This window comes from Aulostomus chinensis, chromosome 23 (assembly GCF_037954235.1).
Source record: "Aulostomus chinensis isolate RoL2024-O1b breed Wild chromosome 23, RoL_Achi_v1.0, whole genome shotgun sequence".
NCBI classification, from domain to species: Eukaryota; Metazoa; Chordata; class Actinopteri; order Syngnathiformes; family Aulostomidae; genus Aulostomus; species Aulostomus chinensis.
The window spans coordinates 3,536,834-3,662,500 of NC_141342.1; the positions used below are offsets into that span (position 1 = coordinate 3,536,834).

The 125,667-nt window shown below is 43.3% G+C and overlaps 2 protein-coding genes across 2 annotated transcripts; both read right to left on the reverse strand.

Annotated features, from left to right (window-relative positions):
* Positions 1-33,090: 33,090 nt before the first annotated feature.
* rasd1 (RAS, dexamethasone-induced 1) lies at positions 33,091-34,672 on the reverse strand. Its single transcript, XM_086195369.1, has 2 exons — positions 34,332-34,672; positions 33,091-34,180 (listed from the first exon to the last, which is right to left on the reverse strand). Exons 1-2 carry the CDS (start codon positions 34,600-34,602, stop codon positions 33,651-33,653), a joined length of 801 nt encoding a protein of 266 aa, XP_086051495.1. The 5' UTR covers positions 34,603-34,672; the 3' UTR covers positions 33,091-33,650.
* A 4,089-nt stretch (positions 34,673-38,761) lies between these two features.
* On the reverse strand, positions 38,762-119,934 carry pemt (phosphatidylethanolamine N-methyltransferase). The gene is made up of 7 exons (XM_086195954.1): positions 119,575-119,934; positions 118,638-118,745; positions 80,449-80,564; positions 63,084-63,229; positions 55,977-56,088; positions 42,738-42,812; positions 38,762-40,558 (listed from the first exon to the last, which is right to left on the reverse strand). Exons 1-7 carry the CDS (start codon positions 119,677-119,679, stop codon positions 40,507-40,509), a joined length of 714 nt encoding a protein of 237 aa, XP_086052080.1. The 5' UTR covers positions 119,680-119,934; the 3' UTR covers positions 38,762-40,506.
* Positions 119,935-125,667: the final 5,733 nt, after the last annotated feature.

The following is a 125,667-nucleotide window of genomic DNA, read 5'->3' on the forward strand; positions in this document are numbered from 1 at the left end:
TAAGTTTTGACTTTTTTATACATTGTCTGATTGCAGATCAGCAGATTACCAAACCTTATATTTTGGTCTCTCTCAGTCTTGGCAGCTCTTAATAGACTTGTTTCATCAATCATTGCAAGTCCCTGAGTTAACTAAACCTGAACACAAAGTCCTGTTTCATCCAAACTTCTTATCTGGGGAAGCTCATCAGAGATGTATTCCTTGGGATAAAGCGGACACTGTGCTGCTGTGTGAGAAGGTCTTGCATGCTGAGTGAATGCGTCAGAGTCCTGAGGAAGTCCCAACAGAGCAGTCAAACAGAGACTGGGCAAGAACTTCTCCTTAACTCTGGTCTTCTGGGAGCTTAGCTGTTATCAAAAGCATACACTGGTGTACATCCTGTGGTGTTTGTGAAGAGCTGGTTATGGGAAAATTGGCGTAGGAATCAGCATAATGTTGGATGGGATTAGAAGTTACGCTTAAATGTGCTGCTGATAAAAAAACAACTAGATCTAATAATAGGGATATTTCATGAAAACATCCATCCAGTGACATGCATGCTTGTGCCAGCAGTTGTGTCTCCTACGCACAGCTCCAGAGAAGGGCCTTCTAAGAAAGAGAGCAGGAGAAACATTCACTCACCAGGCAGGAAAAAAACTGGGAGGAAGCCGTCGAGGACATTAAACAGAAAGAACAGGTGAGGTTTTCTTTCCTGTTGGCTAAGTTGTTTTGGCTCCTTCCATCCCTAACTGACCACACCGCACACACGCACACACACGCGCACACACACACACACACACACACACACACACACACACACACACACACACACACACACACACACACACACACACACCTGTTCCTCTCAGCCTGTTTGTATTGCTCTCCTTCCGCTGTCCCTCTAATTGCTTTGCAGCAGTAATGGAAAGAGATGTGTTGCAAAATCTGTTACAGCCTGCACATCACAGCACACAAGGGAAGGTAATATCCAGGATTTACAGCTGCAGAGGCGTTTTTCTAGAGGAGGTCAAGTACAGGGAAATTGCCCTCATATTAGAATGCACTCATAAAAGGCAGCAGAGGACGAACAAAACATCTTTAGGACATTTTGATCTCGTCAGCTGGTTCATATTTCGATGACACCCTGAAAAAAATGAATTGTTATGAACTTCTACATTAGTTTTAAATAATTACACTCATATTATATGCATGTGCTTTGTAAGTTTAATATTTTTGTGATAAGGCAGGTAGTCTGCCTTAATATTTCTGTTTAGCTTACCTGTCTTTTGACATGGATTCAATTAAAGCCTTTTTTTTCATTTTTCTGGAAAAAAAAACAAGAAGAAAAACAACTTTGGCTCATATGCAGTTGTTTTATTGATTTCAATATAAAAAAAATGATTAGCACTGCTTAAAATGTTTTTTTTTATTAAATTCTGTATTTCTGTGTCTGTATGTTTATAAAGCAAGCGGTCCTAAAATGAGGAATGGTCAGCTGAGGGAGAGAGACAAAATAACGGCATGAATAAATGAATATACATTAAAAATACCAAAAGTCAATTTCATTTTTTTAAATGTGTTTGATAAATATTTCTGCATTTATGTATGCATTATTTATGCCAGTGTTTTATATCTTATAACCATGGGACTGAAACCATATTTGTTTTCCAGGATTTGTTGATATTAGCTAGCTAGCTGGGATCGTGGTGCGCTGATGATGAGGTTGTATTCTCAAAGTTTTTGTTTGTGACCAAAGTTTTAACAAGAGTCCTTCAGTTTGGTCATCCACTGGCAGCCTCCTGTCTCTCTCTTATCCTCCTGTCTGTCTTTTCTGTGTCTGTCATGTCTGTCTGTCTTTCATCTCACCATCTGTCTGTGTGGCTGAAGGAACAGGACATTGTGTTTTGCTGAGGTGATGTGATCAAACACAGCAAGCAATAACTGACCACACACACACACACACACACACACACACACACACACACACACACACACACACACACACACACACACACACAACAAACACACACACACTCCTCTCCATTCACTAACACTGATAAGCTAATTTTATGGTGTCTAAACGTGAACTACATGTAATGCAAATAGACCTTTACTTGTCTCAGAAGTCCTCGTTGTCTCACACGTACACACAACAGTCTTTTAGCTGTTCTTGAAAGTGTTTGTGTAACTCGTGCACAGAACGGCAGAATCAAAGTTGCTCTGCCAGGTGTGTCAGCGAGGCTAAGGAGGCCTGCAGGGCGAGCCTTAGACACGGAGAGGATATGAGCAGCTGTTTACACTATCAGCAAGACACCAGCCGCCGTCTTCACAATGTCTCTGTAATGTCAGTTGGATTACACACAAACTCCAGGGTGCATGGGGGCAGAGGGAGGAAGCTTTTAGAGGGAATGTAACGCGTGGAAGGGTTTGACTCCCCTCCTCCCTCCAACGGGAGCCCTGACTGCCCAGAGGAGCTACCAATGCAGTGACAAGGAGGTTCACATGGCCAATTGTGTTTGTAGGGATGCCCAAACAAGCAGGAAACACAGGGAATTGTTTGAAAAACCCAGTTGTTTACACTGAGATGCTCATGTACAGCTGTTGCTCCACCCACAAAAGCATGATTGGCAAGTGAGATGCTGGGACATTTTCAAGAGTTCAGGTGAGAAAACTGTGTATATTTTATCGATTACTGCAACTCAGTCCTCACTGGTCTCCCCAAAAAACCTCTCCCCCATCTCCAAATCATCCAGAACTCTGCTGCCAGAACCATCACACCTAAGAAATCCACTGACCACATCACCCCTACCCTCATTCAGCTCCACTGGCTACCTGTACATCACCAAACTCAGTTTAAAGTCCTTCTCCTCACACTTAAAGCTCTCCAAAACCTGGCCCCTAATACCTGTCCGACCTTCTCCACCCCGACACCCCCTCCCGTGTTCTACGCTCCTCCTCTCCTCCTCTGGCTGTTCTTCTGTCTGTCCCCACCTTCAAACTGACCAGTCTGGGTGCCAGGGCCTTCAGCTGCTCTGCACCCAGACTCTGGAACTCTCTGCCCCCCATCCGTCAGCTTGACTCTACTGGACGGTTCAAATCACAGCTCAAATCCCATCTATTTAGACTCGCCTATCCGGTTTAATTTTCTGTCTTGTATTTTATTTATTATTTTCAATGTTGTATTATTTGAATTTTTTTGATATCTTTTATTGTAAGGCGCCTTTGGATGCTCAGAAAGGTGCCAAACAAAGACAATTTATTTCAGCCATTGTTCTGGCAACACAATGGTTTGTTAATGGTGAGATGTTGAGACCCTTTCAGCCGTTCTAATATCAAAGTGGGTTTTTGTTACGAGATGTTTGTTCGTCGTCAGCTTTTGCTCCGGCCACACCACCATATTTTTGTAGCGAGACGTACGACTGTCAAATGGTCTCCTAAGATGTTTACCAGAGGGAGGACTCGAGTCAGACTTCAGTCACAAATTTTAGGATGAGCCCTGCTTAATTAGGCTCCGTTCAGACCTAATCAGGCATGGCGGTGAAGAAGCTGATCTTCTCATTGGTTGAGTGGGGTGGCAGCCAATCATGTAAGCTGGATCTGACCTGAAGTGGCCCTCAGCCGTTTCCCATCACCAGACCTCGTCTGACTCCAGTCGATGCTGCAAACCGCAATAACAATCCTGTTCTCTTTGTTTATGTCCATTTGTTTTTCAGTCCCAGAGGAGGAAATGCAGGAAAGGAGAGGTGTTTAAAATCTTCCTCATATTGTTTCTTGTTAAACGGCGGTGACCAGCTGTTGACAACATGCATGCAGCGACACTCCCGCGCTCTCACACAACCGTTTCAGTGGCCGAGTCTAGCCTGACTGTGGATAACTGCTTCATACAACCTCACTTCAGTTCTGCTACAGATGAGCCAGTTGCCCTGCAGAGCTGAGTCAGGTGATACTTCTCTGCTGGTTTGTCTGCTCATCTAAACACATTTATTATACCTGCTTTAATTTCAATTAGAACAAACAGGCTTTTTCAGAGCTTCCATTATGCACGAACATTCAGCCGGACAATTCATCAAGAAACCATTCCAGTTTCTACTCAAGGATGTGTTATGTCACTCCTTCTCAGTAGAACACGATCGACACAGACATGAAATACATTTTTCTCTCTACCTGTACGCGGGATTTCCAGGGAATTCGGAGAAATGCCGCAAAAACTAGCGGAGACAACACGACTGCTGAAGGGAAAGTGGGTCAGACAAGTTCGCTCCCTGAATGCAGATGGACCCCTGATTATAAGAGTTGTTTTTAAAAATTATTTAAATATTTTTCCTAACAGTTCTTGTTAATATTCAGTTCTGACTTCCTCATTCCGCGCTTAATTAAAAAGGCGACAGAGTTTCTGTGAGAGGGTGCTGTTAGGGAATCATCAGACTTACAAAAGATGGACGTTCTCTCAAGAGGAAGACGACTAAATTGGTATTAATCTGAGAGTGGAACGAGCTGTTAATCAAGCACAGAATCGCATCCGAAGCACTTCATTTCTAAAGGATCACACATTTATGTCACAAAATCCCTAATTGTGAGGAAGTCATGACTCTGGTTATTATCCCTGGAAATGTAATTCACTTCCCAGTATAAGATGATAGATTCAGAAAGATAAATGTAAAAGTACATTGCAAACCCAACAGCGTGTGAGGGAGAACTGTGGTTTAACACAGCCACTTAAGCACAGTGCAGGGTAATTTAGCGGGTTTTTTCGCAGTGGAAATTGTAAAGAAGGAACATGTGTGCATGTCAGCTGGGGAAGATAAGCTGCGTTTAGATCGGCAGTAATTACGATTAATTTCCTTTGTGCTCAGTCAGAATGGGAAGAACAGCACAGATTGTGTGTTTTTTTTTTGTGCCTGCTGTCATGTACTACAGTTGTGTGTGTGTGTGTGTGTGTGTGTGTGTGTGTGTGTGTGTGTGTGTGTGTGTGTGTGTGTGTGTGTAGGGGAGGGGGGTGTTAGAGGCAGGTACATTTCCACACTGAAGGACCAGAGTGCATCACTTTGCCATCCGTCTCCAGCGAGGCACAGCGATCACCCTTGACGTGGTGATGGCTGTGGGCTAACGTCTCATTATGCAGCCGCTTCATTATTTCCAGGCACAGGACGGAGCTGGAAAATTTTCACATGAGGCTTCTCGCGTCACACACAAAGAAACACGCCCGTGTTGGTTACCCAGTGTTTATTGAGTTTGATATATGACATTTATTAAATCACTGCACAGGCACAAGCTTACACACAGACGCACATACTGGTGTGCAGAAATTGCTGTAATTCACCGGGACAAATGTTTGTGTACTCATCTCCTTAGGCAAATAGGCTGAAGTGAAACATTGCCAAATGATCAATATTCCTGTCTCAGTTGCTCACTCCTTGAGGTCAGGAGGAGCCCCTCCCCCCCATAACCTCTTGGTGTTGTACAGTGAGACCTCAGGATGTTTTTATTGTTTATGTATTGACTTTATAACGAGATATTTGTGCTTTTTACGCTGCAGTTCTGGCTGAACAGCAATGTGTTTATAGTGACTTGGCAGGACATTTTCAACCAGTATTCTGGCAACAAAACCGGGTCCATTATGGTGAGACATGGGAACAATTCCAGCCCCTCTGGCCACAAAACCATCTCTTTATAATGGAATATTTACAGCCGTTTCTGGAAATTGGTTCCTGACTATTGAGATACTTAAACAAACAAAGCATGAATCGATGAATGTACATGAAGCACATAACCAAGAATGTTTGGGGATGCACCACGTGCACCACTATTGGACACACTTTTGTCGACTGAGTCTGAAAATTTTCCTCAAATGATACGTAAGCAGGCTGCACGGTGGTGCAGTGGTCAGCACTGTGGCCTCACAGCAAGAGGGTTCCGGGTTCGAGTCCCGGCTCGGGCACAGGATCTTTCTGTGCGAATTTGCATGTTCTCCCCGTGTCTGTGTGGGTTCTCTCTGGTACTCCAGCTTCTTCCCACCATCCAAAAACATGTAATTGGGGATGAGGCTGATTGATACTCTAAATTGACCGTAGGTATGAATGTGAATGGTTGTTCGTCTCTCTATGTCGGCCCTGCGATGGACTGGCAACCTGTCCAGGGTGAACCCTGCCTCTCGCCCGTAGGCCCATAGGCTCCACCCCCCTTAATGTGTAGGAATACGCGGAAGATGACGATGGATGGATGGATACGTAAGCATTATTTTTGCCTAAAAGCAATACCTCACCCAATAAGTGTATTACTCACAAATACTTACTCACATTGTCCCCTCCGGCACCAGGGCTTCGTCATTCCAGAATGCGGGAAAAGCCAGCCACGTATATTTAGCTTCAAGCTAAAGGAGACTGAGTAACTGAAGCTAAAAAAAGTATGAGGCTGGTGTTTTCTGAATTCTGGATTCACCCACACTTGAGAAGGGATGTTGTTGAAATGAAATAAAAACGAACACAAACTATACATTTGTATATGATGACAAAAGGGTTATATCAAACACTTGGGTTTTCATGACTGAACATAAGCTCTGACACAAACAAATATCGGCAGGAAGTTCTTCTCATGTGAATCGGAGGCTGTAGTTTTCCACAGACGTACCTCAAAGGCAGTGAACCTTTCCGCTGCATACGAGGGAATAAATAATGCAACAACCTTACGAGGCAAAAGAGACTCTGATTACATCAGCACAGGAGCTGCAGAAATAGCAGATGACGAAAGTACCACAGGTGCGCATTTGTATCTCTGTATGTGGCTTATTGAAGAGAGCCAGCTCACGGCACAGATTGGCTCACAAAGTGTCCATCTTGTCAGATGAGTGGCCAGTGTGTGTGTGTGTGTGTGTGTGTGTGTGTGTGAAAGTAAGCAAGGGAGGGAGAGCTGCCCTGAATCATTTGGCTAACAAGTGAGGAAAAGGTGCAAAAAAGGTGGGGAATTTTGACAAGAATAGATTATAAAAATAGCTTTTTCCCTCTATTCTAGGAAGGTGAATCAACAGTGGCGTAAAATGTGTAAGCATCTTCCTCCACGTCCTGTGGATTTGTATATTGGGGAGTGGTGGCATGAGTCACAAAAAAGCAGCTTGTTCTAATTGTTGTTCCAGTCAGCCGATGCGGCTGTCCAATATTTATTTTTGAATCATTTTAAGTAATAACTAGAGAGCATCGTCCCATGAGATCCCTCCATGGGAGGAGTATGATTACCAGGGCCTCCTCGTGCAGGCTTGGCTTCCCCACGCATGCTAACGTGTCCACAGCATTAACTGTGACATTAACAAACACAATCAGACTGAGGGATTGAACAATGCAGAGAAATATGATCTCAATAAAAGAAATAGGTTTTAATGACAGAATCCGTTGACTTGTTTGTTGTGACTTGTAAACAACGTTCATTTATTTCATCGGTCCCCTGTTCTTGAACTCAATGGCACCAGAGGTGGATGTGCCGCCCCCTCAGACTTGCATGAATCTGTATATCATTTTTAAAGAACGGTGCCCCAGACTCTACCTTTACCCTGAAAGGAAATAAAGCTCTTGGATGTTTAAATTATAATACATCACATTCATGAAAAAGCAACATCAATTTTCTACCAAACTGAACAACTGAAATGTGCCACAGCAGCAATTTTGACACGTCGTTGCAGGAACACGGGGTTTATTAATAACATTAATTATGGCCCTGGCTTGCAGTGTGTAGCCTGAGGCCCTGGTGCTGGGGATGCTGGCGCACAACATACCTGACACAGGTATGTCCTCGTTGTGAAATAAAAACTCAATGACTCGTGAGTAGGACGGCTTGTCGCTCCTGACACCTTCATAGACATCTGAAGATGTTGACCTTGCTCAGCGGGGTACGGATTCATGTGTCATGTGACGAAACACTGAAGTCAGCTTTCAAGAATCACTTGCCAGACTTTTGGACGCAGCACCACGGTAAACATCACGCACTCTCTGATAAGACTGCGGGCTTTCGCCTTCCTCCATGAGAAAGGCTTCTCTGCGCCGGCTAAGATCAAGAACAAATACAGAACCAGAGCAGAAGCCGAGCCTGACCTGACAGGTGCTACAGGTGACATCAGTCAAACCAGACGTCGCAGGGCTGTGAGCGAGGAGGCTGGGGCGCTCAGCACATCAGGAGGAACAGAGGAGGCTGCTCGAGGTCACAGCAGTGCTACTCGGAGAGCCAGAAATCTTTCTTTGATGGTGCTTAGTTTAAAAAGTTTCAGAAACACTGACCTAATCCTTCATCTGATCCCACGCGGCACCTCCCCCCGACTCTGAGACCTAATAGCGATGTTTCCATAGAGTCACAAGTGGATAAGCAAAGTTTACAAATGCCGCAAAAGAGGAGATGTGAATCAGAGTCTTTTCCATCAAGTGGTATGAAGTGAGTAAACCAGATAAACCAGTTGTGCCTATTTGCATCAGAAGATGGAGATGTAGACAACATCAGAATGGCTGTTAACGGTCAGCATGGAGGGGTGAAATATTCACTTTTTCAAAGTTATTTCAAACTGAGGTCGTAAGTGAGTGAATGAGTGAGTGAGTTAGTGAGTGGCCTGAATTCGTGATCTTCTGGCTCTGACCCCTGACCTCGGTTTGCAAAAGAGGAAGTGAACTTTGACTCAAGAACTTTGTTTAAAGTCCATTTCAGTCCCTTTCCCACCGTGCAGCCGGGTAAAAATTCTACCAACAGCTGAACCATCCTGTCTCTAATTCGAGGAGGTGCTTTTCTGCTGTTTTTTTTTCTTTCTTTCTTTCTGGTGCGTAATGTTTGACATCTCAGTGTCACTGCAGTGTGATCGGTGTTAAAAACAGCACTGAAGTGAAGCATCTTGGGCTTGTATACAATCTTTGGTACCTGCAGAGACAGCAGCATGAAGATGGGTGATAGTCATGGGGGTATTTTAACTCAAGTACTGGGCTCATGCACAGTGTCAAGGTACTTTACTTGAGGATTTACATTTTAGAGAACTTTGTGCTTTTACTTCACGACATTTATCTGAGCCCATCAGTCACTTATTACAGTGAAGAGAACTTTTTTTAGAAAACATGTCCAAAACCAATGTTTCATATACTTCAAACTTGAAGCCTTGCAGCTTCAAGAGGGCACATTCGGAGGAACACACTTGGAGCACTTGCGGCTTTAACAACAGTTAGCTGGAGGTCAGAGATTTAAACATCCATTTTTGCTTTTGATAAATTAAACACTTGTACTTAAATACCAGAGTATTCATTTTTCAGGGTATGTAGACTCCAACCTAAAAGTACAGTTTGCAATATTTTTCCTTAAAAACAAAATATAAACTTATACAAAATGAATCTGGTCCAATCCTCACTTATGTGCCTCTAGACGTGGGCTGTGCCAGCACACTGCCTGCCTTGTTGGGACGCTTCTTGGCGGGGCGCTCAGGGGATGAGGGGTGATATGGAGGTGGCCTGCTTTCTGCTGGAGAGGTCAGGAACAAACACTGGAGGGTTTGTTCTAGCCAGTGTTAAGCTTGTTCTAGCCAGTGTTTAGCTTGTTCTAGCCAGTGTTAAGATCATTCTAGCCAGTGTTAAGCTTGTCCTAGCCAGTGTTAAGATCATTCTAGCCAGTGTTTAGCTTGTTCTAGCCAGTGTTAAGCTTGTCCTAGCCAGTGTTAAGATCATTCTAGCCAGTGTTAAGCTTGTTCTAGCCAGTGTTAAGCTTGTTCTAGCCAGTGTTTAGCTTGTTCTAGCCAGTGTTAAGATCATTCTAGCCAGTGTTAAGCTTGTCCTAGCCAGTGTTAAGATCATTCTAGCCAGTGTTTAGCTTGTTCTAGCCAGTGTTAAGCTTGTCCTAGCCAGTGTTAAGATCATTCTAGCCAGTGTTAAGCTTGTTCTAGCCAGTGTTAAGCTTGTTCTAGCCAGTGTTTAGCTTGTTCTAGCCAGTGTTAAGATCATTCTAGCCAGTGTTAAGCTTGTCCTAGCCAGTGTTAAGATCATTCTAGCCAGTGTTTAGCTTGTTCTAGCCAGTGTTAAGCTTGTTCTAGCCAGTGTTAAGCTTGTTCTAGGCAGTGTTAAGCTTATCCTAGCCAGTGTTTAGCTTGTCCTAGCCAGTGTTAAGATCATTCTAGCCAGTGTTAAGCTTGTCCTAGCCAGTGTTAAGATCATTCTAGCCAGTGTTTAGCTTGTTCTAGCCAGTGTTAAGCTTGTCCTAGCCAGTGTTAAGATCATTCTAGCCAGTGTTAAGCTTGTTCTAGCCAGTGTTAAGCTTGTTCTAGCCAGTGTTTAGCTTGTTCTAGCCAGTGTTAAGATCATTCTAGCCAGTGTTAAGCTTGTCCTAGCCAGTGTTAAGATCATTCTAGCCAGTGTTTAGCTTGTTCTAGCCAGTGTTAAGCTTGTTCTAGCCAGTGTTAAGCTTGTTCTAGGCAGTGTTAAGCTTATCCTAGCCAGTGTTTAGCTTGTCCTAGCCAGTGTTAAGCTTGTTCTAGCCAGTGTTAAGCTTGTTCTAGCCAGTGTTTAGCTTGTTCTAGCCAGTGTTAAGATCATTCTAGCCAGTGTTAAGCTTGTCCTAGCCAGTGTTAAGATCATTCTAGCCAGTGTTTAGCTTGTTCTAGCCAGTGTTAAGCTTGTTCTAGCCAGTGTTAAGCTTGTTCTAGGCAGTGTTAAGCTTATCCTAGCCAGTGTTTAGCTTGTCCTAGCCAGTGTTAAGATCATTCTAGCCAGTATTTAGCTTGTTCTAGCCAGTGTTTAGCTTGTTCTAGCCAGTGTTAAGATCATTCTAGCCAGTGTTTAGCTCATTCTGGCCAGAGTTAAGATCATTCTAACTAGCGTTTAGCTTGTTCTAGCCAGTGTTTAGCTTGTTCTAGCCAGTGTTAAGCTCATTCTGGCCAGTGTTAAGCTTGTCCTAGCCAGTGTTAAGATCATTCTAGCCAGTGTTTAGCTTGTTCTAGCCAGTGTTAAGCTTGTTCTAGCCAGTGTTAAGATCATTCTCGCCAGTGTTAAGCTTGTTCTAGCTAGTGTTAAGCTTGTCCTAGCCAGTGTATAGCTTGTCCTAGCCAGTGTTAAGATCATTCTAGCCAGTGTTAAGCTTGTCCTAGCCAGTGTTAAGCTTGTTCTAGCCAGTGTTTAGCTTGTTCTAGCCAGTGTTTTGCTTATCCTAGCCAGTGTTAAGATCATTCTAGCCAGTGTTTAGCTCATTCTGGCCAGAGTTAAGATCATTCTCGCTAGCGTTTAGCTTGTTCTAGCCAGTGTTTAGCTTGTCCTAGCCAGTGTTAAGATCATTCTAGCCAGTGTTTAGCTCATTCTGGCCAGAGTTAAGATCATTCTAGCCAGCGTTTAGCTCATTCTGGCCAGAGTTAAGATCATTCTAGCCAGTGTTAATCTTGTTCTAGCCAGTTTTAAGCTTGTCCTAGCCAGTGTTTAGCTTGTCCTAGCCAGTGTTAAGATCATTCTAGCCAGTGTTAAGCTTGTCCTAGCCAGTGTTTAGCTTGTCCTAGCCAGTGTTAAGATCATTCTAGCCAGTGTTAAGCTTGTCCTAGCCAGTGTTAAGCTTGTTCTAGCCAGTGTTTAGCTTGTCCTAGCCAGTGTTTAGCTCATTCTGGCCAGAGTTAAGATCATTTTAGCTAGCGTTTAGCTTGTTCTAGCCAGTGTTTAGCTTGTCCTAGCCAGTGTTAAGATCATTTTAGCTAGCGTTTAGCTTGTTCTAGCCAGTGCTTAGTTTGTCCTACCACTGGTTGTCAGGGTTCGGGGATGCAATTTTTTTTCTGAATGTTGTGTTTAGAAGCCACAGTGAACCATACCTCAGACACCTTTGAGTGAGGGCGCCGTGTCCGTCCTCCAGCCGTGGTCACAGTCTTTCTATGGTAGTTTCAGCTCCAGTCTGGTTTTCTTCGTCTGTGCCAAATGAATGATGTCAGAGTGATGCTGCTTGAACACAGAGGGCTTGAATTTATGGCTAAGATGACAAAAATCTTTCTGATGCAGAAATGACAAGCTTACACTTTCTCCATGTTTACTGATGATAGTGGAGCTCTGACTGCTCACAGGGGGATTGCAGCAAAAGAGAGCAGTAACAGTAATCGTAGTACAGTGTGGTAATTGTACAGTTTGTAATATGACGGTGATCTAATGGTGGGTGGGAGTCATGCTGCTGTGGGAAGTAGAGACACTGAACATTTGCAAGGTCACACAGCACAGAGACAATATGAGGAAGGATTATTCTGTGCCTAGAAGAGCTGTGTTACAGATGGTGACCTCTCTTTCTCCCTCTCTCTCTCACTCACACACACACACACACACACACACACACACACACACACACACACACACACACACACACACACACACACACACACACACACATATATTTGATAGGAGAGCAATGGAAGTAAGCTGCCTCACACTTTCCCACCCTTTCACATGATAATCTTGTGACAAGTCATTACAACCAATGTTAATCATAAAAAATGCATTTTTCAATTAGCGTTTTTGGTTGATGAGACAAAATAAAACCGGTTAATGGGCTGATCTGAGTACAGATTTGAGCATGTTTCTTTCTGCAGAAAACACTGATCATTCAAATCACAACCAAACAGAGCACTCTTTAGCTACACTTCTCCTGACCTGCATGTGGATCAAGTGTCGTGAATATCTGAGGTCGGATCATCTGAATGATCGTTGTCGTTCAACCCCATGAGTATTTATCTTTGGACTTACTCTCTTTTAATTCAAATCCTCCTGTTTGAAGTTTGTACAAATGCAATTTTAATGTCTCTATGTTTTAAGTCCGTCATACCCCTATGCCTCTGTGAATGACTGTGAATCGCAATGAGTGTTAACGATGCCATAAATAAACCTGCCTCCCTGTGTTGGTGTGTTAGAACCCTTGAGTGCAAACGCTGCTGATTTCCAGTTGAAACCTGTGAAACGTGTCAGTTATTCTCTCGGCAGAGGAAGCGTGAACCAAACAGAATTTCTCTGAAGCAGGAATTGTGGCACGCTAAAGGAGAGATGAGTATTCTGGGTGATTGCAATGTGAAATAAATGTAAATAGTAGTTTGGAATGAAGGATGATCAGAAATGTAATTTAGGGGTGTGTTTTTGTTGTTGCTTATAATAGTAATCCATCCATCTATCCAGCCATCGTCTTCCACGTAGTCCTGTTAAGGGTTGCGGGGGGGGGGGGGGGGGGGGGCTGGAGCCTATCCCAGCGGCTACGGGAGAGAGGCAGGGTTCACCTTGGACAGGTCGCCAGTCCATCGCAGGGCCAACATACAGAGACAGACAACCATTCACACTCACATTCACACCTACAGTCAATTTAGAGTATCAATCAGCCTCGTCCCCTCTTGATGTCTTTGGTCTGTGGGAGGAAGCTGGAGTACCAGAGAGAACCCAGCAGGAACAGGGAGAACATGAAGACTCCACACAGAGAGATCCCGTGCCTGAGCCGGGACTCAAACCCGGAACCTTCTTGCTGTGAGGCGGCAGTGCTATATATAATACATCAATTCGCCATCGTCCCTTCATTAGTGAGCTGAGATCTCCACTGCTGCGCGCTACTTAGCTTAGCACAATGAATGGTAGACAGAGGGAAGTGTTAGCATGCGCCTATCAAAAGTTGCAGGGTGTTGGTTTATCCGGCATCAGTCCTCCTCATCCTCTCCTACAAAGTCAGCCACGATCGGTGGCAGCAGTCGCTCTTCTAGTCCTTGACAAATTCTTCTTTCGTTGGCCAATGTGGAGCTTTTAAGATACTGAGTCCAGTCACTGCAGCCGGTCAGGAAAACAGCTCTTTCCCCCTTTTTTTCCTCCTTCTTCTTTTCCTTCCTCACACCCTTTTGGTTTTGTCTTGCGTGCACCTTACTAAGGTGCAAGGTCCTCACTGTTATTGTTGTTATTATTTTTATTGTTTACTCCTTACAGTCTATTCTTGTCAAATTTTGCTCTGTCTTTATTGTCCAGTTGATGAATTGTGTTTTCGATTGTAACTTGTGTTCTTGATCAAATAAAAAATATTGATAACAAAAAAAAAAGGACATTGTGTCTGATTCAAAAATTACAATTTCTCATGATTCCATCCTCGTGGCGTCATGTTGTTTCTTTCTGCGGTTGCTTCATCATCTCAACGTATTGCGTAATTCAGCAACACGACACAGGAATGCACTGCTGTGCTCTTTGCAACACTGCAAAGATAATCTGAATACTGATTCTGTGGTCAGCGTGCTGCTTTCCTCTGTGGTACTTGAAGTGCTTTACACAAAGAAAGCAGGAGCATTAAAAAGAAAAACACCCTGGTTTGTTCAAACAAGGGTTATTCCAGGGCTGAGATTTATTTCTTTTTAGAGCTCAAAGCGACCACTGTTATTTCACATGATCATGGTGGCTGCTGGTGTCATGCTTTTATAAAATGACCAACCACTTGGATCATATTTGTCATGTTAATGACGAGCTGACGGACGAAGGCGCTCCAGGCCACACTGGAACACGTCCACGTGCTCATGCGCCCTCGCGGAGACAAGTTCCCTGACAGCTCATGAAATACTGATGCACAACTCTTTCCCAACACCTTCCTGAGGCAGGGATGTCCCACGTACTTTTCAGTTAATCAATATAATCAGGTTGAAATGCAGATGAGCTGCTGGTACAACACTGAGATCAAAAATAAAGGTAGTGGGCTTCACGTCCTGGATCTAAATAAAAAGAGATAACAATTCGAATTTGAATCTGTTACTTTAAGCAGCTTATTCTTTTATGAGCTTTGTCTTATGTGGGATATCTTATCAACAGGTCATGTGATCACTGGTGTTGGTCCGTCTGTTCGCGGGGTTACCCACAAAGTTGCCACAGTCATTTCGATCTTATTCTTCACGTTCATGCGAAGTGACAGTGGCTTCCCGTTTGGCACAAACAGCCACTGGGAGTCAGGGATGAACTGAAAAGGTCACCGTCACAAACGCAATGTCTCAGAAACAAAAACAACGGGGAAGTTCTTCAGATACGGAACAAATGTTCTCTTGGTCTTTATTTACTCGTGCTACTTTGAAATTTAGGTCACTCACAAATACAAATGAGAGAGGGAGATATTTTTCTCATTACTCAATGTCCCACGGTTTAAGAGGGGTGGAGGTGGGGCGGCGTTCATTTTCACTAAAAACCTAACTTCTGGTCAAGGGCACGCCCACTTCTGTCTGGGACATGCAGGAATAGAAAGAAAGAAAAAGTAAATAAAAGTATGTAAAGTTGATTATTTTGATGACAAAGATGATGATTATCACATTGTGGGACATGATGAAGTGATGACAGCTGATCAAAGGTCAAAAGGTCAACACCATCATGGCTACAGAGAAACAAAAATCTCTCCCTATATTTTGCCACCTCGGTGGTGCTGAGGTTTTTTTTTTCATCCCAGAAATTCCCTCAATACCAGCTCCACAGTCAGTAAATAATGAGTCAGACAAACCACCAAGTCCTTTTTTCATTCACTTAACAAAACACCATGCTGAGAGGAAACGGCAGAACCCAGTTTTGTGACGTTCCTTTGCAGGAGCTACGCAGGAGAGCCTCTCATCTCCAGTGACGTGCTGCTCCACACGGAGCCAGGAGAGCCTTTAACCATTGGAATCTGTTCTGTACTGGACAGATGGAGCGAGGGAACACGCAGGGACACCGAGCGAGACAGACTGCTGAACTAGACTTTCTCCATCTTCACACCTCCGCTGTCCTCACTGACACACTCCATCCAACACCCCTCGATGTCTTTTCCATCAAAACTGTAGTGCATCAAAATTCATATCAATGAACTTCCCTCAGAGCCAAGCCTTCGACATATGAGTCCTTGCAGTGCTCATGACACTCATTGCTGCCAGGTAAGTCTCTGCATTCCTCACTAGGTGGCGCTGCTGGGAGGAGACGTGCTGCACATTTTCCCCATTAGCCCTCTGCTAACTTGAATGTGGATTCATGGTTTAATGTCTTCGGCTACATGGACTTTCCAAATGTTCTTTGACCAAATGGATCATATTTTGATGAGTCTCATTTCATTTAGGTAGCACGATGCTCACGACAATGAACCCATCATCTTGCAGCTGAAAGATAGACAGCAGTGTTGGCCACAGCCGGGATGACCACCTCTAGTTTGCTCTGCTAACTTGTATATGAGGGATACATTTAAAAATTTTTCCAGATTTATTTTTGAAAGTAACTGTAGACCAGCTCAGCCCTTGATGTACACGTAATGGCCGGTTTAGACCAAAGATTCAGGACGACATCAGTTAAAACCTGTACATGCTGGTCGTTGGTAGTTGACGCTGAAACTGTGGTGCCTTGTCAAGGCTGGTTTGGCACTCCAGAAGGTTTTCCCTCCATTGCCTGGCAAGTGAAATTATTGCCTGTGACGTGGATGACGTCCTCTGGCCAGACCCACACAAAGACATGACATTGGACAATGATATTTCTATATATTTAATTTTGACAAGGTTTTTTTTTTTTTTTGCTAAATGCATTTACAATTAACATTTTCTGACAACTACATGCCCCTGGATGCTGAGCCATTAGCTGCATAAGCGCTTGTGCACCTGCAAAGATGCCAGTGAAGTACTTATTGGATGATATAACAATACATATCTGACAAAAATGGACACCTAATTTGGACGTTCCTAAAATAAATGTGGTGTCAGGACAGAGTGAGGCCTTTCAAAAGGGACCAGGAAGTAATTAGCAGTCAGCTGCTGCTAATCACTGATTGGAAGTTGTGTGTAGAGAGAATGGATGGATGCATGTGTTGGCGAGGTATGTATGTTTCTTTTTCAGAGTTTGCTGTGAATCTTTTCATTTCTGTTCGTCCAAAGTGGAGAGTTGTAATGAGAGAGAGAGAGAGAGAGAGAGAGAGAGAGAGAGAGAGAGAGAGAGAGAGAGAGAGAGAGACTCAAAGCACGCTGTCCTAGTGATTTTAGAGCAGTCATTCCTGGGAGTCTTTTCAAAACAGCTCCAACAGCTGCGGTGCCACCATTGGTGTGTTGACCCCCACCCAGAGGTAAGTGTGCTATCACGTAGACCAGTGCTGACTGGCTGACTGGAATCCCAAGCGGGGCCAATGCTCTGGACGAGAGACTCCCCTGACCCTGAATCACCTTTAAAGTCAGAGACCACCAGACTAGAAAGCCACAGCTCACTCATGTGCTCATGTGGACCATACGGAGGTAGGATGCGCGAGCATGCCTCACCCACAATCACACTCACACAGAAGTGTGACTGTATTTATGGAAGGGGGGCTGTCACCTGACATGATGCACTCAGTTGCCCCTTCCTGTGATGGTAATATACTGGTCAAAGCAGACTTACGTCTCCACTGATCCTGGACCTGCTGTACGTTCCTGCCTGTTAAAAGGAAGGTCGCCGCTGTTGGAGAATTGTTGGGTGTAAACTCCTTGAAGGAGTGTGGTACTGGACCTGCTCTACTTGGAAAGTGTCATCAGAAAACTTTTGTTGTGGTTTGGCGCCGTACAAATAAAACTGACTTGACTTGACTAATCATCACTGCTGAATACCTTATCTTAACTCTAAAACTTAAAACAAAATCTTAACCATCAAATATCCAGTAAACTTCAAAATAAATGCTTGCTGGCTTGACGGTATTGAATGTTTTTATACTGCCAACATCCACTGTTCACAGCCCCCAAAACATCATTCCTTATAGCCATATGGCTAAAATTAGCAGAAATTTAATTATTTTCTGCAACTTCAAGAAGATGGTTCAGTATATCTGAACAAAAGTAACCTTGTTGAACCTACATGCTTTAATGTGAAGCAGGAGGGATGGTGTAACTGTTATTAGTAGCCGCGCATCAGCGAAATGATCATATGACGAGCATAGTTTCGATGATATAACTACCAGGCTGGTGACGTCACCAGAGGAGACCGAGCTCAGTCAGGGACGTGCGGCTGCTGGGTGAGCAGCTTCAGGAGTTCATATGTAAGGACGGACTGGAAGGGGGTGGGGGATAAATAGAAAAATACAATTAAGTGAATTTTATAGCAAAAAAAGTTCATCAGAACATAGAAATATAAGTATTGTTTCTTTTTATATTATCCTTACTCTCTGTAAATGCTGCTGAAAGTACTCAAATTTCCCTAGTGTGGGATAAATAAAATAGTCTCATTCTTGTCCTTAATCTTGTTCTTATTCTTAATCTTGTTCGTGTTCTTAATCTTGTTCTTATTCTTAATCTTGTTCTTATTCTCGTTCTTATTCTTAATCTTGTTCTTATTCTTAATCTTGTTCTTATTCTCGTTCTTATTCTTAATCTTGTTCTTATTCTTAATCTTGTTCTTAATCTTGTTCTTATTCTTTATCTTGTTCTTATTCTCGTTCTTATTCTTAATCTTGTTCGTGTTCTTATTCTCGTTCTTATTCTTAATCTTGTTCTTATTCTTAATCTTGTTCTTATTCTTAATCTTGTTCTTATTCTCGTTCTTATTCTTAATCTTGTTCTTATTCTCGTTCTTATTCTTAATCTTGTTCTTAATCTTGTTCTTATTCTTTATCTTGTTCTAATTCTCGTTCTTATTCTTAATCTTGTTCGTGTTCTTATTCTCGTTCTTATTCTTAATCTTGTTCTTATTCTTGTTCTTGTTCTTATTCTTGTTCTTAATCTTGTTCTTATTCTTAATCTTGTTCTTATTCTTGTTCTTATTCTTAATCTTGTTCTCATTCTTGTTCTTGTTCTTATTCTTAATCTTGTTCTTAATCTTGTTCTTATTCTTTATCTTGTTCTTTTTCTTGTTCTTATTCTTAATCTTGTTTTTATTCTTGTTCTTGCTCTTAATCTTGTTCTTATTCTTGTTCTTCATCTTGTTCTTTTTCTTAATCCTGTTCTTATTCTTAATCTTGTTCTTAATCTTGTTCTTATTCTTTACCTTGTTCTTTTTCTTGTTCTTATTCTTAATCTTGTTTTTATTCTTGTTCTTGCTCTTAATCTTGTTCTTATTCTTGTTCTTCATCTTGTTCTTTTTCTTAATCCTGTTCTTATTCTTAATCTTGTTCTTATTCTTGTTCTTGTTCTTTTTCTTCAATAGCACCTCACACATAACACCACTGACCAGCCTGTTCTTGGTCTGTGGGGCCAACATGTCCAAATGTCCCCTTACAGCAATGCACCATAGTTGCACCAAACCAACTGCATTAACATACTTACCTAAGCTTAAGACTTAACAATTCCTAATTTTAGAAATAAATCAGTCATAGTTAAGTCCTGTTTGATTTCCTGTTTTCACAGTTTTATTTTATTTATCAGGTCCACCAAGGAAGGGCTGCACGGTGGTGCAGTGGTCAGCACTGTGGCCTCACAGCAAGAAGGTTCAGGGTTCGAGTCCCGGCTCGGGCGCGGGATCTTTCTGTGTGGAGTCTCCATGTTCTCCCTGTTCCTGTGTGGGTTCTCTCTGGTACTCCAGCTTCCTCCCACTGTCCAAAGACATGCAATTTGGGGACGAGGCTGATTGATACTCTAAATTGACCGTAGGTGTGAGTGCGAATGGTTGTTCGTCTCTGTATGTTGGTCCTGCGATGGACTGGCGACCTGTCCAGGGTGAACCCCGCCTCTCGCCCGTAGATGCTGGGATAGGCTCCAGCCCCCCCACGACCCTTACTTGTAAGTAGGTCCACCAAGGAGGTCAGTTTCCTGTTGTCGTCCATCCATTTTGCAGGATCACATGAAAACTACAAATGCATGGGGTGTAGGGATCATTAATCATGGTGGACACTGTGCCCTGGCGGAGCAGCATGCTCTGTGAGTGCTCCATGTTGACCACACGAGGAAATGTCCAGAACGGAACATAAAAGAAACAAATAATAAATGGATGAGGTTCAGCTGACAGAAACAAGTGCTGATACTTTGAGATGAACACACCGACATATTAAGGGGCGTAAAATCTATAGTTGTACACATTACAGTAATTAACGAATGTATGCTTCATACTGACATCCTCCCAGTTGGGTAAACAATATATTTTGACAAACTTTATGTAATAATATGAACAATTGATTTCATGGTCCATGTTTAATGCCACAAACACGCCCAGTCAGCTCCCTCCCTGCTTTGCAGATGTAAACAGGAACGTGTGTGCTGTTGGATATCCTGTCCCCGCCTGTAAATCCAACCACCTGTGGATATTTACTGAAGGAGGAATACCAAACTAAGAGTTACTGATTAATCAGGAATAATCGTTTATTGACAACTACCCGGGGACATTTACAGTCCAAGCGGACCCTATCATGTGTTTCTTGTGTCTGTGAGACTCCTATTGAGAGTTTGTCGAGAACAAATGTTTCTATTGTTTCAAATCGGTCATCTGCATCATCTTGATGGACACTGTGTAAAACTTTATTCCTAAAAGCGTGTAGGTGAATTGGATGCTTGTCTTAGTCTGTTCATGGAAACAAACTTGATCCTCTGCTTTTTCTCAACTTTCAAGGTGAATTCGTTTGCTCATAAATACGACTTAACTACTGGTGCGAGTGGCCTCGTTACATCTTAAACCCCACAAACATCATCACTGCCCTTTTGAATCAACTGAACATTCTCGACTCCGTCAGTGGGGAGGAAAAAAAAGTAGAATTACTTCGTGACAGTGCTCAGAGTTTTTCAGTTTTCAGTAATCCTTAGATTCCTGGATCGCTCCTGTGAATGAACCCTAACTGCGAAGGGTTTTGGTGGTTGTGCAGAGTTCACATTCTAAAGGACTTTCCCCCAAAAATACACAGCAAAAGTCACATCTTGCCAAGTAAGTTTGTGTTTGTTACTTTCTGGTCACATTACTTGTAATATAAGGCAGAATAACGCGTCATCTCAGTTAGATAAAGACATTTTATTTAAGCCAATGGAATCTTTTTCCAAGGAAAGAGGAACCAAGCACATTCTGCTCATTACATTGGCAGCATATTATGGGGCTTTTTGCTTCTAATGTGAAAAATGAGAAATTGAAAGAACGTACTTGGAAAGATTTGACTTTCTTGTTCGCTGCTCTTTTGACAGAAATCCACATTTAGATCCCAGCATGAGTATTACATAAGCAGCATTCAGCGCTGATTGTGGCAGTGGTTCTGGGCATGTAGCCTAGCAAGTACCTTCCTCTCATGGGAAATGAAGTGGCCGAGGACAGAAATGTGGAAACGTGCCCTCCGCTTGAAAACAGTCTGTCACTTCCTCAAGAGAAAGAACTATGAGGAGATTTATGTTTTTCATGCGCCTGTTTCAATTCATTTCAATGTACTTACTAAATGCAGACTCCCTCGGGATTAATTAAGGATTTCTGATTCTGATTAATATCGCTCAGGTGATCTGCAGACACGGCAGACACCAACAGTGACTAATGGAAGACTGTTGCACCCCAGCAAGGCAGTAAAGTCCTTCAAGAGTCCTTGAGTCATCACCCAGCAGCGGCCATCGCATCTATCACAGGACCTGGTGGGTTTATGGCTGGAACACGCCCTGTATACTGTTTCTCTGATCATGTGCTTCACACACACACACACACACACACACACACACACACACACACACACACACACACACACACACTCTCTCCATTAGCAGTCTTTGATGACAGACCTTATGTCATACATAATTGGATCTTCACTCCAGAGTCTTGTCTGCTCCAGTCTCAAGTCTTTGGAGTCGCAGATTATCTTCACACACTCTTCTCAACCCCAGAGGCGGCCCTTCAATAGGCAGACCAGGCGATTGCCTGGGCGACATGAGGGCGACCATCAAACATTTTCTGTTGTTATATTATTATATTCCGTCTAAGTTCTAATATATATGTATGTATATATATATATATATATATATATATATATATATATATATATATATATATATATATATATATGTATATATATATGTATATATATACATATATATCTCGCACAGTGATGCGCAATAGCTAGGCTAGCTGTTGCAAACTTCTATACATTCTTTTAGCTAGCTGGGCTAGCTAAAAAAAACATTTCATGACAGTACGAATCACTCAACTAAAACATTTTATTTTAAATGAAAGTTCAATTTTTGGGTAGCTACAGAATTGTAACATAGTGATCCTTTTTTGGCCACAGGAGGGAGCCAATCAACCAATGCATCTTTATTTGAATCGAATGTTTGTGAAAATGTGTGAGACATTAACCCTTATATTCAAGCCCCCACGTGGTGAATGCGTCACACACCACGACCACGGCCACGGGGCTCCAGGAAAAATCTTGCCTGGGGCACCAAATTGCTTTGGACCACCACTGCTCTTCCGCGCTGCTCTGCTTGCTGCCGAGCCAAAAACAACCTGCAGGATCTGAGCTGAGACTTGCTGAAAAGTTAAGTGACCGATTCCTTAAAAAGAAAACTCTCCTAGTTGTGCATGTCGAGTCATGCACTCTCAAAGACAATTAATTCTGAACCAGGGTTCTTAAAAGCATGGCCTTAAAACAACTGACAAAAAGTGGTTGAACCCAGGTTGAAACCGCCCACGATCAAAAAAATGCCCCGTCAGTCCAATATGCCTACCAAACATAAATTCAAATTAAATATAAACAAAATATAGGATGAGGAGTTCAGGAAATAAAATCAGACTGGTTTTTCATCTTTGTGAAAAAAGAGCAACATCTGGCATTTTGAGTCATATCTTCACATATAAAAAAAACATTCTGAAATAGAGGAAACTCTCACCGTGATTCAGAGAAACGATCTCACACTCTATTTACGACTTCAAAAAATGTTGCAGGGATTCCATTGTGCGTTCGAAGATAGTTTTGATGTTTGGTAATACACACGAACAAATGACTACTTTGAAATTGCGAGCTGTTATTTAAGAATATAAAAGAGAAATTCAAGAGCGAAGCATTGCCCCATGTCAGATGTTTTTTGAGTCTAGTGTTCAGAGATCAAAAGACTAAAAAAAAAAAAATTAGTTAATTTCACCCTTGTGAGACATGTCAGGGCCCAGATTTCGCTGGTATTTGCTTGTATCCAGTAACCCAGCATCAAAACGAGCTCAGTAGATCTCCCTAGAAACATGATGTCTCTGCTCGATGACATTTTCACACTTCCACAGGTCATCAATTTATAATGCAAGATTGCATTTTGTTATAAAAATGGTCAATGTTGCTCCAAGTTTTGTGTCTATTCTTGGTCCTCATACAGCAGACAGAATGTGTGAGTGCAGTGAGCATTCCCTCCGTCCACTCTGTCCTCTATGCAGTCAGCTTTTAGAATCAGTTTATATGTCCTGTGCTGGGAGGCTAACTGGATTAAAAAAAAAGGGTTATGTGTGACCACCGAGTTTTTTCTCTGCGTAGCTCAAAAACTTTTGATTAGATCTGAAAAGTGCTGTTCAAAACACTCTTTATTAGACCATGTGAGGATGTTGAATAACCAGACACCAAACTCTGTGTTCTTACAGCAGCATGATAGACCGGCTGCTCAAATCAGCGCTCCTACCTGTTGGTCAAGTCAGTGGGGGCGTCATCATGGCGGGTGAAATTAACAGATTCCTGGACAGAAGACGAGAGAAAACCTTGTGCTTTTTCAACGCAGGGGTTGGGTCTTTAAAAGTCTCTGAGTCTGCTGTTTAACAAGGACGCCACTTGCTAACTTGTTTGGTTTGTGATGCATGCAAAAAGTGCATCAGAGGGGACTGATCGCAAGCGAGCAGCTGTAAGGGACCCTAGCGCCACCTTCCTTTCTGGAGAAGGTGAATAAAATGTGCCATTACTGCTCTGGGATAGGTTGGTAATTGTAAAATAAAAATATAGCTGTAATTTGCTTTGCCTGTAATGGTCTAAAGGTCTTGTAACTGTGGAAATGTTCTGTTTTTGCAACTATTGCTGAAATGTGGCCCCAAACACTTATGATACAACACCTGGGGTCCGTTTCACAAAGCAAGTTCATCAAACCCTCAGTTTAATCCTGATCTCCGAGTTGATCTACCCTAAGATAGAAAACTCCAAATTTTCGGTTTCAGAACAGCGGACCGACACTGTCTGGAAATGCAAGAACGTCTATGCGCGGCCTGGTCACCATCTCCCGACGAATATTTAATTCTCTGCGCAGCAATGCTGCACCTTCATCCACAGGATCGTCAAGAAAAGGACGTGCCATGTTTGTTGAAAAACTCGGCAAAACTCGGCTGCTGATTAATGAATGCGGAAATCAAATGGAGTATGTGGCTCTGAAAGTGGGCGGAGACAACGAGAAACTCGAGGTTCATTGACAAAAACCTGGTCCCGACCAGGTTAGTTTCATCGCGTCTGTTACTGAGGTAACTGACCGAGAGCTTAAGTTACCGCTGTCTGTGAAACAGGGTCGAGTGAACCCTCTTTCTCTGGTTTGAGTGACCTCCCTTTGTGAAACGGAAAACTCTGTGTTTTCCTTATTTCAGGGTTAATAGACCCCGAGTTTTCACTAAACCTGCTTTGTGAAACGGACCCCTGTACTGTAGCGGCCTCCCGTCACTCCCGTCTGCACAGGCTGGTGACAAATTTGCTCTTAGTTGACGTCAAAGTTCGAGCAACAACAACAACAAAACAGATTGGGGGTGCAATGCCTGTTTTGTGGCCCTAGTTTTTGGCTGCAGGTGAGTGCCAGAGTGCACGTGTTGTGTCTGCTCTGTGTGATTGAGATATCACGTACTGTTTACTTGCCCATCAAGTAAAGCACTCCTTTTCCACTCATTTCTCTTCACTGAGTCCCATGCAGCGCGTTCTAAATGCAGAACTGTTGCTTCAAACACCAAACCACACCAGTGTTACTGTAGATCATTTCTGGTGTGGAAGTTACATGCTAACTGGAGTCAACATGATCATGTGCTGCAGTGTCCGGAAGAGGATGTGGGTGGAAGCTGGAAAACGGCCAGCAGGTCAATCAGTGACGGGGGTCCGTACACACCAAAAAAAACACACACGCAGGGTCCACAGCACAGGCTCACAGGGACGGTGTTTAGGTTTGAACCCGGTCAGGGTGGAACTTGACCTAAACATCCTGTTCCAGACACAACAAAGAGGCAGCACACTCAGCAACACTCCAGCCTCAGTAGCAGTGGCGGGTTTAGGTTTGGTAACGTGGACAGTTGCCCAGGGCAGCCTTTTCCAGGGGGAGACGGCCATGATATTGTACTTTTTGGGTCTCTCTATCACCTGGTACCCTGTTTAACGACAATGTTCTCTTAGCCATGTATGCTTGTTGTGCTTCAACCTAACCAGACTTTAAAAGGTATGTGTATGAACAGTGAATGTCATTTCAGGAGGGTTTTGTCTGTTGACAATGATCAAATAAAGTTTTCTAAACTACAAAACAACATGCACTGACCACTTCCAGAAGGGGATGAGTCCTTACCCCCAAGTGAAGGAGTCTGAGTATTAGTATTAGTGAGCTGGGCTGGAGAATCGTAGCAGGACCAGTTTTGCACTCGGGTAACCCTGATGTGGAGCCAGCAGGCAAAGCTCTCCATCTATGGCTCAGTCTTCTTTCCTACTCTCACTGTGAAATGTTGGTCATGAGAATGAAACCGCAGATATACGCTGCCATGACAGGTTTCCTCAGAGGGATGGCTGCCTTGAGTCGAACAGCTGCTCCTTTGTATCAAAAGGATCCAGGTGAGGCGTCACCTCCAGCTGGGAGGAGGCCTCGCTGTAGACTGAGGGCTGGTAGAAGGACCATATCTCCTCACCCTGCCTGGGAACGCCTCAGGATCCTCCCAATCAGGGCTGGTCCATGAGGCTGGGTCAAGGGAGAGTGCAAATGTCTGAGGATCTGGTGAAGTCATGAATGTTTTAAATCTAGTTCTCCTCGTAGTTTGCTTCTTTTATGGATTGCCTGTTGTTGTTGTTGTGACAGTGGTGGAGGGGGGGGGGGGGTGTATCTCTGTTTGAGAAAGGTCAAAAAGCATGAGAGAACCACCACTGAAACAATGCCCTCAACTGGCAAGTCCTCTTGTTTCCATCCCAGAAGTTGATGGCTTTCATATTGTTTGAAACGGGGTTAAACCACGTTGGAGTGGGCGTATTAGCAGACAATCTTAGCATATCAGTGACGGGGAAAACAGCATCGTTGGAGTCAGATTTTAGGCAAGTGTGGGTCCTAACCAATTTTGCGGTGAACACCATATGATGATTGGTGCAGTATCCTGACAGCTTGAGTCAGCTTCAGCCCAGGGGTCATGGGATGGTCTCCCTGTATGAAAGCCTAGCAGTTGCAGTTGTTACGTCACTGTCTCCTGTCAGTCCACTCTATGTCTGCTGTGCTGCTCTGTAGTTGCATAAATACGTTACGGATTAAGAAGTACAGTATCTTGCCAGACATGAGCTACTCATCATCCCTGTATCAGTAAATCATTTTGTGTTACAGGTGACAGTTTGGCGTGCTCTCATTTGTGCTGTGTAACTGTGTCCCTGGCTCAGACCTCTGCGTCACACTTGACATCAACAGTGCAATTATTAGTAGGGTTGGGAATTTTCTGGCTCATTTACTAGAAAACTTTCCATGTGAGTGAATTTCAAATGCTTCTTGAAGATTCTCGATTCGATATGACTGAATTATGCATCAGGGCGGCACGGTGGTGCAGTGGTCAGCACTGTCGCCTCACAGCAAGAAGGTTGTGGGTGGAGCCCCGGCTGGAGCACAGGGTCTTTCTGTGTGAGTCTGCATGTTCTCCCTGTTCCTGCTGGGTTCTCTCTGGTACTCCAGCTTCCTCCACAGTCCAAAGACATCAAGAGGGGACCAGGTTAATCCAGACTCTAAATTGACTGTAGGCGTGGCTGGGAGAGCCGATGGTTGTCTGTCTCTATGTGTTGGTCCTGCGACCTGTCCAGGGTGAACCCCACCTCTCACCTGAAGGCTGCTGGGAAAAGCTCCAACCCCTGTGACCCTTAACAGGATAAGAGGTAGAAAATGGATGGATGGACTTCGAGATTATGTTCTTCATGTATGTAAACCTCCTGTTTTATCATCAGAACCTCTGATGAAAACGCACCACAGGTACAAGTGGACCAGAAGTGACAAATTCACAAACTAATGTCATCTCAGGTGGGAGATTCTTTATATTCTACAATTAACGCCACCTCAGTCGTATTCCTACATCCTTAATCTGTGAGTTTAACAGTAGTTGATGGATCGGTATTTTGTCCAGCTTCTGTTCACCACAGGACAAACAGGGTAATACAAAGATCAACAGTGTTGCCAGGTTGACAGTGGCAGCACCTCCACGCAGATCAGAACAAACACAGCCAACGAACTGCCCTCCGCCAACATGAAGGACTTTATTGAGACCTTTACGAACTACACAGACATGGACCAGGATCCGAGCCACAGCAGGACCATAATGCAACAAGATTTACTACTGTAGACTATCATCTTCCATCCATGCATCTTTAACTGCACAACAAAGGTGGCCCAGGGCCCTGGAACTCTCCATCTCCCCCTCCCTGGCCCTGGAACTCTCCATCTCCCCCTCCCTGGCCCTGGAACTCTCCATCTCCCCCTCCCTGGCCCTGGAACTCTCCATCTCCCTCCTCCCTGGCCCTGGCCCTGGACACCTCCCCCTCCTTGGCCCTGTACATCTCCATCTCCCCCTCCCATGTGGTGGTGGAGGAGGTTTTTACAGTTTCAGCAGTGGACCACAATCTTCACCTTTCCTGGCCACACTGGCCCACCCTGCCTCAGGGACCCTGAGGTGTTCTCAGCCCAGCGTGGAAACATTGTCCTTTCAGCGGGTCCCGAAGACCAGAAGACCTCCCTGGGGGGGCAACCAGGAGGCAACCTGACAAAACACCCAAACCACCTCAAGTCTTTCCACGCATACATCAGTTTACTCTGATGATCCAAGATGTGTTTGAGAACTGTGAAAAAGAAAGTTTTCTCTGGGTTCTCCAGCTTCCTCCAACAGACCGAAGACATGAAAAAGATATTTCTCTTAAGAGGAAAATATTATTAGTTGTAGGTACATTTAGTGTGGCACGACGTTCAGGGTTAACAGGCTCACATTAAGTAGGGAACACTTGGTTCTTATGGAGTTGAAGCATTTATTCACTTTATTAATTATCGTGAACTGTGCACATACGGGTTCAGACAGCAGCAGAGAGCTCAGGTGCGCCTCTGAAGTCCTCGAGCAGCCGCCATACTACTCATGCAGCTTTACGCACTCACGTTATATCGCTTTACTTGTTGACAAAAGGTTGCACACGACCGAACAATCATGGAGTAGTTCCTCCCTATAGCCTGGGAATTTTTACAGCATTCCGGTGTCGTAACAGTGGTGGAATGTATAGATTTGTGCTGCTGCTTCCTTTGCTGCTGGATTAGGGACAGAGATGTGTGTGATAATCCCACATTGGAAGAAGCTTTAAGAGCTATTTTTTTTTAGTTATTAGTTTGGTTATTCATTTATTTATTTTACATGTTACTGCGAGATGTCAGTTGCACGAGTGACGTTGCTACCGTGCACATTCAGTCTCAAGCATGCTCCCGAGGAATAGAGGTGAATCTAAAGTTTGATTTCTCCGGTAAATATTCTGCTGTATACAAACAAAACTAACCACAGTAGCATTAATTAACTTTATGCTATATTCAAGCTAATTGCTTGGCATTCATGGGCAGAATTTTACTGCATGAGGAGTAAAGTAAAGTTAGTATTGACAGCTTGTTCCCCAATGGCAAGCTGATGAGAGCACAAAGCATAATTGCAAAATGAATTCCAGCTCAGTCTCGGTGTAACTACAGTAACAGAATGTTGAGCCGGTGAGAGGAGAACTACCCAGACCAGATGAGGATCAAAGAGGTCTCGCGTCGGCCAGCGTGATGTCTCCAGCCTGGCAGGAACACACTTAAGGTCAGTTGCAACATTGTGTTGCATAAGCAGGATTCTTCACATCTTGGCTGTATCACTCACAACCAGCCATGAGGGGGTCAGTTGGATTCATCCCCTCACCACTTTTAATTGCTACTGCAGTCACTTCCGTGCGGCCACCTCCAGGCGCCGCGTCTGATGTCATTAGTCATCATCAGAGGCAATTTTCTCGCTCCATGTCTTTAATGACGCACATGCATATCAGGCTGATCGTTGTCATTTGATGAACTGTGAAGCAGGTTGAAGTAATTCATGACGGCTACTGTTTTTACAGGATGTTGAAACGGGGGAAATCAAAATGTCACAGCCGCATTTGAGAAATCACACAAATAAGAGAAGAAGCAATTTCAAGCTGCGTCGTCGAAGATAACGACATGATATTAAATGAGATGATTTGCTGCGAGCTGTCACGCTGATGCCAATACGAACAACAGGAATAATGAAAATAATCCCATCACAAGAGCAGATCGAGACTGATGTGATTGGTTAGTTGGAGGTTTGAGAACATTCTGAAGTTAACATGAAGCGACAGGCAGAGGGAGCTGGGGAAAGTTGCATTCAATATAAAATGTCTTCTTTTTTTTAGAATTTCTATTCTTTATTGAGCATGACTGAATCAACCGGCGCCCAGAAGCGTATGTTACGAGAGTTGACATGTTTATTCTTTAAGATGGACAGACATTACATCAAACTCAGCAGTTGGTGACGTGTCCCACGCCGTCCCGCGCAAACATAGAATATATTACATCAAGCATTACATCAAACTCAGCAGTTGGTGACGTGTCCCACGCCGTCCCGCGCAAACATAGAATATATTACATCAAACATTACATCAAACTCAGCAGTTGGTCACGTGTCCCACGCCGTCCTGCGCAAACATCCTCTTGGTTCCGCATTGGTTTTTATTTGCTCTGATCACCCTGGCGTGTCTTGTCATCTCAGCGTTGTTTGATTTTCGAGTGAAGTGACGCTTTAGATTTCTCTGCAGATATCCGGTGTAAGAATATCAAACTCAAAGAGAGGACTTTCTGACCGAACAACAGAAATAATCTCATAAAGAAGAACCACTGGCTGAACGGATGTTCCGTTAAGATCGGTTTTGTGTTCGATGAGAGAAATGCGACAACTGGAAGATCAGCGAGCCTGGTGCAGTACAAAGCCTGCACTTAACTAGTACAACTAAACACCTCTAAAGTACACAAGAGAACATACTCTGAAGTGTTTGAGAGACAAACGTAAATGTAAGAGCAACGTAAAGCAACATTGTTATGTAACTTTGCTGGCTAGTTTTTGTGTCTGTGTCTTAGCCTGGATGCTAACAGGCTGAGTAGGTCCCCACTTAAACTCTGTGCTGAACATGAGCTTGATAAGCATCTTGCTGTCCGACTCTCCTCAAGAACAAAAAGTTCACACGACTCCCAGAATGTTTTTCCTCGATCTCGGAGTGATGATCGAACGCACAGTGCAGCAGGTGAATCGTGTGTGTACCAGCCCAGTTTTTCTGGATGTTTCCCTGCCAGCTGAACATCTTCCACTCATATTTTCAGCCTATATTTGATGAGGAATCCCAAAGACGAAGCTCCGCAGTGACTCGTTCTCCTCGGGTTGTTCTGCTGTTGCGGCCCTCTGCACATTCTGTTCTTATTTACACAGTGACGCTGACCCTTTCGCTCCCCTGCTGATGCTTGTACGAGTGAGAAGTATCTGCTCCGACTGGATGACAATGATTCACTGGGTATTGTGAGTCATGTTGCATGAAAACCAGCAGCCCCATCAACGGATTAGGAGGAACACCAAGTCTGCATTTGGAAGGGCAGGTCCCAGAGCTTCAGGATGCCACGACGGAGTTGGGGGAGCTGTGCATTGATCTGATTGATTGACGGTGTGTATCTGTGTCTTCGTGTTGTGTGGATGAGCTTTTGCATCACCTGAATCCACACAAGTACATAATTTACTCACTTGAAATAATTATTTTCTGAAGTTATTGATTTGTACCTGGTTGTGGATTAAAGCTGACACTTTCGTGGCTGCAATTTTCTACTGTGGAAGTTTCTCTGATGCACCGCTGCATCGATTCATGCTGGGTGGATGTGACGTCTGCCATGAAGTAGAGTGTAATGTTCCTCTACACACAAAAAACTGTTTGCTGTGACCTTGTCAGTACAAATGAAACTTAATTGTCCAAAGGAAAAACAAAATTAGCATTAACTTCCCTTTTTTTCCTCCCCTCTCATATTTGCCACAGGACCCCACAGGCACTCACCCCGACGCCTGCACGCGGATTCCACAGTGCTGTGGGGGCTCGATGAAAAATGAAGCTTAAAATGTGTTCAAAAGAAGATAATTGATATTTTTCTTCATTAATTATGTATTAAATTTCTCAACCATGTTATTATAATCCATGCAAATCCAGGCCAAAACATCGGCTCCAAAATTGGAACGTCTTGTCTCATATATTTTCTAGTCACCGAACCCTCATATACACACATGAATAATTCTGGGTGTGTTTACATATGGACATATGGAGCCAGGGACTCTAACAGACTTAATAAACTTATTAAGAAGGCTGGCTCCGTCATTGGCTGTAGGCAGGACACTGTGGAGGCGGTGGTGGAGAGGAGGACCCTGAACAAACTGTTATCCATCATGGATAATCCTGACCACCCTCTCCACCACGCACTGGACAGACAACGGAGCTCCTTTTCTAAGAGACTTTTGCAGCTTCGTTGTCGCACAGAGCGCTACAAAAAGTCATTGCTGCCGCAAGCAATAGCTCTGTACAATAGTCACATTTGATTTGATGGTCACTGACCGGTACTTTTTTGTAAATATCCTGTTCATCTCCTAACTCTTCTCATTTTGCACACTTGAACATTGCACATTACTCATACAAATGACATGTTTACAGTATTTCCTTATTTAATTTTGCTCCATATTCTGGCACATTGTAGATTTTAATTTTATGGTTATTTTATTTAATTTTTGTATTTTTGTATTTTTTTGTACTTTTATATTGCTGCTGCAATAAGAGAATTTCCCAGTTTGGGACAAATAAAGTACCTATCTTATCTTATCTTATCTTATCTTATCTTATCTTATCTTATCTTTTCTTATAAATGTGTGTGTGTGTGTGTGTGTGTGTGTGTGTGTGTGTGTGTGTGTGTGTGTGTGTGTGTGTGTGTGTGTGTGTGTGTGTGTGTGTGTACTGTGTAAGTATGTATTCAAACCAAACATTTAATAAAAATAGTTTTTGGGTTAATTGTGTTTGGTCTTAAAGTTCTTGGGTCAGCTTAGGTTATGCATGCATGTTATCCCCCTTCTTCTACCCATCTTTTATTTTTCCATTAAAATGTTCTGTTTATTGTCAGGATCTGAAGAACAATAACAACACTTAAGACAGAAAAAGGAGCAAAAGTGCAGCTCTTCAGTGATGGTGATAATAAAACATGAATACAAATCAGCGTTTGTGCTTTTTTTATTTGATTTGATAATAAATGAAAGAAGAAGTGCAGTGTTGCTGATTAGCAGGACACACACACAGGCAGGCACACACACACAGGCACACAGGCAGGCACACACACACAGGCACACACACACACACACACATCCTTGTACTTATATCTTTGTGAGGTCTTTTACTGATGTAATACATTCCCTAGCCCCTCACCCTAAGCCTAACCATCTCAACTGACTGCCTGACCCTAACCTTGACCCTAACCCTAACCAGAACCTGATTCTAACCTTGACCCTAAAACCAAGTCTTGACCCTAAAGCGGCCCTTTGAAGAAGTGAGGACCGGCTAAAATGTTCTCACTCTGTTGGTTAAACAAGTATTATAGTCCTCAATATATAGCAGGTACAAACACACACACACACACACACACACACACACACACACACACACACACACACACACACACACACACACTCCTTGATGCAGTAAAATGTGCGCAAGGACACACAGTTGTTCCAAGCAGCTAAATTATTTTGTTATTGTGGATCTGATAAATCCTTTAATCTGCGCTTCAATGAGAACTGCTCGTCCAGATTCGACAAGTTCTTGTTTTGATGTCATTTATTCACTTCAAAACTGCGCGTGGCGGGCTGGCACCAGGAGCGCCAGAGCGCTGATCGTAACTGATGCGCCGTCTCGCACGCCTGTGCTTGGACTTGCAGGCGCCACGTGGTTTGAAAGCCTGGTGAGACGCGGTAAATGAGACACACTGCAAACAGAATCTGTAGTTAATTTTTTTTCTTTAATGTATTTTGAGGTTTTCTTTGCAAAATAATCGACATTGACAATAAATATACATTCACAATAAAAAATAGCTCCCGATTGCAAAGAAACATTCAAGTGAACTGAGCCATTATAAAATCTATGACAAGATGTAAACAACATTATTTCCCCGCTGAAGCTCCTGAGCCGAGAGTCTTGATTTTCTCTCTCCTCTGAAATCTGTAAAAGGCATGACGTCAACAGCACATTTTACGCATTGATGCGTGAGTCTCACAAGGTATGAAGCCACGTTGCACACTGGGCTCTGGTTGAGAGAGCAAGCAAACATTCTCAAATGTCTCGTGGGTTTTAATGCTTTTAGCAGTTTTAGTGCACTCGCGTGTCCAGTCAGTGTCCTTGGAAAATAGCGCGGCACCGGAGTGCGCGGCAGCGGCGGCGGCGGCGGCGGGCGCATCCTCACTCCCGCTGTCATTTCGAGCGCAGCCGGACTCTCAGTTCCAGCTGACTCACAAGGCTCCTTCCGCTTTCAAATCAGATCAGTCTGGCGCTTCCCGGTCAGTTTAGCTGATCACACACCTCTCTTTGTCTTTGCCCTGGCCGCCTCCCACAGCCTTCTCCTTGATGTACATCAGGTCGCTGTGCACGCTCGGCCGCCGGGCGCACGGCGTCACCATGCCGTAGGCTTCCCCGACGTCCTTCAGCTTCTTGTTTTTCAGGGACTTTCTGTGCAGCATGTCGCAGTACTGAACGGACACTTTCCGGTGGAGGTCGGGGCTCATTTCGTGAGGTAGTTTGGCCAAAGTAAACAGGGTCTGAAACATCTTATCCACGTTCTCGTTGCGCTTGGCGGAGATCTCGAAGTACGCGCACTTCTCGTCCCCGGCCACCAGCTGCTCGATCTCCTCCTGCTGCACCTCCCGGTAGAACTCTCGGTCGCCCTTGTTCCCACAGATGACCAGAGGCACGTCGATGTTCTCTTTGATCTTGTTCTTCAGGCATGACTTGGTCTCGTAAATCTGCCGCTTCAGCCGCTGCACCTCCTGGAAGGAGTCTCGGTTGTCCAGACTGAAGACCAGGATGAAAACGTCACCTGAGAGGAGAGAAGAACAGCGAGATTAGTTTGGAGTTCAACATGCACAATTAAGCTGGGCTCTGCAGGTGTAGCGAGGCGCGGATGCGCCCTGCAGTCGTGCGTAAAAGACGCGCGGCTGTAACGGAGAGACTCCGGTGCTGACAAGTACCTGTGAGGATGGAGAGCCTCCTCATGGCGGGGAACGGGTGGTTGCCTGATGTATCCAGTATGTCCAGCTGGTAAACGTCTCCCTTTATGCTGTACAGTTTCCTGTGAAAGTCCTCGATAGTCGGCGTGTACTGCTCGTCGAACCTCCCGTTCAGGAACCGGGACACGATGGCTGTTTTCCCAACTTTGGTGGATCCCAAAATCACCATCCTGTAGCAGTTCTTAGCCGGGATGTCAAACTCGCTCTCAGGCGGCGACATTTTCTTGATCATGGTTCGAGGCTGGTGCGCGGACTGCGTATCCCGTGCTGGGTGAAGGAGCTGAGTTCAGCCTCGGTGTCTCTCGTGAGTGTCTGCCTGGACAGGAGGATGGAGCGGCCTATTTAAAGGCGCGCGGACCCCTCCTCCTCAGCTGCGTCATAGCTCAGTCAGAAGCGCCTGGTGTTCCGCGGACTGCGGCGCAGAAGCGGACCAAACTCCCACTGTTGCGTCAGTCGAGCTGCTGTTTCGAGCGAAAGCAGGAAGAGAAGCGAGGAGAGCCAAGCATAATCCCTGAGAATTGATGCTTGTAATCCCTGAGAACTGATGCTTGTAATCCCTGAGAATTGATGCTTGTAATCCCTGAGAATTGATGCTTGACCGGGGTACCAAGGAACAGCACCACGTTCATTCAGCGCATGGTTAAAAACAACAACTTTGACTTGTTCCTTGACTTGAGCAAGTATGAAGCAGGACGGGAGTTTATTATCATATCAAATCATAAAATGAATCATGAAGCTGCGCGTGACAAAGCTGCAGGTTCAGTTCACAGTCACTGGGCTCGTCCAGGTGACGGGACCTGTCCATCCGTGTCAGCAGCACGTGCATTTACCAAAGAGACCAAAAGGGGGCACTACAGCTACAACCTGGGTCAGGTACACGAAATGAATTTCGTGTATGTCTGTCTGTCTGTGTGTGTACATGCACCTTTTCTGATACAAACACTTACCTCATCAGGACCTCTCGTCCACATGTGGAACAAAGTCTAGTCCTGAATTGAAGTTCGGGTTTAGGTTGGCCAGGTTTGGCCAAGGGTTCTCAAACATTTTTTTTTTTTTTTTTTTTGGAAATCACAGGCCCACTGGAACATTTTGTAACAGGTCAAAGGTCAGGAGCGATGGGACCAAACTGCACCCGCATAAGTGGCCATTGAGAATTGATACACGCCTTCAGGAGCAGAGTAACAGTACTGTTACCAGCAGTAGCAGGAGTGCAGACACACCATTCTGACATCGTGGTTTTTGATATTAGAGGGGATGTAACATTTTACATCATCTTTGATTTTCTGACAAACCCATTCAAACAATCGTGGTGTGTTTTGTGGAAACCTGTATTACAGGTGACTCCTGGAGTCAGTAGAGGATCGCGTGCAGGCGAGGCGCCTCGGCAGCGCCACAATATTTCATTTCAAATGTTATTCTGATACACGGTGAGCCGTAAACGAAAAGTTCCTTCCAGCAGCCAGAAAACTGCAGTAGGCCACAGTGAGACGACTTCAGCTCAGTGTAGTTTATTTACACAAATCATGTAAAATACAAGTACAATGACACAAGACACAAGTCAGTAGAGTTTGTGACATAGGACAGACCTTGATGGGCAACCTGAGAGCGTGAGAATAGAAGCCCAGACACTCAAACACATGTTTACGGTGTTTTAAGAACACAATATGTGAATAATGCAGCGACATTAGCAGCCTAAGATCTGTGTTCGATTCATCTCAGGGCCTAACGGCACGAGAAGGGCTGTCATTTATTCCATCAGTCCAGATGAAGGAAGTGCCTATGATGAGATGTAGTGCAACAAAATAAACAATCACAGACACACAGGATAGTGAATAGTTGTGTGATGGCTCAACAAGGATAGCTGCATGAACAATGTGTGTGTGTGTGTGTGTGTGTGTGTGTGTGTGTGTGTGTGTGTGTGTGTGTGTGTGTGTGTGTTATGTTGACGGCAACAGCAGCAGCAGCAGCAGATTGAAACTGGGTCTGGTTCACCACAGCCCCAAAAAAGAATGTGAAGAACTCTGAATCATCGCTAATCTCGACCAACAGATATTTTCAGTGTCACTGGATAGTAAATGAATCACCATCTCTGCGTTCAAGTGTGCAGGGCTGCGCCCCATCGTGCCTGCGTGAAGAGGGAACTGCGATGTTTGGTGAGGAGGATCAAACCAGTGTGTGAGTGTAAAACAACCAGGCGCCACTAATGCTGGTCCTCTGGTAGGCAGATGAGCAACACACTCACCCAGCAGCCAACAGAAACATTTGTCAGAAAGTCGTGACGTATGTCACATTTTACGTGTTGTTTATGTAAACAAGCTTTCGTTTATCGCTCATTTGATTATCAGGGATTCCTGATTCTATCAGCACATCATCTGAATCAGCAGATATTGATCTCTTTTTTTGATATCCAGTTTTGCTCAAGTCTTTCCTTCTTTGCTCGTCATGGAGGCAGAGCAATAAATTCATGATTTATGGGCTTTTGTAAGTGTTTTGGAAATTTAAAAAAAAAAAAAAAACCTTTTTCAAATTCACAGTGTTTACATGCCTTTTTCAGCATGGAGAAAATGTAAATATCATATAAGCATGGTTGTTTATTTATTTATTTATTTTTTTAAATTTTCTTTTACAAAATGCTGCTGCAGGTGAACAGGAACCCATCATTGAGAACTGAACCACTGGCCATCCTCCCATCCTAGAATTAGAAGCTGGTTAAATCACATGTCTGTACCCCCTCAAGGTCCTTGAGGTGCGCTGAGCAGCATCTTGTTGCCCTGAAAACGAGGCTAAAACTACACGTGACTGCACCTTTTCAGGAGAGAGAGAGAGAGAGAGAGAGAGAGAGAGCGAGAGATGATGAGGATGAAGGAAGAAGCTCTGCACGTTTGGGACGAGCTCCAAGTCCCAGTGAACTTGAGCTCTGCAGCGTCTCTTGACATGATTAAATTCATGCTAAATTTAGAGAGCAGAGACTCCCTTTTTATGTGCAGTGAGACGCATTTAATGGACAGACAGGAAATACAGCAGGATGGTTATTTTTAACTCATCACTCATGATTTTTATTGTGTAAAATTAAAGTCTTTGCAAGTGAGTCAGGTACTGACAGGGAGGTTTTGGAGTCAGAACCTCAAGATTCCCAGGCGCTTCACTAGTTACAATAATGCAAACAAGTAAGAACACAAAGTCCAGATCCCACAACAGCCTTTTAGGATAAGTTGACAAATTACCCTCACTGCTTTAAAAATGAAGCTTTTCAATTTATAAATAGAGTTTAACGAGGCATCTGATTTAATAAAAGAGTAAATCAGTGCGAGCTGCAATCATATCATCATCGTAATCAGCCGGTGCAAACACTCCACACTGATTGTCATGATCTTCATGAATTTCTGCAAAGATTCAAGACGGAGCCTCAGGCAGCCCTCAAAAAGAATGTGGCGAGTGTGTTGGCCTTAAGGGCCTGCGCCATCCACAGGCCCTTGAGCCTTTCAAGTGTGCACTGATCGCCGAGCGTATCGTGGAGGCTCTGGTGAACACATGAAAGGGTTTGCATCGCTGGATGGCAACGCTCTGCCTGCTGAAAGCTTGTGTCGGTTGAATATTCTTCTGTCCCGCGGCGTCCTGCTCAGATGAACAAACTGGTCACTGGTTGTTGAAGATCCACGCTAACCCTGTGTGTCCCATGACTCTGCCACCTGTGTGTGCAAGAGGAATCATGTGTTTTTTCTGTATATGAGAGAATATGTGCTGTATGAAAACAACACAATGAAGATGCAATCAAGACGCTTCAACATTGGGATGAAGACAGGAGAAACATTTTGTTCTCTGCCGTACAGAACAATTCTTTCCGCTTTATTAAAAACATAATAGCAAGGCCACAAGTTGATTTCTCTCCGGTGAGGGGAGGCACAGCTGTCACGAAGAAGTACGTGAAAAACTCCAGCACCTGTTGACAAATGGAAGTAACACTCTGTACTTCACCACACCCCGCAAGACCCACGTCCAATACAGCTAACGAGTAATGAGCCTTTTGTAGGTCCTGAAGCTTTAGAGCTCCACAACTTGGGATTTTTGAGACTGAGCCGGAGCAGAAGCACATCTGCTGCCTGAACGGCTCCTGGCACAGGAGACAAAAGCTGATGGTTGGATTTGTTTCTAGCACACAAGATTACTGCTACGCTCCGGGCGCTCCTAACGGTGTCATTCAGAATTCAGAGAAAAGCTCGCATTTGTCTGTCCTGTTTTCACTTTTTTTTTCATGGATGCCAATCCGGCAAAAGGTCTCCCTGCTCGTCAGAACATGAAATTGACATCAAAGCACCAAGTTTTACAGTTCCTTTATTCTTTAGCTCATCCTTTCTGAGGCACAGTGGTGCTCATTGAGGCTGAGGTCAATCAAAGTAGACATAAAAATCAGCAAGTTCTATTTGTATTTCAAGGGTAAATACACACACACACACACACACACACTCAACCGCCCGCCCCACACACACACATTGCTTTTGTTGTTATTTGAAATTTTGATTTTGTAAGACAGAAACACTTTCAGCTTTGTATGACTCTTTTATTACATAAAATATGAAATATCCCATCAAATGCGTGACTAGCCAGCGTGAAAGTGTCATGTGTGCATGCTGGAAGATCTGAATACAACAGTGTTGAAGGCAAATATCGACAGGTGTGGGACTCTTGAGCCGGGGTTGGAACTCTTCAACGGCCTGTTCTGCTCTGAAAGACGCCGCAGAGCAAATACAACCACAATGACATAAGAAAAACCAAAACTAATGAAATAACACAACTGGAAGCTATGAAACAACACATGGGATACAAATATGGAATGTTCACAGCATCGCATGTGATTCGTTCCCATCTTGTGAGCGCTGACATCCGTCCTCCTTCTGTTACATGCATTTATACATTTATCTGGAGCTAATGTGAGTCTTGTGTCGTCATGGTTACAGCCCTCTCAGTAGAAGTACTTCCAGGTAGATTCCCTGCTGAGATGTGGCAGAGAGACAGTAACACAGCAGCAATAAGACGATAAATTTCCCACCTACTCCCTTGCCTAGTCCAACTGCAGCTGCTGCAACCTTTCATTTACGCATTGCTGACATCGGAAATGTGAGACTTTCCTGTACAACTTTCCTGCAACTGAAAGATGGATATTTGTTCCCTCATGACATGTTTTTTATTCTGACTGATAGTGGGTGTGTCTGCACAGACGTGTAGTTTAGCAGCTTTAAAACAAGGGTTTCTTTCCTATCAAGACTCGGATGACAATATCAGTACCGCTTTTATGTCAAGTAGGGAGTGACAGTACGAAACTGTAAGCTGGAAAGTAACCGGCTTGATGAAAAGCGCTGCCTCAGACAAACCCCGAACTGTGTGAATCTTTACGCAAGGATGTGACGAGTGGTCTGGTGAGACTTACAGGTGGTGTGTATCCGTTCCAGCGCGTCTGTGCTGAACTGAGGCTGCAGGCTACGCAGAGGGAGCGCCTCTCTACAGATGTAACCGCATGTCGTGGTGACACGGCTTCATAGCGTCACATCTCCGTCTCCTCCTCTAGTCTGAGATCTTCCCAGCGTTGCAGTTATTTCAGTAAATTTTACTGCTACACTAAATTTTCTTGGCTCCAACTTCAAAACAATTTGTTTGGTATCAGCCGCCATGGTTTGAGGTGCAGGAGGAAGCTTCATGTAGGGTGTCAGCAAGTGTTTCGGTGTTGTAAATGCAGTGACATGCCAGCCAGCGAACGCAACAGAGACTTAATGTAGAGTCTGTCGGTGTGACCTCCTGCTGCTAGCATGTATGCTAAGCTACGCTTAACATCTTCTCACTCCAACTTCTATCACACAGAATTGTAAGAATTGGTATCAATCTTTCTCACTCTCAAAAAGAACAAGAATACACTTATTTTCCAAAATAAATCAGATATTCCATCAACTTTAACAGTCGGGCAGAACATGCTATGAAACAGCATCCACATGAGAAAGATGTGAGCCAACTCAAAAGTGGAGCTTGTAGAACTTCTTATAAATACTGCGGTTGGATCCATACTGGGGGTGGCTTAATATTCCAGGTTTGTCACACATTCAGCGGTTGAGAAGGGAATCCTCAGGAGGCATCCGGAGGGAGGCCATCATTCACGTTTCCCCTGACTCCTCTCCTGATAGATCTGCTCAGTGAACGGTCTGTAAATAGAGCAGAACAAACATATAATGGGACAATAAATCAGAGATTGGAAGACTGTACCACTCTGTACCAGGACCCTGCATGTGTTCGCTCAGCCATGAGCCAGCCTGAGCATATGTGCTTATATGACAGGACAGCTTAGGGCTCCTCATGTTTCACCACTGCGGTGCTCACAAATGCAAACAGCTCAGGCGCTCAGAGTGACCGAAGGCCTCACGGAGACAAATATTTGAGGGGAGCAGAAGATTAAGATGGGAATTCAGAGCTGCTGTCAGGGGGAACTGTGACTTGAATGTGATTGACAAGCAGGCTCTGAAAAAGTAACTAAACTGAAGCAAAAAAAAAAAAAAAAAGAAAAAAAAAAGTACACCAGAAAGGTTTGGAGTCCCATTAAGCTTCTTCTGGCAATTTAAAGATAGATTCAAAAAACTAAAATCAGTCTTTAAAGCTAGCGTTCAGCAACACATCTGAATTTGTAGCTGAAGCATTTACGAGCCAAGAGATCTGATGTCGAAGCCCTCCAGGCATCACGTACAGTCAGAGTGGTTCCTGGATCTCAGGGCTTTGTCCAGTTCCGGCCCTGTACCAGGCAACCACCAGCAGGTCTCCTTGAGACAAAGGAGACCACTGACCATCTACGGGAGAACACAATGGTGCTGAGCGTTCATGAGGGCAAATGAAATATAGCACATATCACAGTGTGTGCATGTTAAATCTGGCACCAGCCTTTTTCTTTTTTTTTTTAATTCCCTGTTATGAGCAAAATGACTCGATCAAAGCTGCTGGAAATGACCAGGGTGACTGCGAGGAGTCATGCGTGCCACCTTCACTGTACAGCACTCCTCATCCCACTGAGGCAAGTCTAAGATTTCCTTTTCAATACCAACATGACTTTTCAATTCACCGCTGGGAGATCGAGGCCATCCTGAAAGATGCTGCCACACAAAGGAGTCTGAATCATTTCCTGAAGCCACTGGGTGAGTTATGTAGCAGCATATTGGATGTAAATAAATCCCTGTAACCTTGAGAGGCTTGACTAGGTAGAAAGTGGACAAACATTTGGCTCATCAGATATAAATCGTTGCCTTGAGGTTTGCAAACACAAGTGTGTTTCTTTGTGCAGTGGTTGTGTGCATCTGCATGTAGGTCAGTCGTGTTGTAGCTGAATTATCTGGTATTTTTCCTTTTCACTCGTTTGTCTTGCTGCTAATCTACAGGTCAACACTTTCTAGAGCGTACAAACCCGCCAAACGGTACAATGTATTTAGGTGTCTGTGTGTGTATGTATGTTGTTATGTCAGTTCAGTCATAAAATGTTACACAGGTATCAAATACACACGCACGCACCGGCACACACACACAGAATGTGTAGGCGTACTGAGCAGCTGCTTCCACGCTGAGCTCTGCCTCATTGATGACTGTCTTATGCAGTAGCAGCATTTTTTTTGTGTCTCTCTGTGTGTATTTGTGTGTGTGTGTGCGTGTCTGCGTGGACAGATGTCCAGAACCAGGTCACTCATAACTGTTTTTTAGGACTGACTTCATTTCCATTATGGAGGAGCAAGAAGGGGAGGATGCGAGGAAAGAGGAACCCACCAGCAAGCGTTTTGATGGGCACGTCAGAGACAATGACTTCTTCACCTCCTTCCACACCAATGTTTTTTCTGCTTTCTTAATTAAGTAAACAGAGCGAACCACTGTCCCATCCTGGTGGGCGTCAGGGTTGTAACAAGCAACAGTTTGAAGCACCGTGTTAACAACTAGGCCACAGCAGAGCCGTCTGTCATTTTTTTGACTCTCAATGTGCATTAAGGAAACAAAACGGAACATCTGCTCTGAGGAGAAGCGATGGATAAAGCTGTGACGGCAGGAGCTGTGAGGAACAAATCAGGTCAGCTGAGTAGCGTCTGGGAAGACGTTTAATGGGTATAACATTTTGAAGCTGATCCAAAACGCAGCTGTTGAAAGCCAAATCAAACCCTGCCCAAGAGATGTGTGAATCTAGGAGTTCATCTAATGTGGAGTTCCACAGGGAAGCATTTGGAGTGCCGTAATGTTTCACGTGAACAATTTTCCTCTGCTAAAACTCTAAGTGGCTGAAATGGACAAATGGCAAATACAAGACAAGTCAGTGTATTTTAAGGTGTGTTTTGGCAATGAGCAGGACCCAAGACTTACCCCTCAAATTTTATTGCAACCTTGTAAGCCACGGCTACTATGGCGGTCAGGATAAGACCAACAGGACTGGTGCCACTGGAGACACAAAGAAAAAAACAACAACATAAAAGGACAACTTTGAGTAACCATTTTCTTTAGCCAGTCCATTTGATACCAACATTTAATGATTCACAGAACATTGGAATGAAGACAGCATCATATGAGATGGAATTAAAATCAGTCAATATAATATTTTCTCACAAAAACATCAATAAATATCTGATATGTCTCCAAGATCTGGACTGACGCAAATAATTACTTTCCTCATAGCCAGAAAGGAAAGAGGAATTAAAACTGAGGTAACTGTCTTTCTGATTTATCCAGCTGGGGTGTATCATCTCTGTGGGGAGCAAAAGACAGACATGGCACACAGTGACCCACATATTCCTGATCAGAAAGTGGCCCACTGACACATATTCGTTTATCCAGGGGCAAAGAAATACCTTGTACAAGCACAAGGACACACATGCAGGATCAAGATGAGAATCTCTCTCGTGGAGCAGCAGAGTGACGAACAAAACACAGAATAAACAAATCTGAATTCACTGTAAAGACGCGTCACAGACGGCAATTAAAGGGCAACACTTTGGTTGAGCCTACATTTTGACATTTCAACTAATGGTAAATCCAAAGGCTTCAATTCGAGTTTACAGTAATACATGGCTTTCGTGTTTTTCTCGTCATGATGTGACGTCACATATTTCCATATTCTTCAGTCAGTCATTCTCCTCTGATCAGCACTGGCATGTCTCAGTAACCGCCTTCGGGATGTAAACGTTGTTGTCATCTAATGGAGGGTAGGTGAGTGCAGGGGCGTCAGTTTCTATCTATTCACCAACAAAATCAGCTGACAGTACAACGGGAGTGTGCGTCAATTCGGCCTTGGGCAAATTTCTTATATTTTGCATGGAAATAAAAGCTACGGCAACATCTGAGCATGAGGTTCTTACGCAATGGAAACTTTCAGGACTCTGGTAACAACGTACTTCAGATATGAGTCGAAATCACTAACTATTGTTGGCAGAAAATAAATACAATTAGTATATTTCACAAAAAGAATAGCGAAGCTACTGCTTTATGTATTGTACTCTACACGTATTTTTCTGGATGTACGATATTGGTGTCCTGTATTAATCTCTATTTTATGCACCTCTGCCTTTGAGTGCTCCAAACGTACTGTGTGTGTCAATGGACAGTTCAAAATTAGCTTAGATGGCTGAACTGGTATATTTGCAGAAATGTTCGTATCCATTGTTCCTGTAATTTTAAACTGTATGAATAAATAAACCGCGCGCACCTCCAGCTGTAGGTTGTTAAATAGCGAATGTGATGAGGGAGAAAAGCACGATCCCAAATTCCATCAGGCGCGGTTGCTAACCCTAAAGCAGTGAGTCTCAAACTGAGCTCCCTCTAGTGGTATGTGGAGGAATCCCGGAAATATTTGTTTAAAATGAAACAAGTCAAAAACTTTCAGAACAAAGAAGACTATCAAGACAGTGACTGAGTGTGCACTGCTATGAGAGGGCAGGTTTCTAGCTCTCTGCTGGGCTGCTGATTTAACACGTTTCTCCATCACACTGGAGGAGGACACTGATATCAAAGGCTCTTATTTTCATATTCGTCACATAATTCAGTGTGTTTCATTAGTGATCAATATATCAGTATATTCAAGCAACTGGCAAAAAGGGGATCTTTTCACTGTAACCACAGAGTTGACCAGACTGACCCATACTTAGCTTATGAGTCTTAACGGTTTGGATGAGAATAACTTGCTTCTGATTCCTTCTGCTCTCATTTCTTCCTGATTTGACAGTCTCTTGTCGCTCAGTGAAATATTGTCATGTCCCATTAACACGTCACAACTTCATTTCTAACATGAGAAATGGTGCTCGTCCCAGACGCCATTCAAATTGGGTGACTGTGCCAACAAGCTCAGGGACTGTGCTTTTCCAGATATGCTCTCGCAGTCATCCTTCATGGTGCCATGAATGAGAAACGAAGCTGTAAAGAATACAGAATTGGACCTCACCACCAGATGAAGCATGGAACCTTGAAAGGAGCATTTCTGCTCCAGACAGGCAGCAAGCCAGGGCCGCAAGGTCCTCATGCGAGGCCTCATATGTCAGCGGGACGTTACCAGTGCGTCACTAATGGCAGCACAACAGGCCAGTTCCTGACACAGAGGTATTTCAAGAGGTAATGGTGACACGTCTGCAGGAACTCACTACGGACAAGCGGGTGCACGGGGTCATTGCATCAGTGAAGCACTGTCTGCAAGGTCTGCTACCCGCTGCTATCAGACTTGGGCTAACGTCAGAGGTTTGGAAACGAGCAACAGGATTTGTTGAATTTTGTTCAGTACTTTTGAGAATAACATGTTTCCATTCAGCTTTGAATTGTTGTATTTTTGCAGATAAGAAATGAAACAATTGATTATTAAAGGCAGGAAAACCCTCAGAGTAGTCAGTTAATTCATGTGTAAGGGTGAACACTTTCAGTTCATCTGTTAATAATCCCTTGAAATTTAAAAATGCATTTTTCTCCATTTTGTTCTCGTGATTAATACGCCATGTATCTTTTCCTACTCACCAAATATATTTCTGTCAAAATCAAAGGCTTTTCACTCCTGGAAAAAACATTTAAACGATGACTCATCCTGCCCTCCCTCTTCTACCACGATGCACGAGCTCTAAAGCTCCAGCCACCAAGTCGCTCAGCTACGGGCGAGAAGTGGGGTTCAGCCTGGACAGGTCGCCAGTCACGCCTACGGTCAATTTAGAGTCTGGATTAACCTGGTCCCTCTTGATGTCTTTGGACTGTGGAGGAAGCTGGAGTACCAGAGAGAACCCAGCAGGAACAGGGAGAACAAGGAGACTCACACAGAAAGACCCCGTGCTGCAGCCAGGACTCGAACCTGGAACCTTCTTGCTGTGAGGCCACAGTGCCGACCACTGCACCACCGTGCCGCCAAGATACAATCCCTGAAACATTTTGCTTTGCATCAAGTTCAGCGTGTCGACAGTAGGCACATCACCCAGAGAGTCTCATTTACTGGCTTCAGTGATTCTGACACCAGCATGAGTCAGCACACTTGCCAATGGTGTAATCTCAACAAACCACTTTTCCCACAATGCAAATCTCCATAATAGGGAATGACATAAATAAATGTGAGCAAAGATTGGCTGGAACATCATCGCCATTGATTGGCGGACAGATCTGGCACTGAATGCCTCCATCTCGTCTCAGTCAGTCTTGTTCAGGGTGTTAAAGAAGGCCACAGCAGGAGTGATGTGTAGCACAAACGTGTTGCCATGGTTGAACGCACAGACCCTGATCTTACAATACTGTCTGCTGAGCTCATGAATGTTTCCACGTCTGCACGCTGTTTTCTCTGCACGCAAATGTGCATCTGCCCTCACAGACACATTACATGTAACATACATGTTCTTTTTATAGTGGTGGAATCAATACAGAGACGCTGCTCTGCTGGACGCTGTGTATTCACATGCTGCAATGATGTGATCAAAGTGCAGCGTCTCATTTTTGTTTGTCTGTGTTAAAACCATCATCTTTTTTGATAAGAATATAATAATAGTTCAAATAAAAACAATCAGTCTCATACCTCTTTCAAACCACTGTTGGCCACATTATTTTTCATCTTATATAAATTGTATTTCATTCATTTACAAAAGAAACACAGACAATATGATGAAATGAATGAAAAGGAGCAGAAAGAAGAAAATCTTAATTATTCTGCTCCTTTAAACCTAGAAATCGATTTATGAAGAGCATGACATCAAATAAAAAACATTCAAAATAACTACAGGCCCTACATTCCTTTTTTCTTTAAAATCAAAATCTATCTGTAATAACAATCAGTAATTTTCATGTTCATACTTTTCAGTTGGCCAACATTTCCAAAAATCCTTTCTCTGTACTGGTCCTAATATTAGTAGTAGTAATACTGTTATTTTCTGAGATACTGAATTTGGGATTTTCATTTGTTGTCAGTTATAATCATCAAAATTTAAAGAAATAAACACTTGAAATATATCAGTCTGTGTGGAATGAATGTATACATTATACAAGTTTCACTTTTTGAATGGAATTACTGAAATAAATCAACTTTTTTTAATGATATTCTAATTATATGACCAGCACCTGTTTACTGGCTTGATTGCAGCTGAGTGTCCAGGTGAGAGAGATGAGCTGATGAGGTGGGGGCGCGGCTGACTGGCCAAGTGGAGCAGCGAGCGGAAATCTGATGGCCTAAAAATAACTAAATTATGGGGGCGAATTATATCTTGTGGCCTCGAATTAGCTAAAGTGAGGAAGAAAATAAAATCTGTCTCATGCCGAAAGCAAGGACAGTGAACCTTTATTAGTGGCATCGCCAGTCTGGCAGCAGGATTACATAAAGCCTCTGAGGCTGATTTTCAGGGGTGTAGCATGGGCCGAGCAGGATAAATTCTGAGACTGATCCTTTTACCACGGTGAAAAATGACTTCTTTTTTTTTTTTTTTTACATAAGAGTTCTGCTTGGCTGAGGTATGCATTGTCTCTTGTTTGATGTAGGACAGTATTGCATGACAACGACTTTCCAGTATGAGTATTTTTATACCCATATGTATATACATCTGATATATTCTAAAAAGCAACTTTTTGCTCGGTGAAGGAGGGTGGATTTTTAAGTAATAAAACTACTATCTAGTGCATGTACCATCACATTATTCAAATGTTAGGTTAAGTTATCTAAACTCTTCACACATTACAATCAAAACTCTGTGTAACTAATTAAGCCCTGCCAACAAGATCCAGTGAGTCAATCTGGTCTGCTGGCTCTTAATGACCAAGATCCTCCTGCTTCACAGCAACGAAGCAAAGCTAATGGATTTACTCTTGACGCAAGAAGTGCAGTTTTGACACTGACAACAAGTGAAGTTGTAACACTGACAAGTGAAGTTTTGACACTGACAAGTGAAGTTCTGACACTGACAACAAGTGAAGTTGTAACACTGACAAGTGAAGTTTTGACACTGACAAGTGAAGTTGTAACACTGACAAGTGAAGTTTTGACACTGACAAGTGAAGTTCTGACACTGACAACAAGTGAAGTTGTAACACTGACAAGTGAAGTTTTGACACTGACAAGTTCTGACACTGACAAGTGAAGTTGTAACACTGACAACAAGTGAAGTTGTAACACTGACAAGTGAAGTTTTGACACTGACAAGTGAAGTTCTGACACTGACAACAAGTGAAGTTGTAACACTGACAAGTGATGTTGTAACACTGACAAGTGAAGTTGTAACACTGACAACAAGTGAAGTTGTAACACTGACAAGTGAAGTTTTGACACTGACAAGTGAAGTTCTGACACTGACAACAAGTGAAGTTGTAACACTGACAAGTGAAGTTCTGACACTGACAACAAGTGAAGTTGTAACACTGACAAGTGAAGTTTTGACACTGACAAGTTCTAACACTGAAAAGTGAAGTTGTAACACTGACAAGTGAAGTTGTAACACTGACAACAATTGAATTTCTGACACTGACAAGTGAAGTTGTAACACTGACAACAAGTGAAGTTCTGACACTGACAACAAGTGAAGTTGTAACACTGACAACAAGTGAAGTTCTAACACTGACAGCCTATCCCTGCATCCTTCCCCCTGGACAGGTCACCAGTCCATGGCAGGGCCAACACATATAGACAGACAACCATTGGCTCTCACAGCCACGCCTACGGTCAATTTAGAGTCTGGATTAACCTGGTCCCTCTTGATGTCTTTGGACTGTGGGAGGAAGCCGGAGTACCAGAGAGAACCCACACAGGCACAGGGAGAACATGGAGACTCACCCAGAAAGATCCTGTGCTCCAGCCGGGACTTGAACCCGCTTGCTGTGAGGCGACAGTGCTGACCGCTGCTCCACCGTGCCACCTGGTATTAACTCTTCAAATCTAATTCTTTCAAATGTGATAAATAAGATGGGAATGTTTTTAAAAAGTCAGTCTTCTTCAAATCAATCCAAAACCAAAACAAAAGGAGTCCTGCATGCTGTGGCAGTGAGGAGTTCATTTCAAGTTTCAAATTGAAAAGTTGTAGGAAGTTGTAGCACCAACAATTTCACTTTGCTTTGTTCACACTTATTCAAGAAACATTTCACAACATGGCTGAATGTGATGCTGCCATGTTTAGTTGTTTTTCCTTCATACTATTTCTGTAGGTTAGGCTGAAGTATTTATCTACAAAAGGTGTGTTTGTGCTTCCAGTTGCCTTGCATTGTCACTTAAGTGCACAAAGCGTCCAGGAAGGCCAGACAAGTCTATTTGTAGAACGTTCCAACAACTCAATGAGCTTTACATAAAACATAAAAGGCATCAAGACAAAACGTATCCCAGAAAAAACTCTCAACAGTTACAGTGCTGGACAAAGCATCAATCAAAGGGTTCTATTGTGACTTAATCAAAGGCAAAGAGAGGAGAAGTGAGAGATGCAGCAGACTATTCTTGACATTATGTTCCATCTATGTGGACCCTAAAAACAGAAAGCTGCTTCTCCATGTTTAGACCTGAGGCTGGGGACAGAAGGAGGCGTGTCCTTGATGACCTGAGAGGTCCACAGCATAGCAAAGATCAGATGCTTCCTTTTGGTCCTAAACCATTCAGTGTTTTACTGACTAAGACAGGGGACACCGGTGTAAGGACCTTCAGACCTGAGACCTTCCCTCGATTAAGACTGAGGTTTCAAGTCTTTGTGATATTTTAGATTCAGATCTAAGCTTTAGTTCCTACATCAACAAGGTAACAAAAACATCATTTTTCCACCGTAGCAATATGGCGACAGTGCCACAGTTTCTATGCCAAATAGAAACTAATTCATGCTTTCATCTCAAGCCAGCTAGATTGTTGTAATGTACTTTTTACTGGCCTCCCAAAGACAGCCACTGTTCTGATAGTTCAAAACTCAGCAGGTCCGTTCCAACCCAGAACCAAGAGGACAGAACACACCAGTTCACTTTTAGCTGCTCTTCGCAGGAGGTCCTCCTCCTCACACACAGAGCTGTTCATGAGCAAGGGCCAAGTTACACCGCTAACTCCCTCATTAGCAAGAAGATTGGTGATTGTTCTTATGACTCTTATTGCGATCATTATTGTTGTTGTTTGTAAGCAGCCAAGCAGCAGTATTCTGAATTACTTGCAACTATCAGAGAGATTTCTAGGCTAAACAGGATAGTAGGGGGTGTGAACCTTCACTGGCCTCGGCATCGACTCATTTGTTGTTGGAAATCTAAAAAATAAATCATGTAACTTTGGGCTGGATTAAAAAAAAATTCACCCTTGGCAATTTTTTGCAATTCTTATGTGATATGAATATATTAAGGAACCGAATGATGAGCGAAGAATCTGACTTGTATCACCATTAGATTGTTATTATTGCACTGTAACTCAAACTTGGAAAAAAAAAATCTCTGTGAGCTCAGGACATATATTTCTGAGTGGGATGGATTAGGATGTTCCCCTGGCTAAGTGTTTAGACTCAAGCTTTAGTTACCATGGTGACTCACATCATCCATCAGCATTGTTGACAGCGCGAGGGAGCTCGCCAAGAAAGACAAAAAAAAATGAACAATTTATAGCCAACAATTTATAGTCATTGTAACTCAAACGATGAAATCTGTTTGAAAGAAGAAAAAGAGCAAACAGTTAAAAAAAAAACATTTTGCAGGTATATTAGTGTCTATCACAGGCTAACTTCAACCAATCGTGTCCTCATGCTCAAGTAGGAGCTGAATCAACTTGGTGGAAGAGTAGAAACCTCTTTCCCATTGGTGGAGTTCTTTGCTCTTCTTTGAAAGAAGAATTTATCTTCAGTTCTGATGATTGTGGTGCTATAGGATGTATGCTGACCTCTTCAGCAGACGCCATCATTGTCTGAACCAACAGTGTCATTCGCGATACACCTGAACCACGGCCGTGTCTTATCAGGGTCGCTGATAAAAGTTGTGACATAAATTCATCTGTTGTCTTATGCTGTGCGAATTATAGAAATTTCAAGAAGAAACTGGATCCTTTGAAGGTGGCACGATGGTGCAGTGGTTAGAACTGTCGCCTCACACCAAGAAGGTTCCGGGTTCGAGCGTGTGTGTGTGTGTGTGTGTGTTTGTGCTGTCTGTTTTGGACATTTGTCAGTGGATTCATTCTTGAACTCCTCCACACTCAGACCGAGCTGTCATACGCTAAATAAGACAACATGGAACAGCTTATTAAAAGAATACACAATATTGTGGTGAGTAATGACTGAATGAGTGCAGCAGTGGTCCTCACTGTGGCCTCACAGCAAGAAGGTTCCAGGTTCAAGCCCCGGCTGCAGCACGGGGTCTTTCTGTGGAGTCTCCATGTTCTCCCTGTTCCTGCTGGGTTCTCTCTGGTACTCCAGCTTCCTCCACAGTCCAAAGACATCAAGAGGGACCAGGTTAATCCAGACTCTAAATTGACCGTAGGCGTGGCTGGGAGAGCCAATGGTTGTCTGTCTATTTGTGTTGGCCCTGCCATGGACTGGTGACCTGTCCAGGGGGAAGGCTGCTGGGGTAGGCTCCACCCCCACCACCCTGAACAGGAGAAGAGGGGGAACATGGATGGATGGGTGGATGGATGGGTGGATGGATGGATGGATGGGTGGATGGATGGATGGATGGGTGGATGGATGGATGGATGGATGGATGGGTGGATGGATGGATGGGTGGATGGATGGGTGGATGGATGGATGGATGGGTGGATGGATGGATGGATGGATGGATGGGTGGATGGATGGATGGATGGATGCGTCCGAGATTTTGAGAGGAGGTGCGTTACTTAGGACGTTCTAGCAAAGCACAAGGGCAAACACTTTGAGGTCAGGATTCTCCCACCAACGTCCACAGAAAATTCCAATGTTAATTTTATTCAACAAATTCTTTTAGGCCATGTTGAGCTAACAAATTGTGGTTTTATGCAACTGGGTACATCAACACATGATCTTCAGGCTCATATTGGATAGGCATGACAAAGAGAATGTCCTGCACATTTGTCCGTGTCCAGTCACTGTTACACAGTTAAATCAGCTCTAAATCTTAATAAGCTATGGCTTTGCAACTTTTTCCAAAATATTAACCTGAATGTGCTGATATTTAGACATGCTTCAATTGGACACGAGTAATAAAGTCCCTGATGTCCTTTTCTTAGTTTTCCAAAAATTGTAAAAAAAAAAAAAAAATCCTTGTCTTTATCTGCTCCACTGCATCTGTCCAAAACTGATCTGTGCAGATTTTTGGATACCTCAAAAATAGAGCCCACAAACATATTATTATAAACATTTACTTTAAATTTTCAACTTAAAACATCTATAATATTCATAACAAAATGTTTTTGTCAGGCTAACTGAGGTGTGGAATTATTACAAAAGTTCTCAAGACCAGGCTTGGTGATAAGAAGTATGATTTCAAGGATATTTTAAATTTGTGTATTTCTGCTGGGTAAAAGCTTGTAAATTTATGTGAGTCAAAGCACAAGCGTGTGGGAGGTTTATGGCTTCAGATAAAATTAATAATTGGTAAATTGTACATACAAAATCATCTGGGACACTTCGAGGACACAGAGTTTTTTTGTCTATCAAACGAGTACTAGACTCAATAAAAGATGTTCCTCTTGACTGGAACAGGAAAGGCCGCAGGTGGTGGCGGAGGCGGTGAGGACATTCTCATGCTCATGAATGAAGGAATTATTGCAGGGCTGCTGTAATTCACTGCAGTCGTTTCTCGGTGTACGTTGAGAGTGTTCAGGAGATGTCGGACAGTTTGGGGTTACGTAAATGTTGCATTCGTTTAGTTTATCTTAGCCTGCTTCCAGAAACTTAGCAGAACATTCCACCCCTTCACAACACAAACACTGATTTGATTTAGGTTATGATTGCACAGAAGGAATCATAACCTAAACAAAATCAGTGTTTGTGTTGTGAAGGGGTGGAATGTTCTGCTAAGTTTCTGGAAACTTTATGGAAATTTTTAATGGAGAGTTAAGCTTGGGAATTTGGGATTTTTTGAGAAATATGCAGAAATAATGGGCATCAACTTGAACATATGGCATTAATGGGAACTGAGAGGAATTAACTGGACATTTGCTTTGTTATTTACTGGAACTGTGTGTTCTTTCATCACATGCAGACATTTAGTGTCTTGAAAGCAGGATTTTTGAGGCCACATTGCTGTATTTGATGTTTGGATCCATGAAGAGCCACAACCAGCGAGGCAGGTTTGGATGATAAAACTGAGCTACATACATTTGATGATGATGATGTGACATATAACTTGCAAGTTCGGTACTTTTGTTGTTCAATGAGGTAATCCTTTGCAGTTCTGCTCACAAACAGATGAACTCAGAAATGTTACTTTAAAAATATGTATCAAAAATGCTTGCATATCTGTTTTTAAGAGCGAAGAACGTTTAAGTTGATGCCTGCATGTAAGAAAGTAAATGCAAAAAATATCGACAGGGTTTAAATTTGATGCATAAAATATCAAATTAAAAAATCCATGTCAGAACAGAGTACATTTCACTAGATTTATGAGAAGCTACAGGGTGTCATTAAACATAAATATTTATAAAGGTAAATTAATAATCTTCTTTTTAGTTCTTCATAAGTTAAACAAATATACTTCATGTGTTTGTGAGGCAAGTTTTCTTGATATTTCTAGCATTTTCATGCTTTTCTTCATTTTCAAAAGCTGTTCTGGGTCTGGAAATTGTTTTCAAATTCCATGGCTTTTCCAGATTTTCCATTTGCCGTATGCACGCTGTACAAATTACCCCAAAACGTACAGGTTTTTCCCATTAATTCCTGTAAATTCATGTAGAAAGTTTTCAGCTGTGAATATTTCTTGAATTTTGCAGTAAATAATTAAGACATGTAAAGGAGGAGTCTCCTGGCCTCGTCTACGCTCTCCCCTGACCTTCTTCTCCTGATTGTATGGCTCACGAAAACATACATCATCTTTTTCTCTCCTCCACCATCGGCTCAACTCTTCTTCTTTTCCTCAGTTTTTCACGTTACTCTTCGACAGCTGAAACCACACATGGCCTCAAGCTTACACTCCCCAATGGCATTCAGTGCTGCTCCCAGCTTTATTCTCATGTAAGTTTCTATCTGACACATCATAAAGCTGAAGGTACACAGACAGGACCAGGAGAAACTTCTCCTTAAATTGGAAACTATGTGAAAACAAGCCAGTAGAGGCTATATTTATTTGCCGCTAATCTGTGGTTTGGTCAATACAATGCCAGTGGGATATTTCATTGGTGTGAGACAGACTATGAGGACACCATCTTGGTTTAGCTCTCCAGTTTGGCTTGTGTTCCTGAAATCATACTACATGCTAAAATACATATCTAAGGGGGATATAAATGGATTGGCATCACGCAACACATTTAGCTCCCATCTTATTTATTTAGCAGCACGAGTCCAGCTCGTGCTCATGTATTAGTCTAAGTGCATGGGCTAATGTGTGTCAGCTAATCTGCACTCAAGGTCACATGGAGCGGGCCAGTGAGCGGCCTAATGTGTGGAAGAAATGGGGAGGCTCAGCGAGGGTTTTGGAGAAGAGAGTGGGGAGGATGTGTGTGTGTATGGGTGTATGCTGTTCATCTTTATCTGCACGGCTGAGGAGTGTGTTGGAGGATCTGACAGAGGTCCTTCAAAACCACTGAGGCGGTCTTAGTCACGGTCAAGACCTTCCCTGAGAATTTTGAGGCGTCTACATTTGCCTTACCACGCGTATAGTAGATAAATGAAGAACAGGTGGGATAAGACAAAAGTATGTGTAGACGTGTGTTGGCACAACAACCAATAAAACAAATCTATCAACAGCAAAGGCAGAGCACGGCTTGACGTTGGCACGAGCCCGCTAAACCGTGGCTAACACAGATAGCCAAAGGTGGGTATGTATTTTCTACAGCTAGTCCAAAAGGCTAGTGCACCTTTTTCTTTTTAATAAATCGCAATTTTCCATCAACATTGTTAAATTTTGTTTCACACTCTTTGAAAGGAATTCCTTTGGCGCGGCCATCTTGAAACATACCACGTCTTGCATCTGCTATTCACACACAAGGCTTCAGGAGGTTTATATATTGGATGACACACACGTGGGAACTAGCCATTAATTTGTTCAAGGAGAGTATTTCCAAGAATCCGTGAACACTGGCAAAAATTATAGATGGTCTAGACACAGATGTACAATTGTGGAGAGCTACACCCCCCCAGTTGCACATGCATGGCCAAATCTACAACTGCTAACCTGTACTAGTGTAGTAAATCTGTATGCACAGTAGCAATAATGTCCTAAAATGTGTGGTAAAATGTTGTGAGTCACGTGATTGGCTACTTCAGCGCTGATTCAAAAATATGTCGACGGGAACCCAAATATGGATGAGAGCTGATGCAGCTGCTCCGGACAATGCAATCTCCAAGTAGATTTTGAGCTAAGATTGTTTGGCAAACTTAAAAAAAAAACAACTTTAGAAATGTTTCAGAAGTTGTAAAAAAAAAAAAAAAAAAGCAAAAATGTGACATATTTGTCATAACTACACCAGGCAGATTCAAGCATGAAGGAATGTTCCCTTTATGTTCTGCGCACTTACCTGTAGCTTCTCAGATAGGCGACTAATACAGGATCAGTTACTGAGACATGAAATGAAGTGATCAACTCTGAGGGAAAAAGGAGCAACATTATAAATAAAAAAAGAAGAATACAGGAGATAAAAATAGAGACTGCGGTCCACAAGCGCCTTGTGAGGAAGAATGGAGGGCCAATAGCTTGTATTAGTGGCTGCTTGTCAACTCTGAAGCGCTCGCCTTGTAACAACGCATATCGCAGCCCAAGAGATGGAGTCACGGTTTCCATAGAAACCAAGGAAGAATAATAACTCCATCCATTTCAAGAGGAGAAGTGATGTGAACCTTGGAGAAAACGTTTGATATTTACAGGTTTATTTAATAATCACCTTCTCGGGGATTACTTAGGGACCATTTTGACATACAACGGTAGGCTTAACCCACTGTTGGTTGTTGCTAGCAAATATTTAAGACATTTTCAGATATTCAACACAAGACACACTCTTGGTGACTTCATAGAAATGACCTCTTCTCCGTTGTCAAACACACTTACATGAGAGCCAGGCCCAGGTAGTTGGCAGTGCTGCCCCAGTACATGGGGTTCTCGATGATGTTGAAGGGAAAGCCTGTCACCTTCTCCTCCATCAGGATGCCAAAGTAGTCGCCTGGGCAACCACACAAAAAAGTGTTTACATGTCAGGTTGAGCTCTGGACATTTTGGCTCAACATTTTATCTTTTTTTCACCGTCATAGGAGGCTGCTCCTGTCAAACAGTTGCAAGCACACCAGAATTCAAATATCCTGTTTGTCATCGACCTTGATGCTTCATTTGAAATTTCAATCACACATTTCAGATCAGAAGCATTCTGGCGGCCATGACTCACTTTGCCTCTGACACGATTCTGACAAAACAACAGCAGACAGTGAGGTCAGACACGGACGGGGAAGCTGAGGGAATATCAATGTGGCATCACACAGACTTGTTAAAGCTGCACTTTCTGGCAGCTCCTCCGTCACATGACTGTCATCTGAAGTTTTTCTCCTCACGAAATGGACATGAGAATAATAATAATAATTATGAAAATAATTATAATAATAATGATAACCTCAGTTTGCATGTCTGTCAGAAGGATTAGATAAGAACTATGAGGTCAATTTTCACCAAACTGGGTTGAGGGCTGCAGCACGGACCAAGGAAGAACTCAGTTGGATGAGTCAGAGCGCCACCTGGTGGCAACAGAAAATAAGATATTTTTTAAACATTTTTTTGTACTCCTTGTGGTGGGTCGACCAGAAACACCTTAGTAACTTGGTGATGTGAAGACAGTGAGTTCGTTCCTGCTGCGAGGCAGCCATGGTTGATACTTCGCCATCGCACACACAGCTATCAATGGACTGGATCTTTTCCAAACTTCACACGTTTGATCAGAGTCCTTCTACAAGCTGAGCAAGTCATAGCACCACCTAGCAATTACTAGTGATGGGGATCATTAATTTGTGGTGATACCATTACTGAGATGACTTAAGGATCCAAACACTCCTGGTTCAGGGCTACAGTGAACCAGCATGGATGAGTATGAGCGAGTTGGTTCTGCTGAAAATGCTAGCTGGTCACACTGGGCACTTACAGTGTTATTATTTGTTTTTAGCCCATAGAAAGGCAATTGCAGCTCACTGAGGACACAGCTGGGTAAAGAAGACGCCGGTTGTACCAGGTATTGTACTCTAAACTACGTGAACGGAAGGGTTTTTTGACAGTTTTGTGTCGTCAGCCATCAGTCTCCATTAGCTTCAAACTAAATATGTGAGGCTGGCTCTTTCAGTATTCTAGGGTCACAAAGAAGTAGTGCAGGAGGGGGAAAAGGCAAGAAACATTTTTTGGGTGAAGTAGCGCTTATAGCTAAATACTTCTTTGGTACAGCAGGATTGTGATTAGCAACAGGTGGTAAACAATGTGCACCTGTTTACTTCTTCAGTGGTAGTAGGGGGGCTTAAGCCAATATAAGGTTGGGGCTGCTGAACTAGGACACTGCTCACTGTAACCTGTAACACCACACACACAAACACACACACACACACACACACACACACACACACACACACACACACACACTGACCCATTTTGAGACTAAACTAAAAGAGGATATGTACATTTATATATTTCTCTTATGCCATCCTTGTCCATACACACACACACAGACACACGCACAGACACACACACACACACACACACGCACAGACACACACACACACACACACACACACACACACACACACACACACACACTCACACAAGTGACCTGCACACACAAGTGCTGCTGGCCTTGTTTTCTGTCAAAGAAAGGCTGTTAATCCCCACGTTATATAACAATTTTCATATTGTATGCTCATTTAAACACCCCATGGAACCTGGGACAAAAAGATTATATAAACAAATATGTTTGGAAAGGAATAGGCAACCTGGCATTTAGAACGATTTGATAACCTAACACCTGACCTCCAAAGAGACGACTGGTAGGCCATTCAAGTTGGAACATTGGAACATCCAACATAATAGGTTCTTTTCATACTTTGTTGTGAAAATGGAGAAGCAGGGTTTACTGCGGGGCAGTGGCAGCACCATGAAAGTCTAGAGGACAGATAGAAGAGTGTGTGATCAGAGTTGGGATGCCAGGTAACACATTAGAACCGTGTCTAATTTGATTGTGTTTGGATCTTTGTTTCTGCCCCGGTGCCATCAAGGAATCATTGGGTCACAGTGACTCAGAGTGCTTAATATAGAGCTAAACAGACACATCCAGTCACAACACACACCCCAGGCTATTGGCTCACCTGTGTGTGTGTGTGTGTGTGTGTGTGTGTGTGTGTGTGTGTGTGTGTGTGTGTGTGTGTGTGCCAACAGTAGGAAGGAATCAGAATATCTCTCTACAAATCTCTGTAATTCAAAAGATGTTCAATAGTAAAATGATGTCCAGACCATCATACTGGATAGGCTACTGAGATCAGCCAGAGGGACGTGAGCTCATGAAGCTGAAGCTATTTAACACCATTTATTCGTTTTTACTTGGAAGGTCAGCATGATTGAATTTTTCTTTTTTTCTGACAATTAGCAACATAAGACATGGGCCAAAACGTCAATAATGTCACCTATCGCTATAGATTATAAATGCACTGAGGAAAAGAAGTCCATATCCAGTACAGTGCAGTATTTCAATGCTTAATAAGCATTGGAATGTGTTCAGGTTTAAAAGTGATGGAACGGTGGTGCAATAGGACACTTTCAGTGACTGCGTTCATGTGGACAGAATTCAACTCCAAATAAAAAGCTGTCTGGATAACTGTGTTTACATGGATTGCTTATTAAACTACTATATTTCTAATCATCATTACTACACTGTAATATTCTAATTCCATTCTGCCACAGCTTGGACGCCAGTGCCGCCTGTCCCTGTTGTGGCTGGGCCGTAAACGCCACTGTTGATCCTGCACTGCCAGGTGAGGTCTGTCGATGTTGTCATCAACAACTGTTCTGCTAATTTTTCACTGAGGACACAAAATGCGGTCAATGTTTTATAATAACACCGCAAGCATAACTGAGGAGGAAAGTTTGAACTTAGGGCAGGAAAGTGAGCTTTGATAGAGCCCTGCAAGGACTCTGGTGATGAGGATTTGCTCGGGAGGTCTTTTTGCAGGTTTTGTGGTGGACCTGAGGTCTACCTCCAGTCTGACCACCAGAGATGATTGGGGTCAGTGTGTGGAGACGCCTGACTGAGATGAGACTCTACATCTCCTGTTCATGCACAAACATGCTACGCCTCCTGCTGCTTCTGATGCTTCCCCTCTGTCCACACAGTTGGGGAGTGGTGGAGATGGCATGCGTCCAGGGAAGTGACAGACAAAGATGGAGCAGAAATCTGGATGGTGGAGATGACTCACTGACCTAGAAACCCAACACTGCAGCGCGACAAGTCATATGGTGATATGTCACACTCGTGTTCATTTGAGTCCTTGCCTGCATTCAGTGAGATGTTTGTCTCCGTTGTCGTCTGTGAAAGCAAATGTTAACTAGAGGGCACTGCAAATCGAGGTTTTCTGTTTCTCCTTTCATGTGAAGGCACTCTTCATATTTTCCCAGAGTCGCACTCAATACCATACAGACTGTCCATCAAGGACACAGCAAACCTGATGGCACCCACATCTGAAACTGTGTCAGGTGAAATTCTCAATGAGTTTTATTGAGCAAAAAAATCCATTTTGTTTTCAAAAATTGAGCTGAAAGCCCGAATCGTTCACACAGCTGCAGTGACATGCTCTCTCACGACAAGGAACAGCATCCGCAAATTCCCCACACTTAAAAACAAACTTGCAAACGGAAATGTAAACACCTGTTTCACAGTTTAGAACGACAAAATTAATTACAGTAAAAAAGCCATACAGGAAATATATTGGAGATATTCATTTGTACGTCTTGTGGTTTGTCTTAGTTCCACGTGTATACGCATCAAGCCTCCTCTCCTTCAGGACTGAAGTGCTCATAAGTCGGCCTGGTGCAGTGCCACGGGCCCCCCCGGAGAACCACAGCTTTCATCCGTCTGCTGCGTCTTCTGGTTTCCAGTGTATCCTGCTTTATGCTTTCAAAGGAGAGCAACAGCACCCCCTTCCTCATGTCACTGATAACACCGATTGGCAAAAAATGTTGTCAGTGGTCGGGAAACAGGTGGAACACTGCTTGGGTCTTGAGGAAGTTTAGAATGGTTGGTAGAATTTACTTTCCAACGGTAAACCTTCACATATAGGTCACTTTTTATCTGCTTGAGTGTTATGTCAGACCATTGTTTTTTGTGACATCCCTACTTTGGACAACGCAATACTGATGGTCCAGTCGGTCCCTATCTTGGATCACTCTCTCTAGAGGAGAGTCTGAATTCGTCTTTTAGTTGATCCTCTCTGCCTTTGTGTTCCCACATCGCCAGGGTTCTAAAAGTGTCGGGTTATGTCACGTCAATCAGTGACAATAAGGACAACCTCCACATTAATAAATGGTCAATGGTCCTATGTAATGCTTATTCAGCCCTGTTACTACAGCATTAATTAATTGTTAAATACTGTAACATGATAGCAGAAGTACATCCATCCATCCATTTTCTACCTCTTTTCCTGTTAAGGGTCACTGGGGGGGTGGAGCCTATCCCAGCAGCCTTCCCCCTGGACAGGTCACCAGTCCATGGCAGGGCCAACACAAATAGACAGACAACCATTGGCTCTCACAGCCACGCCTACGGTCAATTTAGAGTCTGGATTAACCTGGTCCCCTCTTGATGTCTTTGGACTGTGGAGGAAGCTGGAGTACCAGAGAGAACCCAGCAGGAACAGGGACAACATGGAGACTCCACAGAAAGACCCCGTGCTGCAGCCGGGGCTTGAACCTGGAACCTTCTTGCTGTGAGGCCACAGTGAGGACCACTGCTGCACTCATTCAGTCATTACTCACCACAATATTGTGTATTCTTTTAATAAGCTGTTCCATGTTGTCTTATTTAGCGTATGACAGCTCGGTCTGAGTGTGGAGGAGTTCAAGAATGAATCCACTGACAAATGTCCAAAACAGACAGCACAAACACACACACACACACACACACACACACACACACACACACACACACACACACACACACACACACACACACACACACACACACACACACACACACACACACACACACACACACACGCTCGAACCCGGAACCTTCTTGGTGTGAGGCGACAGTGCTAACCACTGCACCATCGTGCCACCTTCAAAGGATCCAGTTTCTTCTTGAAATTTCTATAATTCGCACAGCATAAGACAACAGATGAATTTATGTCACAACTTTTATCAGCGACCCTGATAAGACACGGCCGTGGTTCAGGTGTATCGCGAATGACACTGTTGGTTCAGACAATGATGGCGTCTGCTGAAGAGGTCAGCATACATCCTATAGCACCACAATCATCAGAACTGAAGATAAATTCTTCTTTCAAAGAAGAGCAAAGAACTCCACCAATGGGAAAGAGGTTTCTACTCTTCCACCAAGTTGATTCAGCTCCTACTTGAGCATGAGGACACGATTGGTTGAAGTTAGCCTGTGATAGACACTAATATACCTGCAAAATGTTTTTTTTTTTTAACTGTTTGCTCTTTTTCTTCTTTCAAACAGATTTCATCGTTTGAGTTACAATGACTATAAATTGTTGGCTATAAATTGTTCTTTTTTTTTTGTCTTTCTTGGCGAGCTCCCTCGCGCTGTCAACAATGCTGATGGATGATGTGAGTCACCATGGTAACTAAAGCTTGAGTCTAAACACTTAGCCAGGGGAACATCCTAATCCATCCCACTCAGAAATATATGTCCTGAGCTCACAGAGATTTTTTTTTCCAAGTTTGAGTTACAGTGCAATAATAACAATCTAATGGTGATACAAGTCAGATTCTTCGCTCATCATTCGGTTCCTTAATATATTCATATCACATAAGAATTGCAAAAAATTGCCAAGGGTGAATTTTTTTTTAATCCAGCCCAAAGTTACATGATTTATTTTTTAGATTTCCAACAACAAATGAGTCGATGCCGAGGCCAGTGAAGGTTCACACCCCCTACTATCCTGTTTAGCCTAGAAATCTCTCTGATAGTTGCAAGTAATTCAGAATACTGCTGCTTGGCTGCTTACAAACAACAACAATAATGATCGCAATAAGAGTCATAAGAACAATCACCAATCTTCTTGCTAATGAGGGAGTTAGCGGTGTAACTTGGCCCTTGCTCATGAACAGCTCTGTGTGTGAGGAGGAGGACCTCCTGCGAAGAGCAGCTAAAAGTGAACTGGTGTGTTCTGTCCTCTTGGTTCTGGGTTGGAACGGACCTGCTGAGTTTTGAACTATCAGAACAGTGGCTGTCTTTGGGAGGCCAGTAAAAAGTACATTACAACAATCTAGCTGGCTTGAGATGAAAGCATGAATTAGTTTCTATTTGGCATAGAAACTGTGGCACTGTCGCCATATTGCTACGGTGGAAAAATGATGTTTTTGTTACCTTGTTGATGTAGGAACTAAAGCTTAGATCTGAATCTAAAATATCACAAAGACTTGAAACCTCAGTCTTAATCGAGGGAAGGTCTCAGGTCTGAAGGTCCTTACACCGGTGTCCCCTGTCTTAGTCAGTAAAACACTGAATGGTTTAGGACCAAAAGGAAGCATCTGATCTTTGCTATGCTGTGGACCTCTCAGGTCATCAAGGACACGCCTCCTTCTGTCCCCAGCCTCAGGTCTAAACATGGAGCTCTAAAGCTCCAGCCACCAAGTCGCTCAGCTACGGGCGAGAAGTGGGGTTCAGCCTGGACAGGTCGCCAGTCACACCTACGGTCAATTTAGAGTATCAATCAGCCTCGTCCCCTCTTGATGTCTTTGGACTGTGGAGGAAGCTGGAGTACCAGAGAGAACCCAGCAGGAACAGGGAGAACATGCAGACTCACACAGAAAGACCCTGTGCTCCAGCCAGGACTCGAACCCTGAACCTTCTTGCTGTGAAGCGGCAGTGCTGACCACTGCACCACCGTACCGCCTGTTAGCAGATGTCAAATAAGTGTGTTGCTCCTTTGACAAGTGGCAACGTTGGACACTTACCCAGGAAGGTTCCAGTGAATCCCAGAGCAAGGAAGCTGCTGACGACCAGCAGGGTGCCGAGCACCATAAGAATGATGCCAGCATAGAAGACGTCAGTCCTGTCCATCACGTCCCACCTGGCCTGTGCCTTCATTGCTACAGTTATGCTGCAAGAATCACACAATCGACATAATTTAATCAGTAAATGATTGTGAATGCTCTGTCCTTCAGCGATGTCAAATCAGCCCAGTGACCTTTACAGTGGCAATGAATTGTAACAGGGAGTTGACATAGGTTTTGGAAACATGACGAAGAAAAAGGGAATTAGACATTGCTGATGAATTATAGAAAAAGAACAAAATGCAAAAAACAAACATGTTCAGGGCCAGAGGAAATCCTACGGATGGTGCAGATGGAAAACATCTGCACTGACCTACATCAATCAGAAAAAATAAATCGTTCTTTTTAGCAAACACTGAGATGACCAAGTTTCATGGACACACGAAGAACTAAATAAATACTTAACTTGTCACGAAACATCCAGTTTCATCAAACATTTTATTGGAACAGTTCTTGCAAAAAGGATTCAGGGAGCTTATTCCAACTGCACGCTTCTTGTGTTATTGAACATTTCTTCAAGAGAAATAAAGTCTATTGACACTGACGGGCGTCACGTTTTGAGGGCGTCAAAAAACTTTTTGTGCTGAATATTCAGAATGGAAGACAGACCGACTGACCTGTAATTCTCACGATTGTTTCAATTTATACAAAACAGATCTTAGTACTTCAACTTAAACGGGACATTTTTCCTGTTCCATCTTTGCTACTTGGATGTGAACGCAACCACAAGAGCACTCAGAGTATTTTAATGAGTTATTGAGCACTGAGTTACTTTTTCAGGACGTCATCGGTAACTGTCGAAAATAAGTGAAAGTAAGAAATAAGTGAAATCATACAACTTGTGCTTGATTGATAATAAATTAATCCGCAAAGAACTCAAAATAGAGAAGCCCCTGCCAGCCAAACAGGAAGTGTTCTAATTAGTTTCAGCTCAACTGTATGTTTGTGGGTTACCGAGCAAACCGCTGGATGCAGAAGACATGGATTATACCTGAAAAATTGAGAACTGTAAAAGAACAATTTGAGTTCGTTCCTTAGCTACCTGAGGTATCGCTTTAAGAAGGTCCATTTTCATAACCAAATGTCTGTCGATATCGTTTTGCAAAATAATGGTTACAAACAGTTTCTCCTGGGGATCAGTCAAGAATGCCTCAACACACACTTTTGCTTGGGGAGAAACACCTATTTGATGCCAGGCAGTAAAAGACTTTGTTTTTTTTTGTGTTTCTTGTTTTCGTTTGTTTATGTTCCCCTTTGACTTTCAGCCTTTTGTGCCGTTCCCACACACCTGTTAAACTCCTTTCTGTGTTTCCCTCAGTCCTCTTCCAGATTGTTGTTGTTTCCCTGAGTGGCACTTCAGTTCCAGCCTTGTCTTCGGGTTTGCTTTCATTTTTTTTTTTTAATTTTGTGCTCCGCCTCTGCCTGGCTGTGCTCTGCTGACTGCCCGTCGTCTGTGTACGGCCTCCTTAAACTTGCGCCTCAGTTAACTTTTGTTGTTCAAACACAGCACAACAGCGTCCCAAGTTACCACAAAAAAGGTGATATCTCCATATGAAAAATATGTATTAATATCGCTGGTAAACTCACTGACACAAGAATCACACAACAAACCCCCTCTCGCGCTGCATATACAACGTTTATGGGGGAAATTTAAAGGAGCGTCTGAAAATGTCACAAAGTTAATGGACTCTTTATGTAGCGCCTCTCCACCCTGGTGGCACTTGAAGCGCTTTACAGTCTGGTCTCGTTCACATATTCAGGCTCACACATTTTGATGACATGGCCACCAGGGGAAGTGAGGATCAAACCAGCGAGCCCTCAGATGCCATCCACTAAATAGTGGGGGTGGTTAATCTAAAGCAGCTCCCATATCCCAGAAATAATGCAGGGACAGGTACATTTCTCTAAATGGGAGAAACATAACGGAATAAAATCCTAAACAAGGTTCAATCTACCCTCGCTTTGAACCGTTCAAAAATACTGGAAAAAAAAATGATGCTGAATAAGTTCTCATGGGGAACCAGCCAGTTTTTTGCATCTAGATGCGGTTTTAGGCTTACGTTTATTGTTAATTTTGTCATGGTATAACACTGATGATTTTACACAGGATGTGTTAGTGTATAATCGCAGGTGCAAGTCATTTTCTTTTCCTGCCTGCCAAAAAAAAAAACCTTGACTGCAAAGGAGATCATGTGATTACATAAGATAGTTCATACAATATTTATCATAATGGTTTATTGAATTATTATTTGTAATATGATAGGATTTTTTTTTTTTTTACACCTAGTTAAACTTGAATTAGAATGTAAATAGTCTGCTGCCAGAACAAATACAGGTCCTGGGCTCTCGACACGTCAAGATGACTCCATTTGTATAGCGCTTTTCCACCTTGGTGGCCCTCAAGTAGGTGACGAATTTGAAGTAATTAAAAAACACTCAGCTTTTTTGATGAGTTCATATTTCAATCTTGCCTCAAATATATGAGAATGTTTCAAGAAAATCCAAAAGTTTGTTGTCATAAACAACATGTGAGTAACCTTAGCCAGCACCAGACCTCTCATTAACCTAGCAGCAAACACTGAATAATAAGTCTTTAGTATGAGCAGAGTGCTGTCTTGCTGTCACGTGGTCTGTAAATATGGCATTTAAATCAACAGTTCTCACATGAACGCACCTTATGCAGTAGCTCTTGAACATCTATTGCACACCAATGTTGCTGTATCTGATTGTTGTGATTGCAAGCGCATAGATTTTATGTCTAATATATCCATTCATCCCTCCATCCATTTTATTCCACTTATTCCTGTCAAGGGTCGTGGGGTGGGGGGTGAGAGGCAGGAACCCAGCAGGAACAGGGAGAACATGCAGACTATATATATATATATATATATATATATATAAACTTCATTAACATTTTATTTTTCTCTCTTTTTTAAATTTATTTTAAAACAGTTACTCTGTCCAGTAATCTGTTAACACTGTTGACACTGGCATACTGTATCATGTGACACTGTTGACCACTCAGAGCTGTTACAGAAAGCTGCCTCATGTCTAAGGAGTTACTGGTAATGGAGTTTGGTTACTGGTTAGTATATTTTCACAAGCAGAAATATGTACGATGAGGTGGGGAGTGAACACCAGGGAGCTGGTGAAGAAGGCCCAGCAGAGACCCTCAGGAAAACAGGCCTACCACAGCAACTCCTCACAAACTTCTACTAGTGCACCACAGAGTGTCCTGAGCTATGGATGCACTGTGTGGTTCTCCAGCTGCACCTCAGAGGAGAGGAAAGACCTGCAGCGGATAATCAAGACTGCCTAAAAACATCATCGGCAACCCTCTCACACCCCTGCATCAGATCTACTCAGCCAGGTTGGAAAACAGAGCTGGAAAAATCAGGTCTGACTGGACACACCCTGGACAAGGACTTTTTGACCCCACTTCCCTCTGGCAGGCTCAGGCACGGACAGAAAGACTGAGAAACAGCTTCTTGAACTGAAGCCTGAATTGGACTGTTGTTGCACCTTCCATCCTGCACTGTACTTGTGATGGCCATTCAGTTCACAAGCCTACAGTATCACTGGACTCACTGCACTCTCCGTTCTTCTTTTCTATCCTGTTACTTATATTCTGTTCTAAACGATCTATTTATGCTGCTGTGTGACGGACTGTGTCCAACTACGTTTGATTGTACAGAAATGTTCACCTTAAGCCTTAAAATATGTAAACAAGATATGTAAACATATATACACTGGAAAAATACAGAAACGGAAGATGTGCATCAATGTGGATGTATATTTGACAGTATGGGTGGTGTGAATAGGGCCATGGTTCGAACTTGTTTTATTTTGTTGATGTATTGGAGTCATTTTTGTCATTGGAGGGAAATTTCTGTTCTCTTGATCACTTCATGAATATGAAAGTAATTTCAGATCAGTCACAAATACACCTATCTTCATGTTTTCAGAAATAAGTGACCAACGAATAAATGAGTGAAGCCTACACTTCTATGGTTATTTTGGTGGAAGTAATACATGACATATGCCTGATACTGTAAATTAACTAATTACTTTTCAAATGAAAGGGACAAGAAATGTTTCCTGTCACATTTTGCTAAACACTGCAATCGAACTAATGAACTGACATCCAGTCAAGAACACCAAACAGAAATGAGCGTCAGTCTAGTGGCTGGCAATCACAATTTACTGCAGCTACAATCAACAATTTAGATTCAGTGTCTGTTGAGAACCAGCTGTCACCATCTCCTCTGATGCCTTAAAAGTGTGTGTCTGTGTCGGTGTACGCGCGTGTGTGTGAGAGAGAGAGAGAGCGAGAGAGAGAAAGAGAGAAAGTACGAGGGAGTGAGGAATAAAAGACTGCTTGTTAGCGAGAGAGCATTTAACTTCCTCTGATGTCACACTCGACGTGCGCTGACAAACGCTTTGAGTGTTGTGAGATCATTTTTGTTTTGTCTCCACTATCCTCTTATGTGTGTTTTAATGATGCCATTGTCCACCCGCTGACGCAGTTCATGAATTCATACTTTGATGTAATAACTGATTTAGAGCGTGGAGCACTTACTGCAAGAGTTCACTGTTATTTGGTGGCACAGATCTAAAAATAAAAAATAAAAAACACATCAGAAGTCGGGGCACCAAATCTTCAATGCTGCCTTTTTCTTTTGAACACAGAGCTAAAACACTTCTGGTTCAAAATACAAAATACACTTTCTGGCAAAATACACGTTTTTGGATAAAGTGTCACATTTAGATGCCAATCATGAACTTGAGCGCCAGCAGTTCAAACGGGGATTTATCTTTCACCGCTCGCATGTTTCTCACAAAACCCGTTCTGAGGGAGCATGCTGGCAACATCTCTGTGCTGGAGAAATTAAGACCAGAGGTACTGAGCCTGCGTTGCTAGGAGACCAATAACATCCCTTGCTTGATGATGTCACTTCACCACTTAGTATGTCTAGATTGTCCTCTCATTCTGGTTGTTCTGTTGTGATCAGCATAGATGCAAAAGACTGGTGGAGCTTTTTCACAAAAACATGTGTAATGTGTAACTGCCTGTTGTTAACGTGGTCATTACCCATTCATGCTTTTCCTTTGTTCACGTCCAGGCTGAGATGCCCTCCAGCCTCAAAAGGTCAGTGGGTCACAGAGCTCAGGAGTTTAACCTATACAGCGAGTGAAAGGTTTCCCAACACCATGGGATGTAATTGAGCACAGGTGCTGTCGTAGATGCATTTGTTGTGTTTATATGGCTTTGACCATTAGCACACCAGTGGCCTGCTGTCTGAATGCAACGCGCTTTCAGCAGATAAAAATGGCCCCCAAATCAAAAGCGTGTTTGGGCTTAATAAGAGAAAAGTGGGTTACGAGGTCTGTTCTGTGAGTCGTATGGTGTTGTGCCTTTGTTGAAGGAAGCAGGAAGTGTAATGTGATGCGTTGTGTTGTTCCGCCACGTCAGACACAAAGAACAACTGCTGCGCTGTCTGTTACGTAAGGTGGCCTGGCCAGACGTACTGCTGCGATCTGGATTGGAAAAAAGATGGGAAAGGGGGTCTGGGGGACAGATACGTGAGCAAGGAGGACTGACCGCTTCATGTAATGCAGCAACTGATGATGTCACGCACTCTTCCAGATAAATACCTGAGACGAGAACTGAGTGGCAACAGGACTGCGAGCCTGAAGGCCTTGTTGGTGAGTACGGAGTCAAACAGGATCGTTATCAGGGAATATCTTAGTGGCTAGTCGAAAATTAAGTTTTAATTCTTCACTGCCCTGAGCTCGTTCTTGCTTTCAAACACTCCAATGAAACGGGACAAGTATTTGGGGATTCTGACTTCTGACACTGAGGTTGGCAAAACAAAGCTTCTCAGCCACTTCCATCGGTTACAAAATCATCTGTCAATTTGCAATATTGGCATTATTTTTTCCCTCACCTCCCCCTTATCATTATTACTTAACACATCTCTGATTAAAGCTGCACAGTGGTGCAGTGGTCAGCACTGTGGCCTCGCAGCAAGAAGGTTCAGGGTTCGAGCCGCGGCTGGAGCACGGGGTCTTTCTGGGTGAGTCTCCATGTTCTCCCTGTTCCTGCTGGGTTCTCTCTGGTACTCCAGCTTCCTCCACAGTCCAAAGACATCAAGAGGGACCAGGTTAATCCAGACTCTAAATTGACCGTAGGCGTGGCTGGGAGAGCCAACGGTTGTCTGTCTCTATGTGTTGGCCCTGTCATGGACTGGTGACCTGTCCAGGGTGAACCCCGCCTCTCACCTGAAGGCTGCTGGGATAGGCTCCAGCCCTCACCACGTTTAACAGGGTAAGAGGTGGAAAATGGATGGATGGATGAATGAATTGAATGTATAAGCGAAACATGAAAAGAGTTGGATGAGGGAGTATAATGAAAACATCATCTGTAACCCTTGTGTGCGTCAAATACGTGTTCACACAACAGTGTGAATCCTGCCAGATAAGGAACTCAAGCGCTGCCACAATTCATATTTGCAGCTCTATTGACACTCAGCAAGAGTAGCTTTGTATGATTCCCAGTTCAACAAAACCTCTGTGTTTATCTCCTTTTGCCACATTACACACTCTGGATTAAAAATGTACCACGCGCAGCTAAAATGAGGCATGCTTTGTATGAACAGATGCTAATGCTGGCCTGTTGTCAGTTTACAGCAGGTCAGTCAGGCTTTTGTAGTTACTCACTTTTGTCAACACCCACTCCTCCAAACAACTTCACACTTGATAAACCCTGTACCTCAACAATATACCTAACATTTCTACTTGTGTGTGACAACTGAACTTCACAGCTGTTAAAATGGATGCTACTTGACATAGGTGGTCAAGGCTGCAGTGAAACTCTTTCTTCAGAGAAACTACAATCAATTCCTGAAAATATTATGTGAATGTAGGGCCGTGAGCTGTTGAAATGAGCCGACAGAGGTTAAGAGGTGGTGGTCGACACAGGCTGACAAAAAAGCGGATTTCTCAAGACTTACAGATGCTATTTGTCGATGAAGGCTGGAAACTGTGGGAGTGGGAGGAAGTTGTTAGGGACTGTTTTGGTAAATTTCCAGGTCTCTCTACTCCAGAATCAAGCATTCTAACTTTAGATAAAAGCAGAAAATTCTAAAAAATCTTCCCTGTTTAAAAAAACCCAAACAAACAAAAGTGTAGGGAGAAGTTTTTAAAGAGCTTAACATGTAGATATTTGAATGGTTCCTTGGATATGTTTCAATGCACTCACACAATAAACAGCTTTGTCATTTAGTGTATGTATGTTGGTGTAGAGAGCAAAATCTCCTGTGTTAATTCCAAATTTCCCATTTGTATTCAGCTGGCCTGAGATCAGGTAATTTTGTCCCTGTAACAGAAGAATCTGCATTCATAAATCGAAACTTAACAGGTAAGTGAAAGTGTGGAAGACAACATGCAAGGACTGCAGTTTGTAGTCAGCAGACATTGCTAACCTTGAATGGCAACGCAATTCGACGTCAATCAGTTACAGATTTCTACAGACAGCAACTTTTTTTCTACAGGAAAAAGGCAGTAACATCAACCAAGGAAGATACATTTCCAGCCATTGCAGTTTGTTTGTCAGCAAGATTACACAAGATACCAGAAAGATGCTTCGCAGTAAACTTGATGCACATCTGATTCACAAAGCAGATGCAGGAGTTTTGAGTTTTTCTTTCCATTTTCTTTAAAGGTGATGTGTATGCCCATTTTTTTAAAGTGCAATGGGAAACGTTTCCACCTCCCACTCAGTTGGTGTCTCATTCGCTCTTGGCACAACTAACCACCTACGGTCAGAGCTGGAACTGCAATAATAAGACAGACAATTCCTGTGATCGATGTCATCACAAGAGATTTTGCGATGTTGTCATATTAACAATAACGGCATAAACCTGCCAGTGGCTAAAGTTGCTAACTTGAGCAATTGTTAAGCAAACATCAGCTGAGCTGTCCAGCAGAAAAGTGCTGACCTTGGCATCACTTCTCAGCCCCTTTTGGTCTTTCAGCTTTGACCAGCATCGAAATGCTGAACCAATACTGGCCCTCATCTCACGGCTTTGTTGGTCCAACAGTATTTAAGATGGAAAACAGAATGAACTTTTATGTTTCTCAGCCATTTCTCTCGTTAATCCGACACCTGGCGACTCCTGAGCTCCTGCTGCTGGCGACAACAGCAGGATAATGAGTTGACCCAGCGTTCTCTCCCTCTTTTTTAGGCCACAAAGAAACCATTTAGATTCCCAAATAACACCTGTATGTACAACTGCTGGTGATGCCTGCTGGCCAACTTGGCCACCAGCAACCTGATGGAACAAAAGCCATGCAGTAATGTATCTGTGCACGGCTGACACATATCGAGTTGGTCAAAGAAAACAGCGAGTTCATGTTTAGGGATTGTGTTTTCAGTTGTTGGATGGGAAAAAAAGCTCTGAGGATCCTCAACAACTTTGTGTGAGTAAATTAACATCTAATTGATAAGGTTGCTAAGCAACCACCAGATGGTAATCACCAAAATGGCAAAGAGCTGAAGTCATTTTCTGTTCACCAGTCGTTAATTAAATGTGGCCTAAGTAACACTTCATATTTTTTCATTGACTGCCTGCAGCTCACATAAAGAATATAAATAGACCGACCTAATTTGGAATCCGTGCAGCCCAGAGCTGGTCTCAGAACTGTTTGCAAGTTCTTTGCTGAAACTGCCATCAATGAAGATACTTCTGGGCTTCAAAGTAAATGGTCACCTTTCTTCTTCTAAATGTAATAAATGACCTGCAGTGTAAGAATAGCAGCTCCCTGAAGCACCACAGCAGCTGTTGTTGTCATTGTGCCCAGCCGCACACCTCTATATCTATTTGGAGCTCTCATAATGACTAAAAATTAGGTCAAACATCGATTCACCCGCAAAATGGTATTGCGATCGTGCTACACAGTGCAACATGTGTGCTGTCACTCTCTCTCGCTCATATAAATACTGTGAACTGTATGTATGTGTGTGTATGTGTATGTGTATGTATGTATATATATATATATATATGTGTGTGTGTGTGTGTGTGCAGGCTTTCTATTCTATAAACATTGGCAAAGGAATATTTAAATTACATTTTTTGACATTTTTTTTTCCTCAGGGAAAACATGAGCAGATATTAATTCAATATGTAAAATTTTGTCCATCTTAATACAAAAGAGCCCTTTTTGACCTTGAAGGAGGTACGCACACACAGGGCCTTACCACTGTAGTTTGCTCTTTAAATGATCCAAATCTACAATTGGCTAAAACCATGGAAAGGAGGAGGAAAAGTTGTCTGTTTCCAAAAAAATAATCGTGATTGTACCATGTATTCTTTTTTGGAAACAGACAACTTTGAAGAGAGAGCACTCTTATTATTTTTTAACTTTCAGCTCCTGGTGCTTTCATGCTGGGGTCCTCATCTAAACAACAAGCAACACTGGGCGGACTCTCCTGCAAGTCGGCATGTGTGGCTGTTCTGTAAAAGGAGAGGGAGATGCACTGTGATGCAAATATCGCTTTGTGAATCTCCTCGCTGGTGCTGTGACTATGACTTAAATGCAGCCCTTGTCTCATAAGATGGCATTTAATAGAAGTGTTTCCATAAAACAACACATCAAGTAATCAGAAGATTAGAAAGATGAAAAGAAAGTGTAGAAGATGAAAAACCAGAAATACAAGTGGTCCCATTGTTTGGGCCATCTACAGACATTTAACTGCAAAAAACGGAGAGAAGTTGAAAAGAACTTTGGTTGGACAAGTTGGGATTGTTTTTTTTATAGTACCAGCTACTATCAGCTATGTTGCTGCTTCTCCGGAGACGAAAACAAAGTTTGGGAATAACTGGGGCGATGACGGCTGCGCAAACAGCTGGTCAGTCAGATGAGTTAGAGATTTCATCGAAGGGTTTATTCAAATCACGTGTTTCCATCTCTCGTTTTGCACATTTACTTATTTTCAAAACAGCTAAAACCCACCTCAAGCAAGCTTACTTTTTTTTTTTGCTAATTTGAGGTAGGTTTTAGGCGTTATGCTGTTTCCATTAAAAGCAAAATGAGCAGCAAAATCGCTTCCTGGAATCACAGCTATTGATGGCAGTGACTAATGCTCATCTGTTGATGTGAAAGTAGGTGAAGTTGAGGTTTGTTTCACACATTTGGAAGCTTATATTTGTTTTTGATGAAAAGCTGAAAGAAAATAGTTCTCTAGTTTCTTCCTGTGATAAAGAACTCATCACTTCAAGGACACAAAAGGGGACTCAATAATAATCAAAACAAAATACAGAAACCCGTTTGTACCATCTCCCAAATCCATATCTTAGAGACCTGTGCTGGCCTAAATTTCCAAACTGGCATTTCCCTATTGCAAAAAGTTGAAATGCCAACTGTCCAGTCTCATTTAGCTGACACTAAATAGCAAGAACGCCAATTAAACACACTCAGTTAATTAAAAAGCCATCTGTTAAACCCTCCCAGAACATTGCCTGAGGCTTTATTGTTGCACAGTGTGTGGCAAGCATTACTGCTGTGGTACTTAGCAGATAAAAATATGCAATCCTCAGTCTATAAATCTGTCTGGTGGCATTAGAAAAAGACATGGCATGCCAGTGAACCATTCAATGTATAAGCCAATTAATCAGACAATTAAGCAGCATGACAATGAAGCTGGGAGGTAATTACTTTCCTGGTTAATGGGTCAGCAGGTATGGGATGGTGATTCCATGTTTATTTTAATTAGTGGAATAGACAGGAAAATAGCAGAACTTGATTGAGGCTCAGCACCATTCAATCTTAGCTGAGAGTGTGTATGTTCTTTTATCAATGTGTGTCTCAACTACCCTGGATCCTGTGGCCATTCTGACTCTTAACACCAATATCGTAGGTCCTGGCAAGCAGGTGGGTTGCAACCCAGACCTTTATTGGTGTGACGCAACAGCGCTTACCACCATGCCATCCCCAAAAATCTCTGAAGTATCCATCCATCCATCCATCCATCCATCCATTTTCTTCCACTTATCCAGAGTCGGGTTGCAGGGGCAGCAGCCTAAGCAGAGAGACCCAGACCTCCCTCTCCCCAGCTACTTCTTCCAAGGCCACCTGAGAGACATAGTCTCTCCAACGTGTCCTGGGTCTTCCAGAGGCCTCCTACCATTTGGATATACCCTGAGCACCTCCCCAGGGAAGTGTCTGGGAGGCATCCTGACCTGACCCCTGGGCCACTTAATCTGACTCCTCTCGATGTGAAGGAGCAGAGGCTCCTCCCGGACGACAGAGCTTCATCACCCTGTCTCCAAGGGAGAGCCCAGCCACCCTCCGGAGGAAACTCATTTCGGCCGCTTGTACATGCAATCTCGTCCTTTTTGTCGTTACCCAAAGCTCCTGTCCAGAACCCTCGAACAGACTTTACCAGGAAGGCTGAGGAGTGTGATCCCATGGTAGTTGGAACACACCCTCTGGTCCCCCCTCTTAAACAGAGGAACCACCACCCCAATCTGCCAATCCAGAGGGACTGCCCCCAATGTCCATGTGATGCTGCAGAGTCGTGTCAACCACGACAGCCCCGCAGCATCCAGGGCCCTGAGGAACTCAGAGCAGATCTCATCCACCCCACTGAATCTTTTATGACTGACCAGCTCTCATCTTCACAGATATTACAAAACTTTGTCTTTGTTACCAGACAATATACACCATGTTCTAGCTGATGCTAAAAGGAATACCAAGTTTTCGGGGGGAAATACTGTACATTTAGAGTCCATCTTCCCCAGAGCTAGACAACAAGATAGATTCCCTTCTCTGCTCTGTGCTACATGAGGGAGCTGGGTCCCACGCTAGTTAGCTTTGCTAAATAGGAAAATCCTGTTGTTATTCCAAAAACTCTTCTCACCCAAACTTTTTAGCCGTAGTCCTATTTTGTTTCACAATGTAACTTTATGTTGCACTGAACGCAGTGGGCGAAAGTTGCTTGGGAATTTTCAGGCATGAATGAAAGCTTTCTACCTGCTGTTTCCTGGCATAGACGACATCCATTCAGAGATATTACACTGGCATTGTGTGAGCAAAGGCACGTCTGGTTTCTGGTCTTCGGCCACCTCGTGCTAGGCCTGATGGTCATGTTGCTAGTAACCTTGATCACCTACATTTTGATTTCTGTTAATAGCTCGAGCATGATATGATAATTCAGTTCACCCATCCCCAGCAGCAGATCCAACCCAGTGTGCAGCAGGTGCAATGCCTCTATTTTTGACTTGGATATTTTCTCCTGAGGGAGAGGAACAGCTAATGCCTTGATGTGCAAACATCAGTCCAGCAATAGGCCTGCTGGGCAGCACCTTAAATATGACAAGGGCTGGTCATAATTGCACACCACTACAGATCAATTAAGTGAACACTGTCTGTAATGAAAATTAAAAAAAAAAAATTTAAGTACGTTATTTTATCATTTGGCTTACAGGCGATCAAGATCACCCTTAAATTTAGATTTGAACTTACCAGAAGTACGAAATCATTGCTGAATGCCACAAACTGAATTAAAAATGATGATCAGTGTGAGCTTGTGAGTCTTCTGTTCTGTGATAATTAGATCCATAATTGCGCAAGAAATTGATTGTCATGTGACAGGCACTGCAAAGCATAAAGGGGCGGGGCATGGCATAGTAAGTCAGATGTAAATGTCAGCCATTAAGCAAGAATCTCCAGTAGCATGTTAGAACTCAGGGATCAAAGCCAGAGAGGTTTTGTGATGTCACCCAACCCACTGCACTGCCCTAAAACAACAGGAAGTGCACTGGTGTTTTCTATAAGCAGATATTCCTACTTGTGTATTCAGGGTCCAAAGCTTTATGATGTGTATAATGAGCAAATAAAACTGACGTCTGTGGAGCTGAGAATACGCCTGTATAATCTTTGAATGAACTACGGTTGGTCAAAGCACCTTGACCCCAAACAACCTCAAACAACTGAACCGAAGAAAACTTTTTCAAAAAGGACAACATTGGAAATAAAACATCATAAATCTGAGTCTAAAAATCCTCAATTAAAAGGTCCAATAATGACAGTTCAGAACTAAAAACCAGTAGTCGGTTGCCAGTCAGACACACCAGACGGCAGCAATGAGTTTACCAAGTAGTGTCTTATGAAACAGGTCTATAAATATGGCTGAGTTTTCAGGTTCACTGTGGTAAATGGACTGCTTTTATACTGTGGCGCACACCTCTACAAAAACTGTACTAAAAGCACCATTCAACACTGTCTCTCATCCACCCATTTAGACACCAATGGTGGTGGAGCTGCTATTGGGACCCGAGCCTGCCCGCCAGGAGGGTTCAGTATCTTGCAGAACAACTCTGCTTCCTCTAACCACTTTCATCCTGCAGAAAATGGAAGGAAAGACGTACCGTGTGTTTGAGTTTACCTGTCTACCATGCAGAGTAAAATATTGTACATCACCCAAACAATTGCTGAAATACCTTCATCATCAAAGTGCAGACATGGAACAAAAACTTTTCAAATGCCATATAGGTTATCTCTCTCTTCAAAAGTGAAGCTAACAAGACATTTTAGCAGCTTGTTCAAGAAGACCCTGTTGCCTGGCAACAGATATCACAGACATCCTTTGAGAAATAAAAATTAAACCTTGCAGTGGCATACAGTATATGTGCTTTGTCACTATTCTGATCCAAAGTGGGAGGAGTGGGAGCTTGTGTTTGCACTGGGTCTTTTATGATGGCAGGCGTAGGGTGACACATCCAGAGCCCTGGGCATCGGTAAGGATGAGAGGAGGGAGGAGAAGACAAAGAGCATGAGGGCAGAAGAAAGAAGCGGAGGAGGAAGAGGAAACAGAGGAAAGGTCTGCATGGTAGAAACTGAAATTCTGTCCATCACGAATCAGCTCGGAGTCAAAACACTGAGTCAATCAAGAGAAACTTATATGAGCAGCCATTATTCTGCATTTTAAATAGAGGTCAGCAGACTTGTTTACAGCAGCAGTGAGCAGCGTCTTCATTGTTGTGGCAGGCGCTGGAGTGAACGTCAGGCCGATACCACCTCAGGTTAGAGAAGACAGGAGGCCAACAGGCACTGGGACAAAATATCGAGGAGGGACCTTTCTCACTAATAATACAACAACTGCTGTGACAAAAGAGACAACACATTTTAATGAGGGCATGTTTGCAAATGAAGTTCATGGAATGACAGAAACAGACGCAAAGTTGCTTTGGGAGGCAAACAATGACCGATGTAAATGTATCCTGAGGTTTTGTGGCATTTCTTCATATTTGAGACAAGAAAGGTATAAAATATGGATAAACAGAAAGAGCTTTGAGTGCACACACACACTCAAACAATCTGTGCATTCTTGTCTAGAAAAGTTTCTGTCGCGCAGCAAACAAAAAACAACTGCAAAAACAGTTGCCATACGGCACACATGTTCTTCCTGTGAACAGCTCAGACTGCATCATGTTATGAAATTGCTTTTATTCAACCAACTATTTGTTACATTTTTTTTAGTTTTCTTCCTCCATGAGCTCCGTCTGACAGCTGTAGAGCCAGGAGGGTGTTTGTGATTAACACGATCCGCTGGAGTCATGAGTGCAGCGATGATCTGCAAAATTCACTATCAGCATTCCCACAAACTGGATTTTCCCTCGCTGTCATGTTCGACCTCAATCAGACATAGTTAGATAAACAAATGAGGCAAGAACCAGCTCCGCTCCTCCTGGGTTGGTTACCATAGTGACAAGTTCAGACAGAGAGAGGCAACACCAGCGCTTGGCAATTCATCTTATATTAATCAAAATCAAAATCAACAATGGCTATCTTAATTGAGATGGGGCTGAACAATTAATCAGACTTTTACTGAAATCATAAGAGGCTGACTGTGTGTAGAATATAAAGTACTGAGGTGGGACAGAAATATTTCTGCTTGCAAACGTTCCCGTCTGTGATTTTCCCTGAAGATCGCATCGCTGCTTTTTGCAGATCATCTGGTCCAGCTGGCTTCATCGGTGTGCGACATTCAGCTCTCACTGAGTCGGTTCTCGACTGAGTGTGAAGTGGCTGGGATGAGGATCGGCGCATCCAAATCCGAGGTCATGGTAAAAGCTACATTGTTCACTTCAACGAGTCCTTACCACAACTGAAGGAGTTTAAATATCTCAGGGTGCTGTTCTCCAGTGAGGGGACTATGGAGCGTGAGATGGGCCAGCGAATCGGAGCAGCGGGAGCAGTCTTGCAATTGCTCTGTGGCACTGTTATTTAGAAAAGACACCTGAGGCACAAGGCCAAGCTCTCCATCTATCAGTCAGTCTTTGTTCCGACTCTCACCCTTGGTCATGAAATAATAGTCATGACCGAAAAAACAAGATCGTGAGTTCAAGTGGCAGAACTGGTTTTCCTCGGAAGGGTGGCTGGTGTCTCCCTGAGAAGTTCGGTCTTCTGTGACATCTTCTGGAAGCCACAGGGCCGACTGAGGACCAGACGGAGAGAACTGCAACCCCCACGACCCACTTTAATATAAGCAGTTGAAGATGGATGGATGGATGGATGAAACCTATTTCAAGAAAATGCCTTTACTTGGTAAATTTGATTAATACTTTCCATTTAATATTTCATCATATTTACAGTAGAGGGTTATCATGTGAAAACGTGTATGAAGTAGTCATTGATCATAATCAAGGTTTGAAATGTTTGTGATCCAGAGTCAGCGCGTCTTTTAGAGAAGATTAGAGACGTTCAACTAGAGGCACTCTGAGTGGCCGTGCAAAACAGGACGACTCATTCCAAAAAAAGGCAGAACCTGCAAACACCAACGCAAATGTCACTCAAGGGCCCTTATCCAAGCTGCTTCCGTCTGCCAACATTTCCTGCGGCGTCTGCATGCCAACTTGCAGCCCACTTAGACTACAACTCCCCTTTCCATTCTGTATCTGAGTAACAAAGTTTTTTTTTAAATTTTACAATATCATTATCTGGCTACAGTAAGAACTTACTGATTATACTAGTTTGGCATCACTTTCATTGACACAACAGCACAAATATGACGAGGCATGAAGACATGGAAGTGTACAATGTTCTTTCGTGGCAATTGTTCCACTTGAAAGACTTTCATAAATATAAATTCATATACATCCATGCACATGGATCGTCCAGTTCTGTCTTTTTACAAGTTGTACTTTTATGAAAATGCACATACATACGCATGCTGTGGTACAATTGAAGGATCACAAGTATTTTCGCTTGTGAATACACACATAACTTGACTCCATTTACCAGAACTTCTTACACACCCGAGGCCACTTGCTGTAACAGCTCTAATTGATCAACAGAGTCACATGATACATTGTGGTGGTGTCAATAGGCTGAGGGCAAAAAATGGAATCAAAAAGGACAAAAGATGTTCTGTATTATTATGGATTTATTGTTCAAAGACTCCTGTTCCAGGCTGGACTGTAAAGCTTCTGAGAGGCATATATTCACTCTCACTGACTGGACTGAAAACGGCACAGTGGTCAGCATCTGGGAGCTTTTTACAAACTCCTAAAGTGTTCCTAGACAGGTTGAGTCTATAGATCCGCCTCCAGGTGGACCCTGGTGCAGTACATTTGAGGTGTGAAAGGAAACATGAATAAAAAGGCAATTAAACTCTATTCTGTAATTAGACAATGTTGTATGACACCATGGGTAATTTTCTAAAAAGACAGAGGAAATGAAAGGTGCAGATACAGTTGCAGGAGTTGAGGAGTAGGTGGCGAGCAGGTTAATGACACAAAGAACACATAAAACTGGCAAAACATGAAAAAAATTTAGACGTTCCTGGTGACTTGAAGGCGTTTTGTGGATAAATTAAGACTGTGCTGCACACACAAGGTTATGAAAGACGTGCTTTTGGAATTCTCAAATTCTGTCCAGGTGACGACTGTTTTACAATGTCTGACGCATGGAAAAAACTGACCGTGTGAAAGCAAATCAGACCAAATTAAAAATGCAAATTCGCTGGACCTCCTCCCCAAATCAATAAGAATCCATCAGACTATCGGTGTGAAAGCCACCTCAGATCATCCAATGAAAAAGGTAGCGTTCTGATGTAAAAAAATGTTGATTATGCAGAAAAGTACTGGATGAGTGTTCACTCTTCCAATTCTTTTTAACTATGTTCAGAGATCAGTTTTATTCTGATAAGTTTGCTGCTGTCAGATTCAAACAGTGGTGATGGCGGTGTGTGAAACTGCCTCACCTGTGGCTGCGATAGACATTGAGCAGAATGATGACGAAGCCCAGGAAGTAGCAGGCCACGTAGGGGCTCCCGAAGACCCTGGACAGTTTCCGTGTACGATGCTCCCATCTCGCCACCTACAGGATGAAAGGTCAGAGGTCATCAGATGGTGTTTAACCCTTGCCGGTCCTCTCAAGTCATCCAACATTAAAGTTGAGAGGTCATTGATGGTCTAAAAGGCAATCACAGCAGACCACAACTTTTTGGTGTGTGAGAAGTTCGACACAAACAATGAATTAAGCGATCCTTGGACATTGCTTTTATTGGATTCAAAAGTACATTGTTACTTTTGGACAGCGCTGTTCATGGAAGTGCTTACTTGCATGGAGGAGAGCTGTTCTGGTTGTGGGGATTGCAGTTTTTCAAAAACTTTACATGAGAAGATTCAAGGTTTGTCATCTCACTGTGACGTAAACTGCTCTCAACATTTAGTCCAGCAGAGGAGCATAACTGACACCCTGAAAATACATCAGGTCATCCATCCAGAACACTTAAAGAGAAGCGCCATCCATGAAAATGCCATGAAAAAATGAACAAGCACTCCGAGATTCAGGCATAAACCGAAGCACAGTATTCAGTAGATGAAATAGTGGAATTGAGGCGCTACGGAGGAATCATCTCCGCCGATGCGCGTTCTGCATGAGCACTCACGTATAGGATTTTTAAAAAATTTTTTTATAAGAAATATTCCGAGGATTTGACACATAATGGCCTGGTAATATTTTCAAGAGCATTTTTAATAAACGACAGGTAATAACGTTCTTGAAATTTTGTTCCGCATTCAACATTGTCCCCAAAACATCCTCAGAATGTTGTTATTCATACTTGAAATGTTTTGTCTTGGTGAATGTCTCATATCTTTAGTTTTTTTGGTCTGCAGGGGATAGAAAAAAAAAATACATGAGGTAGTAAAAAAGCTGTTGCATGCCAGAGAAGTTTTACCCTGCACTACAGAAGTTATAAGCAGACATATGGATGGTTATGATCAGTGAACGTCACACAGTTTGCTCTGTTCGGGAGAATGTGTAAATCATGTGATGTGAAAAAGGAGAAGCACAGATTTGTGTTCTTATTGAAATACTTCATTCTCCAGGGAGTTGGATCTCTTGCAATTTTTTTTTTGTCTGTTGTTTTCAACCTCTTTTTTCTTTTTTGACAGTCATTCCTGCCTCACCAGGGGCTGTTAGCAACAGCACCTTATATAAGTGGTCACAATAGCGTTTTCTCAAGATGGGCCTTATACTCAGGAATAAACACCCTCCAGCTCACTTATGCAACAAAGAAAGTGACCTGTATGTCCATGTGATGAACCTTCCTGTCGGCCACATTACTGACTGAAAGATGTGGTGGTGGACTGATTGACAAACTTGCACTCTAAATAAGTGTAGGCAGGGGAAGCACGTCGACAACTGTAAAGCGCAGCAAGAGGAATGTTGCCATGGCGATGCCTTTTCAAGCTTGACGAGACGAAACATTAAAAAAAAAAGAGAATGAAAAACTGAGAGGCAACAAATTAATGTGGTGACAGAAAAGAGCTTTGGCACTGAAATGGTGTCCTTGCTGGTTTTTGATGGGAACAGATGCGCAGTCAGATGTTACTGACTCTAAGCTCAAACTGTCGGTTATTCATATTGATGAGTTTTAATTTGGTTCCCTCAATATGTAGTCTGTGGTATTCACTGCAGTTACAAACTCTTCTGTAGGCCAGCTACTTTGGATCGCTGAAATAATACAGGCAAGGATTTATGGTTCCGTCAAATTCCGTCTGGAGGAATTAATGACAGACATTAGATATGCATGGCTCAACTATGTCAATGCATTATGACACGACTGCACAGTAAATTTTTAAATGGATTGTAAATCTGGAGCATCGCATAACAGGTAAGATTAAAAACAAAGTCATATGCCTCTGCAATATTTGTCTGTCACAGTGACCTTGACCTTTGACCTAAAGAACTCCTCTCAGCTCATCCTTGAGTCCCAGGGGACATATCAGTCAAATCTGACGGCATTTCTTAAAGGATTTAGGGCGATATCACGGGAGAGGAAAATGGGTCGTAAAACCACAAAACATGCAGCCTCTAACTTGTGACATAGTAAATACTTATAAGTACACTTACATAAGCTCATAGATCTGCCAGCTTATTGATTTGTATGTATTTAAAAGGGACAGAGCACATCAATAAACATTTCAGCTTTTGCATCCGTGTACAAATGCCAGAGTTAGTCTGAAGTTTAATTTCCATCCCTGTCCGGTCATTCTATTGTACATGACACCTAGGGGTGGGCGATATGGCATAAATGTCATATCACAATTGTTCAATAAAAGAATCACGATCTCGATTTTATCCCGATTCTTTTTACATTGTTTTTTGAGACTAATTTGCAAGTTTCTGGTCAGTGCAACCTAAACCATTTCTGTATATAAAACAGTCCTTAAAGGAAAAAAAAAACAAAACAATTTAGGCCAAAGAACCTTTCGGAACAGATTTTAATTTAAATTGTTGCAGTTTTGCCAACATGTGCAAAGGACGTACACATACTAAAAGTGATTAAACAAATTTGTCATGTTGCTATCCCACATGCCAACCGTCTCTGTGCAAACTTTGCAAATTACCTTCGTTTGCGCTTTGTCATTTGGGGAAAAGCCAAACCAACTCCATAAGATGGAAGTGGAGTTTTTCTTTGCTCTCCATGTGGCTACCGCTACACGCACAGACACGGAAGAAGGTAAGTCACTGCCTGTAGTTCGCTATGATTGGTCGGTCAGGTTGACAACGTATCTGGTGCGTCGGCGCATCAGCCTAGAACTGCAATTTATAGAATGTGACATTGGGCGCCGCTCTGCTTTGAAACTCGCCGCCGGCACTGCGCACCGTCCGCCACCCCTCGCAAAACCGGCACACAGTGGGAGATCCCGTTTCGACACCCCGCCCAAACAGCGGAGTCGCGGACGATCTATACGATCTCCTCACTTTGGCAGATCGTCTACACGTTCTAATCCTTCACGATCTAATATCGTCATGTCGCACATCCCTAACGACACCTAATTGATGAAATAAAACAACACAGGTAACGTCCAACAGCCGTTCTAAAAATCTAAAATCATTCTAAAATCGAACCCAGTGTGTGTACATGCTCCGAGGGTCTGGACCCTCCCCTATCACCAAGCATGGCCCAGGACACAGGACGGTAAGGCTGCACAACAAGTCTGCCACAACATACAAAGATATACAACAACACAGTGTAATGATAAATATATTACAAAAAAATATGTGTGTGTAAAAAGACTGTGCACCATCCATGAGGAAATCTCAATGATATGCTGGTAACAAGGACAATAAACAGACAAAATGAAATGAACAGAGCTTCTGGAGACGGTGTGTGAGGTTCCCCAAAACAGCTGACTGTCCCCAGGGGAGGGCGTCCATGGGATGGTACCTTTAAAACAGTTGTATGGTTTATTCTAAGAGGATCAGGCACATTGGTATGAATGCTTGAAGTCCAATTTGAATCTCAGACGTTCAGCTGAAGCTTGTCCAAGGACCCGGTTGCGCAAGAATACAGCTAGTTTGTATGGAGTGTGTGAGGCCGTTCCCAAAGGCTGAGGTGGAACTGTGACAAACACACAGAGTGGTGGATGCAGAGCTGTCGGTCTGAGATGTGAAGCCAGTAAACGAGTGTGTGGTCTTGACTGGTAGATTCAAATCCTCTTTAATACAGACTAAAACAGCTGATAAAGGAGACGGCAATGGCCCTCATTCATCAAACGAACATACGACGTGAGCGAAAACTACAATCAAATCTCACGGCAGGTCCGAGACCTGATGTGCGCATGTTTTCATCTCAGCCTGACCTGGAGGAGTCGGAGGATTGTTATGAGATCATTCTGACATTCATCTAAGAACACGCTACCATATTTAAAAAAAAAAGATCAATTCTAATCATTTCCAGGAGGGAGGAGTCATCTCCTCGCTGAGCAGCTATGATGCCTTATATTTGTACCGCCTAACAGGAGCAGGTTCAACAGCTGAAACACACAAAGGTGACGTGGGGCGCTGCGTCAGGCTGCTGCAGGACAGACGGATGATTGGGTCAGCAGGGGAACATGCTGGAGATCGTTAGTGACGTGTCTGTGGAGTTCTGCACAGAACTGCACCAAACAGGGTGTTACTGGTCATTCTGATGTGCAAAGTGGTGTTTCTGTGTCTCCTCCATGCAGCAAAGCACCTCCTCCAACTATCTAATAATCACTAATGATGATCATCATGGATCAATTCAAGAAGAAAACATCTGCTGGTGTTTGACTGATGATGACCGACCTGTTGATCATATGGCAGTGATTTCAGTCTAAACAGCGTGCTCCTACTCCCTTTTAATTCACTTTTCTGTCTGTCACATAAATCTTTTTGATTCAGTTTATCAGGTGATGTGAAGGCTTCCTTTTCCAGGTCACACAAGTTCATCTTCTTTGCCAAATTATTGTGTCCATGTTGTAAGATCAAGGGAGGAGGATTGTAAAACCAGAATATATTAGGGCATGAAATTTAAATCATGCTTGTTTTCAGCCGCCACATTTATCCGCAGCGGGTTGTTCATGTGCAGAGATTGGCGGGGTATGACCGGTTTAATAAATCACACATGAATCTGGTGGTGTGCTGAGTACACTGCTCAGATCTGGGTCAGTTTCTGTGTTCGATTGATAGATGAGGGCTAAATAATTGACCGGTTGCTACCGCTGCGGGCACTCTTCCCTCCTGTCCAAATCAAACCTGGTTGCCCCCCAAAAACATCAAGGTTGTAATGACAAAAAGTCAAAAGAAAAAAAGAAACAAAGTAAACAGTAAACCATCTGCTTATTTTCCACATCCCCTCAGCTCTTGCAAAACAAAAAGGCTGTGAAACATTCCTCCTTGATTTAATGAGCTTATTTTACTGAACAACTCCACAACAGATGACTCATTCCATGGCCACCGAACAAGGAATAATCACAGCAAATGATGACTCTGCCAACATACATATTTACAGATGAAAATTGGATTGGTCTAGACATCCAGGTCTGCTCTTTAACTCTGAGTTTGCTGAGCAACTGTAAAATTGCTCAAAAATTCCTTTCTGTCCCTGGCGGGATGGAGAGCAGACACAATAACGGACGCATAGCCCAAACACATAAGGCCAGTCGCTGGTATGGAGGCATACAACCAAAATCCAGCGTTACACTCTCGGTTTCTGACTGACGTCTTCAGCCCTCAGCTACTCTGGAAATATTCTGTAGCTCCATCCAGGAGTGGAGAAGAGGCTGCTGCTGAGGTTGTTATCTGCTGGGTCCATGTGGGCTCTACTTTGTTGTTACAACATCAGGTTGGTACGGAGGCTCTGGGCCGCATGATGAATGGATCATTTGAAATCACAAAAGACGACCGATATCATTATGAATTTATTATGGAAGGACTCCAAAAAGTTCCAGAATAAAAATCAAGACTCTGCGAGGGTTATATTCACCAAAATGTTAAGTTTCTGGGATCCTCTTCAAGTACAGCAGTGCTCATTTGCATTTATCATACGATAGCTGATATTATTTATCGTGACAGGCAAGTTCTCATTTAGAAGAAGAAGCTTAAAATTGTTGCATCAGGACCACCAGGAAGGCAGCCGCTCCTCAAGACCTTTTCATAGCTGCCAATTCATCTCTGATGTCACATCATGCACACACACACATGCATCCCACAATAGCCAGATGTGGGAACATTGAATTACATCTCTGTTTTCTTGCATCACATCATCAACCATCTGCATCGAACATACAGATAACATGAAAGCATCTCATTATCCTTTGTGGAACATGCAAGCACCCTCCACCAGCTGCATTAGCAGGCCATTTAGGCCAGTACACTTATTTCAGAAGCAGCAATGGGACATCAAGCTCCCACAATCTGTCAAAATGATTTAAAAAAAAGACCTCCCCTGGATGATGGAGCACACTAAAAATACTCAGGTGCTCTGCAGACGGACTACTGATGCTGTTATCAAATCATCAATCAAGGCATGGACAGAGGAGAGGGGGAGTAGAGGGAGTGGTGCCTGCTCCTAAGAACTAGCAGCTCTCCAAGACAAATTCAATCAAGGCTTAGGTAACAGGCTCCTCCTGCGTCCCCATCAGCCCACTTAAATCAGAGATGCAACTACTTGAATTGGTTTGAAGTCAGGACATTAAGGAGACTTCTGAGGAGGAGCGACTGGCATCTGTGGTCGCTAAATGAAGGGACATCTAAGCAGCAAAGATAAGGAATCTAAGCTAACAGCAGCGTTCTGACGCATCCTCACCTCCTCAAACCCTCAGTAAGAATACACACACACACACACACACTTGCCAGTGCAGCACAGCTACAGTGTAAACAGGGCACTGTGGAGTACCTTGGAGATGATCGTCTCCACTTTATAACGTGTTTGTATCCCCATGATCATCAGCTGCTGCTGGACTCGATGTATTAATTGTGTGTTTCGCAGAGAACAATCTGAACACAGGCACACATGCGCAAACACGCACAGCCAAGTAGAGGTGCATTAATGCGTGGATGTGTGCCGTCCCACGGTAACAAGGAGGAAGAGAACAAGAACATAGATCACACACAAACTCCAGACACCCTCATTAAGTCCTGCTCGATTCACAAAACACTGATTGAATATTTATACATCTGGGGATTTTTGGACATTTGGTGAACTGTGGTTGTACCAGGAGCACATTGTCTTTCAACAAATACACACTCAAATGTGGGTACAGGTAAGAGTGAGATTAGCCACGTGAGCGGATATGCTGATGATTTCAATCCACCTCCTCAGGCTGTGGTGGAATATTTTTAACAACTGTCGAAAAGGTTGCCCGGAAAGTTTTAAATAAAATCATGAATCTGCTGACTTGATCTTCTGCCACCAACATGAGTGGAGGAAGTCGCGAGGACTTAGAGCTGGACTTTCCATTTCTCCTATGACAAATTACAATCACCTCACTTTTTTCATCTTGTGGCTTTTTCAGGTCAAATCCTTGTTATGAACAAACACTTCCAAAGCTCGTGATATTTTTGTTAGCCTCAGCTGTGCCTTGTGTTTTATGTAAAAAAACACCCCAAAAATTCTAATTGTCATTTATTCATGGTTTGATGTGTTTTGACTCAACAGTTGTTCAGTAAACACCAGCCTCATACTTGATGGTGGAGGCCACTGGAGATGGAAGATCAACAACAGTAAAATGATTCAAAATACCAGTTTAATAAAAGCATTGTCCATCTTATGCAATGCAAGTTGTTTTTATCCCGACATTTGTTCAGTTAGTGTATAAATAATTAAAACAAGCCATCATTCTTCCTGGTAGAATAAAAACAATAATGTCCAACAGGCAGAATGATAGTGAGCAGTCAAAGAGTCAACCAGTCTTTCGAAGGAGCCTGATCTGACTCACAGTTGAAGTGTCACAGTTGATATAAATCATTACAGGAATGCATGTTACACAGGTCAGCATGTGTAAATGCTATGGCCAAGGTTTGTTGAGTGTAGCTGAGCTGATGTCCCCCTGACTACAGAACATCATGTTGACTGTACTGCCATTGCACATTATTGCTCTGCTGAATAAACCTTAACTGAGTCGACCATAATGTTCCCGAATCACCCTCGCCATGTTACACTGGTGTGTAAGAAGTCAAGCTACTTCGGGGAAAGACTACGTGCAGGCCTGCTTAGCTGGGGGCTAGCTTAGCTTTAGCTTCAGTGAGCTCGGGTCTGCAAGGATGGAGTGACGGAGAGTGATGGTGGAGATGGGGGATGATGGAGAGTAGGGAGCAGGAGGGAGAACAGAGTATGTGATCAAGGAGTTTTTTTAGAGTTTCATCTGAGAGAAGCTGATGTCAAGTAAGCTGCCCAGGCTGGCGTTCTTTATGTGGTCCCAGAATGGAAACAAACATGGTGGTGCCACAGCAGTAAAGGTGCCCACATACTCCAGAGACATCCCACGCTAACTTTGAAGTTAGCTTTACCTCAGAAATGGTTATTTCTTTCCTTTTAACTACTTTGTGGACAAAATGAAAGCCAATCTCACCAATGAGAGTATGGCTCACCGATGCTAATCAGTCAGTAATAGGCAAGACTTAACTAATCTGCTCTGATTGTCAGGGCCACTCCTAATGTGCCCTGGAGGAAGCTGCTGGGCTGGTTTGCCGTTACTTTGATCAGGAAGCAGCGACAATGAAATCTGATTTGAGGTTGTTTGTGTGTCCAGCTGTGGTGGGTGAACAGCTGCCACTGGACCAAAGAGTCTGTAAGTCTGTGGGCTTCGTTCAAGAAGGGCTACAACTACAGCAACAGGGTGTGACAGCAAAAGGTTGCGTCAGTAGACATAATGTGTCACAATGTGCAACAGTTTCACATGCATTTGCTACTAAAAAATAACATGTGCAAACTGGAAAAAATGTTTTTAGGAGCGTGAATATGAACTAGAAATGATTCAGCCCGTGACACCTCATCTATCAGTGATATCAGGTCATTCATCAGCCACAGTGCTGCAATGGGTAAGTCGTTGCCTTGCCTTAAGGCACTCTTAACAGCTCATTTATATCTTCAGGGGAACATCATTTTACAGGGAAAATAAAACCAGTCCTTCAGTACACGGTCCAATCGTTAATATTCAATCTTTGGCCTCAAAACATTCCTTTCACGTGAGTGTAAAAGCCCACTGAGATGATAACCGATGAAATTAGGTATATTTTACATGTTTTCCACACCCAGCAGGAGCAAAGGTCAAGGCTATTATATCAGCCTCTGACTAGTTGCAAAACCACAAAATTGATCTGTGCAGACCTGAAAAACATGGACCAAGAGGCTTCTTCTCTTCCACTTTTATATTAGAATCAGCTTGAAATGAAAATGAACCTTTGAAAGTTTGCTGCATTTAAACTCATTAGCAGATATAAAGCTGATGGAGCACTTTGACAGAACCTGTTTTTGATGTTGTGAAACTATAAATACAGGCCACCTTCATTAATGTGGGTCCAGGTGTAGCTTCACCTCGTAGCACCCAAACTGTATCCCCTGCTGTGTAGCCCAACAGCCCAACTACAGTCTCCACAGATGGTGCTAGTACCAGCAGGCTAGCACAGCTGATAGTTTCAACATTCTGGACTTGATCTTCACCCGCCCAAACCTGCCCACGACCCTATATGGTTTCTGATTGGCTAGCACTTGGTGCCTTTAGGTATGTTGAGTGATGGATCACCATCACAGCCAATCAGACGAAGAGTAAGAACAGGTGGGAAAAACACAAAACACTGACATAAGTGTGAGTAGCTAAGGTGATACGTGTATCTGGAAGACTTGCTGGTTCAAAAATAAGTGTCTCTTCTATATGTCTCTTTCACAACGAAGGCCTGGTGTTTTTAATTTAATCATTCATTCATTAAAATCATTTGTGCTGTCTGTCCCTTTTTGTTTCTGCTCTTGTTAAGTACAGGGAGTCCATGATGCAACTGTCAGAAACAAATTGTCCTACTCAACCCTTTCTTTCAAAAAATACAGAAATTTTCATACTTGAAGTGGGAGATCAAAGTTCCTGAATGGAATGGATTTTGAGGAGATACTCGGTCTAAGAGAGAGAAGCAACTGCAATCTTGACAAGGTTTCCAAAGCAGCCTTCATTGGGTGACTCACACACACACACACACACACACACACACACACACACACACACTGTTACCCTACACTGTGTGGGTGCGTTTGAGGTCACATCAGCTTTGCAATCAGTGATAATTGAGCCTGTTGAACCATAACAAGCAAACAAAGGATTGAATTTTTTGATCTTCTTCGAGGTCATGATTAATATATCTGAATATCTCTACCCCGACTGGAGCAAATACACATGTAGTAAAGAATCTGATACATGAGTCACATCACCTCCTGTTATTTGCTATCTTCAGTATCAAAGTCATTTAAGTTGAAGCTGCAACAACTGATTTTTGACCACTAAGCAGAAAAACTTCAAAACAAGGTCTCCAAAGCAGGTTGTGACGTGGAGGTTGAGTTAAACTGTTTGTCGTCCTCGCGAAGCCAAACTAGTCCTATCATGATACTTTACCCCCCGTGATAAATGATGGAATCACAATACAGCGATTCTGCAGTAACTGAGATATAAAAATACGTCCACCTGTAGAGAAAATATCCCGAGTGCGCACAGTCATAACCTCTCACACAGTCATTACTGGGAGGGGGGTTGTTGGTCAAGCAGCACTGCTGACCTCTACGTCAGGTAGGGCCTATCAGAAGTTTGTAGTAGTAATACTGACAGTGGTAATACAGTGCATGTACACGCCTGTAATTGAGCATAACTTCAAGCCATAAAACCATGATATCAATCCAAATGTGTTTGTAAAACCATGTGCACACTGGCCTGGGGCTGGCTTATCTTTAGCTTCAAGAGAGGTTAGATTAGGTACACAAGGATGGACCACCCAAGGACGAAGGAGGAGACGGAGGAGAGGAAGGAGAAAAGGCAGGGACAGAGGACGTGACCAAGTTCTTGAGCGTTTCATGTGAGGCTATGAGGGATAATACAACATACAGACCTGTAATGGTGCATAACCTCAAGACTTACAACAGTTACATCAACCGTAGTGTGTTTAGGGGACACATTGAGAGTTTACTTTACTGTCTAAAAAGCAAAAAACAGCATGACTTATACAGTTTAAATTTATGTCTTCTATTCTAAAGATTTGCTAAAAAAAAAATTCATCACTATTCACTGCCATATATGATTAAAACCTGTATTACCATCTGGAATTACAACTAAGTAAAGTTGTAGTCAATGTAGTTTCCTTTTAATGAGGAAATTAAATACGAGTTTGAAATGCAAGAAGAACTGAGTCGGTGTCAACACCAGTGGTCGAGTTAAAACATCACTTATCCTGCTGGGTTTACTTAAGTTTCTCTTTAACTCCTCAGTAAAATACAAGCAATCTGACACAAAACAAAACAAAACACACAAGTCAAATAAGTGACAACACTTTGTCGTGTTGCTTTGAGCGGCGGGGCACAGAGGACTCAATATAAATTAAGTCTTTTGAGTCCATTTAAACATGAGCTCCAAGTAAGTTAGTAGTATCAAGGTTAATTCATTCACAACAGAAAATAAAACCATTTTAAAAAGCTGAAAGCCAACCTTTTCTGTTCTCTGGCACAGCAAGTTCTCATTATCGTGACTTCTCCTGACCCTGTATACGTGAACTGCATGAGCTGATGAGCACTTTGTTCCTGTAGATGTAGGTCACTGGGCATTGCAGACCTGATGACTGAGAAACTTCATATGCAGGGAGAAGCTCAGGTGACGTTTAATATGCTGTTTGCTCTACCGGCTGCATCGCCACATAAGGGCAGGTTGAGATGCGTGCACCGTGTGGCATCTATTTGTTCAGATGATGCTGACCTCTGCTAGCGAGGGCAGAGGGGGGCGGGAGGCTGTGTTTGTGCAGATACTGACAAAGGGTTAGGGAAAAATGAAACTGACCCTCTAATTGCTGATGTTCTTGGGGTGGAAAGACGGTGCGTACACACCAAGCTAGCCGAAATCGAGCTGAAAAGTATTTGTATTAACACGGAATATTTGTTTTATAGTTACATAATGCTCGGAAGGATTTGTCATATTGATACTAAAGTGGGACAAAATATTAATTATTCATTTCACATTATTTAAAGTATTCTTACAGTCATGAATCAAAGGCTTTTTTTCTACATGAAAAGAGCAGAGCCTTAACTGAGAGGGCAGTGCAGCAGCAACACACACTAGAGTTTAAACATTCACCCTCAAATAAAGCAGCCGTTGCAAAAATGATCAGAATCTCTCCTGGAGAAATGACGACAACGGCAGAACATTTCATACAGACAGGCGAGTGTTAAATTTATTGTCAAATGAATTTGTAGGCAGATTAAAATAAAAACCCTGCGGACCATTAACTTACCTCCCACTTATCTTTGATATTGTAGTTCAGTGGACTAGTTTATCTTGAAGAAATCCTCCTGTCACAAGTTTGTCAATTTTTCCATTTTCAAATGAAAAATACAGCAGAAATAAAGGACAGGCTGAAGCATTCCAGTTTTTCGCACAGTGTTGAATTAAAATCTAAAATGCAATTGCAATCAATCCTCACATCAAATTTAGGATGGCATGAATAGTGAATCACAATTGAAGCCTCCAGATACGGTGAAGGCATCGAATCTGGAGAGTCAGACCAGCACATGTAAACTTATCCCGTGCAACACGTGCTTTCTGAGGAACAATTATAGTCACCTCTTTAGAAAGCTTCCGGCAACAGAAAGTTACAGGCGCAAAATTAATTCAAATTCATGCAGTAGCTCGGCTCATTAAAACGTGACTGCTTTTAAACATGATGTTACACTTGGTTCAGTACGTTGAGAACGTGATTCTCAGATTGTAGGGGTAAACCCAAATTTGTGTATCTTCTGAGCTAATACAACTGCAATTGTAGCCACTAAAAATGTCTTCCTATCCACAGCAACAAATCAACTGTTTCATCTCTGCAGGTTTTTGTTATAAATACACAGTGACGAGGGTAGGACACGGTCACAGAAGTTGAATGAATGAATAAACTTTATTTTGTGTGACCTGTATGTGAGTTTAACAGTAATTTCCCAGACTGACCAGTATTTCAGTACGTTGTGGTTTTCTCTTGGATACGAACAGACTGTATGAGTGGTGCAGATGGCCGACGACTCCACGGAGGAGACTGGAGTGCTCAGCCAGTCACAGTCACCTTTGTGAGCCACAGCGTTCGTTATGGAGAGTCATTTTAGGCGATGGGACATTGGATTTAATTGGTGGTTCTGTGTGTCTGTTTACTGGCAGTGAAAAATGAACCGTTGTTGTCACCTGCTGTAGGCGGTGTAGGGTCGCTCACTACCCAGAGCTGCAACAGCTGAAACACCTGACAGCTACATTCTCAGTATCCTCTCCGATCCAAGTGGACCTCGTGTTCCGGTTGTAGATCTCTCTGCTTTGAAGGGATGTTTTTTTGACATTCTGTTTCAGATGATAGCTATCATTTCTGTTTCATGCCTTGCGATTCACCTTGCGCGCACACACCAGGACACACACACAGCCGAGACGTGATCACGGCGGGAGTCTTCGTTCTCAGTCTTTGGCTCTGGTGGTGAATTAATTCCTCTTACTTTATTACTTTAACTCGTAAATAATTCTGCCAAAGTGTTTACATTCATCAATCTCTGAGAGTGTGACCTCAGTTCCTGTGCGCGTAAAATTCCTCCACCCCCCAGTACATTTTCATGAATGGAGCTGCTCTCCAACTGTGATGGGCAGCTGACCTTAGAGGGTGTTTTAGTATGTGGATAATGCTAATTTGCTCAGTGTATTAATGCATGATGATGCCCTGTGCTAAGATGTAACCGTAATTCACTCATGTCCTCTTTCATGCCAGCGGTTCACCAGCTCTAATGTGGGACAGCGGATGGTTCACATCCCCGTGGCTTAACGAGGCTACATGTTGTTCAGCCTGCAGCACTCAGCCCAACACACACTATCATGGGTTGCAGACCGCTAGCAGGGACTTGACATGTATGTTCTGTATTTCAATGTTGATTGTGAGACATGTGTCTGTGTGTTCCAATCTTAGCCACTGTAGCAACAGTAGCCATGAGAAGCAACAAAAAAAATATAATCAATCCACAAACAAAATTGATGACACCATTTCAACGTTAAATATTTTATGAGCCTCTCCGCCAGTCTCAAGATCCTTGCTTGCTTTAATAAAACCGTTTCCTGTCGACTCTCCACAAACAGCAATCTATCAGCTTCATAAATCATGAAAGCATAATTACATCAGCATCAAACTATTTCAGTTCTAGTTTTTACTGTACCACCACAGATGATGTAGTCACACTGCTTTAACTTTCACAAGACATCATGGTTTCCTGGAACTTTCTGGTGGCTACATCTGTGAATGTTTTGATAAAAACACAAAATGAATGTCAAATTAGCAAAATGCATTTTTACTTTTAAAAAAATTTGCTGGAAAATGTATCATAAAAAAAGATATGAGAATTGACTGTAGTTCAATCTATCCAACAAATAAAAGGAAGGCTAACCAACACAAATAATTATAATTTGTGGAGAAACACAGGTCTCACCAGTAAAGTCTCTGAGACTCAGAAGTGTTGCCATTTCAAAAGCCTTCACTGAGGATTGAGGAAATAGAGGAACAGGCCTTCATGCACACACACTGAAACTTTAATGCACACTGACGCAGTGTTGCTAGTAATTATCCTAAATATAACCTCAATCAAGTTTTTCTTCCAAGAAAAAGTCTCTTGTGCGCAACGCTTGTGCGTAAGACCATAAAAATAGTCTGACTGTTGCTGTGTCATAAGCTATGGTGACAACAGTATGAGAAGGTCAGGGGGTTCATTACCAAATGTGTATGGACATTTATACAACAGGTCGTGAAACTCTCGGTCTGATTGGTAGATAGCTGTGATATTTTTAGCGTATAGCACGTGAATGGCATATTTACTTGTTTAGATTTATTTTATTCTAAATGCACAGTGGCACAGAGCATCTAATCATGTCAGAAGAATGCTGCCAGAGTGGAGAAAGTAATATAGCAATATCATCTTGGCAACTGCCACTATCCCCAGGCCGCCAGGAGGGACTATTTCTTTGTAATATTTTATGAGAATGCTAATAAAACGGTATAAACTCATAACAGCCTCAAAAATTCCTATTCGAATAATTTGAAACCATTTTATAAAAGTGATTTATCACCCCTGGCAGTGCTATATGGTGACCATATCACGGCTGTAGGTTAGTTAACAACGCCCCTTAAACCTTGTTCACATAGAATGCAAAAGGAATTTTTGGTTTCAATGGTGAGATAATGTTCGCTGGATCATTTATTTCTATTTGCGTCATTCAAGTGTTGTCCTCTGGAAAGAAGAGAAGAACACTGCTGCTGATGTAGGACCACTATCATGTAGGTTTTTAGTTGAGAACGTAGGTGTTTGGACAATAATCTGCAGTCCTTTTATCTGATGATGCTTGCCGATTTTACGTAAAAGGAGGGGTAGCCTCCCAGATTTCTATATACTTTTTGTTTTATCCCTGAAGTTTTCATGATGTCTCGATGGTAATCAACAAACTATGATGTTTAAAAAAAGGAAGCATTAAAATCCCTAATACATAAGGGGTGCAGGGCCAAATTTACCTCCACCCAATCAAAAACTGCTACCAGCTAGTTTGGTTCGTCGCTATAGCTGCCCATCAACAGTCAAAACCAGAATGCACCTGATTTGGCAGCTTAGCTGTCTGTTAAAAGTAGTGATGTGTCGTTCGCGAACGCGCCGGCTCTAAGAGCCGATGCTTTGTAGTGAACGAGAAGAGCCGATGCCCATCGGAGGGAGCCGAATCTTCAGCCGCCTGCTCTGCAGCGGTCTGTTCATGGCTCCGTTCCGCGGAGAATCCATGCAGGCGGGGGCGGGAGTTTATTTTGATGGGCACATCATGCGGCCAATCACATGCGAGGACAGACCAGGATCATACCATTATGTGAAAGAAGGAAGGGGGACAGACCGTCAATGTAGTGGTACAGGCCAGGTACACACACGGCAGAGAGAAATTCCACAGCTGATGCTGTACTGGAGGTGAGGTCCTACCTTCAGGAGCCCCTCATCCAGAGAGCTGAAGACCCACTGAAATGGTGGGAGGCCAAGGCTTCATGCTACCTATGCCTGGTTAAGGTAATGGTAGGAAGACTCTGCATTGTTGCAACATCGGTCCCCTCAGAGAGAGTCTTCTCAAAGACAGGACAAATTGTTACAGAGAGGAGAAATGGGATCAGCCCATCCAAACTGAGGCATCTGGCTTTCCTGAATGCCAATCTCCACTAGACACTCTGTTCATACTTTGTTCACACTTTGTTCATTTGATTTGTATGTTTGATTTGTTTGATTGCTGTGGTTGTGTTCAGTTTTAAAAGTTTCATACATAAAAACAAAGCGTTTATGAAAACACTGAATCAAAAATTGCTTGTGATACTGAATGAAAACTGAAGAGCCATTTGGGAGCCGTAAGAGCCGGCTCTTCTAAGAGAGCCGAGCCAAAGGAGCCGAATCTCTGAGAAGAGTCGGAATGCCCATCACTAGTTAAAAGGCTGAGACTGGGAAGCCTAAAGCAGGTATCAACGCCTTGTTGGATCGTGTTGGGTGAACAGCTTCAAGGAGGACGAGCATGGATCCAGAAGAAAACGGCAAAAAGCAAAAGGTCTTTTGTCGAACAAGAAATAGTTAAGAGGGAGAAGGATGAAAGGCTGGGTCCAATGCCAGTGATTCTTGGGGGTTCATCTGCTCACTGGAGGAGTCTAAAAGAATCAGAAGGTTTAGCTACGGACGAGCAAGTAGCAGCCTTTCTTTGGACGGGTAAGAAACCCATTTGCCGACTTTGCTAGCGAGCGATACTATAGACTATACTTGCGGTAATTTATTGTCAGTGTAGGTTGTGAGGAGTGAGGGCTCACGATCAGAGTATGATTCAAAAAACTATTTTGAGAAATTTATGCCACATTGAATATCGTGCTTCTTTTGTTAAATTTAATAAAGAAAATAAAAGAATACGTTAAAATAAGAAAAAAAAAGCCCAAAACAGGCAGCGCCTACCCCTCCTTTAAGCGGCCGCTGTGAACAGCGCACTCACATGATGGTGAGTGACGAGGCTTGCTAGTTAGCTTAGCTGTCGCCACTAGCAGGAGCTCACATCTCTGACAATACCTCATGTTAAACTACTACAGAGACATGAGAGCCGGCAGTAAACCTCAACATAACTTGTCCATAAAGACTCTAAAGAGTATTTTTCGGTGGTGCAACATCAGCAATTAGTCTGGTGGTGCAGAAACACTACTAGCAAGCATAGGTAACTAGCATGCTATAAAATCTGGTTCCAGCTTCCAACGATGGAGTCCATGTTCACATTAACAACAGCCTGAGGCAGGACTGTCAAGCTTGTGCCCAAGTTATCAACTTGTCCTGAGAAGAACCATCACTGGGGATGTCTCTGTTGTTAGCATGACTGCGAATCACTCTGAACTTGCAATAAAACGCTCGCTCACAATTTTATGTATTTCACTGTTGATTTTTTTTGCCCTACCATGATTAATCAATTGTCATTTTTATTTCGGCTGCCTCCCATACTGACTTTGTCGATTAAGTCCAATGCATTTATTTCCACTCCTCTTCACTTTAATAAGCCGCATGAGATGCCTGATTGCTGGCATTCACAGTCTGTAATACCCAATGAAACACTGGAGGTCTCATTGACATTACATTGCATGTTCACTTTTGTTAGCTTTATGTAATCCTTTTGCCTTCTTTTCATTTCACTTTCACTTTCCTTCCTAATTCCTCCCACCACTCCTGATGAACTAGAAAAACTCCCCCCTTCCCTCCTCTCGGCTTTGGTATACTGTTTCTGCTCCTCTCTGCCTGAAGCCTGATGACTCATACACACGTTATTGTCTTGCCCAAAGCCAAATCTGAACCCCTCAGGCACAAAAACAACAAAAAAACAAAATTTGATTTGTACATCACACTTTAGCACACTTCAGAGTGAGTGGAAACCAGCATTTAACTGCCGAGTCATCATAAACAGCGACATGTGGCACTGCCACTGTAATTTTCTTCTTCCAGATTTACTTTCCTCTCTGGTTTTGGCTTGAAATCGGACAAAAAAGATTAAATAGCTCATTTTAGATGTGCAGTTATGACACAAAAGTTCTTGACAATCACTGAAGGATGCAAAATTCAATCAGTGTCAAACACGCGTTTGACATGCTTCAAAGTACCCTTTCCAAACCACAATGTGCTTCTGCTCTCACTTTCACAACAGGGTTAGTTCCCACATCCTGTTATCTTAATCCTGGCATCACACCCACGTGATGCAGGCTGAGATGTCAGCCTAAAGCCCAGATAAAGCGAGAAAGAACAGACTGACCACTTTCTTCCCAGCATCTTCATGTCAGAATGACATCTATCTGATGCAGCCTCTGACTCCAGCTAATATCTACGTAGGGGCAGATTGGACAGAAATCTATCAGAGTAAGGCTTTGACAACCTGTTGCTAAAGGAGAAAATAAATCGAAGGCCTAAGTGGAGCAGCATTAAGGTTTCCAAACCTCGTCTTTTGCTGTTACTCTCCAGCAGGGCACGGGGATGAGTGCCACACATGTCTGTTTTCCCAGGCAACTAATCATTAGTGTCTAAATGATGAACGATGCAAATTAAACCGGTCATTTTTTTTTAAAGAAAAAAAGTAAAAACACCTGCAGAAGTGACCTTTTCTGTCTGCCCAAGCGCTTTAAGTTTACTCCCAAGCAGGAGGGACGAGAGGGTAAAGTAACGTGGGCATGAGCGCACCACTGACGCCGCCGAGAAGTGTTGGAATTCAAATTGAATTGTGGAGATGGGAAAGTGTGTGCCAACCAGTTCTACGTTTACTTCTCAGGATTGTTTGTTTCACTTGAAGGAAGCTCGCCGTTTGTTTTTCAGCTGACGTGATTGTTCAGATCTTCAGGCCATTAAAGCATCGCGCACGACACATCAGTTACGCTCATTGGCTTGTTTGGGACAGGAACGCTGTGGTCTACAGGTAGTGTGGGTCCATGGTCGGACTTTTGGAGGCGATAATGAAGATGCGTGCAAAATTCAAAACGTGCATGCACAAATGAAAACTAACAACCACACGACGGATTTTCAGAGCATGCTGTTCTTTATATGAAGGCGCAGTGTCGCGTCAGAACATCAGCTGTGCACCTCGATCAATATCTGTGTGCTCTGCTGTTGCGGCACCTTTTGCTCTGTCGATGTTTCGAGTTCTGGTCTGAGAAACACAGAGACGGACGAACATATTCAAACAGGAAGCACGTGTAGCCCCCATTAATCCATAATCTAGGTTCTGTTTTTTTAATTTTGTTTTTTTCCAACAGGATGCTGCAGTCCAAGGTGGCCTTCAAATTAGTGAGGCTTCCCTCGTTGTAAGTGCAGTAAACTCAGCAGCATGATGCATCCTTAAATGCTCGCATGGCTCAAAGGTTAAGTGTAGAGTGGCCGTCTAGCAACCAAAGGCTTGCTGGTTCAATCCTTCCCTCCCCCTGTGACCATGTCCAAGTATCCTTGAACAAGACACTGAACCCCTAATTGCTCCTGATGGCCCTGCGTCAGACTGGTGACCCATCCAGGGTGAACCCCGCCTCTCGCCCAATGTCAGCTGGGATAGGCTCCACCCCTCCACAACCCTTAATGGATAAGTGGTGTAGAAAATGGATGTATGGATGGATGGGTACTTCTGGTATAAGTCCTAAATAGTGAGCGCCTCCATAATCGGATCTGTTGATAGTGGCGAGTAGGAGGTGAAAACCCTGCCCAGAAATCTTAACATCATACCCGACCAGTACAGTAGTTAGTGGTGTGTCACACTGTTGTGCCCAGTGGTGATCGTACATCAAAAAAAAAAAGTCTTTTACTGGGCTGCTATTGCAGAGGAGTACTGAAAATTCAGGAATTCACATTTCCAAACACTGACGTCACACAGTCTGGATGTGCACCAGCTTTGAACTCGACCTGTCAAGAAAAGGTTGCCACATGCATCAAGGTTTCACACAAGGTAGCAAGACTGACTGACTGACCTTGTCTCCATTGTTAGCCAAGCAACAGAGTTGAGGCCTCTATTCACTGTGTCACAAGAAGATTCCGTAAACCCTTGAGGCCAGAGTGGTCCCATTTCCTTCCACAGAAATATCACAAAGCCACTTTCTTTTGAAAATGTGACATCTGCAAACCATTCAAGGCCCAGTATCCATCTACAAATTGCATTTTGTTGGCTTCTACATCTGATATCTGCTGCCTGTTGGGGTTGTTACAACACCGCTACTCGTCAACAACTCCACAGAGAACATTCAAGGTACTGTGGCAACAGAAAAGTCCCAGACCCCCAGCTAATAAAATGGTTCACGGTCTCTAATATGGTTTGTGAAATACAAATTTGCCTTCAGACAGTTACTCACACCCATATAACAGTCACATTGGAAGAGTTTATTATTCGAACTTTTAAGGACAGAACAGGAAAACAGCTGTAACATTTTACTGGGCTGATAGCTTATACGAAACTGAACATTTTGTAAAAATAACCATAACCATTTATTCATAATGTTTTTAATCATTAAAGTGCTCATTGAATAATATCAGAACTAGTGGCAGAAAATTAAGAGCCTTTCGTGACATCCAGAAAATGGAAGTTCTTAATTTATTGATTAGTAATCAAAAAAAGAAATTTGAACACAAAATTAGATACTGTAGTTCCACACGCTTTTTTTTTTTTTTTTTTTTATAAACCAAGACAATTAGACCTTGGTCTGTAGAACATGAAGTTTTACAGGGCAAACAAAGAGGACCCTCCTTCTGAAAACTGAGAGTCAAATGAGTGCATTTCTCTCTTCACAACTGCAGCTGAGTACCTTCTAAAATTGGAGCTTTTCAAACAAATCTGCTATACAGACAGCAACTTATGTAACCATCTGACCATCTTGGGTATGTTGATAGGACTTGGGTAATCGCTGAGATAAAGACGGGAAACGCAAGGAAGATGAAAATGCAGTCTACGATAAACATATCACAAGGTTGCAATGCGGAACAGACTCTTTGCGGTGAGACTGAGATTATTCACGGAGTTTACCATCAAGAGCTGGTGCTTAAAATGCTGTGACTGCAGCTGATAGCAGACAAACTCCAGAGACTCTGAGTTACAATAAACCAAAACCAGGAGAAAACAACTGTAGCAAAAAAGCTGTTATGGCACCTCATTTCATTTCATCTGTTCTGGTGGTGAATCATGGACATTTAAAAGAAGTGGACAGAGCCTCCGGATCTGGGGGAAGCAAAAATACCTTCAATCTACATTCTTTCTAACAGCCAGTAGGGGGTGCCTCCACTGAACGCAAAGAGAAGTCAGATTGTATAACTAAAGGAAAGACAGATGCATGCAATATGTCAGTAGCCCTCAGCAGAGTTTTGAAACAGAAAATTACTTGTTTCTTTTTTTTACCTCAAAAGGAGAAAAAATATCCACTGAATTCACGGTCCAAATCCACGCTTCAAAACTGTGGTCTACAAACTAGTGAGTAACACTGAGGGCATGAACTGCATTTGGCAAAGATGCATTACTGACTTGGCTCAAAATGAACCCTGAATTAATAAAAATGTTTTGGAGTCTGTGGACTGACAGTGAATGGCAGACAGTTGCTGCTGGTTTGGTGATTTCTTTTCTGTCTTGTACTTTGCTCAACATGAGGGCCAGGTTTTCTCTTTAGAAGCCTTGGGCTGCTCACAAAGGACAGGGACACAGAAAGGGGCTAAGCATGGTCCTGTGGATGATTGGGTGGTGGGAAGAGGGGAGATGAAGGCCCACTCATACGAACAAGAGGAGAATATTACAACTGTGTGATTCATCCAGCCTCCCTCTGATGCTAACCATTGACGGTGAGAGACGGGAGACAGACTGAAAGGGGGAAACAGTGGGGGTCAGGAAGACAAAAACAGCGCAGGAGTGACGCAAGAAAAACAAAGCAAGAGGAGGTCCACATGCAAGATGTGTAATGATTATTAAGATTTCAGTACGGCACATTGTATGAGCACATCTTACCTTTAATTCAGCAAGGTAATGTGTCGGAGAAGAGGGAGAGCTCATTCATGCCGCACCTTGATGCCCATTTAGCCCAAGTGCAGCGCACGTGTCTGGTTATAGTTTGACAGAGTATTTCTCATGTTGCTAAACTTTGTTTTTGAGACAGTAATCGGAATACTCCTTAATTTTGCCATTCGACGCATTGGTAATTAGTCTGTTCCAGTCCAAGCCAGACAGGCATGAGGGTTCAACTGTAAGGCCCAATGGTGTGGCTGCGAGGGGAGAGGGGACCACAGTACCAAAGAAAGACATTAAGGCGCAAAGAGGCTACGGCAAGCCACGCCTGACAGAAATGCACCACAATTCAGTCGCGTTTCACCTTAAGACAAAAACACTAAACCAGTCAACATCAATAAAAATACAAGTAACGAGCAAATATAATAGGAAGTACCTTCAGGCTCAGGCCCTAAAAATGAAACGCTGCATTGGAAAAGGAATTTAAAATAGCAACAAAGCTCATTCATGGGATATTTTCCTGCCTATCACCCGGAATATTAACCTAGGAGAAACTCCAAGGTAGGCTAAGTTAGGCAAACTTTCTCACTGCTGAGCTGATCTGGTCTGCCTGTTTTGATCAGCAATTGAGCGCAAACACTTCAACACTTCACACTATACAGACGTCTTTTTCAACACGCGCTGTGCACATCACAACAGGCCTATTTTGAAACACGTTTTTGATGCTCAATATGGCGTTTTCTTTATGCGTGCTTCTGAGGGTCCTCATTGCAGCGTGAAAAGCACATGTTTTGCACATTAAAGCAAAAAAAAGAAAAAAAAACCTGCAGCGAAATGTGAAAAACCGCCGTTATTTTTGTCTCAATAAAGGTGAAACGTGACTGAATTGTGGTGTGTTTCTGTCAGGGATGGCATGCAGCCAGGTTCTGAGTCCTGACAAACACTTAAGGAGACTAGCAGTCGAAAGATGCGTTGCGTTATGCCAGCTTGATTTTGTTAACTTCCTCAGACTCAGTTGGTTTGATTGTTTACCCTCAGTTTATGTATTTCTTCCCACATTTTGTATTGTAAACTGTTTTCTTGTCTGTAACAACATCGACTGCACGTCTGTCCGTCCTGGGTGAGGGATCCTCCTCTGTTGCTCACCCTGAGGTTTCTCTGATTTTTCCCTGTTCAAAGGGTTTTCTATGGAGTTTTTCCTCAGTCGATGTGAGGCTCTGAGGGCAGAGGATGTTGTTATGATGCCATGAAGCCTGGAGACAAACTGGTGGTGAAAACGGGCTCTACAAATAAAATTGCCTTGCCTTGCCTTGCCTTCTATCGCATGTACTTAGAGTATGAGGTTGCATTTTGTTCTTCACTGTTTTCAGTGTTTTTTTTGTTTTTTTTTAACCTGTTCTGTGCAGGTGGATGAATCTATCGTCAAAAACAGACTCACAGCGTGGAACACTGAGCCACATCCTGGACGTGCCTAAAATACGCCCCAGCACTTCTGTTGGAACTACAAGAATTACTTTCAGCGATCGGCTCCGGCTGCCGCAGCCTCAGATGTGCCTGGTGGAATTCACAGGTAACTTCACGTCTCCCTTCTACATTTTTGATATATTTAACCTGCAGTTTAGCTCCCGCCTTCTTGGTCTGTCTATGTTGCACCACACAGACAGTTTTGCTCCTATTAATGGGTTCAGTTGTAAAAGAGTGAAATGATTTAACAGGGAACTGTGTGCAATTCCTGGCACCACTTATGAGAGAGGAGAACTCCTACTATGAAGGATGATATCATTTATTTTCCTCACAGTGAAGGAGCTGTAGAGGGAAAGTGGAGGAGAAGACAAAGATCTCACCCGCCCCTCACCTCTCCCTCCTCACCATCTCACAGCGTGGTTATACACATGATATATCGTACACATGTGAAAACACATGTAACAGTAGTGTTAATGCCTGTATGCATGAGCTAAAGAATTTTTTTTTTTTGGCTTCATTTCCTGCATTTGGTCCATTTCCTTTCACACGTCAAACCAACCGCACCAGGAAGACCCCTGTTTAGGTACTGACCAGAGGTCAGATGAGCTTTCACAACAGCCCAAATACTTCAGGATTCATTTGAAGCAGACTAAAAAGCGTCTAAAGGGACTGGTCTGTGAGGATGCGTGTCACTGGGATTTTATCTACGCTGATACCGCTACAGATATTGCTTATCTATCCTGATTCTTATCAGTACTCTTACCAAGAGTACTGTCAATAGTTTGGTGGGCAAAAATAAAGACATGACTTGAAAGTATATGAAAAAATTCAGGTTTTTTAAAATTTCTCCGCAATATGACAAACTCAATGCCTCATGACGTGTGACAATGATTATTTGCTTTTGAAAAAATATTGATTAGGAATGGGTGAGGAGTTTTGATATTCATTGTGTATTTTTCAAAAATATCAAAGAATCACGTGACTGTTCTTGACTTGAGTTCTTTCGTTAGTGTTGCTGGAGCAAAAAATATTAACACACTGTAACAAGAGAGTGAGAATGAGAAAAGGCTTGACTTCCTTTAATTTAGTTTCCCAGTCAAATGATTAAATTAATATAATTAATTTACTGGTTTTAAACTCAGTTCAGTTACAAATTAAAATGAAAATGAGGGAGGGAGACATGTTTTTTGATTGGTCGATGTCTGATAGAGAATTGAGTTTGGCTTCAGTCAGTCATTAAAACAGTGTTTAGTTTGAAAAAGAAACTAACGTGTATACACACACACGCGCGCGCGCGCACACACACACACACACACACACACACACACACACACACACACACACACACACCAAGATACACAGGAGACTTGGGATCCTCTGTCCTGCAGGATCACTGCTGCATTTAGCTGGACGTCATCATGACATCACCAGAGCGGGATGATACCCAACAATCACCAGCCAGGTATAATTAGCACCTGCAGGTGTGCGAGTTTGCATGTAGAATGGGACTCTAATGAGAAGGCTGTGTTGAGTAAGCTCACAGGCACATGGTCCATGTGACTTTTCCGGAGGCTTTCTGAAGTCAGAATTGGTCCGAGAATGAGTCACACTTTAGGCAACCTACACACACACACGCACAAATTTCCAACACTGTACAGATGTTGCAAAGGTCAGTGACACTTCCTGAGATCCAAAGCTTTCAAGCAGAGTAGCAAACTCGGAATTGGCCATGAATCAAACTGACAGTTCCTGGTACTTGGGAGAAGAACATGTTCCACAAACAGGTCAGTGTACCGCAGCCTCACAGTGGCACGACGACCTCTCAGCCCCCCACCCACCCCCCGAGCTCTGATGCTGCCGGTGAAGTCGGCGCTCTTCACCAATCAGACAATTCATACGTTGGACCACAGACTGAGATTCATCCTCAACCCAGACAGAGAATTTAATGTCAATATGCAGTTTTATTATGTTTCCAGCAGGCTTTAATACGTGGGTGTGAATCTGTGGGTGATCATCCCCATTTATAACAGCATGCAAAGATTACAAGTCAAAAGTGGTGGTAACTAGAGTTGGTACATTCTGATCTGTGCCAATATGCACACACACAAACTCTCTCTCGCTCTCTCTCTCTCTCTCACACACACACACACACACACACACACGCTAAACACATCAGAAACTCAAGGAGCAAACCTCACTGTGTCTCTGTTCCAGTAGGAACACTGCGTTCACTGTGAATGTATAGAATACCCCCATTTCTTTCTCTGATAAATGAGATTATGTGTACAGAAAACTGCATGCGCATTTGAGGCAGTTGAGTAGGACACAGGCCAGAAGAAGCCTGTACCTGTTTCAGTCTACAATGAGCCCATTCGCATTTTTCTTATTATAATTCCATGAAGTTGTGACACATTACAAGGCAAGGCGAGGCAAATTTATTTGTATCGCACCATTCATACACAGGGCAATTCATAGTGCTTTACAGAGGGAAAGAGAAATTGAAAGTGAGAATCAGTTTATAATTGAAATCATGAATTAAAACATTCAAAAATCATTTAAAATCAATAAAACAGTTTAAGATCAATTCGACAGCAGACAAATCAATATTAAATCAATCCATCAATCCCAAATCAACACTATCAGAAGGCTGCAGTAAACAGCAGTGTTTTCAGCCCTGATTTAAATGAGCTGACAGTTTGTGCCCCCCTCAGAGGTTCAGGGAGTTTGCTCCACAGGTGTGGACCACAGAAGCTGAAAGCAGCTTCACCCTGCTTGGTTCTGACCCTGGGGACACTGAGTAGACCTGTCCCTGATGACCTGAGGGGTCTGGATGCTTCATGCCCAGCCAGCAGCTCTGACATGTACACACGTGGACAAAATTGTTGGTACCCTTCCGTTAGAGAAAGAAAAACCCACAATGGTCACTGAAATAACTTGAAACTGACAAAAGTAATAATAAATAAAAATTTACTGAAAATTAACTAATGAAAATCAAACATTGCTTTTGAATTGTGGTTCAACAGAATAATTTTAAAAAACAAACTAATGTAACTGGCCTGGACAAAAATGATGGTACCCCTTGAAAAGATTGAAAACAATTTGAGCATGAGGACATGTTAAACTAAGGTGTGTCCTGTAATGAGCATCACAGGTGTCTTCAAACTTGTAATCAGTCCGTCTGCCTATTTAAATGGTGAAAAGAAGTCACTCTGCTGTTTGGTATCATGCTGTGGACCACACTGAGCATGGACCAGGGAAAGCTAAGGAGAGAGTTGTCTCAGGAGATTAGAAAGAAAATTATAGAAAAGCAGTTAAAGGTAAAGGCTATAAGACCATCTCCCAGCAGCTTGATGTTCCTGTGACTACAGTTGCACACATTATTCAGAAGTTTAAGGTCCACAGGACTGCAGCCAACCTCCCTGGACGTGGCCGGAAGAGGAAAATTGATGACAAATTGAGGAGACGGATAATACGAATAGTAACCAAAGAGCCCAGAAAAACTTCCAAAGAGATAAGAGGTGAACTCCAAGGTCAAGGTACATCAGTGTCAGATCGCACCATCCGTCGCTGTTTGAGCCAAAGCGGACTTCATGGAAGACGACTGAGGAAAACTCCACTGTTGAAAGCAAATCATAAAAAAGCGAGACAGGAATTTGCCAAAATGCATGTTGACAAGCCACAAAGCTTCTGGGAGGATGTCCTTTAGACAGATGAGACAAAACTGGAGCTTTTTGGCAAGTCCCATTAGCTCCATGTTCACAGATGCAAAAATGAAGCATACAAAGAAAAGAACACTGTACCTACAGTGAAACATGGAGGAGGCTCGGTTATGTTCTGGTGTAGCGGACTCTACTCTACTTACATAATTCACCTCTGTTACTGCTAGGAACCAAGTTCATTGTTTTGAGCGTTTCAAGTACGTTGTTGTTGTTGTTACTCTGGTTGCTAGGTTTCCTGTGGTGAGTTTCCATTGTTGATGTTATGATGTGAAGAGTGAAGACGCATTCATTAAATGGCTCGCTTTCAACTTATATTTTTACTACGCTGCTCAACTCGCCTCCCATGCTTAACTCTACACTGGTGACCCCGCGTTTGTCTACTGTAAGTTTTCAGTGACAACCTTAAACGAACATGCATTCGCTGTGCCTAACGTTAAAGTCCCAGATAGCACTGTTCCGCTCTCCACTGGCGGGCCTCCAACAAAATGGAACAGAGTAACGTTGGCGCAGTTTCTCTCAAGCTACCAGAGTTCTGGGAGTCGGCAGCTAAAGTATGGTTCGCCCAGGCGGAAGCACAGTTCACCATCAGGCAAATCACATCAGATGATACCAAGTACTGTTATGTGGTAGCAGCACTCGGGAGTTCAACCGCTTCCAGATTGGTGAGCTTCCTTGTAAATCCGCCCTCGCATGGCAAATACGAAGCAATCAAGGCACAACTGTTGAACACTTTTGAACTTTCTGATGCTGAGAGAGCCAATAGGCTTTTCTCTCTGAACGGCCTGGGTGATAGCAAGCCATCTGAGCTCATGGACAAGATGCTGAATCTTCTGGGTGCACATCGGCCCGATTTCCTGTTTGTCCAGCTGTTTCTGCGTCAGCTCCCCAGCCAAGTACGGGCCGCTTTAGCCAACACTGACACCTCCAACTGCCGCACCCTGGCTGCAGAGGCTGATAAAGTTTTCCTGGCTGGCCAACACCACTGCGCATCCGCTCTGGTTCCAGTCCAGCCCGGTCTACCGCCCCCTAGCGACACAAGGGTGGCAGCCGCCATGCCAGTTCCCGGCCGGCGACTGGACCCCGGCCTGTGTTTCTACCATGCCAAATTTGGTGCCAGAGCTAAAAAGTGCATCTCGCCTTGCAATTTCTCTGTGTTCGGGAAACGCCAGGCCCAGCGCTCGTTAGTGGCCACGAGCGTTGGTGGGGACGACAATAGGCTACTTTTCATCAAAGACTCCATCTCAGGACGGCGTTTCCTGTGCGACACGGGGGCGCAGAAGAGTGTCATACCTGCCTCAAGCATGGATGCCCTGTCCGGCACTCACGGCCCTCCCATGGTGGCTGCCAATGGTAGCCCCATCCGCACATATGGCATGAGACTTGTGGACATGTGTTTCAATGGACAACGGTTTAGCTGGGAGTTTGTCTCAGCAAAGGTCGCTTTTCCCCTGCTCGGCGCTTATTTTCTTTGCGCCCACAGTCTACTAGTGGATGTCAAGAACCGCCGCTTGGTCAACGCAGTCACCTTCTCTTCACATGCATGCACGCTCAGCGGTGCGGACTCCATCAGGCTGTCTAGCGCGCTCGCCACATCGGACGTGTTCCTCCGCCTCCTCGCTGAGTTCCCAGACCTCACTCAGCCCACCTTTTCCTCATCCACCACCAAGCACGGAGACGAACACCACATCGCCACCACCGGCCCTCCTGTCTACGCCCGGGCGCGGCGCCTCGATCCGGCAAAACTCTCTGTCGCCAAGGCTGAGTTCGAGAACATGGAACGCCTCGGCATCGTTCGACGCTCCGACAGCCCATGGGCTTCACCACTCCACATCGTGCCGAAACCCGGCGGCGGATGGCGCCCGTGCGGGGATTACCGCCTGCTCAACAATGCAACGACGCCTGACCGCTACCCGGTGCCCCACATCCAGAATTTCTCGGCTCACCTGGATGGACAGGTCATCTTCTCCAAAGTGGACCTCATCCGCGGCTACCACCAGGTGCCCGTCCACCCATCGGATGTCCCCAAGACGGCAGTGATCACCCCATTTGGGCTTTTTGAGTTCCTGCGCATGCCGTTCGGCCTCAAAAACGCCGCTCAATCCTTCCAGCGCCTCATGGACTCAGTGCTGCGGGACCTGTCTTTCGTCTTCGTGTACCTGGACGACATCCTGGTTGCTAGCACATCCACAGCGGAGCACCTGTCCCACCTCCGGGTACTCTTCGAGAGGCTGAGCCAACATGGGCTCATCATCAACCCGGACAAGTGTCAGTTCGGCCTATCCACCATTGATTTCCTGGGCCACCGCATCACCAAGGAGGGGGCAGCCCCCCTCCCGTCCAAGGTAGACGCCATCATCAACTTTCCTCGCCCGCACACTGCCCAGTCTCTGCTGGAGTTCATCGGCATGGTGACCTTTTACCACCGCCACACGCGGCAGGCTGCTCACCTCCTCCATCCCCTGTACAACGCGTTGAAGGGGAAGGCCCCCAAACATGCCCTGGACTGCTCAGCAGAAGTGGACAAGGCGTTTGGAGACGTGAAAGCTGCTCTGGCTAACGCAATGATGCTGGCACACCCATCACCCAAGGCGCCCATCGCCGTCACATCGGATGCCTCGGACTATGCTGTCGGCGCGGTGCTCGAGCAGTGGGTGGGCGGCGTGTGGCAGCCACTCGCCTTCTTCAGCCGACAGCTGCGTCCCTGTGAACGAAAGTACAGCACCTTTGACCGGGAGCTTCTGGGCCTCTACCTCGCAATTAGGCTTTTTCGTTTCCTGCTGGAGGCCCGCCAGTTCACAGCGTTTGTGGACCACAAACCACTAACTTTTGCCATGGCGAAGCTGGCTGAGCCCTGGTCTGCCCGCCAACAGCGGCAGTTGTCCTACGTGTTGGAATTCAAAACGGACATACAGCATGTCGCCGGAAAGTCCAACGTTGTCACGGACTGCCTCTCGCGGGCCGTCACAGGGACTATCCACCTGGGGGCGGATTACACACAAATGGCAGAGGATCAAAAGAGAGACCCGGACATCCAGGCCTACAGGACAGCTGTCACAGGACTGCGGTTGGAGGACGTGCCATTCGACGACACCGGCTCCACACTCCTGTGCGATGTCTCCACTGGCCAGCCCCGGCCCATCGTCCCTGTAGACTGGAGGCGGCGGGTTTTCGATGCTGTCCATAGCCTCTCCCATCCCGGCAGGAAACCTTTGCAGAAGCTTGTGTCGGCCAAGTTCGTTTGGCACATGCTCAAGAAGGATGTTAGGAAATGGGCTGATACCTGCGTAGAGTGTCAGCGCTCCAAAGTGCACCGCCACACCAAAGCCCCCTTGGTGCATTTTCTTGTGCCTGAACGGAGGTTTGACCACGTGAACGTGGACCTAGTGGGCCCCCTGCCCCCCTCCCACGGCTTCACTTACCTCCTCACGATGGTCGACAGGACCACGTGGTGGCCGGAAGCTGTCCCCCTGTCGTCTACTGCTACGGCCGAGGTGGCGCGGGCGTTCATCGGAACCTGGGTCGTCCGTTTCGGCACCCCGTCTGACCTGTCCTCCGACCGGGGCTCTCAGTTCACTTCTGAGCTCTGGAATGCCATCGCAGAGGGCCTGGGGGTAAAACTCCACCGCACCACGGCCTTCCACCCACAGGCTAATGGCTTGTGCGAACGTTTTCACCGTTCCATGAAGGCTGCCCTGCGGGCTTCCCTCAAGGACAGCAGTTGGGTTGACAGGCTCCCGTGGGTCTTGCTCGGCCTCAGAACGGCCCCCAAGGAAGACGTCCAGTCCTCATCGGCAGAGTTAGTTTATGGCCAGCCGCTGAGGGTCCCTGGGGATTTCATCCCTACTGCCACGGATCCCTGGTCCGCGCCCCGCCAACGCAACACACTCCTGGATAACGCCAAGGCCTTCACACCTATCCCAACCTCTCAACATGGACTGCCCCAGTCACACGTCCCCACGGAACTGCGATCGGCGGAGTACGTGTTCATCCGCCATGACGCCCAGCGCAGCCCACTCACACCTCCTTACGATGGCCCGTTCCGCGTTCGGGAGGCTGGGGTCAAGCACTTCGTGGTGGAGGTGGGAAACAAGCTGGAGCGTGTTTCAGTCGACCGCCTCAAACCCGCTCACTTGGACTTGGACTCTCCTGTGGATCTGGCTCGGCCCCCCCGTCGAGGGCGCCCCCCTGCCCAGCCTCCGGCCCACACCTGGCCCCCTTCCGTCCCTGCCCCGCCTCCACGCCGCCACAGAGGCCCGGGACGCCTACCTGCAGCTGACTCACCCCCAGCCCCTGTTCGGCAGAGCCGTTGTGGCCGTGTTTTACGCCCCCTACTCCGCAAGGACTTTTCATATTGATGTGAATTCTGGAGGGACGTATGTAGCGGACTCTACTCTACTTACATAATTCACCTCTGTTACTGCTAGGAACCAAGTTCATTGTTTTGAGCGTTTCAAGTACGTTGTTGTTGTTGTTACTCTGGTTGCTAGGTTTCCTATGGTGGGTTTCCGTTGTTGATGTTATGATGTGAAGAGTGAAGACGCATTCATTAAACGGCTCGCTTTCAACTTGCGTTTTTACTACGCTGCTCAACTCGCCTCCCATGCTTAACTCTACACTGGGGCTGCTTTGCTGCATCTGGCACAGGGTTTCTTGAATCTGTGCAGGGTACAATGAAATCCCAAGACGATCAAGGCATTCAGGAGCGAAATGTGCTGCCCAGTGTCAGAAAGCTTGGTCTCAGTTGCAGGTCATGAGTCCGCCAACAGGATAATGACCCAAAACACATGGCTAAAAACACCCAAGAATGGCTAAGAACAAAACATTGGACTATTCTGAAGTGGGCCCTCTATGAGCCCTGATCTAAATCCTATTGAACATCTGTGGAAGGAGTTGAAACAAGCAGTCCGGAGAAGGCACCCTTCAAACCTGAGACAGCTGGAGCAGTTTGCTCACAGGGAGTGGGCCACAATACCTGTTGACAGGTGCAGAAGTCTCATTGAGAATTACAGAAATCGCTTGATTGCAGTGATTGCCTCAAAAGGTTGTGCAACAAAATATTAAGTTAAGGGTACCATCATTTTTGTCCAGGCCAGTTTGTTTTTTAAAATTATTCTGTTGAACCACAATTCAAAAGCAATGTTTGATTTTCATTAGTTAATTTTCAGTAAATTTTTATTTATTATTACTTTTGTCAGTTTCAAGTTATTTCAGTGACCATTGTGGGTTTTTCTTTCTTTAATGGAAGGGTACCAACAATTTTGTCCACGTGTGTATCAGGCCCAAGCCCATTCAGTGACTTATAGACCAGTAACAGGATGTTGAACTCAATCCTATGACACACAGGGAGCCGGTGCAGTGATTTAAGGACAGGTGTCATGTGGTCCATTTTCTTAGTGTTGGTCAGGACTCTGGCAGCAGCATTCTGGATGAGCTGCAGGTGCTTGATTGATTTTTTACTGAGACCTGTAAAGACACCGTTACAATAATTTAGCCTACATGGACTAGTTTTTCCATGTCTTGTTTAGAAAGAAATCCTTTAATCCGTGCAATGTTTTTGAGATGATAATAGGCTGATTTAGTGACAGTTTTTATGTGGCTCTTAAAATTCAGGTCTGAGTCCATAACAACACCAAGGTTTCTAGCTTGGTCGGTGGTTTGTAGTGTCATTGAGTCAAGTTGGCTGCTGACCTCAAGCCTTGCGTTTCTGGGACCAAACACAATGACTTCTGTCTTTTCTGCATTGAGCTGGAGAAAATTCTGGCCCATCCACTGATTGACCTGTAGGATACAGTCACTCAGTGGATGCAGTGGACTGTAATCGCATGGCGACACTGTAATATAAAGTTGTGTGTCATCAGCATACGAGTGGTAGGAGATGTTCTGGTGCTCTATGACCTGGGCCAGTGGGAGCATATAAATATAGCATACAAGACGTGAGATCAAAAGCAAAGATTGCCTGAGTTAACTTCTAGTGTCTTCTATGTTTGAGGGACATTCCTCTCTTTTTTATGACTATCTCAATTAAAAAGAAAAAACACAAATTTCTGATTTTTTTTTTTTTTTTAATTTTCTGTTTTGGTGCAGTGATTCTCATACTGGCTTGTTCCATTATTCAGATTTTAAAATCAGACCCTGACATCAGATTTCTCTGTGAATGGACACGAGCATCATTTCTGACGTCTGCTTTAAAGCGATGCTACGATAGTTTAATAGTGAATGGCGCCTTTTTCCTTTCAAGTACTCACAAATAGTTGTCTTGAGTTCAGGAAGACATTGATGCAGAATGCAGAAGAGCCAGCCATGTATATTTAGCTTGAAGCTAATGGCAAGGTTAAGTAAAACTTACAGCCAGTGGTCAAATACAACATAGACGAAGAGCAACAACACATAAAAACAGGACCCAAACCCAAGAGGAACAATACCAGAGAGGACAAAGGCCCATCTCTATCATGGTCCATGATGGGTGACGGCTAACAACGGCAAAAATGTAAGAACTCTCAGGTGCATCCTGCCATATAATCCACAGCTCAATAATCCCCAAATTAACACACGAACCACTCACCACAACATAATCTATGATAATTACTTTTACACCACTGCATTGATCACATTCAATCAGTTACCGTACACGCTCACTCATGGAGGCTGCCCAGTACAATGGCAGTCTGATCTGTCGCACACCGAGCAGCTGCACTGGAGCAGTCAGGGTTAAGGGCCTTGCTTAAGGGTACATCAGCAGTACAATGAATAAGTTACAATGTCTATCTTAAATTTAGCTCTGGGAGGTATAAATTCCTCTGTGTAGCAACTTGAAACAAGGAATAATTTAGGGGGGGGGGGTATGAGGAGGAAATACGACCTACTCTATTTGTAAAGTGTCATGAGATGGTGATGTACCACTTTCAATTACCCTGGAACACAAAAACATGCTCGCTGACATGCTGCTTGGTGAGAACCACTGATGACCACTGAGGCAAGAGTGCTGGGTCATTTCATCCTCAAGCGTCTCTGGTGGTCACAGCATCCGCAGTCTGGTCATATCAACCACCTGCTCTTGTGAGCACACGACTTACAGGGCATCGTGCACCGCACACCTTCAAATAGCTCAGTGCTCACTCACTGTTCTGGGAGAGCTCGAAGGCAAAGGGAGGGGGTGCTGGTAGTGGGGGGGGGGGGGTGTCACTGGAAAACTTGACGGTGAAGATTTAGGATGGCACAAACAATGAATGCAGCAGCACAGAGCAACAGACGCATCCAAATGTGTGAGTGTCCTTTAAAATTAAAGTACCACCCTATTGAGACACAAGGTGGAACATGTCAAGAACACGCTATCATTCATGTAACAAAAAATCAAAAAAACAAAAATCCCGTTTGGTTTTTTTTAAGCCAATGAAAGTGGAAATACTGAGGGTGGAACTAAAGTTGTTTTGATTACTAAATAACAATTTCTCCTCTTGATCATGACGTCAAATGATAAAAAAAAAAAGTGAGCCTTAGAGGTTGAAATCTCCTAAACTCTATGCCAAACGGCCGCGTAACTCTAAAGCTACTGCTAGTGACAGGTAAGCTTGTCCCGGACAGCAACAGGTTGGACCTGCTGAGTGCCCAAATATACACACAGCAGATTATATGATGATTTGGGGGATGAGGCACAATTAATCTCATTGTAATATGATGTCAGCCTGTCCAAAAAAGTATTGCAAAAATGTTTGTTTTTGTATTTTTGGTATGTTTCGGCTGAACAATTCAAAATGATCATTAATTTGTGTGTATTTTTCTTGAATTTCAAGCAGGTTGACTCATGATAACGTCATAACAGAGTACAGTGGTCCCTCGTTTATCGCGGGGGATGCCTTCTAAAAATAACCCGCAATAGACGAAATCCGCGAAGTAATCAGCTTTATTTTTTTACAATTATTATACATGTTGTAAGGCCGTAAAACCCCTAACCACACACTTTTATACACTTTTCTCAGGCAGGCATTAACATTTTTTCAGAGTTCTCTCTTATTTAAACACTCTCAAAGTTCAAACTTTTGCAGATTTAAAAAAATAAGTACAATATTAGTAAATGAAACCAAAGATCAAAACCTGTTTTCAAGCCCAAACATTTTTAACAAATTTAATTTTAATGATCTACGAGGTTTAACACGTAAGAAATTAATACCAGTCACTCCCGCGTATTTCCCAGTTCTCTGACGGTGCCTCTTTGTCCTGGCGCTGCTCCGCTGTCACGTCTTTTTCCTCTGAAGGCCTTGGTGCAAGTTTTCTCCCCGAAACAAAGTTTTACACTTTTAAGTTTTAAGTAGAAAACTTGCAAACATACAGCACCTCAAAGTCACACTGCTAGCGATTGAACATTTATGTAAATCTGGCTAGCCGAACACGTTCTGTACTCCCTTAGCCAATCAGGATGCCGAACACAATGCGCGTTCACACTGTACGCTGTTAAAAAAAGCATGCAAAATTACACTAAAAAAATCCGTGAAACAGTGAGGCCGTGGTAGGTGAACCGCGTTTTAGTGAGGGACCACTGTACATCATAATTGCGATATGGCTTTTTCACCGAGTCGTGAAGCACTGCTCTAAATCGAGAAAAAGATGTAAGGAGTATGAAAGCCAGTCCAAGAAGGTGAAGTCTTCGTTGCTTCCTTTCATGCCCGAGTTGCTCAGGTATGAGCACGTTTTACCTGAAGGAGCATGCAAATGGAGCAGCACATGCAGCTGCCACGAAACAGGGCAACAGCGTGACCTGCTACAAATAAAAGGACAAAAAGACAGTGACGCACATTCTACCGTTAACACGTCACCAGGGCAAATGAATATGCTCCAAGGGGCAGGGATTCTGAGTACGGAGGAACACTTTTCCTCCAATGAGACATTTCCTTCCAAAATCCCATCAGCCATTGTCTCCCCATCACATGTGAAAGACATGTGCTCATTCGGGACCTCCATTCCACTTCATTTCCAGATATTTCATCATCAAGTCTCCCTAAGTTCCATCAGTACAAGTGCTGCTTGCCTGAGCAACACATTTGACAAAGAGGTGTGGCTAATCTTCCAGCACAACCCTCAAAGGGCTCCTTCGGTATCATGTGCAGGGCTGAGGTACCTCAGCATCACTTAGTGTAATGTCAGTAATAGCCTGCTGCTGCCCTGTCAGGATAGAATGTGATGACAGCGGTGACCATGTGTCCCGCTGGGGTGCTCAGGTGAGACGGTCGACTGACTAAAAGGTCAAATGAGTCACCGTCTGTGATTAAACAGTTTAAAACTGAAACACATGCATTTTCTGAATGAGAACGTTTTCAAAAGTAGCAAGGAATTAAAGGTGCAAGCAGTGTTGTTAGGGCCTGAGCCTCCACGCGCTCGCGGCAGGGTTCAATCCCTCCCCCGCTGCACTCTGCTGTCTGTGTCACTGTGTGTTCACACCGGACGCGAACGCAAATTTTGCGTCGCATCATTTTAGTGTCCATTTGTGTCAATCGCGCGAATACGCGAATTCGCTCAACTGCCCGAGTAGCGAGTATTCCCGGCAACATTTCCTTCCGCCATTTTACCATGAATATTCACAGAACTGTTGCGTTGTTCCTGCCGTGGAAGGCAGAAATACGTCGGAAAACTAAACGCCATCATATCTGGGTTATCAACACCATCTGGAGGCGAGCTCAGCTCAGTGAATTTCCCCGCTCAGTAGCTGGGTTTACATGGAGCCTAATTTTCCAAGTAGAATCGGATTAGAGGCCCAAACCGAATAAAAATGTTCCATATAAACACCTCAATCCGAATAAAGAGGCCCAGACCGAATGGAATTTCATATGGTTTCACAGGGGTAGAATATTCCTTTTCCCAAACCGATCAGATGTAAAATCTTATCACTGTAAATCTGAAGTGGCGAGTGTGTCGAGCAAACATAATAGGGTCTTCTCTCGGGAGGACCTCCGGGCTCAGGCCCTAACAAATAACATAGTGACCAATCAGCTATTTCCTCAATCCTGAACAACATGAGACATCATTGGCATTGTGGTTGGAAAAGAACAACTTGTTTTCTTTCCCACATTCCTGCCTCAACATTGTGAATATGTGCCCTCTAATTTACTGCGCCTGCATTGCTATGGAAAGGCATCATTGAACTCGACAATCAGGGACATCATGGACTATGAAGCATTTTCTGTGTCTTTGTATAATGTTGTTCTGCAAGATTATGCAATGTGAAGTCAACTCGCTCGAGAACACCTCAAGCTCATATTCCATTGTAATTAAGTGAACGCGGTGTTCAGAGAGAGTTCATATAACGTTCATGTCTATCTGCTTTAACCCTGACCGAAGCACCATTCGCTTTATCTTCTTTTTACTATTTCTTATTGTCATATTTGTGCTTTTTCTATATGAGATGTGTAAATATTTAAATATCTCTTAAATGTCTATTCTGTATAGATACTGTATATGTATTCAAATATGAGGAATTCACAATAATTTATCAGCATCACAGGTAACAAACGTATTCTTTATTTCGTTCAATGCATCCGTCTGATGGAGAAATATCTCTTCACCTTTGAGCATCACCTGTCATTTATGATGAGGCAACAATCCAGGGAAAATTCAAAATGTTTCGCAATAGCAACTATTAACAATATTTACATCAGTTTTTCAGTGAGTAATTATCATATGAATTTGTTTAAATACACATCAACATCAGCAAATATCAGCCAAATCTGACTCAGGAAAAATATCTAACTGTCTCATAGAGATTATTTTGACTGATGGTGTCATCTGAATAGTGATATTAGCAGGAACGCCCATTTCCACATCATTACGCTCCTTTTCACTGCAAAACTCCTTCTGATAATAATGGTTTATTTTCATGGGGATGTGTATCAACCACAGGTTTACCCACAAACACGCAACACGGGGTGGGGCTACGGTCAGCCTCCATGTCTGTCACAGGATCTCTGAATATTCATAACATTAAATCTTTCTTTCTGAGTAGTTTATCTCATTCCTTGACAAAAGAAAGGCAGAACAATGCAACAGAAACACCAAAAGTTCCCAAATTCTGAATGAAAAGGAGTTGAAAGAAGACAAAACTTATTTAATCTACATAATCTGTGAGAATGTTGTTCATCTAAAGAACATCATCCAAGTTTATTCAGCCAGGCTTCAATTAGTGAGCTCGACTGGAACGTCAGTGCGCTGCAATATACTGGATTTCTAGCACTTACCAAATTCCAGAAGAAAGGGTTGAAAACGATGGCGACCACAGCGACAGCGAAGCTGCAGTCATGAAAGTTGACGTGTCTCAGTAGTTCCTCCACCGCTGTCAAGTCCATCTGACAGAAACCACACAAACAACAACGTAAACAATAACGCTGCACAGAAAAAGAAAAAACCCAAATGTAATAATACAGAAAGATGATGAAGGTTATGAAAGTGGAGTCATTTGCTTTGACAATGGAAGCAAATACTTCAACAAATACATTTATTTTTGTCCCGTAAGTCCTTCCTCTAAATATACGTGGTTAGCTCTTTTTGGAGTCATAAAAAAAGTTTTTAAAAAAATATCTGTGTGAGCTCAAGACTCTTATTCTGGGTAAAGTATTGCTTCCATGAGTTTTCTAACAAGTAAAGCTCCTCGCATTACTGGATCCTAGTGACTATGAAGTAGTAGTTATGATGTAGTAAAACTCTGTTATAATAGGTTATTCATAGCATATTTTTTAATAAAAAAATGCTTGTCTAAAAATTAAGTTTGTCTTAGAAACAAATTACAATTTTCATATTCTATGAAATTTAAATGTTAGGATGTTTAATCCAATTAAAAATGTCTCAGTATGAAATATATTACATGAAAAGTGGTTTTATGTTGGTTCTTACATCAGTATAAATTAAAACAAATATGTGTGTGTGTGTGTGTGTGTGTGTGTGTGTGTGAGTAAATTCTTATAATATGTAGTGTAAACACATCCTATGTTCATCTTATGTGTATTTGAGCATTCGAGGAGGAAGCATACTTTTATTTTGAAAAGACAAATGAGCAACTTTTCCGGCTAAGCTTCGAAGCAGCCACGGTAGCAAACCGGCTTCTCTGAGCCCTTGAAACGATGAAGATGATTGTAGGAATTGTACAGCTAGTTCTTATTGACCGTTTTCAGTTGTTACCTTCGAGTAGTCCACGTTGTTGAGCCCTCCGCAACAGTCCAGCGGTACAGGAGGATTATTTCCAGCCGGAATATTGTTCTGTTCGGCGTCTTCGTCGCTGTTCATTCACACCCGAGTGAACTCTGGCAGGCTACCTGCACTCGTGTGTGTGTGAGATACCGAGTAGTTTCTAGAATAGAGTTCAAAGTGCTTATTTTTCGACTAAAGAAGGGCGCCGTTGCTTTGGAGAAGTATACACGTCCTGATAACCTTTAACCCAGCGCAATGCTTCCTGGGAAATGAGTTTCATAGCTCATGTGTAAAAGTTAGAGCCTTACTGATTGATATCTGACACAGATAGTTTTCTCCTCCTGACTATAATTATATTTCGACCTGTTGTGACACACCATTATACATGATTTATTTCCCTGTTGGAGTTTTCATGAATGAGTTGTCTGTTTCTCTACAGTGACCCCTGCTGGTAAATTTACATTTTATATGAAGGGACATTTAGCAGTGTAAATAAATTGGTTTGCTGATCCCTCTATGGCTTTAGTAGTGAGACACATATTAAATAAATATTCCATTATTGCCTTCCTGAGAATAAGTCTGGGACAGATTTTATAAACCTGTTGTAAACTACTTTTTTGTTCCTTTTCTTATCCTGACTCTCATTTTACACCATTTCTCAAGGGGAACACGCACAGTCCACAGCACCAGAGCCTTAGAGAGATCCACACTCCCTGCCTCAAAGACAGACCAGTATTCAAAAAGCTTTTTCTACATAAAATCGATGAATATCGTGTGAGCAAGTGAGCAGTCATGCCTTAAAACAACCATAAACATACCAGTTAAGAAATAGAGTGGCCGTTGAGCAACTGAAGGGTTGCTGGTTCGATCCTCACTTTCCCCGATGACCATGTCCTTGAGCAAGATACTGAGCCCCTGATGGCCCTGTGAACGACTGGTGACCCGTCCAGGGTGAACCCCGTCTCTCACCCAATGTCAGCTGGGACACGCTCCAGCCCCCCCCCCCCCCCCCCCCCCCCATGCAACCCTTAAGAGGTATTACAAGAGGTATAGAAAATGGATCCATCATCATTGGTTGTTTTTGTTTTTTTTTGGGGGGGGGGGGGCACATTCTATGTTGGTCACTGCCAACTTGGTGTTTTAAAACCTTTTTTTGCATTTCTTTAAAAGCCTTTATTTCATTTTGCTGAGCTATTAAATCACGAGAAAGGTACTGCGTTTTGATTTCCTCACGTTTGTATTCGGCTGCAAATTTTGGGGCTGTGGTCAACCCCCCTACTGGCAATTATAGAGAATGCAAGTTTAGTTTCGTGTGAGTTTGTCAGGGGTGTACGTCATCTGACAATGGGGGCCTTTGAAACTAACGTTCAACCAAAAAAGTATACTCACTGCATCGCTTCTTTGTGACTCCAGGATGCAGAAAGAGCCAGCCATGAATATTTGACTTGAAGCTAATAGTGACTGACGGCTAACAAGAACTGGAGCTTCGAAACTGAAACTCGCAAACGTAAACTTACACTCTCAAGTGCATCTTCCAGTACAGTCAACACCTTTTATTGAGCTGTAACCAAAAAAAAAAACACTTTGATTTCAGTATAATATTAACTATAACTCTTCAAATTCAGTTCTGTAGCTTGCTAACCCACTGTAATGCAGATTCATACAGTTTACATTTAAACCTTTTTTTTTTTTTACAATAAGCTCCTCCCACACAACATCAACAAACTACTTATTTTGTGGAGCAGGTTACACTAACACCAATACGGGGGTGTTAATTTCAATAAAAGTGAATTATACCAACAACATTTTGGGCATGCTTGTTCTACGATAGCAGTTAACACATCATTACTCCAGCAAAAGTACAGATATTTATGTAAGAAAATAAAAAAGGAAATGTAAAGAAATGTATTTATTCTTATAAATAAAATGTAAATCATTTTTGTTGGTTGTGCATCAAAACCTAGGTAATGAGCCTGTTTTTTTTTTTAATGTAAGAGTTTGAAAGCATAGACAGATAGTTAGATATAGATAGTCTATAGATATAGAGTCATAGATAGTGTTCATATTTAGAGAGAAAAACTAACATCTTGTCTCCAAAATGAATAGTCGTTAAGTGCAGATACCTGAAAGGCCACTGAAGTGCAGTAACTAAGTATTTCCACTTCATTGCTTTCTCTCTTTGCCAATATGTCAAATGCAGGTCAGCCTCGCACTGTTTATGATATCAAATGTGCAAAAACTGTAAGCTATTTACATCCCTTGCCTTTGTTAGCTGCAATTTGATAGATTAACTGCTTAATATTGGTAGTTTAAAGGATATTAGCCTTGTCTCTGTGTTATGTTCTCTGGAAACTAAGCCCTGGTTCTTTCATTTGTCCTCCCTGTCTCATCTTTCCTTTACAGTCCTCCTGTCCTCCTCCTCCTCCGCCCCCTGCTGTTTGTTTGGAACCAACCAGTTAAGAAGAACACCTCATGTGGAGGAAGAAATGGTGAAAGCGCATAAAGCCTGGCCGCTTCCTGACTGGGCATGCTGTCCGTTCATCAGTCTGAAAGGTGCAGGAGCAGAGAACCTCATCATGTAATATGAAACGGGCATGACATCCAGCCAGCAGGTGAAGATTATGGCTGTAAATGAGACTCTTTCCTCATCTATCACTCTCACTCAGGGCCTTGCTACCCCTCTGTTTGACTGAGATACGACCGCAATCGATCGGTTTGTTCAAGGGCACGTGAGTGTCGACGAGGAGCACTGACAACTCCCCTTCCCTAAGCTCCTGCTGTACCTCACATGCAAACTACAAAGAGGACATTACATCGAAAGATCCAAAGTGCAGGTCTGAATCAGAAGGAATGACGCAGAAGTAGAGCAGCACCGACAGTGTCAGTGTGACTGATCATTCGGCTGATTTTGTTTTTCAGATTTCTTTTTTATTTATTCTGTTTTTGTTCCATGCTTAATAAATAAAAAAAACAAACAACCTGTTTTCAGTCTCTTAGTCCCTCACCACAGGATCTTTAAACCAGTGGAAATTCAATCATGAAACCTTAATTTGGATATTGGAGGCCAATTTGTTGATAGGCGGATAGCCGTTAAGGGGGGACTATGTGCAGAAATACCACCCCAGTGCAACCCTACCAGGAGTGACTTTTGATTTATGGTGGGCCAAAGTATCTTGTACAGAAGCAACAAACAGCCATACCTGTAATAATCTTTTTTAAAGCCTAAATAAAAGCAGGTTTTTTTTAGATACAGAGTTATCTTAGATAAGAAAAGATACCTGTGTGCTTTTTTTCCCAAAGAAAATGAACTGTTATCTGCATTATCTCAAGATAAAACTGGATTGAAGCTTTCTTTTCTCAAGATAAAATGTTTTCTCGGTACCTAGACAAAACTAAAGCCGTTTTCTTGGGATACTGAGTTACCTTATCTCTAGATTACGCATTAATTAACTCGTGACCTGGAAATAGCAGCACTTTGAAATTGATTGCAAGCGTGGCTGTTTAACTTGAATCTTTGCAACATTTTATGATGAAGGTAAATTTTAGATTTATGTGTCATTTTAATAGAATAGCCAACTTCCCCCATTAAAAAAAATCATGGTAGATTACCAGAAACATAATGCCCCGGTGGTGTAGCGCTTTCCAGCCCAGAGATAATCCTCCAGTTACCACACCTGCTCACAAAGCCTGAACCTTTGCATTCATTCACAGAAAAAAGCTCGACAGTGTCACACGAGTCATGAGAGCGTCATTGATATACGATCACAAAGTACATGCTGTTTAATTCACTGGTAGGTGCTCGTTGCTGTACTGTTGTCTAAATTTGTCCAAAAGTATGTCCTTCAGAGAACATTGGTCTAGAAACCCCATGCATGACAATGACACATGAAGGGACAGCGTGACCGATGGAAAAAGGGGAGGATAGTTGTTTAATGGAGTGGAATGAGTTATCATCACTGAAAATCCCGTTCCCTCGTCTCCACGTCATCAAGTTTCTGGTGAAACGCCTAAAATGATGTCTGTGTGTACACCAGCATTATGTGTTGTTCTACGGTATAAAATACATCAGTAAATATTACACTCCTACATTTGGAGCTATTAAATGCCTTAAAAACCTCAGTGTTTAACAAATTTGTTTAGCCAGTTCATAGCATCACATTAGCTTACCTCCACCAACTAAATTTAAGCTTCAGAATTGTGGCTATTGGTCAAGAGAGCCCATGGCTATGCTAACTTGCTAGCTCGCCCTGTCGCGTCTTCATCAGCAGCGTGTCATTCACTGCGCCTGTTGCAAACAGCGAGAGTGCCATGACAACTTCAAATGTGATATTATGTTCATAAATTGTTCCTGCTGCTCCCAGGCAGACAAGAGTCACATGATGAATTGTTTATGGCAGTAATCAGGAAGTCGTTTCATCTGCAGAGGCAGAAGCTTCTTGAATCATAAACGAGCACCTGGAGGGGGACGCTGAAATGTTTATCTCTTTAAAGCATGGCTTTTCTTACCTAACACCGTTGGACTTTGTATCATTTGGTCCGAGTGTGACAGTAACCGGTTCATCTAAGCATCAACATATGACAAAAACATAGATGTACTTATAAGAGCAGTCACAGAGAAGAAATCTGCACCCAAAACAAAACAAAGAAACCTAAATCCACTATAGGAATTATTTCTGCGGATGTGGATGTATAGTAGGACGCCAAATCAGAGCAACGCTCTGGGACTTTTTGGAAACCTTCACATAGGTGAGTTTTGGATTATACTGAAGATTGTTGACAGAAGCTGGACTTAGTTGAACTCTGTGTTTGCATGATATTTCAGGACACTGACACTTGATTCTGTGTTGGGAGAAACTTAACTCATCTTAGCTTTAAATACAACTACAAACTTAACCCACCCTTTACCGAAGTACTTTTGTTGCCTAAACCTCAGGCGCTCATGATATGAACCATAGTCATCCACCTCCATATCTTACCTACAAACACCATGCAGCGGATAAATATAGCACTTCCTTCACTCACGTAACATACTAGCTGCTTTCAAGGGCTCTTTGTGGCTCCCTATCGTTCATTTTGAGCCCGAAAGAATCAAAAGAAGCAACTTCAGGAGTTCCAGAGTTTGCATGTTCTCTCCTTTTCTATGTGGGTTTTCTACGTGAGCCCCAGCTTCAAATGACTAAGGTACTAGTCGAAAGAACTGCAGTTGGTCGACTGTGGCTCATTTGATTTCAGGTAAGAAGGTTGCATACACTGATCAGCCAAAACATTTAACCACCTGCCTAAGATGGTGTAGGTCCCCTCGAGCAGCAAAAACAGCTGAAGTGGACTCCACCAGACCTCTGCAGCTGTCCTGTCGCGTCTGGCACCAATACATTTGCAGAAAAACTGCAAGAACTAAATCATATATCTGTGCTCTAAATGTTCTCATTTTTCAGAACGGTTTGTCCTCTCATGAGCTGCACGACAGTCCAGTTTTGAGCTGTCCAAAACGGGTCAGTAGACCCGCCCCTGCTTACTCAGAGTGAGAGCAGACTGGACGCTGCAGTGATTTATGATTGCCTCTTAAAGTGAGGCTTCAGTCAAAAAGAATATTTTTACTTCCCAAATACTCAAAAATATTGCACAAATACTTTAATTTGAGCTTAAAACAAATTATAACCTATCCAGTTCAGCATGCTTCCATGGTAGCACAGAGCTCGACCAGCTAGTGCATTCATTTGTATTCATTTAGAATTGCGCTTCCTCACTGTAGTGTCACTTCCAAAGTGTTAAACTTATTGGTTTTTAGCTCAAATCAAAGTGAAATGCAATATAGATGTTGAAAAACTGACATTTTTGTGCAGTTTTGCTGTCATAAGCCATCAGTCCCCATTAGCTTAAAGCTAAAGATATCACTGATTCTTTCTACATTCTGGAGGGAGAAAATGTTTTGTGAGCTCAGGACTTGTAATGTATTGTGAAGAAGTACTTCAAGGTACAAAGCAGTATTACAGTACAAGATGGAATCAGCTAGTTTGCTAGTTTCAGTAGCTAAATCCTCAGCAACATACAGTAATAGACATGTGTGACAAAACGTCAACACCG

Coding starts and splice junctions, on each gene's coding strand:
- rasd1 (XM_086195369.1), bottom strand. CDS start 34,602: ATGATCAAGAAAATGTCGCCGCCTGAGAGCGAGTTTGACATCCCGGCT. Junction 34,181..34,331: donor GAGGCTCTCCATCCTCACAG/GTACTTGTCAGC, acceptor CTCTCCTCTCAG/GTGACGTTTTCATCCTGGTC.
- pemt (XM_086195954.1), bottom strand. CDS start 119,679: ATGAACAGCGACGAAGACGCCGAACAGAACAATATTCCGGCTGGAAAT. Junction 118,746..119,574: donor ACAACGTGGACTACTCGAAG/GTAACAACTGAA, acceptor GGTTTCTGTCAG/ATGGACTTGACAGCGGTGGA. Junction 56,089..63,083: donor ATTCACTGGAACCTTCCTGG/GTAAGTGTCCAA, acceptor GTGGTTGCCCAG/GCGACTACTTTGGCATCCTG.